The sequence below is a fragment of the Schistocerca nitens genome, chromosome 1 (assembly GCF_023898315.1).
Source record: "Schistocerca nitens isolate TAMUIC-IGC-003100 chromosome 1, iqSchNite1.1, whole genome shotgun sequence".
Lineage (NCBI taxonomy): Eukaryota > Metazoa > Arthropoda > Insecta > Orthoptera > Acrididae > Schistocerca > Schistocerca nitens.
In genome coordinates, this window is record NC_064614.1 from 122,296,065 (window position 1) to 122,438,729 (window position 142,665).

The window sequence follows — 142,665 nt, forward strand, 5'->3', positions numbered from 1 at the left end:
CAAGATGACTGGACGAGCGACTGGTGACCCCCACAACCCCACGACCATCATCAGCCCAGCATCCCCAGATGACATACCATCTGCACAGCGGGATCAGAGGAGCCGGACACCACCAAATACACCATCATCGAGAGGTACCTCTCCGAGCTCCTACTGCAGCACGCCGCCACGAAGGCATAGAATCACCACATACGAAATACTCAACTTGCCGCGCGAAACGACCCAAAACTCTATTGCGACAACCTTCAAACAATTCGCCAATTCAAAAATGAAGGCAAACATTGTGAACATCAATGTCAGGAGAGGCCTCTCGACAATTGTAAAATACACATCCGAGGAAGCTGCGCCAATCCTGCAGACCACCTTCCGCAACCACCTCTCCCAGGCAATTAAAGTGCAGCTGCTCCCACCCAGAGAACTACTGCAACGCAGACAACTGAGCAAGCCCTGACTCAGCGCAGTGATCAAGTGTGTGGAGCAAGAGGTGGATGGGGAAGAAGTAAGGCAACAGCTGATTGAGCAAGGATTGAAGGTCCATAAAACCTGGCGAATCACCTCCCGCGAAACTGGCGGGCCAACCATGAAATTCCGCGTACTGACTCACGATCCTGACACCATCGGCAGAATGCTGAACGATGGTGTCAAGATCGACTGCAAAGTATGAACAGTAGAACCATCAAACCTTCTGCCCCCCAACCGGTGCAATGGGGTCGCTGCCTGTCATTCGACCACAAGACGCACGGCTGCACTGCCAAACCAAAATGCCCACAGTGTAGCGGAGAACAGACGTTGTCAAGGTGCAACGCACCCACACAGAACACGAAATGCGCAAACTGCGGAGAAATCCGCTCTGCACTGTCAGTAAAATGCCAGAGCCGGCCCAAAGAAGCAGTAAACACTTACGCACAGGCCGTCATCAAAACAATTGACGAACCTGCCCCGCGCCCCCAAACGACAGCAGAACTGAAAGAAGAGGCAGTCATGAAAGAAGACTTCATCCGTACACTCACCACCGTCCTGCTGAACGTCTTCCAGGACAGGAAACACGAAATTAAGACCGTCCTGCGCCAAACTGTCAGACAACTGCAAAATAAAGGCCTGGAAGTGACACAAAGCAATAACAGGGTCCACATAACCATTACAGACACAACATAAACAATTCCCCACCACAGCAGTCAGAATCATGATGGCGAGACGAATGGAGAACGACAGCGCCAACATCATGTTTGTAAATGTCCAAGGGCTGCGAAGCAGAAAAAACGCACTAATGCACAGCATGCACCAACACAAGTTACACATTCTTGGCGTAGCCGAAACATGGCTGCGCCCAACAACAACACTGTAAACTAAACAGATAAACCTGCCACTCCGAAAGCAGACCTGACGGCAAGGGGGGGGCGGGGGGGTAGCAATATACTCGGACATCAATATCCCAGTTATAGAGGTGCCCCTCCCGCAACACTTACAGGATGCAGAAGCTGTCGTGGTGCAAATTACGCCACAACAAAGATGCAAACTGACAGTCGCATGCTTTTACAACCCGCCCAGACACCCCATCCCATATGACTTCTTGCAATACATGATAACGACCCACAACAAATTCATGCTGCTGACCGACCTAAACACACGCCACACACAACTAGGTTACACAGCAACAAACGACAACGGACGAGCGCTCTTCGACATACTAACAACTGACCCCATATCCAGACCTGCACTCGACCAGCCAACGTTCATTGGACACCGCGGCTCCTCAACCCCAGACCATATCCTCCATAGCCTGATCGTAACCAATAACCTCTCCAATCCCCTCCTAGGAGACCCCATAACCAGCGACCACCTCCCCATCATATTCGCCACAACCGCCATAAACCCACCACCACCTCACCCCACACAACGCACAATCCGCCTATACGCAAAAGCCGACTGGACGAAATTCAAAACCATCATACAAGACGAACTAGCAACGCCAACAACCCTGACAGAAACACAGACCTGGAATACCTAAACGAACCACTAGAGACCACCTTCACAACAGCAATAAACGAGGCAATCCCCCCAAAAGACCATAGAGAACTGGAGGCCCACCATTCCGGCGGAGGCGCTAGCGATCCTAAGGTGGAAAAGGCGACTGCAATGCGAAATTAGACGCACCAACAACCCAGACTTAAGACGGCAATGGAACCGACTAAATGCACAAGCAAAACGTATTATCTCCCAGCACAAGCAAAAAGAGTGGGACGACACCTGCCGCCAACTCAACTGCAAAGAAGGCAGGAAATTCTGGAACAAATTCAAGATGCTGGCCAGACAAAAGAAACCCCACAACCAGACACTAATAGTAGACAATGAACCAATCACCGACCCTAAAACCCAAGCAGACACATTCCAGAACGCCCTCCAAATCATCCACTCCTTCCCAACAGACGTCAAATTCGACAACGACTTCTACCGACACTTAGAGAACCAACTCCCCGACCTACTAACAAGTCCAACAGCAGAAACGGAAGACACCTCCAAACTGACCAAACCTATAACAGACGCTAAAATCACCAACGCAATACGGACCGGACGAAACTCATCCCCAGGACAAAACAACATCAAACGTATCCACCTGCAGAACGCCCCCCTCCCTGCCTTAACCCCAATCCTCTCCCTGATGTTCAACTACTGCCTAACGACAGAAACAATCCCGACTGCATGGAAGACAAGCAAGACCATAATGATTCCCAAACCCGACCAACCACGAACGGACCCCCTATCCTACCGACCTATCTCACTACTAGACGTTACAGGCAAAACTTACGAACGTATACCGACAGACAGGCTGCGAAAATATGTGGACAGCAAACAATTACTTCTCCTGCTCCAAGCCGGCTTCTGCCCCAACCACTCCACCACAGACCCACTCCTGAAACTGACATGTGACATCACCCAGAGCTTCAGCAAATCGCACAGTACGCTAGCCATATTCCTAGACATCGAACGCGCCTTCGACCGTCTATGGCACAATGGACTCATGTTCAAACTGCTCAAACTCGACCTTCCACCAGAATTCGTACGCCTCATAAAAACACAAATCACCAGATGACACAGCAAAGTACATGTACAAGACGCCACCTCAGAACCATTCACCCCACAGGCAGGAGTCCCGCAAGGCGCAATATCATCCCCGCTACTGTACGCGCTATACACACACGACATACCGACCCCAACAGACCAACACGAAAAAATCGCCCTATAAGCAGACGACACCGCATATTGGTGCACAGGACTCAGAACTGACGTAATACAAAAAAAAGCTGCAAAATACCTGACCAAACTAGAGACATGGATGAGCAAATGGAGAATTCGACCTAACCCGACCTAAACACAACTAGTCTTATTCCAACACCGCAACTTGATGAGAAAACGACAGCAGAAACAAGAAGACATAACACTTCGACTATGGAACAAGCCCCTACAACTGACTGACAACGCGAGATACCTTGGTGTCTACCCCGACAAGCACCTCAACTACCAAACCCACCTACAATACCTGCTCGACGAAACGACAACAGTTAATTCGACAAGTGCAAGGATGACTGTATGGCTGCTCCACCAGGACAGCCATACACACATACAAATACAGACGACCAATGTACGAATACACCACTGCACCACTGGGCGGAATACCAAAGACAGTAGCAAACAGACTGTACTTGACAGAACGCCGACTACTGTGCGGCATAGCAAAGCTACCATACCACACCCCTGGCGACGAAGTATATGAGACAACAGGAATAGCCCCACTGCAAACAAGACTGGCAAAACTTAGGGCAAGATACGGTACACACATCCTACACAAATGACCCAATATGGAAGACATACTGACGACCAAGCCACACACAACAAGACGCCCGAAAAAGAAATACATTTACCCGGCGCGTACAGTAGCACAAAATACATCAACCGAGTTCCCCGACTTAGCACCCACAATGATAAAACTGACAGGAGGAGAAACTACCCTGCCCCACCTAGGTGAAAGACAGTAATACAGTAAGAAACAATTTAGTGCACCACGACAGCCCCCCACATTCAACACACAACACACCTCATAACACTGAGCACAATAGCTTCAAGGAAATCATAAAAAATAAAAAAACACCCATTGTAGCAACCAGCTTCAAGTACTGTGAAGCAGGAAAGGAGAACATGTAACACTAGTATTAAGATTAGTTGAAGCTAGAGTATATCACCCACAACAACAACATCACCCTGCAACATTTCGCAATTCGTAGGATGGTTACATAGGGAAAAATAACTGTAAACACTACAAGAATCCCCCATTAGGTTAATGTGTCACTTCCAGTTGTATAGTTATATTGTCAAATCACCCCCATATACCTTATAAAGTCAATTCACTAATCATATTTTAGATTTAATTAATTGACTAATTAATTTTGTTAAATTAGTTATTTTGTTAAGTAAGTTCACTTTTTGCTTAATTAATTCAATCAATTTTCTTCCACATTCTATTCATTACAAAGTAACGTAAAGCTAAAGATACTCAATATAAAATAATAGCATATAATCAAATTTAGGAAAAAATGGAAATAAATAAAATAAAAATTGTAACCTCTGGCTGATAAAGGGCAAATAGATAAGCCCTCGAACAGCCCGCCTTCTCCCCTCAGGAGAAGGAAAAAAATGTGCTGTTAAAAAAAAAAAAAGAAAAAACACCAATCAAGGAGTAGACGAGCCGAGCCGTGGGTGCTGACCGGAGCAGACCGAGAGCTGTGCAGCAGCAGCAGTCGTCAAGCGAGCGCAGTGCCCACGCACCCACCCCTCCCCCCACCACCCCACCCAGGGGGGACACCGCAGCCGCCGCTGAACAAAGCGTCCAAGCTCACGCACTGACCAGCTGTCTGCAACGACGAAGAATACGCTGAGGTGCATTCTAAAAGAGCATTATTGTCATGTTGGTCTGTCTGAATAATCAGGCAGACAAGCAAAAGTGTCGTGTCTCGTCTACTCAGCGCAAGCAGGTAGGCAAGCAAAATTGTCGTAACACTGGCATCGCACGGCAGCCAGTGCTGCCTCCTCCCACCAGAGTAGGGCAATCTCCGTATCAGGGCCAGTGGCGCAGCCCCGTTACCCGCGTACGTGTATAATAGGACAAATCAGCCCACAGCTACCCTACGGTGACAACAAGTGGGACTGAACTGGAACAACCACTGGTGCGACCACACAAAACATCACACGACTTCAACATGAACGCTGAGGATCGAGGTGGGACTCCCCATTCCCGATCGCCCCCTCCTCACGACACTGATGGCGGAACAGGAGTGGCAACGCCAATCACTGACAACCGGACCGTGACGTATGTCATGGAGAATCTTCCCCACGACATCACTCAGAAAACAATGGCCGCCAAAATTAACTCCTTCGTTGAATATGCGGTGAGGGCCAAAATCCAGTTCCTCAATGTAGTCAGAAATGGGAGGACATATATCAACACCACAAGCAGAGGTCAGGAAGACGACGTCCAAAAAGTCTTCCGAAACCACATAATCTTCACAATCACAGTGCACCCCCAGAAAATCCGTGAACCTAGGCAGTCCATGCTTAGGTCCCGAAAACCACCACTCAGTGCAGTCATTATAGAAGTTGCACTGGATGTTGAGGCAAATGACATAATTGACCAACTGCGCAACCAGGGACTGGATGTGGAAAGGGCATGGTGTATTACCTCAAGGGAAAGGCAAGCTCCCACAAGGAACATTAAACGATATGTTGGCCTAGTTGTACTATAAAATTGTAACAAAATTTTTTGTGTAATAAATAGCTTTATCCTTCAAATATGTTTTCTTAAGTACATACTTTTACTCCAAATAAACTACAATACTTCTTTTCTTTTTATACAATTGTAAGAGGTAGATTTATTCCTTCAAGAATCAAATCTGATGCATCTATGTAACACCCGTAACATTTAATGTAACACCCGTAACAGCAAAAAATATATACACTGAGTTATGATGTCCAAAAAAATAAAAATTTATATTTCAAAATAAAATTTGGGGCAATACCTCTTAACAGTAGTTTTACAAGAATAAAAGTTTCATCAAGTTTGCAGAAATTAGAGAATTCCCTAACTCTTAACAGGGGCCAGGCCTACTTTTGGTAACACCACTTTTTTGATTAATAACCAGGAGAACAATAAAACAATTCCAGTATCGACATTTCTAACATGAAATATAATGTGAGCCTTAAAAGTTTTCAATATTAAATTCAATAAATATTTTCCTTACATTATTTTTCCTGATTTTAAGGTGTGTACATGTAACACCCATAACTATGGAATTGCCCCACGGCAACTAGGAAAAAGTCGCACTCTAACGCATTCGCGCGGTCGAAACGGTTCTAACCATAACTCGAACAGAAGAAGGAAGAAATCTGCATATTTTCTGATAGCCATGGAAGAGGCAGAGGTTTTATGGCAAACATGCAGACGAAATACAAGGTAACTCAAACAGACGAACAGTAATATACGCTCTCATTGACTTTGGCGACGCCAACGCAGTGTATGCTGGTCTCTAGCATACTACCATTTGTCATCTGTGAGCGCCATATTATATCAGATTGAATTTTGTGCTATGCCGTGTTATGGTATATTACTTTTGATAAGTTTAGTTGTTTTTCCTGGTCAATACCAACAATAACAATACTACTTCGCAAGAATGAGTTAAAAGAAGTGCAAGTGCTCCTTCAATGAACAATTGCAGAAAGAATTTCCATTCATCAGTGACATTAGTTCTTTGGTCTCAAAAGGAAAAGTGAGGTGCAACACATGTGCTTCTAGTTTCTCACTAAGTCACAGTTGATGTGGTGTATACAACTATATTTAAAAACTGACAAACATAAAAGAGCAGTCTCTGCAGCAGCATCTAGTGCAACGTTAAAGTCATTTTTTACATCAGAGAAACTTTGTGGTCAGGAGGAGAGGTTAGTTGCAACTGACGGCGTTTTTGCTTATCGTACAATTCAGCACAATCATAGTTTCAGATCTATGGACTGTACATCGAAGCTTCTTCAAGTGACATTAGAGCCTAAATTCGCTTGTGCACGTATAAAAACAGACAATTGTGAATGTGTTAGCTCCTCATGCATTGGATATGTTGCGTCATGATTTAGAACAAGTGACATTTATTTCACTTCTGACTGATGAATCTAACCACAAAGAGATTAAGGTCTTTCCTATCCTCGTCAGATATTTCGATTACAAAACTGGTGTAAAAGTAAGATTATTACAATTAAAATCTACTATTGTGAGTGGCTATTTAACAGACTGCCTCAGAAAAAACAGCCTAGAAGAAAAAGTTGTTGGACTGTGTACTGATAACACTAATTGCAATTTTGGAGGTGCTGAAAGAAAAGGTCAGAATAATGTTTTTACTAAACTACAAGTGGAACTCAGTCATAGACTGATAGGGGTTGGTTGTGCTGCTCATATACTGCATAATACTGTTCGAGCAGCTACTGATATTTTGCCTGTAGATATAGAAATGGTAGTTTCCAAAATATTTCTGTATTTCAAATCATACACTGTGATAGTTGAAACTCTGAAGGACTTTTGCAGCTTTGTTGAAACAGATTTTGCAATGATTTTGGGTTATGCTCAAACAAGATGGTTAGCACTGTTGCCTACTGTTGAGCGAGTCATCAAAATGTTTAAACCACTAAAATCATACTTCCAATCTCAATAAAAAGTGTCCATTGTTACTTCAAAACTTCTTTCAAAACCCTTTGTCTGAAGTATGGCTATACTTTGTTCACAGTCAGGCTTCATCATTTCATGAAGCAGTTAAAAAAGTTGAAGGACAGACAGTCACTATATTTGAAGTGGCTGATTGTATTAGTAAGTTGAAAACTACATTGCAGTCCAAAATTGAAGACCAGTTCCTTCCCCCAAGAATTAAAACAATTCTTGAAACTCTTGAAACAGAGGTAGGTCTGCTTCCAGCAGAGGTAAATAGTTTTCATGGTGCTGTATTAATTTTCTATAAAACTGCTCTATCCTACTTAAAGTGGACTGAATAAAGTTTCCAGAACTTGGACTGCTACAATTGGGTTACCTTGAATCAAATACCTGTATGGGATGACATTGAAAGAACTTCTTCTCTGGTTAGCGAAACTGTGCCATATGTTCAGTTTGCAGAAACTGTAATGTATGATGAGTGTGTCAGTGTCAAACAGTTTGTAACCACTGAGAAAAATCATTGACTCGACTGCTAACAACACTGTTCCAGGTCAAAAATGGGTTGAGATGATTTCTCATTTCAGCCAGAATCATGTGCCATTCTCAAATGTACTCAAGCTAGTGGAGTTTCTTTTCTGCCTTCCTGGCACTAATGCTGCTACTGAAAGGGTATTTTCCCACATGAAAAATATATGGACAAGTGACAAAACACAGTTGGCTGTAGAAACCATGAAAGCAATGTTAGTAAATTATGATGAAACTTGTGTCGAGTTTCTTCACATGTTGAAAAATACAGGACTAGATAAAGAAAATTCACAGCACTAATAAATACAGTTGCCCTAATCACGCTCATTCGTCTTAGAAGGTATTAATAAAATGTAAATGTGCTTTGCTTTGTAACAAATTTAATTGATATTTTGTATTTATTACATTTAATTGAAACCTCCTTCTCATATAATAAATAAATAAATACTTCTAGCATATTTTGCAAAAATTTTTAACGAGTCCCGGATTTGGGCCTAGGAAATATGTTAATGTCCCAAATTTGAGTCTATAAAATATGGTCACCTTATCATTATGGTTCAAAGCTAATGGCTTCTTACTAAATGAAAACAAAACCCAGACACTTTAACATCAAAGAGATTTCTAACTACCAAGAATTAGAAACTGTTAAATTTTTTGGTGTTACTATTGACAATAAATTGACATGGGAACCACACATTAAAAATATATTGGCTAGGCTTTCAAGAGTTATTTATCTAATTAGAAATTTAAAAAGACATTCCCAATGACTATGTGATATCAGCATATTTTGTCTTCTTCCATAGCATCATCTCTTATGGAATCTTACTGTGGGGTAGTAGCTGTCTTGTAAATAATGACGGATTCTGATAAAACAGAACATTGTAAACCTCTGTTTACTAAACTGCAGTGTCTTACAGTAGTAAACTTATTCATCTACAATGTTTTATTGTACATTAGAGACAACGTGTCTAACTTTATGTTGAGGAGTGATATTCATAGCCTAGATTATCAAAATTGCAGAACTCCTACCTAGTTCTTGGACTAAGGCTGTTTAATAGACTAAGTACTGACTTTAAAGAACTGCCTGTAAATATTTTTAAAGCTAAATTATAGAAGCTACTAGTGAACAATCCGTTTTACACTATTGATGAATTTTTTGATGATGAAAATACTGTAGTCTAAAGTGTACTTATTTTATGTAAACCGATTTACATCGATATAGTAGTTTATGTAGAAATATATGCTCTTGACTTTGTCTATTGCTGTAATCAGCCAAATGACAATAAAATTTTTATTATTTTTTTTTACTATTATATTGTAAGCAGTTATAATTACAGTGTCAAAGAAAAATATATTTTAGATTTAGGAATGTCAAAACCATGCAGCACTATTTGTATCATTATCAAAATTAAATTTAGCAAGTGCAAAAATGTCTGAACTACAGCCAAGAAAATGAGGAAGTATTTATTGAAAAACTAAGCCTCATGTATGGTCAGTCAGCACACTCACTTCAACAAATGACAACTACAATAACTTTTCAACTGAATTAATGAACATATTCAATGAATGTTCCCTTTTGTAGCAGTACAGATTGGGTCTCATAAAAGTAGATCATGGGTAACAAAAAGGATTAGAGCATCTAACGTTAAGAAGAAACTGCATATAGAGAGGCAACAGTTAATCGAAATCCTGACTTTCTTAAATATGTAATCACATACAAAAAAAACATATGACAAAGTAGTCAAGCAAGCAAAGTGTACTGCAAACAACACATTCATTTTAAATGAAAAAAAAAAAAACAAATCCAATGTTGTATGGTCTGTTGTAAAAAGTGAAGTTGGCAGTGAAATGGAGGGAAGATGTTCCTTTTAACTAACTATAAATGGCATGAAAGTTTCACATCCCAGTGCCGTATGTGAATCCTTCATTAGTTGTAACAGAATTGGTGACTGCTCACCACCAAGTACGATTCCTAATATGGCAGAGAGAAATTGCTTGGGTTTTTAATTTTCGCCTCTTTCAAGCTCTGACATCACTGAAATCAAGATGTACTGTGGTGCCACATGTAGCGCCGCCATTACCGCAAAACGCACCCGGCCACTATCAACCGTGACCTGGTCCGGTTTTGCGTCATTTGCAAACTAATCAAGGACATTTTTGTGCCCACAATTATCTATACTCGCCCTCCACACCGGTTGCTCAAGTTTTTGACCATGTCGGATTGAGTGCATCATTTGGTGTTTCGCCTTCCAATGGCGTCTTACCAAACCAAAGTGACTTTCCGCAAGTTCCACCAGTCATTTATAGTCTTACCTCACGGGGTGTGTATTCAACTTGCGCGGAGAACTCAAACTTTGTCATACGAGTTATCAACCCACCCCCTTCTGCCCCCCCCCTCCCCCAAACTCGCAGGGGGCCCCGGTTCCGGCTGCTCAGCCGCTCGCCTCTCCCACAGCACCGCCTGTGCCTGCCGCACCAGCTTTCTGCGTTATTTCCAAGGTTGGTCAATTCAAATCAGTGCCTTTAGCCTACAGCCCAGTTTACAGGACCCCAACACCAACTGTGCAACCGCCCATTCCCACGGTACCCCCACCTCCTAGTCGTCTACCGAAGCTGCCACCATTACACAAGGACAACCCAGTATCATGGTTTGCACTTGACGAGCATCTTTTCGAGTTGCATCACACATCTGACAACAACTCTAAATTCCTGTGTCTCGTCATGCACCTCCATGATCAGTCAGACTTGACTTGAGATCTACTCCTCTCGCCACCGCCTCCACTGAAATAAGAGTTCGCGAAGAAGACCGTCACTGAATGGCTTGCCTGCTCACCACAAGAATTAATAATCAAGATCTTGTACGAGGAACACCTGGGGGACCAAACCCAATCACAACTCTGGTGCCACCTTCGGGTACTTGTGAGTGAGCATACCATGCCGGACGTCACTCTGTGCGTGGTGTGGTCTGCCAAGCTGCCTACTGACCTACAGATCTACCTGCTACCGCACTCCTTCGAGTCAATCAGCTATCATCTCTGCATTGCAGACCAACTGTGTTCATTGTTACGACAATGCCAGCCAGCTCATCACTCACCGCTAGTTAGCACAACTGATCCCACCTTCTACATCGCCTGGCAACATCCGCTCGCTCGCTCATACATGCCGGTATCCACACCAGAACAAATCAACGAGGACAAGCCTCCTCTGATGCTGCAGTCACCACCACCACCACCACCACCACCACCACCACCACCACCACATCCGGTTCATCCGTACTGCTGGTACCACAAGGTTTTCGGCGAGGATGCTATGAATTGCTGGTTACCTTGCAAGCACCCAAACGCCAACAACAGGACCTAGAAGTCGCCGAGTCCTGCAGGGAACCTCACGGGCATCCTCATACATTGCACTCTGTCCACTCGTCCACCCTGCTGAGCGGTCGTTTGGATGTGACTGACATTTCGTCACGGCTCACTTTCCTAGTCGACACTGGTGCTGACAATTCTCGGTATGGATTTTCTGTCCCATTACAAACTCTCTCCGAACGTAGTTCAGGGCTCAGTGCTACACCATCCCACTAACACTGAGATACTGTGTCCCGCACTTATGTTCCCCACTCTGCATCCCTCGCGACATGTGAGCCCTCACGGGCGACATTGTGTAATTAATCTACAGTCAGAATACGACTCGGCGGCACAACTCCGCCAGGAAAACAACGAGCTGAAACAACGCATCACACACACCTACATCGACCTCGTCGCGTCTCTTAACTCATTGCTAAAAAGGCAGTCCACAGTTCTGCCACCTAATCTAGCTTCTCTAGCCGACACCAGCTCGAACACTCATCAGGTTAGTCCGAACACATAAAACGCGTGTGACGATTCGCGTCCGGTAGACTCCGCACCCCCGACACGCTTGCTTCGTTCAGTGCCTTGTGTTTCACACAGTGCTTCTAACGACAGTGGTGCGATCGACACGACCACGCACACTGCCACAAATAGCCACACGTGTGTTGATAAACATTTCCCCCTCTCTCGTGCGCCATCCACGTGACTCGGTGGCCATCACTGTTCCATGCGCGACACCAACGACGCTCTCGCCCACGCCGATTATCAAGTGCAAAGTTGACAGTAGAGCTCTGCATTTCGATGAAAACAACCGCTCGAGCATTTCCCATTTTATGCCGCTGCTCGATGGCTGCGAAAGGCCCACGCTGTGATACGGCTGTGGCCGTCTAATGCACCATGTGGCCGGTTGTCTTCCACCTCTCGGTTATCGGTTGGACTGTCGAGCACTGCTGGGCACTCGAGCATACTCACAATCTCGGCCGGTGACAGTACAACGGCCGCGCGCTCTACAGTGCCGAATCGCATTAGAAACTGTGTATAAATGCAGTTGACGACCTTTCATTATGGATAAACCAAGTATAGGTCGTAAATGATCCATTCATGAAACGAAGAGTAGTATTATGGTGAGAATTAGGAGCGGCTCATTAGTCCCGAAGAAGAAAGACATGTCGGAAGAGGAGGTGAAAAGTGAAGCTTGTAAATCATTTGCACTTGTAGTGGATCCTGTCATGCAGGCTTCTGCTGGTTTCGTGCAATGTACCACATGTGATACCATACTTTTGTACCAGTCAAGCACAACAGGTATGATTCGGCACTGCAAAAGTAAATGCAGAGCAGAAGTCCACCGGCCACTTGCAGTACCAAGTAACATAAAAAAAGTTGTTGTTGATAGGTTGGTCGATATGAGTGGAATAAATCTGCTACCGTTAAATACAGGGTGGCGCAGATGGATCGGGTGGTTTTGAAGTGGACTGTACGTCTGGAGGGGGGGAGCCAGGTGTTCGGCGACTTCGTCCTGTGGTGGGGGGGGGGAGTTTCAGTTGCAGGCTGGCAGTCAGTCGCGATGGCTACATGGTCCGTTGAGCATCGTGTTTTCGCAGTGGAAGAGTTCATACGCAATAACGAGTCAATTGTTGCTGTGACGCGTGCCTTTCGCCGGCGTTTCAACATCCCACCTCGCGGTAGTGTTCCTAAGTGAGATACGATATTGAGTTGGGTGCATAATTTCCGCACTACTGGTTCATGTGCTCCAAAATGGACGCCTAGACCGCCAACAATAACAACGCCTGAGAACGTGGAGCGTGTGAGACGCGATGTCACTGCGAGCCCACGTCGATCAACGAGACGTCGTGCTCAAGCTCTTGGAATGTCACGTCGGAGCCTTCAAATGATTCTTAACGAAGAACTGAAATTCCACCCCTATAAAATCCTGTTGGTACAGAAGATTCTCCCAACAGACCATCTTCAAAGGCTTCAGTTTAGCCAACAGATGTTGGAGTTATTGGAAGATGTAAACCTGATTATCATGATGTCTGACGAGGCTCACTTTCACATTAACGGATACGTAAACAAGCAAAATTGCCGTTACTGGGCCGACACTAACCCAAGAGATCTACACCAACGGCCTCTCCATAGTGACAAAGTGACGGTTTGGTGTGGGGTTTCTAAGGTAGGGATAATTGGTCCTTACTTTTTTGAAAATGAAAGGGAGCAGGCGGTTACTGTTAATTCGCAGCGTTATGTGAACATGATTGAAGATTTTCTTCTCCCACAACTTGAAGAGAACAATTACGACATGGGCAATATGTGGTTCCAACAAGACGGGGCAACTGCACATACCGCTAGGATATCAATGCAAGCTGTACGCGCTCTGTTCCCTGGCCGTTTGATTTCCCGTAATGGAGATGTCCATTGGCCCCCTCGCTCGCCGGACCTCACGGTATGTGACTTTTTCTTATGGGGCTATTTAAAAGCAAGGGTCTACATGAACAAACCCCGGACCATTCAGGAGTTGAAGGCAGCAATTCACACCGAAATCACATCAATTCCTGGTGATGTGCTTGAGCGGGCAATGCGGAACGTTAAGGACCGACTCCAAGAATGTGTCGCTCGAGAAGGAGGGCATTTGATGGATGTAATTTTTAAAAACTAACATTACTATTTTTTTGTTAATAAACTTCCATTGTAACTACACGTTTTGCACTTTATTTCAATCCAATACCTTTACAATTGACAGTTTGACAAGTATTTTAAAACCACCCGATCCATCTGCGCCACCCTGTACTTGTAGTAAAATTGGCTTCAAGAATTATTCGCAGGAGCTCATCAATGTTGGCGCCACTTACGGCAAAGTCAGTATAGAAGATGTTCTACCGCACCCTATCACTGTATCGCAGCATATTAAAGAAACGGCAGACAAAATACGGGTGCCTATCACCAGATTCCCGTACCGCCAGAAGACATCCCTAAAACAGGTCATAATATGTGCCTTAAAGAACAAAATGTGCGCTTTAGACGCTGATCAGCTATGGTCTGATAACTACAAGAAGAGACATTTTTTTACTGTGACATCGCATTATGTGAATGATGAGTGGCAGCTAGAAACGCTTGTTTTGATAACAACCAAGTTTCCGGACGTACCTAAGACAGGAGAGAACATACGGCACAAAATCGAAGAGCGGATGCTTGAGTTAGGAATTAACAAGAATGATCTTACAAAATGTTACTTTGTCACCGACCCAGGAGCTAATATGAAGAAGGCACTTGCATCTTATGACTGTTTGCCTTGCTTTGATCACTGCTTCATGACTGCGCTTCGTCACACATTTCAAGAGACGTTTTTAGAAGATGAAGCCCCTGAAATCCTGTTGTGTCTACTATCAGCAAGAGTTATAGTAGGCTATTTGAAGAGATCGGGTCACTCTGGGTGTCTGTGGCACTCTGTGAAGCAAGAAGCTGTAACTTGGTGGAACAGTATACTGTTAATGCTCAATTCCGTCATAAGTCAAATCGACGATATTCGAGATCTACTAGAATCCCGAGGGCAATCGACACTCTTAGAAACCTTCCAAGAAGGGTGCGTACGAGATGTTGTCGCTTTTCTAACCCCCTTTAAAAAAGCGAGTTTGGATTTGGAAACTGCAAAGATAAGAACGCTGGAACGTGCGCTGCCGTAGTACAAGAGTCTGTTACATCATTGTGAACCAATAGACAGTGACAACGAGGTAAGAACACTTTCTATAGGTTACGATCCACCATCACCACCAACCAGTGTCGGCAGTTTGAGTCTTCCCTGTTCACCATTTTATGTCACATCTGCAGCACAAAGAAAATTCATACAACAGCCTACCAAACATAAAGCAACGGGTTGGTAGAATGGTGACACCGCACTCTGAGAACGGCCCTCAGGTGTCACGACTGCCTCTGGTCTGAAGCCCTTCCATGGGTGCTCCTCAGCCTCCGCTCAACTTTCAAGCCCGACTTACAGGGAACTGTCTCAGAATTCGCTTTTGAGGAGAACCCCGTCCAACCTGGGGAACTCATTCAGCCTCAGGTACCTGAAGATTTCCCCCCCCACCCGGATTTCTTAAGTCGCATGCGCACTCACTTCAAACATGCGCACCTGCACCCACCCATCAGCCACTCCCGCTGGACACTTACGTGCCAACCGCTCCCAACAACAAAGTCCTCTGGCAGGCGGATACAACTTTCGACATCATCATCAAAGACTCTCCCCAAACTGTTTCGTTACACCGACTCACACCAGCATTTGTGGACCCCGACGCCCCTGCTGGCTCAGTCAGATTCTTCTAATGACTCTCCCGCCGTGGAGTCCAACAACGTTTCTCCTCGGGCCACCATGCCGATTTTTTCACCAGACACCTCCCCGGCGCCATTCGCAGGTTTCTCGGATACGTCAACCTCCACCCCGTGTGCTGGTTTCGCTGCTACCTCACCGACTACTGAGAAACTCTCTCCCATAGTCACTCTGCTCTGCAACGTACCCCCACACCACATGAACGACATTTCAATCATAACTCTCGATGACCGAGTTCTCATTCTATTCACACACACCGTGACCTCGTCACCCAACGACCAGCTAAACTTCAGTTTTGCGCATAGCTTCACCCTCCCTCGTGAGTGCGACCCGATGACAATCCGAGTCTTCATCTCGCCGGACAGCTCGGTTAGCATCCGGGCTTGCCACACCTACACCCTGCCATCCACCGTAAGGCCAACCTGCTCACGGGCCGGCTGCCGCATCGTCCGCCCTCGCTGGTTCAACGACTTCGAGGTGGACCTGCCTCCCGTCATGCGTCTACCATCTTGTATGACCACCAACAGTGTTAATGCCCACACTGTCTCCATCCAAGACTCACCTGTGGTACTCCGTACTGCAGGAGGGGGGGCTGTGTGGCGTCGATAGGTCATACTGACCATGAACAACATGATCTTTGGCTGAGATCGGACATTCGAGCCACCATGTTATTCTAACAGTCTACGTTAATGTTCTTGCTGTTTACATGTGTACGACTACTGTGGAAATATATATTTAGGTGCAGATATTATTGGGGCAGTTTGTTCAGTATACCTTTACATGCATCCCGATCCCATAACTTAAATCACCAGCATTCAATATACAGTAGCTTATTTCCTTCATCATAATGACCCAAAATGCTCATTGAAAATTAAATTGTATTCATTTATTATTCTAATTTAGCATATTATGAATGTTATTATGCATACGGTTTCATGTTATACATGATAATATTTCATTTATCAACATATAATTGTTAAACTTTTCATGTCCTATTTTCTGTGTAAGACAATGTATGACAAATCCTACATCATTTTTATAATGATGAAATACAAAGATTCCAAGTAAATACATAAATAAATAAATAAGTACGTCATAGTATTGCACATTGTGTGTTTATTCAGTGCGCTCGTAAATATAGGTGTTTACTCGTGGAAAAACAATTTATTAAGGCAATATTCTGGCTTAAATAAGTAAATTAGTATCTATTGTGATCTATATATTGAAGGTTTTGCTTTTACTTGCGTAGTTTTCGTGAAAAGATAACTGCTCTAAAATGCAAGCCGTTGGCGTGGGTTCGTTTTCATTATCGAACGCAGTAAGTTATGTGATTATTCAATAATTTCTGGGTAGTGACTGTGTAGCTTTATTGTGAAGAGTATCGTGCATGTATAGTTTGCATTCGGTTCGTGTTTTCTGTGTTTCTATACTTCCGTACAGTTAATTTTCCATATTGTGCAGTAAAGTCATTAAGTGGTGTTTCTGTTTCCATTACAGTATTTATACATAATTCAGTGATATCGCCTGGTCAAATTTGTCGTTAGAAATTATCAAGCTCCTTCAGTTTCTTGCTCATTTCGTGATTTCCGCCATTATAACTTACGCCAGCAATTAACTTCACGCTGTTTACATTTGCCTGCTGCTACAGTCATCTGACATCCAGAAGTTCTCTGCTCATCTCACCGGAAGCTAAGTTACTTTCTACTAGGCCTGATTATTAATTGGTGTAGCGGAATTCTTTGTAGAGTAATTTGTATTGTTTGTATTCATGTTGTTTGTTTGTAGAGTAATCTGTACTGTTTAATCTGCCGTCATGTGTGACAAATGCGGATGTAGTAGACTAGTAAACAGGGGAGTGAAATGTCAGGGTTGTGAGTTGGTGTTTCACTGTGGTGATTGTAGCGGGGAAGTTGTTATAGTGCCAGATGAGGCTCGCCAATGGAGTTGTAGATTATGTAGCCGTGACAAGAAAATCGTGGAACAGAGAAAAAAGATTTGTGCCCTTCAGGCTGAACTAGAAATGGTGTACTTCGAATTAGACAGGTTGAAGGGGGCAAGAGACAATCGGAGCTGGAACAGGTAACAAGTCGTAGTCAGAAGGAGAAAACCCGAGAAATCACTTTTCAGATTCCAGTGAGCAATCAGTTTCATTTGTTACCTCAAATAGAAGAGCCTCAAACAGTTTTTAAGCAAAGTAGGGTGCAGCGGACTCCTAGTAACAATTGTAATGATACGTCGGGAGTAAAGTCAAGCAGAAAGAAAAAGAGTCCTGCTGTTAGGTAGCAGTCATGGGATAGGTGTAGGCAAGTTGCCACAAGATAACCTAGGAGTCGAGTACCAGGTCACAAGCATTGTGAAATGTAGTGCTAAGCTCAGCCAAGTTACAGAAAACCTAGGGGCCTTGTGCAAAGATTTTGATGGTGAGTACCATGTTCTTATAGGAGGGTTGGCGTGACCCGACAGGTGACAGAAACGTCAGAGGCAATGACGTCACACAGGAGGAAAACTGTTAGCAGTCTGTAATGATGCCAGCATTTGCAGACTGAAATCATGTAAGTTAAGCCCACTAACAACGCCCTTTATGAAGAAGGTGCCTACCAAACAGCATGGGGGTAGTATCATAGAAAACAGTAGGGCAGAGGAGAGGTGGCAGTGTAACAAAGTTTGTTTACCTAGGAAATGAAGTAGCATCTTGTGAAAGGAAAAGTCAAAATAGAGATCACAGGAACCATGTTAGTGAGGAACCAGGTACAGGAAGCAAAGATTCAGATCAGGAGGTGTGGGTGAATCAGCACTGCAAAACAGATGAGAGGCCTACGAGAGATGGTGGAAGTAGCATTATTATCGGGGAAACAGCTGTGGAGGTACCCAAGGAAGAATATAATAGAGCAGAGGAGGTTGTATATAGGTTGAATGAAGTAATTTCCAATAGTGAGGAAGAGGGGTCAGCAGAAGAGGAAGGAGAAAATGATTTTGAAAATTCTGACACCACCTTGGAGACGGTTGCCGAATTAGTGGTTATTAAAGATGAGAAGCTAGGGATATATTTTGATTTATCAATAGTGGACAGGGTAGTTAAAGCTGCCACTATTAACGAAGTGAAAGAGGACCCAGTACTTTCCACAGAAGAGAGAGGTTTCGATTGGCATGAAATAGTGCAGGATTTACTAGATGAACCTCAGTCTGCAGTCAGCAAAGAATATATTGGGCAACCTATAATTGAGGTGACAGTGTTTGAAGAAAAGGTTCCTTGCCTAATTGATACTGGTTCTGAAGTTTGTGCAGTGTCCCACAATTTTGTGAATGCTCTCCCTAAAAGCAAGCAAATTGTTATAATGCCTTTGGGTGGGATGAAAATTGTGGTGAAACTGAAACTGGACAAAACAGAATTTGTAAAGAAAGAAATTAAGTTTCTGGGACATATTGTTAGTGGCAATGGGATCATGCTCAATCCAGAAAAGATAGAAGCCATTAGAGATTATGCAGCACCGACCACAAGAAGAGAGTTAAAAGGTATGTTTGGCCTTTTTGGATTTTACCGAAAATTTGTACCTGGTCAGTTATTTAATGAACCTTGTCTGAGGGAACTTTTAAAGGAGAATGTAACTTATAAGTGGACTCAGGAATGTCAAACCGCATTTGAAGAACTTAAAGAGGCACTGGTGAATAGTAAAATTTTAAACCTTCCTGATTTTTCCAAGCCCTTTTGTCTTGGATCTGATTCCTATGCTTATGGTCTGGGGGTAGAATTATTTCAGATCGAAACAGTTGGTGAAGAACAGGTCCAAAAAAAATAGCTTTTGCTAGTCGGTCATTGCAACAAGCTGAAAAGAATTACAGCATTTCAGAGTTAGAAGCACTAGCAATCATGTTTGGTTTACAGAAATTTGAACAATACTTGTTGGGCCATAAAGTTTTAGCTTTCAGTGACCATAGTGCATTAACTTACCCACAGACGTGACAACTTAAACACAGCAGACTTCGGAGGTGGGCCATGTATATCCAGCAATTTGATCTTCGCATAGAACACACAAAAGGCTCCGAAAATATTGTGGCGGATGCATTACCTCAATATGTAAAGGAGAATGAGCAGGATGGAGATTTCTTAGGAACACGGGTTTGTGATGAAGTTTTGCTGGCAGTCATTCAGTTACAGGAAGAGTGACCAATAAAATGTATTTGTAAAAATCTCAGGCGGGAACAAAACCAAGATGACAATCTTAAGGTGGTAAAAAGCAAGCTCCGTCATCCTGATTTTTCACTGAAGAAGAAATAATCCGCACAATTATGAGCACAAAGTACAATAAAGCTTGTGGCCTAGACAACATCTATAACGAACACCTGGAAACTACACTCCCTGTACTAGTGATTCCACTCAGTGCTCCTCAATGAGTGCCTGAAAGGAGGAATTTTACAGGATCAGAGGAAACATTCAAAGGTGATAATGCTGTAAAACGGAAAAGGTAACATGGCTGACCCAAATGTGTACAGAGGCACTGCACTACAGAACACCCTATTCAAGATCTTTACAACACTACTGTGCAAGCTTCTTAGAGATATCATCGATAATAAACTCCCCGATTCACAGTTTGGTTTCAGATGTGAGAGATCAATGACACAAGCTGTACACTGTCTCCAAACCAATATAGAAATGGCCTTAGCGAACTGTGGGGGAAAGCCTCATGCAATTTTCATAGACCACGCCAAGGCATTTGACACAATCAATAGATCCATTCTAATGAAGAAGCTGGAAACCGCCTCAGGTCCAAGAAATTACCTGTTGCCAATCATTAGACATCATCTCACTAACAACTGGGTGGAAATACATGATGGTATAGGTAAGTCCAGCCTGATACAGCAAACAGCTGGAGTGTTGCAAGGTGACCCACTGAGTCCCTTACTCTTCATCTTAGCCACGTCAGACATTACTGAGACAATGAAACCCGACAATGTAAATCTTCTCATGTATGCAGACGACATGGCATCAACTTCAGTTTCTGAAGATGATCTGCAGAAAACCTTCAACCAGTCAGTGTACTGGGTACGAAAAAATGACCAATCCTTGAATGAAGAGAAGACAGCCTCCATGACTTTAGAAAAGGAGGAAGACCCAGCACTTTCTATGTTCGAGAGACACCGCCAAAGTTAGTCACCAGTTTTAAGTACCTAGGAGTTACCCTTCAGTCAAAGGGAACAGTAATCACAAGCCACGTACACTACAAAGCCAGCGCCGCAACGGGAGCCATAAATTATATCAAGTCAATAGGCAAACACTCCCTGGTGTAATGGAACTGACAAATATACCTCATTCTGTTATATTATACACTAATTAAAGTTGTTTTAAAAACCATTTGGTCAATATGATATTAGATAGGTGATACAATCAATAATCAATAATAAAATTGTATGTTTTTTGTCACTATGACTGATCTTTGGTGAGCAACGGGATTTTGGCCATGGTCGAGTGTAGTCGTTTTCAAGCTCTGACAATAAGTGTGTGTGTGTGTGTGTGTGTGTGTGTGTTTTATTTTATTTATTTATTATTTTAATAAACCGTGGAATACTGCGTCATGATTTCGTCAGTACAGTCATGATCAAAAACCCACACCTTTTCTTGCACCCAGAGCAGCAAAGGAATCATTGCCTAGACAACGAGAAACTACATGGACAACACAGACTCAGCAAAGGAGACATCATGGGCAGCTCTACAAAGTACTATACAACCATTAGCCACATCATAACGGTGTCATGGAGATAGCTTTTGCAGCGTAGTAGAGGGGGTCTATGGTAACTGGGGGCTCATCCGGGATTAAGACATTTATATGTACATGGGTTGACAAAATCTGTTTTGCAGGAGCCTAAGGAAGGAGAGAAAAAAAAATTTCTTGTGTCTAATAACCACGTGGTAAAAAGAAGTGCAATACCTGGAAGTCAAGGGAGACAAAACGAAACGGTAAAATGGACTGACCGCCCGAGTGAAGACCCGGACTGAAAAGATTAGTACATTTGTGTAGTGCTTTTTATTGCTTTTATTATTTTGTTTGTGAAATTTTACGAAAATGGTCGTTGTAAAAGAGGAAAGTGGTGCTGAATCCGAGCAGGATTGTGAAAATTTGTTACTCTCTGAGGACTTAGACATGCCGATAAAAACAGAAGACGAGTCATTCAAAGAAGCGGATCGAAGTCTTAATCCATCAGAATGAGAGATGTTTGACATAAAATCAGTGTTACAAATTATGGAACAATCATTAGCTTTAAATCAAACGGTTGCAGCACGCTTACAAGCTAATGGGGAACAGTTACAAAACATGAAACTGACTGTCGCGGACAGTTTTAGTGTCATGGACCAGAAAATTTCTAAACGAATAAAAACAGTAGTCGAGAATTTAGAACACACTATAGATCAGAAAGTGTCGCATCTCAAGGGAGTGATGAACAAATATTGACAATGACTTACTTTGCGGTAATAAACATCGCAACGACATATCACAGACAGACAAGAAACTTGAGAAACCTTTAGGGAGAGCTCGGCTCGAAACAAAAATAACCAACAGCATTTGCGGGTAGCAATATCCAATAGGATTGCTTCGTTTTGAACACCCCGTGGCGTAGACATTTTTATCTTTGGAAAGTTTACACATGCAGTTTTGTCAGCAAATACGTAATTAATGGAATAAGTGTATTTTGCCCTTACTGTTACTTCGTGCTGTGGAGTTCACTCGCCCATTTCAAAGTGAAACAGTGTTTCAAGTTACTGATACATCAATAAACATTCGCAGTGACTTAGAGACTATCAAAAGTGCAGAAGATAAGTGTGCAAATGAAACTACAAACGCAAGTGAGTCGACAGAAGTGACAAGAATTATAGGAAAGCCATCTTTTAATGTAAATATTCATTCGGATAGTCAAGGACACGGACTCGCAAAAGTTCTACGTTTGGATTATGGTGTTAACTTTTGTAGCTATGTTAAACCTGGAGCACCTATGTGCGAAGTCACAAATAATATAAAAGCTGGAACTTCACGAAATGCAAATGAGTTTACAGTAATAATGGGAGGTGTCAATGATGTCTACAGAATGAATTATCTCGTGCTGTTCTAAACTTAAAGTTAGTGTTGGAATCTAATACAAAAAACAAGCTCATCATCGTTGGAATACCTCACAGACACGACCTTATAAATGACTTGTATTAATAAAGAAATCAATGAAGCCAACAAACAATTTGAGAAGCTCTGTGCAATGCATCAAAGCACCCAGTTCTTGCCTCTAAACTATCTGGAGAGATAATGCTTTACCAGACATGGACTGTGCCTTAATGGTAAGGGCAAGTAACTTCTCAGTTATAAAATTATGGAATTGTTGGTTGCAGCTCACGGAAGTAATATTAATAATGTGCTGATAGCAGGAGAACCATGTTTAGCTTGCCAGTCACAAACAATAGCTCATCAAACCTTACCAACTGTAGCAGCAGAACCGACACTATCTACTGATAAAACACAGATGTCACCAACACCAACAGCAACGTTACCTTCTCTAGAAACAGCAGCAATTACAGAAGAAGCATTATCGTCACCCCAACAAACAACACAACTACTGTTACCAGAGTCAGTTGTTATGCCAGAAGCACCAATGACATAAGCATCAGCCTCCACAACTTCAGTAGAAGAAGAAACTATAGTAATAGCAGCACCAATAGAAGACCCCTGTGCCCCACCATCAACATCAACAGGCCACAACCAAAGTCTCCAAGGTCCCATCTCCAGCATCACCTGAAGGAGCCGAAAAAGAAGAGATGAACAATGAGACACTTTTTTCAAAGCTTCTACTGTCCACTGAAATGTCTGCTTCCACGTGTCCAAGAAAAAGCCATAGAAGTAGAAGACCTGCTGTTCACAAATACTATTTTTTATGGGATCAGTGCTGCATCAAGAAACAGAGGAAAGCACATATCAAATCGTAAGTAATGTGTGCACAAGCAGGCCCCTTAACAGGGAACCAGTCAGTAAATCAAGTATCAATCCTGATGTATTGAGACATTCTAATTTAACACCCATAAACTGCAACTTTAAATCTGTATTGAAAGATAAATTCTGTATATTCCACCAAAATATCATGAGCCTTAGAGAAAATTGGAGCTTTTGGGTCTCATGTTAAATGAAAACCAACGTCATATATTGTGCTTTACAGAACACCATGTAAGGTCTGCCATGCTGATGCCCCACCTGGAAGGTTATGTTTTAGCTGATAGTTACTGTACATCAAACAGAGAGAAAGGTGGACCTGTAATTTACATCAAAGAGGGTATACCTCGTAAATCACTTGACTTAAGTATGTATTGTGAAGATTTTAATTTTGAAAAATGTGGATCTGAAATTTTTGCTGACAAGTCTATTCATTATAGGGGTAACAATTTATAGGGCTCCTGCAAGGAAAATCTGTATTTTCTTAAAACAGCTTGAATCAGTTTTGGTAAAAATATATTCTAAGGCTAAGCAGTTAGTCATTATGGGTGACTTTAATGTAAACTTCCTTACAGGCAACACCAGTAGAAGAGAATTGGAACATTTATTGGAAACCTTTAATTTAACTCCAATAGTTCAATTTCCTACCCGGGTGACAGATCCCAGTGTAAGCCTTATCGACAACATCTTTATTGATAAGTTTAGTCGTAGTCTTAGTACTGTATGTCAAATTCTTAATGGTCTGTCAAACCACGATGGGCAGTTGCTAACTCTTAATGACTTATGTTCTGACATTAAAAAATATAAACCAGTTTTTAGGTCCTTCAGAACAATCAATGTGGACACTTTAGAAAATTTCAATCAGCTCTTGCAGCAGACTGACTGGAGCCCAATATACAAAGAAAGAAATGTTAATATTAAATTCAACCCATTCACAGATGAATTCATGTCCCTCTTTGAAGCAGTAATCACAAGAAAACTATTAAAATTAACCCCCAGAATTGCAAAATCAACCCTGGATTACAAAAGGGATAAAAATTTCCTGTAACACAAAAAAGGTTATATATGTCACAAAGATGTTCTGAAGATCCTGCAATAAAAGAACACTACAGATTATATTGTAAAATCCTAAAAAGAATTATACAGTGCTCCAAAACCTTACATATTAAAAGTGAAATAGACAACTCTAACAACAAAATAAAAACCATCTGGGATGTCATCAAAAGGGAGCTGGGAAAAAAAAAGAGGAGAGTGTATCCAGCATAGAAATAGACAGTGTGGTAACTTAATTAAAGAAACGAATGCAGTTGCGACAGTCTTAAATGAGCACTTTCTAACAGCTTCTGAGAAAACTGGTTGCAGGGGTTCAGTCAACGAGGCTATGGACCTTCTGAAAGGATCTGGTCTGTGTAAAATTGATCAAATGCTCATAGCCCCAGTTACAGTCAGTGAAGTGAAAAGGATGATCACAAAAATGCAAACCAAAATGTCATCTGGCTTTGATAATATCCCCGCTAAGGTACTTAAACATTGTCATAATGCCATTTGTGTAATACTTTGCCATATATTTAATGAATCCCTTCAACAAGGTATCGTGCCTGATGGAATGAAGTATGCCAATGTGAAACCACTGTTCAAGAAGGGGGAAAAAACTTATGCTCCTAACTACCGCCCTATATCCCTTTTAACATGCTTCTCCGAAGTTCTCGAGAAACTGATACACAGGAGAATTGTAGAACTCCTGAATTTCCACAAGTCTCTTAGACAATGCCAATTTTGTTTCCAGTCAGGCCTGTCAACTGATGATGCCATATTCTCCTTTACTAATAATGTTCTAGAAGCACTGAACAATAAATTGGCTTCAGTTGGTATTTTTTGCGACTTAACCAAAGCCTTTGACTGTGTGAGCCATGAAATCCTCCTTTCAAAAGCAGCCTATTATGGTTTAACTGACACAGTGGGAATGTGGCTCAGATCATACCTGACTAACAGAAAGCAGAGGGTATTGCTGAATCATGAAGATGGCTCAATAGCTTCGTCTGCCTGGGGAACAGTTACTGTAGGCGTGCCGCAAGGTTATGTGCTTGGCTCTTTGCTCTTTCTTTTTTTATTAATGACCTTCCTCACTGTTCTAAGGCTACCATCACATTTACTCTTACATCCCTTGTAATTGAAAAAACACCTGAAAATGATATTGCATCATCTGCCAACTTGGTGTTCCATGACCTCCGTAAGTGTTTCAGATGCAACGACCTAACTTTAAATCTAAAAGAAACCCAGTCCATACATTTCCATGGTTCTCACAAAGTTCAGGATGACATAAGGCTAAGCTGTAATGATCAAGATACACATCAAGTTTATTCACCAAAATTTTTAGGCCTCCACATTGACAAATTAAATTGGTCTTGCCATATTTTGGACTTGAGAAAAAGACTTAATTCAGCAACTTATGCTCGACGTATTATAGCAACAACTGCTAATAGTGATGCTGTTAAGGCTGCGTATTTTGGCTATTTCCATTCATTGTTATCCTATGGCTTAATATTATGGGGTAGCCAACCAATGGCAAATAAAGTATTTGTAACTCTGAAAAGAGCAATTCGAATTATAAGTGGAGTCAACAGGAATCATTCATGCAGAAATCCTTTTAGAACACACAAAATATTAACAATGACATCACAATATATCTTATCCCTTATGTGCTTTTCAGCTAAGAACCTACACATGTACAAAACCAATACTTCTTAACACTATGACACAAGAACAAAACATGACTCATGTTGACAGAAAAAACTTGAGTCTGGTACAAAATCTTACCAGTTAAATGCCAAAATTTAAGAGTAAATTGAAGGAATATCTTCTGGAAAAAGCTTTTTACTCTCTTAATCAATTCTTTAATGTAACATTGTAACTTAGACATAATGCTTTACTTGTAATATTTGCTATTGCCACTTTATAACTTCATACAGCTTACACCAGTATGGGAATTCGTGTTCAGGCAATTGGCACTATCAAATTCCTGCTACTGTATAGTTTGTAATATGGAAAATTGTAATTTATTATTTTATCGTTTTATACCTCTGTTTTACCATAGAAAATGCTTAAGCCTGTAACTATTAACATACTTTGTTTCTTATACACCAATTGCAATTTACATTTGTTAGCATATAGAAGTAGGCTCTGAGCACTATGGGACTTAACTTCTAAGGTCATCAGTCCCCTAGAACTTAGAACTAATTAAACCTAACTAACCTACGGACATCACACACATCCACGCCCAAGGCAGGATTCGAACCTGCAACCGGAGCGGTCGCGCGGTTCCAGACTGTAGCGCCCAGAACCGCTCGGCCACCCTGGCCAGCTATAGAAGTAGGCTACTGTGTTAATTTATATTGTGACTCGTTCCATATCCATGCAATTCTTTTGTATACCGGATCTACGGAACACGAATAAATAAATAAATAAATAGTGTGTCCGCGTAAGCAGTGAAATTTTCGTTGTGTCCAACATGATTTTTCAGTGTCGTGTGAGATAAGGTCTATCCTAAAAAAGGAAATTTGAATACACACTTCTTAGAGGTTCATGGACAGCAAATAGAACAGGACAAATTGTTTGTGTGCACCCTATGCAATGAAAGAAATACTTCTGGAAAGTGCCTCTTTGAACATTTACAGTTGGCACATGAAAGATGTGAAATACTACATTTTAGCACCGTTGATGAATTTCAGAAGTGGAAGGAGGAAACTGAGCATACAACGCTCTCAAAGTTCGTCAAGCATCGTGGTTCCCATGCTAAGGTTGATTCAGAAGCTGTTTCTTATATTTGTCACCGATCTGGTGAGTTTGTGTCTAGAGGAAAAAACGTGATGTCTTAAATTGCAAGGTAGTAGTAAGATTGATGCACTGTGCCCTGCTAAGATGAGCAGATATGAAAAACGATGGAACCTGCTGTGTGAAATGTGTTTCAACCCATGTTGGCCACAAATCCAAGTTATGTCATCTGCAACTAACAAAAAGAGAAAGGGAAAGTATTGCTGCAGATAAGCAAGTGGCATACCATTCTCTGTCATATTAGACAAAATTCGAGATACAGATGTAGATTTGAACTTGGAAAGGATACATTTGATTACGAGACAGGATCTACATAATACAGATCAATCTTATAATTTGTCCTTCAAGTCAATGAAACACCATAATGATGCAATAAGTGTAGAAGCATGGGTAAGCGAAGCAAATGGTGGAGACAGTCCTTGTGTGCTTTTCTACAAACCACAAGATGTGGTCCTTGATGAATACAACACAATTAAAGCACTGTGATTTTGCATTGATAATTATGAACAGTGCTCAAGGCAAAATATTAAAGAAATATGGGAATGACTGTGTTTGTGTTGATGGGACACATGGTCTCAATGTATATAATTTTGAATTTGTAACTCAACTAGTGCTACATGATCTGAGACAAGGGTTTCAATGCGTGTTTCAAATATCTAACAGGCTACCAGACACTGTCCACATTTTTCCAGCATATAAAGAGGCAGGTTGGACCAATTTCGCCAAATGTTTTAATGTCGGATTTGGCCAAGTCTTTCTTTATTGCAGGGAATTATGTCGTGGCAGCTCCATCAATGTGACTTTATTGTACATGGGATGTTGATAGATGTTGGAGGAAGAATATATTTAAGATTCAAGGTGTAGAAAAACAAGTTGAAGTATACAAGCAAATCATAACTTTGATGCATGAGCAGGATGTATATTCATTTGACACTTTGCCATGAAGATAAATAATCCTAATCCTACTCCTAATGATCCAGCTCCCTAAGACACTATACAAATTGAACCCTGCCTGAAACAGTTCCGTCCTCCGTCACAGTGGGACCCACCTCCTCTTCCTCAAAATCACCCTCTCCAAACCTTCCAGGAATTTGTCCTTGCCTCTCAATCTTTCTTGAAAAATCTTAATCCTACTCCCAACATCACCACAGCTGAAGCCCAGGCTATCTGAAATCTGTAGGCTGACCGATCCATCGTCATTCTTCCGGCTGACAAGGGTTTCACGACCGTGGTACTTGATCGTCGGGAGTATGTGGCTGAGGGACTGCGTCAGCTTTCAGACAACACTACATACGAAGTTTGCCAAGGTAATCCCATTCCTGATGTCCAGTCGGAGCTTCAAGGAATCCTCAGAACCTTAGGCCCCCTACAAAACCTTTCACCTGACTCCATCAACCTCCTGATCCCACCGACACCCTGCACCCCTACCTTCTACCTACTTCCTAAAATTTACAAACCCAAACATCCCGGCCACCCCATTGTAGCTGGTTACCAAGCCCCCACAGAACGCATCTCTGCCTATGTATATCAACACCTTCAACCCATTATATGCAGTCTCCCATCCTTCATTAAAGACACCAACCACTTTCTCGAACGCCTGGAATCCTTACTCAATCTGTTACCCCAGGAAACCATTCTTGTAACCACTGATGCCACTTCCTTATACACAAATATCCCGCACGTCCAGGGCCTCGCTGCGATGGAGCACTTCCTTTCACGCCGATCACCTGCTACCCTACCTAAAACCTCTTTCCACAGCTTCATCCTAATCCACAACTTCTTTACTTTTGAAGGCCAGACATACCAACAATTAAAGGGAACAGCCATGGGTACCAGGATGGCCCCCTCATAAGCCAACTTATTTATGGGTTGTTTAGAGGAAGCCTTCTTTGTTACCCAAGCCTGCCAACCCAAAGTTTGGTACAGATTTATTGATGACATCTTCATGATCTGGACTCACAGTGAAGAACTCCAGAATTTCCTCTCCAACCTCAACTTCTTTGGTTCCATCAGATTCACCTGGTCCTACTCCACACCCCATGCCACTTTCCTCGACGTTGACCTCCATCTGTCCAATGGCCAGCTTCGCACATCCGTCCACATCAAACCCACTAACAAGCAACAGTACCTCCATTATGACAGCTGCCAACCATTCCATATCAAACGGTCCCTTCCCTACAGCTTAGGTCTTCGTGGCAAACTAATCTGCTACAGTCCTGAATCCCTGAACCATTACACCAATAACCTGAAAACAGCTTTCGCATCCTGCAACTACCCTCCCAACCTAGTACAGAAGCAAATAGCTAGAGCCACTTCCTCATCCCCTCAAACCCAGAACCTCTCACAGAAGAACCCCAAAAGTGCCCCACTTGTGACAGGATACTTTCCGGGACTGGATCAGACTCTGAATGTGGTTCTCCAGCAGGAATACAACTTTCTCAAATCCTGCCCTGGAGTAAGATCCATCCTTCATGAAATCCTCCCCACTCCACCAAGAGTGTCTTTCCGCCGTCCACCTAACCTTCGTAACCTCTCGGTTCATACCTATGAAATCCCCAAACCACCTTCCCTACCCTCTGGCTCCTACCCTTGTAACCGCCCGCGGTGTAAAAGTTGTCCCATGCACCCTCCCACCACCACCTACTCCAGTCCTGTAACCCGGAAGGTGTACACAATCAAAAGCAGAGCAAGTGTGAAAGCACCCACGTGATTTACCAACTGACATGCCTACACTATGAAGCCTTCTATGTGGGAATGACCAGCAACAAACTGTCCATTCACATGAACGGACACAGGCAGACAGTGTTTGTTGGTAATGAGGATCACCCTGTGGCTAAACATGCCTTGGTGCATGGCCAGCACATCTTGGCACAGTGTTACACCGTCCGGGTTATCTGGATACTTCCCACTGACACCAACCTATCAGAACTCCGGAGATGGGAACTTGCCCTTCAATATATTCTCTTTTCCTGTTACCCACCAGGCCTCAACTTCCACTAATTTCAAGTTGCCGCCCCTCGTACCTCACCTGTCATTCAACAACATCTTTGCCTCTGTACTTCCGCCTCGACTGTCATCTCTGCCCAACCTCTTTGCATTTACATATGTCTGCCTGTGTGTGTGTGTGTGTGTGTGTGTGTGTGTGTGTGTGTGTGTGTGTGTGTGTGCGCCCACGCGCGCATACCTGTCCCCCCCCCCCCCCCACCTCCAAGTTAAGTCTTTCCGCTCCCGGGATTGGAATGACTCCTTACCCTCCCCCTTAAAACCCACATCCTTTCGTCTTTCCCTCTCCTTCCCTCTTTCCTGATGAAGCAACCATGGGTTGCAAAAGCTTGAAATTTGTGTGTGTGTTTGTGCATTTTTTATTGTGTCTATCAACATACCATCGCTTTCTCGTTTGGTAAGTTAAAGCATCTTTGTTTTTTTTTTATATATATAGCAAATGTGTCAAATGTTTAGACAAAGCTATTTTTGCATTGATGTCTTTTGTGAAGCATAAGCTGTTTGACAGGCTTATTGTGCTAGTTAAACTGACTAAGGACATTCGCCTTAGGCATAAATCTGGGAGTAAAGTTATGGAGGACCTCATTACTATGGAGTTTTCTGGTTGGGAAGTGCGTTCTTCGTCAAAAGGGTCAACAGATTATTTTGTAAATGATAGTGACTTTCAGTGCAACTGCAGATTGATGGGCATTAAATTTACGGCATGCATTCCCAGGTATTCTTGTAAGTGTATCGACTATACCATCAAATGGAATATGTGCAAGCACATACATAGTGTGTGCAAGATTCAGTTAAAGCAGCAGTCTTCTGAACATCCAGGAAATAGTAAAATTATACTTATTGAGAGTGAAGATATTTCTGTTGTAGATGAGAAAACAGAAATACTAGCTGAGGGAATGAAAAATAGTAGTAATGATTCTGTCTCTTTGTCAGTCCAAAGAAGGGAACTTATCGCAGAGTTTTCTGGTGCTGTATCTGAATTGACCTCAAATGACTTGGAAACTGCTAAAAAAATGTTATCATCGCTAAAGGCAACTGTAGCTGTCGGAATGTTGCAGCAAAAACAGGCACCAATGTAAAAAGAAAGGAAACAACCACAAAGGATTTTACTTCAACGTAGACTGTACTCTACAAAGAAAAACAATAGGAGTAATAATGTATCTCTGGTGCTACCAAATTCAGAAGAATCCAGTTTAATCAAATTATCTCCACTGGCAGACAAAGAAGATGCACTTGTGATAAAAGGTATGTTACTGGTGCCCCCTCCCCACAAGATACATCCCTGCAACAAAAAATGCTTATAATTAAGAGCACTGGTAAAATTTTACCTATGACTCAAGTGGTATAGTGTGCTGATGTTGGCCATGATCAACCATGAAGTAAATAATTAACGCTGTTCCTGTTCTCTGGTTGTCAGGTTCTTGTATGTACCCTTGTTTGCTCAGTAATTTAATTATCCTTGTAAAGCAAACATTTAGAATAAGTAATTACAAGAAACAAAATATACAGAATAAATCAACGGTCGTTGCCAACATCGCAGCACCACGCCGCTTGAGCCGTAAGTAAAATTTAACCAGTGCTCTATTATCTGTTAATGTCAGCAATGTAAAATAGTATTATGCTTGCAGGTTCAGCTGTTAAAGAGCCACCAACAATAAGAAAGACGAGGGTGTAGCAGGTCCATCCCTCATTACAGCATCATTTAACGATAAAATAAACACATAATTGTAGCAAGCAACAAAGTTCGTCAAGACAGATATTCATTAAACTAAGTGCTACAAATTACAAAAATATCAGTGGAGCTTCACAACATGTGAATGTTTCAGTACGATAAGCACTCGCGTATTCAAAACATTGAAGCATTTCTAAACTACATGGACAAACTAGACAGAATCATAGACAAAGTGCGGTATCCACAAAACTATTTCAATCTCACACAAGAGATGTGTAGGAATCATAGTTGGGGAAATACTAATTTTAACAGAGGGGAAAACAGTACCTGTAGGCATAACGACAATAGTTTTCATCATAGGGAACAAAATCATCACAATAATAATTTCCATTCAAGGGAAAACTATAATTTCCAATCAAGGGGAAAACTGGTTGTAATGATGAGACATAGAAAGTAATTGACTTAGTTGAATTTTATGAGTGGACAGAAACTTGTAGTTTGTCAGAGGACCAGCAGGTTAACAATTTACGTGATTTAGGAACTGAAGCACTGATGAGGGAACCAGGTTAGCAAATTGTTGACACTGCTTTAATAAGCAAAGAATTAAATACAATTAGATGTGAAAGCAGTGTTGTAAGTTTTCAGGAGAGAGGAGTTGATGATCTTCACTGTTATGGTATAAGGGGGAATGCAGCAGACATTAAATCATTTTTGGAGAATAGAAAGCACTGTGTAGAAAAAAAGCAAAAAGTGAAAAATAATATTAAAAGTGTCTCTTCAAATTTTGAAATATGGGGTTCCTCAAGAATTCGTTCTTCATCCAGTACTTTTCATTCTGTATGTTAATGATATCACCAAAACAGTATCTGATAGTGTAGTCATGTATGCATGACACTTCATTTGTTGTTATCAGTTCTACAACAGATGACCTGCAAGAGAAGGCTTCACTAAATATGAAAAGTGGAAACAATTATTTCAGGGAAAACAATCTCTTTATAAATGGAGAAAAAACAACTTACATGAAGATTCACGCAAACAAAAAACGCACTATGCGCAACTTAGGTGTGAGGCTTGGAGATCTAGAACCAAAGGGGACAGACAGCTACAAATTTCTAGGTGTAACAGTGGATAGATATATGATAGGGAGAATCACATAAATAACATTTGCAGCAAAATAGGTTCAAGCATATTTATGATGATAAAAATGTCAAAGTTAGTAAATAGACATATTCTATAAATAATGTACTATGGACTAGTCCATTCACACCTCTCATGTGGCATCCTGGTTTCAGGAAATGCTGCCTATGTGCGCACACGAAAGGTATTAAGATTACAAAAGAGAAAACCATATCACGCATCCCAAAAGTATCACCTAGAGAACCAACCCTGCAGAAATAAAGTCAGGGAGTGTGTGTGTGTGTGTGTGTGTGTGTGTGTGTGTGTGTGTGTGTGTGTGTGTGTGTGTGTGTGTGTGTGTGCGCGCGTGTGTAACAATTATCTACTTAAAAAATCTAACTGTACTGCATTGCTAAATGGAAAATATCATGAACATAATACAAGAGGAAAAAAGACTATAATATAGAAGGAAGTACGCTAAAAGTAACAGACAAAGAACCTGTAAATGCTGACCGCATACTGTACAACAGTTTACCGCAATGTATAAAGATGATAGAAAGTATGTCTCTTTTTAAAAGAAAATAATCAATATTTGCCCTTACAGTGTTAAAGAATATCTTCGAATAAAAAATTAAATAGTGTGTCAGTATACACTGCAAAGGGAAACTGTAACAAATTTAAAGCTGTATGTAGAATCATTTCCAAGATATATGAAATAATATTTCGGGTCAAAACCCAAACGCTGATGTCTTCTACTTTTTCTCCACACACACACACACACACACACACACACACACACACACACACACATATATATTATCCTTTTGTAACTAGCAGATATATGTAATAGATTATAAATGCAATCATACCTTAATTGGTATACAAGTATATCACTGCATTTCGCTATGTATATGTAAGTTTTATGTAAACATGACGTGTCCAACATCATTGTAAGAAATGATCCACAGACAAAGAACAAGAACAGAAAATACGGGGTCAAATACTTTGCACAGGAGAAAAACAGTGCCGCCTATCCATTTGAATGATTTTTTTAGTCGGAGGCAGACAGAAGAGGAAGCACAGAAGATGAATGGTAATGTAGCCTCCTGCAACTTGAAAAGGAACAACACAGAAGCAAAACCACCACACTATGTAACAATTAAGTTTCAAAGCCCAAAGTTAATTGCAAATCTGTCAGTGCTTCATCAAAATGTGCAGTCACTGACAAAGTGAGTGAACAACCCACAGTATCTGAATCCTCCTCACTGGAATTAGGTTTTCTGAACTGAGTAGATGGGAGTTGTTCTTGCGACACATTCTTCGTTCTCAACCTCCGTTATCCCTCTGCCCCAAACTCACCACTTTCACTATGCCCAAGATCCTAACTTCATTCACACTGCACTCTCATGTCCTTACCTCACAGTCACCCCCGTTTTCTGTTGTTACCCTCCACCAATCCACTCACCCATACCTCTACTGTTCGTTGAATCTTCTTTCCTACCAAATTATTTAAATTTGGAGAACAGTTGCCTACAGTGATAGCATACAGCATAAATATTCTATTGGGTTTCTACACGGTTGGAAACGGCAGTCCCGTTCCTTGGCCCGCGTGGTCCTCCAATCCACGGTCTCTCATTCATAAGGGGTTTGCGGATTTCACTCAGATATTTTAGCCATAGGCTATGATTTTTAATAATAGTGAAAAACAAGTTTAACTTTAAATACTTTTATGGTTTTCAGGTCTAACACGACAAGCAATTTCAAGTGGTCATTTTAAGAAACATATTAGACAGCAGCTAAAGTAAATTACAATGCTGATGCGATGAATGAATGGAGCGCAATTCAGACCAAGTACAAGCCTGAAATGTTCGCAAAACACCGAGTTATCGTGGACCCCAACAAACAACGTCAACAGTGAGCGGATTTTATCTTGCTATAATAAAGTTGTTACAGACAACAATACAGACATATGTAGACTACTTTCTTTTGACCAGGAAAAATATATATTTTAAAAAAATCAGCTCTCAAATACCAGTTTACTTACTTTCCTCGAAAATACTGATATAACAGTAGCAGTTAATGAAGTAATTGGCAACTGCAAGATGTTACATACACTAACAACAGGGAGTAATCAGATTCTATTAAATCTAGAAATCTACTCATTTCCACAAAATAGAAGCTAATTTTGCCAAAAACAGATGCTAATTTCGCAAAATACAGTAAAACTCCATTTTTACGTTCCTGGATTTTATGTTTTCCTGCTTTTTACATTCATTTTTGTTGGTCCCACCAGGAGCCACTCAGTACATTTCTTTCCTGTCATTAACAATTCCGTGTGATAACATTTCCAGCATTTTTTGTTTCTCTTGATGTTATCATGAACTTTAACATTGAATTTCATACGCATTTCTGCAAAAAGTGCATTGTTTTCTGGCTCAAAGCCAGTTGGAATAAAGCAAAAAACACAGACTATATGCAAAGGTACTGATCATGTAACATAGTATAGCACAGATTTTTATTGTCAGTGCATTGGGTCATGATCGCCTGTTACAAGTTTGCAGTGTTTTGAAGTGTGGAAAAGTGTGCTGAGTCCCTGCCTTAATGATAATCACGATCTGATGATAGTGACTCTGCCAGCAACCTTCCTCCCATTCACTGTGTTGTGTTACAACAGCTTTAATTCAATTTCACAGTCATTTATACATATAAACACCAATTTTTAAGACAGTCATCTCTATAATGGGCTCCCACAAATCACTGTTACTTCTGCGGAAAATATGCTAATCTGTACCAGGTGCACAGTCTTAGGTTGATACGACAAACATTCCTCCTCAAGATGCTCTGTAATGTGATGACAATTATTGCCCTCTTTTTCACCCAGGACATTCCTTAACAGAGTGACCACCATGTTGGTAACAAGCTGTAGATTTCATTCCTCCTGTTCTCTGTTTACAAATGCTGGCAATGTTAGTATTTTAACCAATATTGTGTTCATAGTTTTATTTACCATAATTTTATAGTGATTATCAATAATAAGTTTCACTTTAGAATCTGAGTATCATCTTAATGTGGTTTCACACATCAGTAGAGTTAACTGCTATTAGAAAGAAACAAAAATAATTATTTCAGATTTTTTAAAAAAATAGGCAAACTTTAAATTGTGTTAATTTCATATTTTGAACACTGTAAAGACAATAACAGTAAGAGTAATTTATTTGTTATTGCTTGTTGTGTTTCCTATACTCTCCTGTATTTTACACTTTCCTGCATTTTACACTTTTTTAGGTCAGTCCACTGAAAGTATAAAAAGGGGCTTTTACTGTATAGATGCTACATTTTATCTCCCCATTGATAAGTTTGCACAGTGGCTACATAAAAACAAACCAATCTAAAATAAACTGTTTACCTTTTTCTATTACAAAACAACTCAGAAAGTGAGTGCAACATCATCAGATCACTAGTAACATATCTGGACCAGTAACTGAAATGCGATGCACAATTTAACATTACGATAGAAAGATGTCTTAGTCTTTGGGGCTTCCTTGGTCGATATATGGAGTTGTGTGGAGGTCAACATGGTGAGTGGAGTTGAGGATAGCAGGCTGAGTGAGATAACATAATCATCTGAATTTAGGAAAGTAATCCAAGTGCTAAGCAAATACGAAGAAAAGCTAAGTGTGTATCAATCATTTTGTATTCAGCATTTAGACAGAGTTGAGGCAGGCAAGCCGAGTGGAACAATGCAAATGCCAGGAGCTATAAAAATAGCTGGAGTGTTAAATATAACAAAAGGAGAAAGATATCTATGTGTACTGTACATTTTTGAGCAGAATTAAGTCCTCATTGCAATAAAAAGTTTTGATTTAACTTTTTTTCTTATAGTTTATGACTCCAATTATCAAAGTAGTATGAGTGACATGATGCACGACAATCCAGTACTTGCTCCCCCACACCAGTACCTTACAACAACCAGAGAAGTTTTGGACCAAACTGTCACAAGCGGTTTACCTATTATGAAAATTAAAAATTACCAATAAGGAACAGATTCTGTCTTCATATATTCATCCTCACTTAACATGCAGATATTTAGCAAGGGACCAATTTTCCGGTGCAAAAAAGGGGGGGGAGGGAGGGAGGGGGGAGGGGGGGGGGAGGGGGGGGGGAGAGAGAGAGAGAGAGAGAGAGAGAGAGAGAGAGAGAGAGAGAGAGAGAGAGAGAGTTACAAACTGAGCTTCACCATAGCCACACTTCAAGCCAAGCTTCATGGCAGCAACAGTTAAAAAACTATAAATCCTAACAGGACCTTCCATTTGTATTAAAGCCCATTTACTCTCAATGACAAAGCAGTCAGAGACTAACTTGAAGAAATGATGTTCACAATAACAGTTATGTTTCTGACATAGAACTTCCTAAAGCAAATATGTAATTTTTAAATTGAAATCTAAATCTAATCTGTAGTTTTTAAAGTAAAATCTCATAATCAAACCTGCATAGTAAGTGCCGTCATCAAAACTCAATGTGTGTGATCTGTGGTACATGAATGAATAAATGACCTGCCAAGAACATGCTTATATTATGCTACATGTCTGGTAAACCCCAACGGCCCAACATTTACATTAAAAACTTTCAGTCTAACCAGCTAATGGACAGAATACTGAAAGGAAGAACATATGAAACACTATTCACAGAGCTAAGGAGCTAACCAAAACATTACAGGTCTTCATTTTTCTCATATGAGTGGGTTAGAACCAAACTCTTCATATGAAACTGTGTAGTACAATGTGCTTAGAGGCAATAAAAAGTAATTAATGTAATCTGTTGTTCAGATAGTGTGACAAAACAATTTGAAGAACAATGCAGAGATGCTGAAGTAGTCCAGTTCATATGTAACTTTAGTTACAGCACATACATGTATGGTCAGCTAAGGAACTTAAAAACTCCTGTTGTTATTAAGCTGTTATCACAAAACAGGAAATTCAACAGACCCACATTGTGACTTCACAGTGTTTCATATTTTCTCTACTAAATACTAATAAATGGTTTGCCTTATATATCACAGACTAGCAGTGGAGAAAGAGGCAACCTATCAAATCCTTATACTATCTGGCCCATTATTTTGTAAAGATGATATAAACTGTACATTTCACAATGTGGTCAAGAGAGACCTTTACAAATTAAGTACTATGACATGATTGCAGACTCATTTGCAGAATTTATTTTAACTGACAAACGATCTGGCTCACTGGACCAGTAGTAAAGTGCCAGACTGCAGATCCAAATGTCTCAGCCTCAATCCCTGGTCACTCCTAGGATTTGTATCTGTCATCTTTATCAATGTTTCTTGATATGAAAAATGACAAGTTCCACCATGGTTTGGAATACAGATTTACGTGTAGCTCCCTCTACAATCATCTGGTTGTAGAAGAGGAAGAGTATGACGTACTTACTCCGACAGGACCATGCGTTGTAAGCACTGTGGTATACAAACCAATCTTATGATTGGTAACAGTTTTAACTTTACTTTTGAGACCAAAGCATACACTGTCTTTCTTCTTGCTGCAAGGAAGTAAATCTCCGGAGTCTCAATAGAGAACAGGTTACCTTTCATTCTCTGTCTAGTCCTGCACCTTTCTGATGGCTAACACATCTTGAAGTGACATCTAGACATATGTCTGCGAACTGTAGACTACACACCAGCAAAAGGTTATTTCTTGTAGTTTTCATACCAGTGCACCTGCTCTTGTGACAAGGAGGGCCGAGACAAAGACAGAGCTTTGCTGAAGTGATTGTGCTTCACATGACTAGCATCCATTCCTTCATCAGTTAGAGCCCACAGAGCAGCCTGAAAAAAAGAAAAAAAAAATAATGCTCTGTAATTAGGTGAGAATCACTTCAAACATCAGTAATGGATGGGATGGAATGAGCCAAAATGTCAAGGATAAGAGATGGAGGGACAGGGCACATAAAGGTATACGAAATTGTTGCATTCCACTGTGTAGCACTCTCTTTCTGTTCTACTACCTCTATCATACCCCTTTCGGACTCTGTCAGATCATTTGGGGAGGGGGAAGTCCACTACACACAATGTTGTTGTTGTTGTTGTTGTTGTTGTGGTCTTCAGTCCTGAGACTGGTTTGATGCAGTTCTCCATGCTACTCTATCCTGTGCAAGCTTCTTCATCTCCCAGTACCTACTGCAACCTACATCCTTCTGAATCTGCTTAGTGTATTCATCTCTTGGTCTCCCTCTACGATTTTTACCCTCCACGCTGCCCTCCAATGCTAAATTTGTGATCCCTTGATGCCTCAAAACATGTCCTACCAACCGATCCCTTCTTGTAGTCAAGTTGTGCCACAAACTTCTCTTCTCCCCCAATCCTATTCAGTACCTCCTCATTAGTTACGTGATCTACCCACCTTATCTTCAGCATTCTTCTGTAGCACCACATTTCGAAAGCTTCTATTCTCTTCTTGTCCAAACTTTTTATCGTCCATGTCTCACTTCCATACATGGCTACACTCCATACAAATACTTTCAGAAACGACTTCCTGACACCTAAATCTATACTCGACGTTAACAAATTTCTCTTCTTGAGAAACGCTTTCCTTGCCATTGCCAGTCTACATTTTATATCCTCTCTACTTCGACCATCATCGGTTATTTTGCTGCCCAAATAGCAAAACTCCTTTACTACTTTAAGTGTCTCATTTCCTAATCTAATACCCTCAACATCACCCGACTTAATTCGACTACATTCCATTATCCTCGTTTTGCTTTTGTTGATGTTCATCTTATATCCTCCCTTCGAGACACCATCCATTCCGTTCAACTGCTCTTCCAAGTCCTTTGCTGTCTCTGACAGAATTACAATGTCATCGGCGAACCTCAAAGTTTTTACTTCTTCTCCATGGATTTTAATACCTACTCCGAATTTTTCTTTTGTTTCCTTTACTGCTTGCTCAATATACAGATTGAATAACATCGGGGAGAGGCTACAACCCTGTCTTACTCCCTTCCCAACCACTGCTTCCCTTTCATGTCCCTCAACTCTTATAACTGCCACCTGGTTTCTGTACAAATTGTAAATAGCCTTTCGCTCCCTGTATTTTACCCCTGCCACCTTTAGAATTTGAAAGAGAGTATTCCAGTCAACATTGTCAAAAGCTTTCTCTAAGTCTACAAATGCTAGAAACGTAGGTTTGCCTTTTCTTAATTTTTCTTCTAAGATAAGTCATAAGGTCAGTATTGCCTCATGTGTTCCAGTATTTCTACGGAATCCAAACTGATCTTCACCGAGGTCGGCTTCTACTAGTTTTTCCATTCGTCTGTAAAGAATTCGTGTTAGTATTTTGCAGCTGTGGCTTATTAAACTGATTGTTCGGTAATTCTCACATCCGTCAACACCTGCTCTCTTTGGGATTGGAATTATTATATTCTTCTTGAAGTCTGAGGGTATTTCGCCTGTTTCATACATCTTGCTCACCAAATGGTAGAGTTTTGTTAGGATTGGCTCTCCCAAGGCTGTCAGTAGTTCCGATGGAATGTTGTCTACTCCCGGGGCCTTGTTTCGACTCAGGTCTTTCAGTGCTCTGTCAAACTCTTCACGCAGTATCTTATCTCCCATTCCATCTTCATCTACATCCTCTTCCATTTCCATAATATTGTCCTCAAGTACATCGCCCTTGTATAGACCCTCTATATACTCCTTCCACCTTTCTGCTTTCCCTTCTTTGCTTAGAACTGGGTTTCCAATTGAGCTCTTGATGTTCATACAAGTGGTTCTCTTATCTCCAAAGGTCTCCTTAATTTTCCTGTAGGCAGTATCTATCTTACCCCTAGTGAGATAAGCCTCTACATCCTTACATTTGTCCTCTAGCCATCCCTGCTTAGCCATTTTGCACTTCCTGTCGATCTCACTTTTGAGACGTTTGTATTCCTTTTTGCCTGCTTCATTTACTGCATTTTTATATTTTCTCCTTTCATCAATTAAATTCAATATTTCTTCTGTTACCCAAGGATTTCTACTAGCCCTCATCTTTTTACCTACTTGATTGTCTGCTGCCTTCACTACTTCATCCCTCAAAGGTACCCATTCTTCTTCTACTGTATTTCTTTCCCCCATTCCTGTCAATTGTTCCCTTATGCTCTCCCTGAAACTCTCTACAACCTCTGGTTCTTTCAGTTTATCCAGGTCCCGTCTCCTTAAATTCCCACCTTTTTGCAGTTTCTTCAGTTTTAATCTACAGGTCATAACCAACAGATTGTGGTCCGAATCCACATCTGCCCCTGGAAATGTCTTACAATTTAAAACCTGGTTCCTAAATCTCTGTCTTCCCATTATATAATCTATCTGATACCTTTTAGTATCTCCAGGGTTCTTCCATGTATACAACCTTCTATCATGATTCTTAAACCAAGTGTTAGCTAAGATTAAGTTGTGCTCTGTGCAAAATTCTACCAGGCGGCTTCCTCTTTCATTTCTTAGCCCCAATCCATATTCACCTACTACATTTCCTTCTCTCCCTTTTCCTACACTCGAATTCCAGTCACCCATGACTATTAAATTTTCGTCTCCCTTCACTATCTGAATAATTTCTTTTATTTCATCATACGTTTCTTCAATTTCTTCGTCATCTGCAGAGCTAGTTAGCATATAAACTTGTACTACTGTAGTAGGCATGGGCTTCGTATCTATCTTGGCCACAATAATGCGTTCACTATGCTGTTTGTAGTAGCTTACCCGCATTCCTATTTTCCTATTCATTATTAAACCTACTCCTGCATTACCCCTATTTGACTTTGTGTTTATAACTCTGTAGTCACCTGACCAGAAGTCTTGTTCCCCCTGCCACCGAACTTCACTAATTCCCACTATATCTAACTTTAACCTATCCATTTCCCTTTTTAAATTTTCTAACCTACCTGCCCGATTAAGGGATCTGACATTCCACGCTCCGATCCGTAGAACGCCAGTTTTCTTTCTCCTGATAACGACATCCTCTTGAGTAGTCCCCGCCCGGAGATCTGAATGGGGGACTATTTTACCTCCGGAATATTTTACCCAAGAGGATGCCATCATCATTTAATCATACAGTAAAGCTGCATGCCCTCGGGAAAAATTACGGCCGTAGTTTCCCCTTGCTTTCAGCCGTTCGCAGTACCAGCACAGCAAGGCCGTTTTGGTTATTGTTACAAGGCCAGATCAGTCAATCATCCAGACTGTTGCCCTTGCAACTACTGAAAAGGCTGCTGCCCCTCTTCAGGAACCACACGTTTGTCTGGCCTCTCAACAGATACCCCTCCGTTGTGGTTGTACCTATGGTACGGCTATCTGTATCGCTGAGGCACGCAAGCCTCCCCACCAACGGCAAGGTCCATGGTTCATGGGGGAAGACTACACACAATATGAAATACTAATATTGAAAGCTTTGATGTTATTCACTTCTGCACCTGCATGGTAAGCACACTACTACTTAGGACAGTCACATAGGACTCCACTTCAAAGGAGATACAATAAGCCAGGACAACAGGAAATATCTACGTATACATCTATACTCCACCGACCACCTAATGGTGTATGGGGGAGGGTACCTTTGTACTGCCGTCACATCCCGTTTTCCTATTCTACTCATACATGGTTTGCAGGAGGAACAATTGCAGTGTTTCATGTGACCTTTAATATTACTTGCCTTATTCTTTTGTGATCTATCTGTAGAAGAAAGCAATTGGTTGTCTCTTCTAGGAATGTGCACTCTCAGAACTACCAGTAAACCGCACTGTGATGCAGAATACCTCTCTTGAAGTGACTGCCACTGGAGTTCGCCGACCCATCAGCAATGCTTTCAAACTTACTGCATGAATGCATAACAAAAAGTGTTGCTCTTCTTTGGATCCTCTCTGTTTCCTCTGTCAATCAGGATCAGGTATGTATTGCAGACAGATAAGCAATATTAAAGCTCAGTACAGCCGATAGATAACACAAAACAGAACAGAAAATTTACATTCCTAGCTTTCGGAACTTGCACTCCAACACATCCTTTCATCCCGCCATCCCCCTGGACTGAACCTATGTTAACCAACCTCACTCCCATTTACTCTTCAGTCTTCTGCTTTTTCCCTCTCCTCTTTAGCCATTCATGCATCTTTTCATCCTACATAGTTGTGTTTATCTTTATACTATATACCTCTTTACTTTTGTGTGCACCGTCTTTGGTTTGAAGCTGGCACAGTACTTAACAGTAGAATATCTTTGACTTCCCTCTGACAACCATGCCTCCATCCTTGCTACCCTCCCTGTTTACCTTTCCCTGTTGCTTCATAGCCTGGGTTGTGAGTAACTGAATCCACTTTCCCTTCTTCCCTTCCCCCCCCCCCCCCCTCTCTCCTCCCTGAAGAAGGAACAAAGTTCCGAAACCTAGGAATGTAAATTTTCTGTTCTGTTTTGTGTTATCTATCGGCTGTACTGAGCTGAGGTAATTACTGGCCAGCCCCTCTATCTTCTTTGTTAGTATTTGTTTCACATCTTTATATGAGATTTTCCATTAATCATTAAGCAATATTGAAGTTCATACATTTAGACAACATTGACCTCGGAGCGCAGTGCTCTGGTGCTATACTTTGATTAAAACAATACCTGAGATCACTGTAACATTAGTTTATCTCATGACAGGTTTCGGCTTATTTGAAGTCATCCTCAAAATATTTGGGCCCCCTATGGCTGGTGCTGGTGGCTCTGCGGTTTTTCACTTGATACCACGTCTGTACACTGTCACTGCATACGATCTTGGTATCATGCAAAAAACCAAGGAGCCACTAGCACCAGCCATAGGAGGCCCAAAAACTCTGAGGACAGCTTTAACATCAGTCATAACTGGTCGCACAATAAACAAACATTATTGTTATCTCGACTGTCATTTTAATCACAATATTCAAGTATTGGTTGAATGAAGATTTTGTAAGCTACCTCCTTAGTGAGTGGGCTACGTTTCCAGAGGATTCTTCCAGGGAATCTCAATCTGGCATCTGCCATGATAAGCTTTATGTAGATGTTTTATTTTGTATTGCTCTGTAGACATACACCTACATATTTTATGGGCTAATATGGCAGAAGGGCTGAAGGGGAAGGAAGAGGGATAAAAGAAAAGGACTGGAGAGGTCTAGGAAAAGGAGTAGATTTCTGGAAAGTCAGCCAGAACCGCAGATTAGGGGAGACTTACCAGACAAGATGAGAAGAAAGACTGATTGTTGGGGACTGCATTGGACGAGATTTGAAAACCTGAGAGCTTAAATATGGAAGGCGGGGTAATATGCAATACAGAGATTACTGCTTAACATCTTGCAAGAGTTAATAAGAGTAAAAAGCTAAGTGCATTGTACGTAACAGATGTGGGAGGGGGCAGTGAAAAAAGGACAGATAAGACATTGAAAGATGCAGAATGCTAAAACAGAGTGAAGAAAAGAGTAGTTACTATGAAGAAATGCTGAAATGGAATAAATTAAGGCCAGGTGAGTGGCAAGAACCAAGGTCACGTTGTAGCACTAGTTCCCACCTGCAGAGTTCTGAGAAACTGGTGTGTGGGGGAAGAATCTAGATGGCATGTGTTGTGAAACAGGCACTGGGGTCACGATTGTCGTGTTGTACAGCATGCTCTGCAACAGGATATTGCGAGTTGCCAGTATACACCCTCTGACTATGCCCATTCATCCTAGTTGATAATTTAGTGGTTGTCATGCTGATGTAAAAGACTGAACAATGTTCACAAAACAGCTGGTATATGACATCATTTCACAGGTTGCTTTCCCTTTGATAGTATATGTTTTGCCAGTTACAGTGTTGGTATATGTGCTGGTAGAAGGGTGCATAGGGCAAGTCTCGCAGTGGGGACAGTCACAGCGGTAGGACCCATAGGTTAGGGAGATGGGTGCAGGAGCAGCATAGCATTTGACAATAATATTGCGGAGATTGGGAGGGCAAATAAAAGCTGTTCTAGGTGTCGTGGGCAAAATCTCAGACAGAATGGATCTCACTTCACTTCAGGGCATGATTTTAGGAAGTCATGGCCTTATCGAAGTAGTTGATTAATACATTCCAGACCAGGATAATACTGTGAGACCAGTGGGGTGTTCCAAAGCTGTTTCTTGGAGGAAGCAGCAGTACCAGGATTGGATGTGATGACCCGGGAAATTTGCTTTTGAACTAGCCTGGTGGGGCAACTACGTCCAGTGGACGCTGAGGTGAGAATGGTGGGGTATTGTTGTAAACAGTCTCCATCCCCATCGAAACAAATATGTTTGCCTCGAATGCCAAGGCTGTGTAGGGACGAACATTTGACATGGAAAGGATGGCAACTGTCAAAATGTAAGTACTGTTGTTTGTTAGTAGGTTTAATGTGGACAGAAGTATGTAGCTGGCCACAGGTGAGGACGAGATCAACATCAAGGATGCTCAGGATTTGGAATATGACCAAGTGAAATTTAATTGGGAGGAGGAATTCAGAGATTCCAAGAATTTTAAAAGGTCAGCCTCACCATGAGTCCACATGTTTAAGTGTATCTAAACCAAACCACAGGATGAAGACTTATGGATCCCAGAACAGCCCCCTCCAAATGACCCTCAATTTATGTTAATTTCTTCCATCTTTGCATTTCTTCATAGTAACTAGTCTTTTCTTCACTCCGTTTTAGTTTTCTACATATTTCATTGCCATACACGTCTGTTTTTCATTGACCCCTCCCACCTCTGTTACATAGAATGCACTTAGCTTTTCACTCTTATTAACTCACGCAGAAATCTCTATCTTGCATATTACCCTGTCTTCCACCTTTTAGCTCTTAGGTTTTCAAATCTCATCCAGTGAAGTTCCCAACAATCAGTCTCTCCTCCTCATCCTGTCCAATAAGTCTTCACTGATCCACATTCTGGGAGACTTTCCCGAAATCTACCCCTTTTCCTAGGTCTCTCCAGTCCTTCCCCTTCACCCCTCTGCCTTCCCCTTCAACCTTTCTACGTGAAGAACCAGCCACTGGCTCCGAAAGCTTGCCTAATTATAATCTTCTTTTATGTGTGTGTTGCGCTGAGTTGTATGGGGGGGAGACCAGACAGCGAGGTCATCGGTATCTTCGGATTAGGGAAGGACGGGGAAGGAAGTTGGCTGTGCCCTTTCAAAGGAACCATCCCAGCATTTGCCTGGAGCGATTTAGGGTAATCACGGAAAACCTAAATCAGGATAGCAGGATGTGGGATATGCGTGTGTTCTGCTGCTGCTTGGGTGAGTACACTTTTTTTTAATCTATCCAATTAATTCACATATTTTATGGATGTGACTGCTTCAAGTGATTATTCTGCAATCACGTAATTATTGTAATAATGGGTCTCTTACATTTGCTTGCACAGGGGCTAAACTTTCACTGCCTGTGTCACATGTTAATCCTCTCCAGGTCCTCTGCATTTTGTTACAATTTTCTAGCATTGCAACTGCTCTGTGCACAACAGCAACACCCGCAACAAGCCTCATAGAATCTCAGATGTCATCCATGAGGTCATTTATACATATTGCTTAGGTATATTGCGAAAAGTAATGATCCTGTAACTTGTGGGATACACCCAAAGTTACTTTCATGTGGGTACATTTCTTTCCATTTGAATGTTCTGCTGTGTTCTGTTAGCCAGGAATGTTTAAATTCATTTACACAGCTGGCCTGATATCCCGTACACTCATATTTTGTTAATTAGACAGCAGCGCTGTTATACTGAATGCCTTCCAGAAGTCAAGGAACACGGCATTGACCTGCATGCCAATACCTACTGCTTTCCGGATCTCGTGGAAGAACAGAACAACCTGCATTTCACAAAATCATTGTTTTAAGAGGCCAATTCGATCCTACAAAGAAGATTTTCAGTCTTCACCAACTCATAACATGTGAGTATAAAACGGGTTATAAAATTCTACAACAGGCCAACATCAGATATAGTCCTGTAGTTTTGTGCATCTGTTTGCTGTCCATTCTTAAAAATGGGAATGACCTGCCCTTTTTTCCAATTGTTAGGAATTCTTTGCTCTTCCAACGACCTATGGTGTACTGCTGTAAGAAGGGGAGCATGCTCTTCCACATACTCAACAGAGAACTGTACTGGTATTCCACTAGGTCCAGTGGCCACTCTTCTGTTGAGCAATTTTGGTTGCTTTTCTATCCCAGGGTCACCTATTTACTACCTGTCTTTTTTGAAATTCGTGCAACAATTTAAAGGAGGAGTTACTGCATTATCTTCGTCAGTGAAACACTTTTGAAAAAAGACATTTGGTATTTCAGCCTATGATTATCCTCTGTTTTAGTGTCATCTTGGTCACAGAGTGTCTGGGCACATTGCTATTATTTGTTTAATTATTTAACATAAAACCAGAATTTCTTAAGATTTTCTGTCAAATCACAGACAGAATTTTACTTTAGAATTTGTTGAAGCTTCACACACATGCCTCTCCTTACACTAATTTTTGCTTTGTTTGGTTTTTGTCTGTCTGTGAGTCTTTAGCTACATTTGAATTTGCAATGAAGTTCACTTTGCTTTTGTAGCAACTTTCTAGCATGGCTGTGAAACCATGGCATGTTTTCAGCCCTCACAATTTTGTCTGGTACATACCTGACTTGGGAGTACTGCACAATGCTTTCGAACTTTGTCCACTGATGTGTGTAGAGCATCTTATTTATTCATAATGTCAAAGTTTTATATTATGACTGTCCTTGATATCATAAATGATCATCAGCTTTTCTGAATTGTAAGCTTTCAATATTTGCAGCCCATAACTCCAAAAAAGTAAAACCAATAACTCAAGACGTCAATAAACGCACTTCCATACACACTGTGACTGTCATTTCAAATCAGGAGACTTAAATCGCCTAGGAGGCAGGGCAGAAATTGATTTCCCCTTCCTTCAATGTATCTTCCAGTACTGTTACAAGTGAAGTCAAGTTACTCACCAAATTACTATGAACTAGGTATGTATCGAATGAAAGAACTGCGTCAGACAAAAAGTACAAGTTTATGTGAAACTGAAAGAAATTGAAAAATCACTCAGTGATGTTAGGAATTGTATAAGAACAGAATTTTCATTTGTTTTTTCTTAAAGCAGGGCTCGTTAAAATCAGGACAGAGTAACACCGTTCTTGCAGGTGTTTTGCCAGAACTGGTGGAAATATTCGTTAAAAGTATTTCCTGAAAAATGGGTTTCTTAATTCAGAGTTTTACTGTACTTGTTAACTCATTATGTAAAATGTTTAATTTATTTTTACTTATGATCTTTTAATGCCATGGTGTGAATTTTTATCAAATACATTTCATACATTACCTCCTTACACAAAACAGCCAAGTCCGCCCCACTGTAAAGGTCAGTGGCAGCTGCAACTGATGACAGGTCAACACAGGGAGCGAGAGGCATGTGCACCGTATGCACGCGGAGTATTTCCAGACGGGCATGCTCATTTGGTGCAGACACATACACCAAGCGGTCCAATCGTCCCGGCCTCAACAGGGCATCATCAAGCAAATCCGGCCTATTTGTTGCTGCCAGTACAATCACACCAGCTACCTGCAAGATTTGTAGAACGTAAGCATACTCAAAACAAAATTGCATGTGCCTCAAACAGTGCTTGTATTAATATCTACAGACATTATAGTAAAATATTAAGTTAGCACTACTAACATCAAGCACACCTTTCAAACAACAACTGTGCCTAAGCTTACCTGCTTCTATGCTATAACAACTCTTTACATCAGTAATGTCACAAGTATTTTTAATTCCTTTTTTTTTTATTGCGCTGTTTTTCTCAAGTTACATGGAACCATTTGAGCCTAATTCAATCATACAACATCTAACTCATCCTATTCACATAATGATGATTAAAGGAAAATTTCAGGAATTGAAGAAGACATGACAAATTTGCATTATTATATTAATATAAAATATGTAAGAAAGTATGGTGAAGGCATCTAAGTTATTGTAGTTCTTTTTATGAGAGTCCACATTGCAAACCACAAATCCAATGAACCTACCCAAGCACAGGGACGAAAAAATTTAGACAGGCTCTAATAATGGCTGACACAAAATTTGTGACCAGATACCATAGATCATTCTGTTAATCTTTTGCTATGCAAAAAACATTATTTCTGAATGCACCCAGTTACACCAAAATACGGTTCTATTACATAAAAAATAAAAAGCTTTTGTATTACGGTGTCATTGTATGCAAGAATATTTCCAAAGTGAACACATCATCAGTCAAATTTCTGCACAAGATTCTGAATGTGATTCTTAGAAGAAACATTTTCATGTGCCATCAGTCTTACAAATTTAAAATCAGTACCTAAAAATAATTTCCTGTTTCTTCATTAATTACTGCAGCTCCTGAATATACAAAAGTTCTGAAGGCATCCACAATCTTACAGCTTACAAGGAATTTGCGCATTTCTTGATTTGACTTTAATGTTTCCATAAAATTTGTTTTGCGCATGTAAGCATAAGCTACATAAAAGAGGAATGGTTTCAAAAACAAATATTTTAGCTACATAATTTATCAGCAAGGAAAACTTTGTAAAAAGAAAATGACATAGTCTTGGAGACTAAGTGACTGACATATTCCTTTATTTCTTATAATTTTTTATGGCACAATCAAATAAGTACTTCACAATGCCATAACAGGTTTTGATCAACCAGTGGTCATTTTCAAACTAAAGGCACATGGGGCAAGTGGTTTCTGCTGTGTTGTTAACAATAGTCAAAAGCAACTTGTAAACAAGGTATCCATGTTTGTGTAATTTCTGAAGTAAATTTTTTGTAACATGAACATCAATTCTGCAAAGATAGGATAATTAGAATAGGAAAGTTTATGGCACAAGTGCTCCCTTAGAAGACACAGTCATGTCAATCAACTATCTTGTCAAAAAGTCACCACGTGTGGCCATATAATTGAATGAATGCATGGGTATGGAAAATTTTAACTGAAGATAACATTTAATGATTCAAAGAGTTACGAACCAGCTGAAGTGGAAGCTTGGGGAGTTAAGTTATTGTTTAAAATATTCATAAAGAAGGTACGGTGCAATAGTGTCTAGTTTGCCACACATAATATGTGGTGCAAGACTGATGCAACAAAATGCCAAAATGGTGGAGGGAAAGATCAGTTCATGGCACTCTGATTAGCTTTGTGAAATGAACAATCATCCTGTGAATTAAATCAAAAATTTACAAGTGTATCATCCTATAATATCAAATGGGGTTACTAGCAGGGACAGGCAGCAAGATCTGCAAAGAATTCATGACACTATTACATCAGATGGTGATGATAGTATATCTGAAATGTATATCTGAAATGCTGCTGCTTGTCTCAGCTAGATACTAAAAATTAGTTCTACCCCTACATCAATGACAATATTCTGCAAACCATTGAAGTGTATGGTAATGAGGGACTTCCTACTGTGCTATGTATTAGGGCTGCTTCCCCCCCATTTGCATATGAAGTACGGGAAGAATGACTCTTTAAGTGGCTCAGTGCTCACTGTTATTAGGCTAGTTTGGTGTTTGTGGTCACTATGCGAACACCACCTAAGCACTTATCTTATGGTCCTAAATTCATCACTGGAAGTCAGTTATTGAAACTTTGTAAACAGGCTTTTACTGGACAGTTAGTATCTAATTTCAAGTGTCTGCCAATTTTGAGCTTTCAGCATTTCCAAGAGGTTCTTCCTCAGGTCAAATGAACCTGTCATCATTAGTGCTGACCTTCTCATAAACATTCAGTACCCCTGGTTGGTCCTATTTGGTATGGGTCTCATACATTCAGGCCAAATTCTAGCTTAGGTCACACAAAAATTTTATATGCAATACCTTTTGTATACTGACAATTTTCCTAGCATCCTAAAATGGAATCAATGTCTGCCACCTGCTTCAACTATTGTATCCCCATGAATCAAGTTGGCTAATTCAAACTATGACACACTGACACTGCAGCCATAGGATACTAAATTCTTGCATTTTGCAAAGTTTTACATTTCTGATCATTTTAAGCACGTCGCCAATCTTTGCATCACTATGTTGTCATGCTTTTTTCAGGCAGTATTTCAAGGTAACTATCATTAGCATAAAAGATTGAGGCTATTACTATTGACATTGTCTGCCAGGTTCCTAATATGCTACATCATCATTAAGGGTCCCAACACACTTTCCTCACTTCCTCAGGGTAAACATGACATTACTGCTGTACCTGTTGACTCCTCATTCAGGATAATATATTGTATCCTCTGTACCAAAAAACCCTCAATCCAATCAAAACTTTTGCTCAGTACTGCATGTGATGGGGCTCAGGAAATATTTCAAGATTCTACAACAGATGTATACTAAAGATCTGGGCCGCAATTTTGAGGGCTGCTTCTGCTGACCACCTCAAACAATGGAAAACCCAGGATGAAATAACGACAATATTATTTTAAAGGAGATACTGTTACTCATCATACAGAGGATCTGTTGAGTCACAAACAGGAACAACAAAAAGAAGTAGGAAACACACACGTGGCCACTGACTCTGGCCCAAAGCTCACATGTATAGCAATCTTCTTTGCTGTGCTTGTCTGCAACTCGACATCTGCTGACCTGACAGATGAGTGTGACTTTTGCTTTCTTCCAACTACTGGCCACAGTTTTTCTTTTCAAGAAATTTTCTGTATATTTTGGTTAGTGGAGGAACTAAATCTCAGCATTTCTGCTTTCGCTTCTATACTTTCAATTTCAATTCCTGTTCATTCACAAGTGTCTGAAAATTAACTTTGGTGCCACACACAGCCTTTGCAAACAACTACACTTTCTTCATGTTTTCTAAGAGGACTTTTGATAAGATTTTGCAACAGCAGTGACTGAAAGCTTCATGCACTGCCCTTTTGACACTCTTAACATGTTTCATTTAGCATCTCCCTATCTATATCCTATGTTTCATTTTACACCTTGGGAAGTCTCTTTATACCATGTACCATGGTTGGTCTCTGCCATTATGAACTGTTCTACTACATACTTCTCAATCTGGTACATGGTGAATTATTCTTCTAAACAGTTCCTCCAAATGCTCCTGCTCAGAGGAATATAATTCTAATTTTTCCTTGAGATGCGACACTGCCATCTTTATCTAGTTGGCTGAATACGTAAATCTGTTCACTTGTTTTATTCATCCTTCGTACTTCAGTAATTATTTCTGTTGCCAGTTCAGTTCAGCACTGCATTAGTTGTCCGATCTACCTATCAGATCTTCAGTATTTTCCAGAGCAGCATTACAAGTACTAAAATACCCCTGCAAACAATGACGTAATAACCCCCTAACATAACACAGCATGTGGAGTACTTGCAAGAGAAATAACTAAGTTACTTATGTGGTTAAGAGTCCACTGTGGCCTTCATGGGACTGGAATGGCTGACAAGTTAGCAAAAGAAACAATAACCATGGGCATTCAGCAATAAGATAAGGTTCCATACTCAGATTTCATAATCCAAGTCAAGGAAGTGTTAAGAAACAAATGCGACTGAATGGAAAAGACTTAGTGCTACTAGAGGACATCATCACAGTGAATTATAACTATATGTATCTCCATTCCACTACTGTATTAATGACTCATACTTTACTGATTATATGTGACCGTACTTTACTGATTATATGTAACGATGTCTGGATTAAAAGTCAATCAGGGACACTATCAACAAAAACCACATCAAACAGAGGTATGACTTGCCACACTGAGTGTGGAGAGCAAGATGACATTAACCACACTGCTCCCCTGTCTGTGATAAATATAGGCAACTGACTTCCTACATCATCAGTTTCTGAAGTAGAGGAACAAAGGACCTCACAGCATCACAAAGCTTCTCTCTACTATGGATGTCAGCATCTTCAAACTATTATCTATCTTCCTTGCTGCAGAAGGTGTGGAGATATGACAGTAGGAGGCTCACACGATCATCTCAAAAATTCTCAAAAACCTAATCATAAAAAGGGCAACATTAAGAATTTTGATGGGACTGTACATGACTGAGAAAGAGTGGGGCTGCAGCATGACAATTTTGTGAATAAATGCTCAACATAATGAGCCCAGATTCGAGGGCAATGGGGCAAGGAATATAATTCAAATACTCTGAAGTGAAAGAGAGAAGATAATTCAACTGAACTGTGTGTTTTTATTATTTTGCTTTTTTATTCACCATTATGTAATCACGGGCATAAGGAAAATGAGCAACATCATAATGCCCAGTTTGACTTATTTGCTTTGTATTCCATATGATAAAGTTTCTGGAGAAACTGACTCTCCTCAGCCATCATTAATTGTGTACATGTGGTGCATGATGGCCTCTTCTCATAAAGCAAAGCTTCCCCTTTCACATTATGAATGTGGGACTGCTACTTACTTTTGCTTGAGAACCTTGAGTGTCCAATGGTCCACCAATACCATCCATTTCCAGTAGAAAGGCAGACAACACTCTCTCCTGAACACCCCTCTCTCTTCCCTGGCGGCTTCCGACGAGAGCATCTGGTGACACATTTTCGAGACAAAATATCTATTAATAAGCAACAGTTACAGGACCTAATGGCTACTAAGATAATATGGTAACCATAAAAGGGCACAGAAAATTACTTCAAAATTACAAGGAAACACAACAGCTGATCAGTATTTACTTTTAGGAGATATCGTTCCAATTTCCAGTGGCAGGCGGCACTGTGCCTAGCTGAAGCTGTGTTTCTGTTACTAGTAGAAAACAGTCAATTTTCATAGAGTAAAGTGATTGTGTGAAGCATATTTTGTAAGTAAGTTTGTTCTTTTATATCTCGTTTATCCAGGCAACTGAAGATTTGGTGATCTGGGCTTTTTACCACTTAAAAAAGCACCATGCCTAGTAATCTGTATTCTGCCAATAGTAAATATTGTTTAATATCAAAAAGTACTTGTGATAAGTAGCCATCTGCAGTTACATTTTATTGTAAATTAGACTACCTGAGTACCCGACACTGTCCTGGTACATATTTATTTCAATCCTACTAGTACAGCTCCTCCCCCCCCCCCCTCTCTCTCTCTCTCTCTCTCTCTCTCTCTCTCTCTATCTATCTATCTATCTATCTATCTATCTCCACTTTTCTTTCTATGACCACCTTCCATTTCTCTGTCTTCCATCCCTCATATCTCTTGAACTGTGTATCATAAATAGATATAATTTTGCAGGTACATTCAGTGATAACATCATCTGCAAAATGTGCCACAAAACAGTTAGTAGTACGAAGAAATAAATTAAACGTCACGTCTGGTGCTAAAGCGAACAGTCAAAATATAGTAACCGATAAACTTTCTTCCTTTCATCATCATGTGGGGGAGTGTCAATGAAAAAAGATCTGTAAAGATTTGAAATGATGTGTAAAGTTTATTTCAAGTCACTAAGTGCTCTTGTTCTCAAATACTTGATTAAAATACGTGTATTTATGCACTGTGGCCTAACATGTATAAATATATTTTTTTCCATAATCCAATTTTGATGCAATATGGCCTATACGGTGCCCCTCGTCATGCTGAAGTTATCAGTGAAAATCCTATAAAAAAACTGTCTACTGGTTTTAAATGATCAGCGGGTCTGGCAGATAAAGTTTTAATAAGACTTTCAATCACAGTATCTTTTTTTTTCTGTGATCTGATTTTGATAAACTAAAGCCTATACAGTGTCCCAAACTACACTCAAGTTACCTGCGAAAACCCCACAAAGCTGGTCTAGTAGTTTAGGAGATCAGCATATTCAAAGATAGACAGAGATGATGGTTTTACAGATTCATTATTAATATATATATAATTAACAGTTAAGTGAGTACTGAGTTCTTGTTTTAAGCAGAAATGATTAACTTTTTCATTATAACATGCACCTGAACGTGGACGTTGCTGTATGGTACATAGAGTGGGAGTGGTATGTTTAGATTGTGAGCTGGAATTCCACTGGGGCAACCGTAGTGTGGAACGGAATAGGGAATTCAATGAGGCTCTCCCATGGAAGTGTAGGCTCTGCAAAAGAGATGAGAATCGCTAAACAGGAAGCAAATATTTGTGCCCTTCAGGCTGAATTAGATCACGCAAAATTTGGACTAGATAGGCTGAAGGGGAAAATGATCGTGGGATCATCACACAATGAAAGATCCCTGTGGTTCAAGGTACCAGAAAGTACCTTTTTTTGTTTGAATTTAGGCTCAGGCAACCCTACTGTGAAAGAAGTTAATTTAACAGAAGAGTCCCACAAAATGCTTAAGGATGCATAAAAAAGTAAGGTTAGGTTATTTCATCACAATATTAGAGGATTGAGTAAGAAGCATTGAGTAAGAAGCATAGAAAGCTCTGAAAAGATAGACATCATGAGCTTATCTGAGCACTATATAACTACACGGTTAAAGAAGTTAAATATAAAAGATTACGCTCATGCAGGTCTAACAGGGAAAAGGAGGAGTTGTTGCATATATTAAGATAGAAAACAAGTTCAAAAAGAGTGATACAAGTGGATCTTGTAGTGGTCAGCACATAGAAGTACAGGGCTATTACAAATGATTGAAGTGATTTCATAAATTCACTGTAGCTCCATTCACTGACATATGGTCACGACACTCTACAGATACGTAGAAAAACTCAAAGTTTTGTTCGGCTGAAGCCGCACTTCAGGTTTCTGCCGCCAGAGCGCTCGAGAGCGCAGTGAGACAAAATGGCGACAGGAGCCGAGAAAGCGTATGCCGTGCTTGAAATGCACTCACATCAGTCAGTCATAACAGTGCAACGACACTTCAGGACGTAGTTCAACAAAGATCTACCAACTGCTAACTCCATTCGGCGATGGTATGCACAGTTTAAAGCTTCTGGATGCCTCTGTAAGGGGAAATCAACGGGTCGGCCTGCAGTGAGCGAAGAAACGGTTGAACGCGTGCGGGCAAGTTTCACGCGTAGCCCGCGGAAGTCGACGAATAAAGCAAGCAGGGAGCTAAACGTACCACAGCCAACGGTTTGGAAAATCTTACGGAAAAGGCTAAAGCAGAAGCCTTACCGTTTACAATTGCTACAAGCCCTGACACCCGATGACAAAGTCAAACGCTTTGAATTTTCGGCGCGGTTGCAACAGCTCATGGAAGAGGATGCGTTCAGTGCGAAACTTGTTTTCAGTGATGAAGCAACATTTTTTCTTAATGGTGAAGTGAACAGACACAATGTGCGAATCTGGGCGGTAGAGAATCCTCACGCATTCGTGCAGCAAATTCGCAATTCACCAAAAGTTAACGTGTTTTGTGCAATCTCACGGTTTAAAGTTTACGGCCCCTTTTTCTTCTGCGAAAAAAACATTACAGGACACGTGTATCTGGACATGATGGAAAATTGGCTCATGCCACAACTGGAGACCGACAGCGCCGACTTCATCTTTCAACAGGATGTTGCTCCACCGCACTTCCATCATGATGTTCGGCATTTCTTAAACAGGAGATTGAAAAACCGATGGATCGGTCGTGGTGGAGATCATGATCAGCAATTCATGTCATGGCCTCCACGCTCTGCCGACTTAACCCCATGCGATTTCTTTCTGTGGGGTTATGTGAAAGATTCAATGTTTAAACCTCCTCTACCAAGAAACGTGCCAGAACTGCGAGCTTGCATCAACGATGCTTCCGAACTCATTGATGGGGACATGCTGCGCCGAGTGTGGGAGGAACTTGATTATCGGCTTGATGTCTGCCGAATCACTAAAGGGGCACATATCGAACATTTCTGAATGCCTAAAAAAACTTTGAGTTTTTGTATGTGTGTGCAAAGCATTGTGAAAATATCTCAAATAATAAAGTTATTGTAGAGCTGTGAAATCGCTTCAATCATTTGTAATAACCCTGTATGTGCCACTGAAAAATATTTCACTTTGATTTTTAACTGTGTACAGATTCCAACTCAAATTTTGAACTATTTATGAGGAATTTGAATTCCTCACTATGCTATCTGACAGACAGCAGCAAGCTGTTAATGGTCTGTGATTATTTCAATGTAGATTTTCGAAAGGATTTTCGTAGGAAAAATGAGCTGGAACCCTTATTTGGATTCTACAACTTAATCTCAGCAATCACCTTTCCAACACAGGTGGATCAAGACAGTAGGAATTATTAATAATGTTTTCTTTGATGAAACTCAAAGCAAGAAAATAACTGTACCAATTAACAAATGCTCTCTCTGATCATGATGCACAGCTACTTAGGATAAATACGAGGGCTACCCACCTCCCCCCTCCCCTCCCCCCAACCACTAATCGGTGAAAATCTGACGAAACATAGTGCAAAGTCGCTGATACGCCCATTGAGCACGTCATATTGCACATTTCAGATCTGATTACACAGTGAGTATGTGAAGATGCTCAGAACAGTAGTGTAACCCGTCAAGTGTGAAGTGCCTGATTAGGCATTCCGCCTGATTTCATGCAGACCATAAAATGTAACTGTCATGCAATTCTTTCGTCATGACAACACTTGGGTGCACAACAGTGCAACAATGACACTCCTATAGCCCGGACTCAGCTCCCTCCAATTTTCATGTCATCACTCACATTAACTGCTGGCTATGAGAACAGAATTTGCACAGACAATGAACTGCAGACAAACACAGTGAGCTGGCTGATAGCGCAGGCAAGTGCCTTCTACGACAAGGGTGTTGGAAAGTTGGTACCACACTACAATAAATTTCTAAATCGAAGTGGTAACTATGTAGAGAAGCATCTGGAAGTTGTAGCTGAATGTTTGAAACAAAACATTTTTGATTTTCACTGTGGTTTCTATATGGCAACTGATCGGATGTTGAAAAAACACTAAAATATATCATATCACTGTTTGAAAATAGCTTTCCGCATAAGATAAGCAGAAAGGACACTAAACAGCCATGTCAAAAACCATGGATCACTAGAAGGAGTAAAGAATCTTGAGAAAGGGCAAGATAAATATACTTGTTGGGAAGAACAAGCAGAGAGATCTTGCAGTTAATTGCAAACTATGAAAACAGTGCAAAATTGCTCAGAAAACTCATTAAGAACCAAGGAGCATACACTATGTCAAATCACTACTTCTGACAACAGACTAAAGGCTATAAGGAATGTAGGAAATGAGAAACAGGATTACTTGCCGAAGAACAGGATTAACTGAATTAAACAGTAGGACCATAAGTGTTGAGTCACAGGTAACAAATATGTTTAATAATCATTCCTTAAATATAGCAGAAAGCATATGGACAGAGTTCCAGAGAAGACTCGCAGCAGCCAGTTGAAAAAGCAAGTCCCAAAATTCAATCATATGCATGTATCACCAACTTCTACCTCTAAAAATAAGAAAATTATAAAAGGAAGCACCAAAGAAACCAGTATAGGCATGAATATTCAGATACAGAGACACGTAAACAGGCAGAATGTGGTGCAGCGATCGGCAATGACTATATAAGACAAGTGTCTGGTGCAGTTGTTAGAATGGTTACTGCTGCTACAATGGCAGGTTATCAAGATTTAAGTGAGTTTGAATGTGGTGTTACAGTTTGTGCACCAGTGATGGGACACAGCATCTCTGAGGTAGCGATGGTGTGGGGATTTTCTCACACAACCATTCACGAGTGTACCGTGGACATCAGGAATCCGCTGAAACATCAAATCTCCGACTTCGCTGCGGCCAGGAAAAGATCCTGCACTAGTAGGACCAACAACAACTGAACAGAATTGTTCAACGTGACCAGAAGTGCAACCCTTCGCAAATTGCTGCAGATTTCAATGCTGGGCCATCAACAAGTGTCAGCACGCGAACCATTCAACAAAACATCATCGATTTGGGCTTTCAAACTGAACGCCGCTCATGTACCCTTGATGACTGCACAATACACAGCTTTACGCATCGCCTGCGCCCATCAACACTGACGTTGGTCTGTTGATGAGTGGAAACATGTTGTCTGGTCAGACAAGTCTCGTTTCAAATTGTATCAAGCGGATGGACATGTACAGGTATGGAAACAACCTCATCAATCCATGGGCCTGCATGTCAGCGGGGGCCTGTTCAAGCTGGTGGAGGCTCTGTAATGGTGTGGGACATAATTAATGTCCATTGTGCATTCCGACAGACTTGCACAATTCCAACAGGTCAATGTGACACACCACATGTCCAGAACTGCTACAGAGTGGCTCCAGGAACACTCTTCTGAGTTTAAACACTTCCGCTGGCCACCAAACTCCCCATACATGAACATTATTGAGCATATCAGGGGTGCTTTGCAACATGCTGTTCAGAAGAGATCTCCACCTGCTCGTACTCTTGCGGATTTATGGACAGTCCTGCAAGAGTCACGGTGTCAATTTCCTCTGGCACTACTTCAGACATTAATTGAGTCCATGCCACGTTGTGTCCCGGCACTTCTGCAAACTCGCAGGGGCCCTACACAATATTAGGCAAGTGTACCAGTTTCTTTGGCTCTTCAGTTTACATTCTCTCAAAAATAAAAGCTCATTTTGAACTGGTGTTGTTTCCAACAGTACTAAAGATTTATTCCCATATAATAAGCCCTATATAATGTGGAATACATCATACATCACTAGCTTAAGGTATGTTTCCATATATGCCATTCCTAAATCCTTCTATAAGAAAGAGGATAGGAGAGCGATCAGTAACTTCCAACAGGACTTCATTTTCTAAGATTTTTGAGAATGTTATGTATTCTACAATAGTATCCCACCTGAGCAACAATTATATCCTTAGTAAATGACAGTTTGGATTTCAGAAGAGTTGTTCTCCTGAGAATGCCATTTACATGTTCATTCATCAAATTTTACGACCATTAAACAACAAAATAGCACCAGTTGGTAAGGCAAACACACACACACACACACACACACACCAGACTGGTGCATGGAACACAGAAACACATAATAGGAAACAGCATTCACACTATCATTCAAGCTCGTTCTCTTTTTCTAGCAAATGTATACACATTCACACACACAATTACATACACCCAAACGTATACGTACATGGCGAGTTTCACTACGGCCATGGGAGTGTGCGTTTGAATGTCCATGAATTGCATGTATGAATGTGTGTACTTCCGCCAGAATAAGAGCAAGAGCCCAAAAGTTAGTGTGAATGCTGTTTCATGTTACGGTTTCTGTGTTCCATGCATCGTCCACTGTAGGTGAATAGTTGCCTTTCCCTTATTTCATGAATTTGACTTTGTCAATCACAATATTCTCCCATACAAACTCAAGTAATATGGAACTAATGGTATAGCCAACCTATGGATGAAGTCACATCTAACCAAAAGAATGCAGAAAATTGTACTTGGTAATTCAACCAATGTAATTGGGGTGATTTTCTGACTGGGGAGAATAATGTACAGTGCTCCCAAAGGCTCAACCTTAGGTCCACCAATGTTCCTCATACAACAAGCAGAAGTGATTCTTTTTAAGGGATGCCACTAGCATTGTAATCAGCAAAAGCACACATACAGCAACAGAAGAAATTGTAAACAATGTTCTTAAAAGTGTCTGACTGGTTTTCTGCTAATGGTCTCACAGAGGCAACATATTCAGTTCTGCACATCTAGACGTACTACACCAATGTTATTTCCTTGCACAAAGTAAAGAAATAACAAATAATGTGGAAACCTCGAAATTATACTTGTCCCTATGAATGAGAATTTAAACTGGAGAAAGTACATTTTGGAATTACTAAAACAACTTAGTTCAGCCACATTTGCATGTAGAATTACTGCAAGTATTGGGAACAGGGAAGTCAGTGTGTTGACATATTTTGCGTATTTTCATCCAATAATGTCACATGGAATAATGTTCTGGGGAAACTCATCTTTAAGAAATAAAGTGTTCGTTGCTTAAAAACTTGCTCTAAAGATAAAACATAGTGCTCACCCACTATCATCTTCTAGATACCTGTTTCAGATCTTGGGCATTCTGACTGCTGCTTCACAGTATATTTATATCCTCATGAAGAGTTGTAAATAATACACTCCAGTTCAAAAGGAGCAATGATGTATATCATTACAATACTAGAAAGAAAAACAGCATTCATTATTCCACATTAAGGCTGTCTTTAGCACAGAAACAGGTGCACAATGCCACAACTAAAATTTCTGATAGCTTACTCAGTGATATACAAGGTGTACAACATTGCTACTGCATTTTTTTCCCCAACATTTGAGGCTTTAATTAAAACAAATTGGTTACACATGTATCATTCAAAGTATTTTCCATCTCTGGCCACTACTTTCACCCATCTTTCGGGCAGCGTACGAATCCCGCATCGAAAAAATTGTTCATCTTTTGAAGCGATCCACGAATTGATCCAACTTGTGACTTCTTCATGAGGTCAGAAGTGTTGGTCAGCCAGGCCATGCGCCATTGTTCTAAACAGGTGATAGTCAGAGGGAGCAATATCTGGAGAATAAGGCAGGTGGGGTAGAACTTCCCATTTTAACATTTCCAAGTACGTTTTGACCTCTTTTGCGACATGTGGTCGAGCACTGTCATGCTGCAAAAACACTTTATTGTGCCTCTCGCTGTATTGTGGCCGTTTGTCTTTTAATGCTCTGCTCAAACACATTAATTGCATTTGTGATTGTTTCACTTGGTTTTAACACCTCATTGTACATGACGCCGAGCTAGTCCCACTAAATACAGAGCATAATCCTTGAGCCATGAGTATTCGGTTTGACCATCGACGTGGAAGCATGGCGGGGATATCCCCATGAGTTTTTGCATTTAGAGTTATTGCAATGAACCCATTTTTCGTCCCTGGTCATAATGTGATGCAGAAATCCCTTCTGTTTTTGCTTCTGAAGCAACTGTTCACAAACACACAAAAGCTGTTCAACATCTCTTGGTTTCAGCTCACACAGGACCCAAGTTCCTTCTTTCTGAACCTCACCCGTAGCCTCGAGAAGTTTTCAAATGGCTTGCTGTGTCACTCCCACTAATCATGCCAATTTTTCTTGAGTTTGACGTGAGTCATCACTCAGCAATGTCTCCAATTCTGCATCTTCAAAAACATTCTCTCTTCCACCACTATGCCAGTCTACGATGTTAAAATAACCATTCTTGAAGTGTTGAAACCATTCATGACACGTTCTTTCACTAATAGCATCCTTACCATACGTACTTGAGAGCATTCGATGAGACTCAGCTGCTGTTTTCTTCATATTGAAACAAAACAGTAAAAACTGACATTTTCAATCAAGAACAACTTTATGATGCCACCACTACTTACCGTTGTCGCCACCTATCGGCAAAAGGCAGAAGCAAAGTTGTACACCTTGTAAAATGTCTGACTAATAGACAGCAAAGTAAAATTTGAAAACAAAACAAATAAGTTTCTCCTAGTCAACTTCTCCTATTCCGTAGAAGAACTTCTGTTAACTGTAGTGTGTAAAAGGTGGTGGGTGGAAATTACTAATTCACATCTCTATAATTTTGAGAGAGAGAGAGAGAGAGAGAGAGAGAGAGAGAGAGAGAGAGAGAGAGGGTGCAGGGGGCTCAGCATTTAGCCATATTTACAAATTACTTTTGATTTGAATGTGAAATGACTTGTTCTACATCATTACTATTTATCATGATAACTAACGAGGTGTGCTGCACTTCATTTTTTGGTTTTCCCACCTTTTCTCCAAATTCTTCATTGCACTCTGCGAACTGAGGAGGAGGAAAAATGAATTGTGCATTTAAGAATTAGGCAAAAACAAAGACATGCAACGACCAAGGATTGACACTTTTCCATTTTTAATCTCCTGAAGGTAAGTTTGAACCAGTCCTCCTGTTTTCTAAAATTTTATCAAGTAAATTTTCCTTCTAATGCAGAAAAGCTATTATATCATCCACATAAAAAAAAAGTCAACAGAGAGGAGATGGGAGAGAATTTGAATTTTATTTCCCGATATGATGATGGAACACTGATCTTCACTACACAACATATGGCTTTTTGCATACAGCAGCTCCATTTCAGACATGAAGGAAAATAAACAACAAATAAAATAATGTATGTGACACCAACTTACATAGCGATTATCTGGGGAAACTGAGAACAGATCACCAGTGAACACCACAATGAGTCTAAAAGCTTGATTTTCAGAACAGACAGTTCCTTTTTCCATGATCTAGTTAACATTTCATGATACAATCAACAGTAAAACCTTTTGCCAAAATTTCATTTTTAAAAAAATGGCCTTATTGGGAGACTGGTTGCCACTTTTGTTTGTACATTTAATACTCTCACCGATTCTATCACATAGAAGTTTTATACTGTTACCATTAACTGGTTTCGGCCACCATCAAATCAACTGAAGCAGCCTCAGGATGGGTGCCAAGTAATGCTTTGCCAGACAAAACATTACTTGGAGCCCATCCTGATGCTGCTTCAATTGTTCTACTGGTGTTTGATACAGTATAAAACTTTTATGTGATTTAATCAATGAAAATATTAAATGCAGAAACAAAATTTCCTTCGCTGATGGCACCATACCAATGAAAGTGATTGTACTCACACTGATGGAAACAAATTAAATGCTTCACATAAATGAATTTACAGGAAAAAAGAGAGGAGGATGCCTCTTAGTACACTGGCTGGTTCAGCATGCAATATACATGCAAAAAATATTTAAAGTTCATCCAACACGTAACATTTATAAAATTTGGTAAGAAGTACAAAAGAATTCTTTTACTAACTTTAACATCACATTATGTCAGATGGTACAGACCACAGACACACAGAGTTATTGATATTGTGCGTTGCCCTTCTTGCCTCCAGAATCTTCAACAGACAGATTGCTACTCACCATATAGTTGAGACATGCAGACAGGCACAACAAAAAGACTGCTAACAAGCAAGCTTTACTTCTTTAGTATTCTTTTTGTTGCGCCTGTCTGAGAATCAACATCTCCATTGCGTGGTGATTAGCAAACTATCCTTTTCATAATATTGTCATTATTCCATCCTGGATTTTCCACTGATTAAATAATATTCAGAGAGATTTTACCCAAAGTACAGTGGTAAGGACTACTCAGTGACACACAGTAGACAAAAGACTTAATTACTTTTTAAATCTATTCAAGAATATCCATAAAGCACATTCGGTACCAACCTACCTATTTCATCCACAAAGAGCAAAGTTGGAGCTGCAAGTCTAGCTCGCTGAAAAAGTTCACAGACATTCTTCTCAGCTTCCCCAACATATGGTGAATACAATTCTGCAGCAGAAGTAGACAAGAACGTCACTTGCATCTCTGAAGCCAGTGCTCTCACTATGCTGGTTTTTGCACATCCTGGTGGGCCATACAAGAGAAGACCTACAAAGACAGTACAGTTCAGCATCTACAAACGACAATATTATGTTTAGTATTTAAGTTTTTATCATTTTAGTCTAAATCTACAACCATACTCTGCAAACCATACTGCCAATAGGCCAAATTAGGGCTTCTTCCCATGCCCTTCACATACGGTGCCCATGAAGAACGATTTTTTAAGCATCTGCGTGTACTCTGCAATGAGTCTAATCTTGTTGCAGTATAGATGGGAAATTTTACTTGTGAAACTGCAATGTGTAGATTCTTATGGTTGTAATGGGCTACCTATGCAACCACATAGGTAAATGTAATCATTATCTGCAATTTTTTCTATCTATTGTGAAATAATGGAACAATATGGAAGCGACTGATTGCTATTCACCACAAATAGGAGGCAGTGAGTCGCAGACAGGAACAATGAAAAAGACTGCCAAACTGCCAAGATGTTTACACTTGAAAACACACACACACACACACACACACACACACACACACAGCCATTGCCTCCAGGCGCTGGATCCAATCGAGACAGTGAGCTTGTGTGAATGCGTCTGTTTCCTACTTCAGAAAGAGGACTTGGTCTGAAAGATTAACCATCTTAGCGGTCTTTTCCATTGCCCCTCTCTGTGATTCAAGCCACCTCTACGTGGTGAGTAGAAGTCTGTCCTTTCCATATTATTGTTATTTCATCCAGGACTTTCCACTGTTCGAAAAGTAGATAATCTCTTTTTAACTTTGTTTTATTTTTAGACCTGAAGAGGACCAAATATTGATCAGAGCTAGTCATCATAAAAATAAATGAGCAACTGAGACATCTGACCAATTTCTGTTTTTGCTTTGCTACCCTCAATTTCAGTTCCTGTTTCATCAATGAGAGAGTGGATGCCAACTTTGGTGCCACTGGTTGTGGATGACACTGGAGTTGTCATCAGATGATGTCCTGTATGTGTTCAATTGGAGATACATCTACATCTACATCTACATCTACATTCATACTCCGCAAGCCACCCAACGGTGTGTGGCGGAGGGCACTTTACGTGCCACTGTCATTACCTCCCTTTCCTGTTCCAGTCGCGTATGGTTCGCGGGAAGAACGACTGTCTGAAAGCCTCCGTGCGCACTCTAATCTCTCTAATTTTACATTCGTGATCTCCTCGGGAGGTATAAGTAGGGGGAAGCAATATACTCGATACCTCATCCAGAAACGCACCCTCTCGAAACCTGGCGAGCAAGCTACACCGCGATGTAAACGCCTCATGGTCAGATACTATCTCCATCAGCAGATGGACTCACATTCAGGAGGACGACAGGTCAAATCCGCAGCTGGACATTCTGCATTAGATTTTCTGGTGATCGAGCAGACCAAGGCAACATGTTGACACAGTCTACATCTACATATATACTCTGCTAGCCACCAAGCAGTGTGTGGCGGAGGGCACAATTTGTGCCAAAGTCATATCCCCCCCCTGCTCCACTCACGGATTGTGCGAGGGAAAAACGACTGTCTGAACGCCTCAGTATGAGCTCTAATTTCCCTTCTCTTTGAATGGTGATCACTGTGCGATTTGAAAGTTGGTGCTAATAATATATGATCTACTTCCTCAGCGAAGATCAGATTTTGGAATTTAGTGAGCAGCCCCTTCCATTTAGCGCATCGTGTACCTGCATGTGTGTCCCACTTCAAACTTTCCATGAGATTTGTAACACTCTCACGATGGCTAGATATAACAGCCATGAATCTTGTCGCTCTTCTTTGGACCTTCTCAATCTCTTTAATCAGACCCAACTGGTAAGGGTCCCATACAGATGAACAATACTCTCAGACTGGACGAACTAATGTATTGTAAGCAATTTCCTTTGTTGAAGGACTGCATCACTTCAGGATTCTACCAAAAAACCATGATCTAGAGTTCGCCTTGCCAGTTACTAGTGTAATCTTATCATTGCATTTGATATCATTTCGAACAGTCACACCCAAACACTTGATGGATGTTACTGTTTCCAAAGACTGGGCATTTATTTTGTACTCTTACATTAATGGGGATTTTCACCTTGTTATATGCAGTAGGTTACACTAATATTGAGAGATAACTGCCAGTCATTACACCACACATTTATTTTCTGCAAATGCTCATTGATTTGTTCACAACTTTCATGTGATGCTACTTTCCTGTAGACTATAGTGTAATGCCACTGCCAATGCCATCAACCAGATCGTTTATGTAAATCGTAAAAAGCAGCGGACTATTACACTGCCCTGGGGCACACCCAAAGTTACGCTTGTTTCTGTTGAAGTCTCCCCATTCAGGACGACATACTGCTCTCTGGCTGTCAGAAAACTTTCTATCTAACCGCACATGTTATCGGATAGACTGCAAGTCCGCACTTTTTGGAGCAAGTGACAGTGCGAAACTGAGTCGAACATCTTCCGAAAGGCGAGAAATATAGCATCAACCTGAGAGCCGGTATCTAGAGCCTGTTGTATATCATGCACAAAGAGGGCCAGCTGTGTCTCACATGACCACTGTTTCCTAAACCCTAGCTGGTTTCTGCAGATGAGCTTCTCAGAGTCTAGAAAGGTCATTATGTCTGAACACAAAATATGTTCCATGATTCTACAACAGATCGATGTCAGTGAAATTGGCCAGTAATTATGTGCATCCAATTTTCTACCCTTTTTATAGATTGCTGTGACCTGGGCCTTCCTCCAGTCCCGTGGAACTTTCTGCTGTTCCAAGGATCTCTGATAGATGATGGATAAGAATGGTGCTATATTTGTAGCATAGTCAACATATAATCTTACGGGTACACCATCTGGGCCAGATGCCTTCCTAGCGTCTAAGGATCTTAACTGTTTTACAATTCCAGACACACTAAACACTATGTCAGCCATCCTTGCGTTTGTTCGATAATTGAAAGGGGGAATGGTGCTACAGTCCTCTACCGTAAATGAGTTTTTGAAAGCTAGGCTTAGAATTTCGGCCTTCTGTTTATCACCATTCTTTACGTTACCCATACTGTCAGCAAGAGAAGGTATTGAATTATTTGTAGCATACATAGATTTTACATACGACAAAAATTTTTTGGGGTCTTTTTAGAATCTGCAGATAAAATATCGCTGTCAAATTCGTTAAAAGAATCCCTCATTGATCTTTTGGCAGCTGCTTTCATTTCGCATAATTTCTGTTTGTCAGCGGGGCAGTGACACTCTTTGAAATGACTGTGCAAAATTCTCTGCTTTCTCAGCAACTTCCTAATAGGTTTGTTGTACCATGGTGGATCCTTTCCCTCCCCTACATTTTTGCTAGGCACATACTTCTCTAGCACCTGGTGGACAATACCTTTAAATTCCAACCAAAGATGCTCAGTATCTTTGTGTCCTGCAATGAATACTTGGAGCTGACTATGAAGATATTCATTAATGACACTTTTATTTGCTTTCCCAAAGAAGAAAACTCTATGCTGTTTCTTTGGGGACTTGAAACCACAACAACATTATGGTTGCTAATACCTTCTTTTAGATTAACTTCCTCAAAAAGATCAGGTCTGTTTGTCAGCAAGATATCTAATAGGTTCTCATCTGGAGTTGATTTTCTAACCAATTGCTCAAGATTGTATGTTGAGAGCGCTCCTAGAATAACTTCACACGAGTCTTTACTTCTGCCCCCTGTGATAAACATGTCATTTTCCCGGTCAATGGATGCCAGATTAAAGTCTCCACCTATAACTAATGGATAATTGGGATATTTATTTTCTATGTGCTCAATACTTTCCCTTAAATGTTCTGCGACGTCCGTTGCAGATGCTGGTGGTCTATAAAAACATCCTAATACAATGGTCAATCCTTGTCCGATTGACAGCTTTATCCAAGACTATTGCACAGTCCGACCTAGTATCGATCCAAACTGCATTTAAACAGCTTTCAGCTGCAATGAACACACCACCTCCCATGGCATCAGTAATACCATTCCTAAACATTGTCCAATCTTAGTTCAAAATTTCACTGCTATTTATGTCTGGTTTCAACCAGCTTTCAGTACCTAATACAATATTCGCATTGCTACTGCTTATTTCAGAGCGCAACTCGGGGATCTTGCTACAGACACTTCAACAATTTACCAACATGAGATTTAGCATATTTAAATCCTTTGGAATGACCTGTTTAGGTGAACTAACAATTTTTATAGTTGGCACACCCACATCAGTGTCATGCACTGGTAATTTTTCAGGCCAATGGTTTGTTTCCCGTGGGGAGGATCCTAATCTAAAAAAGCCCACGTGCATGCCACATGTACTGTGCTACCCATGTACCTGCTTCCTGTGTGTAGTGCACCCCTGATCTATTGAGGGGCGTCCTACAACCTTCCACCCCATAATGTACGTCAAGGAATCTACAACCATTTTCGTCACAGAGTCGACGTAGCCTCTGGTTTAGATTCTCCACTCGACTCCAAACCAGAGGACCCTGGTCCACCTTGGGTACAATGCTGCAGATCATCAGCTTGGCTTCCACTCCTTGAGAGATGAAAGCCGCCTTCGCCAATTTAGCCATCCGTCTAAAGGATCCAAGGATTTCCTCGGAAACCCGACAACAGGCATCATTGGTGCTGACATGTGCAAAAATCTGCAGCTGGCTGCACCCCACACGCTCAATAGCCGCCGGAAGAGCCTCTTCCACATCCTGGACAAGGCCCCCTGCAAGCACAATGAGTGAACTTTGTACTTATTCCCCACTTTGCAACAGTTTGTTGTGTCACTGTGGTACCAACTGCTGCTAAAATTGATGCTGTAGATGCAGTATGTTGCACCAGAGCCTTATGCTGAAAACAATGGTCTTCCCCCTACGTAGTGCAACTTTGCCATCCGGAGTCCAATCTTCTTGGCACCATACACTCCTATGACCATCGCTGCCAGCAATTGTGTACACTGGCTACATTCCTGCCAAGTGTCTTGGTAATATCATAGAAGGAACATCCTGATTCTTGTAACCCTATTACATGACCTAATCAAACTCAGTGAGGTGTTGATAATGGTGCCTTTGTTGCCTTAAAGGCATTATTGATTAACCAATTCATCATGTCCGATCTCAAAGCCAACTAACGCTCACAACCATTACAGCATGTATTTAAAGCAGACCTGATTTTCAACCTCATACTGATGCTACTAGCACCACTCTTTGCAATTGGCACAAAATTTCAAGAGACGTCATCTTTCACATGTAGAAATATGCCCACCAACTTTTGTTTACGTTGTACAGCTCCTACTTTTGTTGCTCCCCCCCCCCCCCCCCCCTCCCGGTCAGTGTATTTTTCACTTTCAAACAAAATCCTCCACCAGAAGTAAAACTCTCACACAGTCACTGTTCTCCACTTCCCTAACACCTAACCCGTTCCCTGCTCCCACTCCCATACACGCACGACTTCTATTCCACCAATGGACCTACAAGTCCGTTACTCTACTACCCCCCCCCCCCCTCCACCCCGCATCACTGACTCGCGCATTCCTACACCTCTCCAGCACCCTACCTGATCTTCCCCAGGTAAGCGTCTACCAGTTTTGCACTCTTCTGTAAATAATTCATGTCAGTATTTTGCAGGCTTAACTTATTAAACTGTTGGTTCAGTAATATTCAGTTGTGAGCACTGGCATTATTACATTCTTCTTGAAGTCTGAGGGTATTCTGCCTGTATCACCATTCAGGCTGCATCTTATTCACTTAAAACTTGCCACATTTGGTGTTCTATCTTCTGTTTCTCATTTATGAAGGGATCTGTTTGCCTGACTGCACATTTTACACAAATTCTGTCTTTGAAACTAGTTTTCTTGCTCATTTTTTTTTTTATTTGTAGCACAGTGCCAAAGATAAAAATTTTTGTGCAATGAACATACAGACATCAAATCAAGATTGTGAGTAAGAAAAGATAACCAAAACCCCACAATTCACAATGTTTTGAGTGAATAAGGTGAAACATGTATCATGATGAGAAAAAAATTGCATTGCATCAAATGGATGCACACTATCAACTTAATGAACTATACACACAGCAGCTAAAGGTACCATTGTCACACGAGTGAAGAACTTTACTTATTATTCTGGAAGCATCGGCAATTGAACAGGTAATGATTTAATATATGAGGGTTGTCCACAAGTAAGTTTCGTTTCTATTTCCATTTCAACAGCACTATGATCACAGTTCCGAGCATGCGCGGCAGTTACTCTGACTCCGGGAGAAGACATGTACGCCATTTTCAGATTGCTACTGCCAACGTGTACTGTGTAGTGCTTCTTTATACATCTACATCTACATGACTACTCTGCAATTCACATTTAAGTGCTTGGCAGAGGGTTCATCGAACCACAATCATACTATCTCTTTACCATTCCACTCCCGAACAGCGCGCCGGAAAAACGAACACCTAAACCTTCTGTCGAGCTCTGATTTCTCTTATTTTATTTTGATGATCATTCCTACCTATGTAGGTTGGGCTCAACAAAATATTTTTGCATTTGGAAGAGAAAGTTGGTGACTGAAATTTCGTAAATAGATCTAGCCGCGACGAAAAACATCTTTGCTTTAATGACTTCCATTCCAACTCGCGTATCATATCTGCCACACTCTCTCCCCTATTACGTGATAATACAAAACGAGCTGCCCTTTTTTGCACCCTTTCGATGTCCTCCGTCAATCCCACCTGGTAAGGATCCCACACATCGCAGCAATATTCTAACAGAGGAAGAACGAGTGTAGTGTAAGCTGTCTCTTTAGTGGACTTGTTGCATCTTCTAAGTGTCCTGCCAACGAAATGCAACCTTTGGCTCACCTTCCCCACAATATTATCTATGTGGTCTTTCCAACTGAAGTTGTTAGTAATTTTAACACCCAGGTACTTAGTTGAATTGACAGCCTTGAGAATTGTACTATTTATCGCGTAATCTAATTCCAACGGATTTCTTTTGGAACTCATGTGGATCACCTCACACTTTTCGTTATTTAGCGTCAACTGCCACCTGCCACACCATACAGCAATCTTTTCTAAATCGCTTTGCAACTGATACTGGTCTTCCGATGACCTTACTAGATGGTAAATTACAGCATCATCTGCGAACAACCTAAGAGAATGTCAGCCGTAGTTGAAAATGCCACCGCATGTGAAATCAAATCTGTGATTCGTTTTCTAAATGCAAAGAAATTTAAACCAAAAGAAATTCATCGGTAAATCTGCGAAGTTTATGGACAAAATGCTATGAGTGATTCAATGGTTAGAAGATGGGTCAGACTGTCCAATGAAGAACATGATCCACTGCATGATGAAGAATCAAGTGGATACTGATGAACTGGGACAGCTTTGATCATCCTCTGTACAGCCCGGACCTCGCTCCTAGCAACTTTCATCTCTTCTTAAACCTAAAACCTGTCCTTTGAGGTCAAGACTTGAACGATGATGACGATCTGAAAGAACGTGTTACCACATGGTTGAATTCACAGGTGGCAACCTTCTATGAAGAAGGCATACAAAAACTTGTGCCAAGCTATGACAAGTGCCTACAAAATTTCGGAAGCTATGTAGAAAAGTAGTTGAACAGTTGTAGATTTTTGTACAATAAATATTTTTTTCTGTATCTGTACATGTTTGTTTTATATAACCAAATGTAACTTACTTTGTGGACGACCCTCGTATTTACATTGCTTATGTACAGACAAACCAGTAACACAATTGTTGATGCAATTACATTAACAATATCTTTAGAACAGCATGTATTTCTGTCCTGTAGATCACGTCACGGCATGCAGCTACATTCAAGTTGTGCACATTCTTATCAGCTGCAGACAGGAAGCACCTCTGCCAATCTAATATGAGCTGCTTAGACGAATTACTACTAGCCACCTGAAATCTTAAACTCCTTACCAATCAGTTCTCTAGGACCTAGGGCCATTCTGTACTCATTTCTGCACTTTCTTAAAACTTTTTCTCATGTATGTTTCACCTTGTTCTTTTTAGCTCAACCTGAAAGCTAGTAATGTCTGTGCCGTTGCGTGTTTACTCCACATGTAAACCAGCAACAGGTGTGTGGCTGCCTCTCCCAATCTCTGTTTATTACAACACAGAATACAGTCCTTATAACTTTCTTTGTGTATAAGTTTGCTACACAACACCAAATGAAAGTTTTTAGTCCACCTTAACTTCACAATAGTTCACGATCTTTCTTTGTATGTTTGCTAGTGGCCAACAAATAAAACTTTTATTGTATCTTAATTTAACAACAGTTCACTTTGGAGGTCCTTTTCAAATCAATGCAAAATTATATGCTTAGCAGAGTCCATTAAAGTGTGGTGAAAAATTAATCATCAGTATTAATAGAGCAAAAAGTGTGAATAGAGTTAGCCCTACACATTTCTTAAACAAAACATGAAATGTACAGTAACAAATCTGAACAATTTGTATGGAGAGAATTTTCCATTGCATTTGGCCCTGAGTTAGAGAGCACTACTTATATGCACAAGGAAATGAAATAAAATTTAAATAGAAAATTACTTGACATGGGCTCAAAAATTTACACAAGATATATACTAAAAATAAGGTAAAATCCATTATTTATAAAAATCTCTCACTTTCTAATATTTCTACATTAAATCCAACAGAACGTACTTTTACAAACATCATTAGCAAAAACAGGATCTGATTTACCTCTTGGATGTGGAAGACCTAATCTGGAAAACGCATCTGGTCGGAGTAATGGCAACTGAACAGCCAACTGCAATATACGCTTTATTTCTGAAAGACCACCGACTTTTTCCAGGCCTCCAATAACTTTCTCTGCATTTGTGATACGTCCAGCCACCATATAGCTCGGTCGCACTTTTCGAGCAGCAGCAAGCAGCATAGCTTTCCACTGTGCAGCACTACAAGGTGTGATAACTGAACTATCCTCTGCATTCCTCTGTACAAAAGACAGGGCTAATATAATTAACTATCATAATCATATGGGAATACAGAGTTACTACACAGTGAACATGGTAAAAGTAGCAGCTCACAGAGAGAAAAAAATAAACATACTTTTTCTGCTATTATCTTTATCAGATGGCATAAAGAAATAGAAATTGTAAGATGAACTCAGCAGACGGGTACTATGATGACGTAACAGAGAGAAATTAGAATTGACCTATATAGTTTAATTGAAAATAGTGACACCAGAATTTAAAGTACTAAAAAAAAACACTTCACAGAACTATTGCAATAACACGAAAAATAACAAACCTGCAAATTACGAGTGGAACCATATGAAAATTCTCAAAGAATGAACAGTACGTACCCACTGCAACAACAGTAGTCCAGAGACTACCGCCAAAAACAGAAGCCCTATGACAAATCACTGCACACACATACTGTGAAAAAGGGAAAAATAATGACCCATGGAATCGGTAATTACAATTGACTTATAGGTCAGTTCTGGCAACCGATTTCAATGTTTGTTATTCATTGCAATAATACAGAAAGCAACACCAAAAATTGAAATCATATAACAAAGAATTGCAGACGTCTATTACAAAAATGCTGAAAATTATGAACCTTGGAATGTGTCGTAAGGATTGACCTGTATAGTTCAATTGTAGTTACCGATTCCAAGATTTGTTATTGTTTCGTGAATTTTCATTACTTGTGTAGTGCCTTTACTTTTATGATTTCTGTATAGCTCACTGCTTACTTTCTGGTAATGTCCTTTTTACGATTCCTGTAGGTTACTATCTATTCAATTTTACATTAGTTGTGTCAGATTTTAGTACGTCCCCGACCAAAAGCCACCAATTTCCCACTGTAGCCCCCCCCCCCCCTTAGATTCATTATTTATTACTAATAATTACCACTATTCCATAATATTATGAGTGTACCATGCAGATATTGATTGTAGTGGACTTTAAGGGTCGTCTGCAGTTCTTTCACTTACTCGCATAAACTAAGATAACTTATTTGAGAAATGAGGTTTTTCCTAAAGTTACTGTCTTCTTTCTTACTTTAATTTCTTTGAATTATAATTCATGGCTGTGTAATTAATCGCTTGAACTGCGATTGTATCTTATCATATGGATTTGCATTTTTTGTGATTCATTTGCTTGTTTATGAATGAGCCTCTATGGCCTATGCCTTCAAATATTGCCTCTATGTAGCATCTTTGGTTTAGCTATGATGTCGTTGGTTAAAGCCAACAGGTGGGAAGAATCTAATCCAATTTTGAAGCTGTGGCCACAAATTATCATGAAGAAATGCAAAGACAGTAATTAGTAAACATAGGTCACTTCCATGCAAACACCTTCAATTACTTCTGTGTACTCAGGATACCTTTTTATGTAATTAAGTATGATGAAAGCAATGTTTGATCTACAAAGACTTACGAAGTTCCGTGAATTATCAATCAGTGCAATGATTTAACACACAATGGAGACTTTATTAACAGGACTAATTGTTATTGTAAGTCATCCGGATCTTCAAAAATCAGGATAACTGAATGCATGAAGGCAAGTTATTTTTGCACTATTAATTCTAGAAAGATAATCTACATCCATATGGTTATCTTATATGTGCATTGTCATATGGTCATCTTTATTGGGTTAATACGTAATGTTAGGTGTTTATTCAAAACAACAAAAACAGATTAAACTTATTAAAATCAACAAAAGTCAATGTTTATTAAGATATTAGAGACATTTTTGTATGTAAATATTTTCTTAGAATTGCTAAAATACTGCAAGCCTAATCTTGGAATACCTAAGAAAATTCGTGGTAGACAATCACTGTAGTTGAATTTTGTTTAAAATATTTGGTAACTGTCATTTGACAAACAATTTTTTCTCTTCATTGCTACTACATCATGAATACAGTGTCATTTAAACCTGTTTCCAGGGCTTCAAACCTTCTCAATCAGAGGGTCCTACATCATTTTCTGCATCTACACATTGTTCTGTTTCATCTTCTTGCATTTCCTGCTGTTTGTTTGCCTGAATGATCTGAAAACCTTGATCATGACTGACACAAGAAAGACACTCTTTCATATCATAGATTTTACACTCCTGGCATTTTTGTATGTTTATCATAAGCTCCTTTATATCTTCCAAAACAAAATCATCCATACCGGTAATTAAATTTTTGTGCTCCCATTTTTGTACTCTGTTCCAAGTTCTGTTCAGAGACTTCCTTTCAATCAAATCTCATCGTGTACAACCATGTAACAACACAAATTAATTTATTTCAAAAAATCACAAAATGACTTTTACACTATCTTCATCAACAGATAACATTCTAAGTAAAAGTTGTTTTCTGTAAAGTTGTTTTAATATTTCAATACTCCACTGGTTGTAGCAAGGATGTCATATTAGGAGGCAAAAATGTTACTGTGAACATCCCACCTTTTTTTTTCACCCTGTATTTCCAATTCGCGAATTGCATAAGAGATTTAATTCCGTACAACCACCTGCTACCTGCCACAAACGATTCATCATTACCTCTCTTTTTACTTAACTATAGTACCTATTCACAAAGCAAAGGACCAGATATTGGTTGCTCTCTTGATAGTTTTTGTAGAAACTAACAATACAAATCTTCTTGCAGAAGTTCATTTCTTGGTTTCTTCACCATTTTTTGATGTTTACTTCCATCTTCACTATCAATTTTGCAGATGTACTTCAAAATTGAATTGGTAGTCTTATTAAAGTCACTTATCTACATCAGACTTGTCATCTGACTAAAGACCAGTTTCCCCTCTTTTTAATGAATCAATAATATTTATTTTATCTTTATGCAGTAACAGTACTCTCTTACACTTTGACATTTTTAAGCACAGATGCAACACAGCACAGCAGCATAGAAATTGGCATCTGTCTAACTCAAACAACAATGAAATGCAAGGGGCAGATATCACACGGGGTGTAGGCAGATAGTGCCAGCATGACATGTCCATGCACAGACAAAGTAGACTACGAAGATATTTGCTCATAACTGACAATCCAGGAAATCGCAAATCCGTATAACTAAGGTACAGATTCTCAAGTCGGCACTGTAAAATTAACAGTTGACATTCGCTCCATGTGAGAAAAAAGTGTATTTAGTGAACTAACCGACACTATCCAAACCACTCCATACACTCGCAGGGAATACCTGAACCAGTCTATTTACAGGAAGAGAAACAAATAATGCATCACAGTCGTGTAGGAAGTTCTTTAACATATGAAATATAATTTCCATCAAACGCTTGACATGATTAAATAACTGTAATAGCTCTTCTAAATTTTCGAGTTGATCCACTTTGTGGAAGAATTATGCTGTTCATTGCTCTGGCTTCCTATAGAAACCTAACAGTACCATTTTGCTTCATTACTTCTTGTACAGGACTACAGTACTCACTATCTGATCACTGAATGATTCCCATACCTAGCACTCATTGAATTTCTTTGTCAACTGCATGCTTCTTGGTTGATGGAACAGAGTAAGTTTTCATACAGAATGTCTTTACTTTTAATTTAAAATCACTTCCACTCATTGTTCCAGGGTGAGATGAAAACACACCTTAGTAGAACTGGAATACCTCTCTCAACTCTCCCCTTTCATGCTCGGTAAGTTCTGTTTATTTGTTTTGTTTTGTTCAAATATCTGCAGCAGTGCCATTTACATCAACCTGTGACTTCATGTCCCCTTCAACTCCCACTTCTGTAAGTTCCCTTATGAGCTTTGTCCAACCGCAGTTACAGTTCCATTTACCAGATAAATTGGTATGACCATTGAGATCTTGAAATAAATTCTCGGGAATCGCTCCAAGCCAGAATCCAATAGGAAGTCAATATCAACTCTGCATACATTAGCTGTAACAACTATTGTTGGCATCCTTAGTACGTGGCACATCTTCCCTTAATAAGTCTTCCACAATGTCACATCCATTATCTATCTGCATTGTAAGAGGTGACCTCATGTCCATACATTCAGTTTCAAAGTGGTCACATCAAATTTAACTCAGTTTTCCGGCAGATCCCTATGTGGAACCACATTATGATTTCTCCCCTGCTGTGGTGATTGATGGTCTCATGACCATCGTTCCTCTGGAATTCACAACACCCCCGGTTTTTATCATACGGTCGTGTATGGCCATCATACCTCTGTGATCCGTTATGATCATTCCAATTCAGTGCTCCAAAACTCCATTCATTACGATACTTATTTCACAATGTCTCATAGGAACGATTGAACCTCACTCCACCTTTTCTCTCTATCAAGAGCTTCAATTTGATGTAATACCAAATATAAATTGTCGATGCCTTTGTATCTTGTGAGAGCTACCTTCTCACGGGAATGGAGTAGTAATTGCTGCATAAGAATCTCTACGAGTTCTGTGTCTTTGACAGGTTCGTCTAGATATACTGTAAGTTACAATCCCAATACTTCAGCTAAAACTCACCAATGGTACTAACACTGTGACCATCCGTTGGCAGTTCCAGCAATTTTGTCTCAAGTTTCCCCATTATTGTTTGACAGCCCCAAATTTATTAAAGAAGGCTGTATGGAACTCACTGAAACTAAAACTATCATGTGTCATGTATGTGTACTGTCTTTCAGATTATTCACACAAATATCTATTTTTTTCTTAGAATACAATGTTAGAAAGCATGCTTAAACTACTGTGTGAAAGCAATGGGATGTAATCCTCCATTCAGTTCCATTACCTTACAGCAATCATACTTGGAATTGCACTCAGCATAATTTGTCATTTTTCTTGTAATTTATTAATGATTTTTTTCTTCTAGCACACATCGTCTAAAGTGGGTTGCTGCACATTTTCAACTTGATTGGCGAGCTTTGTGCATTGTTCCTGTATGCCAACTACCATCTTAAAGTGTGTCTTCTTGTAGTATGAACAATCCTCCTTTACTGTCGTGGTCTCAATATTACTTTCCCCCAAACTGAATGACTCACGATCTTTGTCCTGTTTAAGTTTTAATTTGTCAACCTATACTCTGGGCTTCAGCTGTTCAGCCATAACTTCATTAAGTAATTCATTGTGCTTCCCCATGAATATATTGACAAGTGCCTTTTGCGAATTTTTTAATAATTCTCGAATCTCGTGTGCTTTCTTTTTGACCTGACCATCCATGCGATTGGTAATTTCAACAGTTTGATTCACAAGATACTTGGCAGTTTGCTGTTGATCATCAATTTGCTTTGCAATATGCTGTTTAATATCATCATTTTGCTGCCCAAGATCATTATTCATTTTCTTACTGTGTCCAAACAATTGATTTAGCCACACCGTTACTCCATTAATGGTGCATGGATAACTGTTGGTGTGGTAACCTCCATTGTTGAGCTGCCTACTCATTTCCCCAAGTTTATTATTCTCACATTTAAGTTGCTGCTACGTAACAAAATTCATGATTTGTTTTCAGAATCAGAAGTTATAGTTGGATTGTTGTGCATATTGATATTTTCTACACTCCCAATGGTAACATCACTTAACATTAACTGTCCATCGCAGCACGAGACCTATTACCTCTAAGTCGCGGATTACAGGGGAGCGGCACAACATCGCAAAGTGGAGCGGCATATTTGGTAGCTGCCGCACTGCTGCTTCGCGCCCAGGTATAGTGCGACCAGGTAGCAGCAGCCAGCAGGCTTGCTTCACTGTGTGGATGGCAAATGCACAAGCCAACTTAACTACAATCTTTCTCAAATGATTTTTGATGAACTACTCAGTAAAAAAAAAAAATGATTCTCACACATCTCGTAACTTTATTTGTCACCTTCATGATGAACTGCTTATTTTGTTAATCCTCGTAGTTATTGTGATAGTTCAAAATTTATTAAACTACTGCAAGAAAGTCCAATAGCATGCAATGGAAAATAGAGGTCACTATGAATGCATTTAGTGCACGTTAGGTCACATGTTGCTGCATATCAAATGTAATTAACATATTGAGATATTCTTTAACCTTGGAGTGGGATCTACAACTCACTCCATTCTGGGAAAATGGATTGCGTATTGCACACTTCATTCCAATCTGGCACCTAGACAATAAGTGGGAATGGAATATTCATAACGCCTTTGTATCTGAAATGGTTTAAGATACCGAAACAAGACTTTGGCAAATAATAGCATGCAAAGAGGAAAATTGGTTGCCCTGTGTACTGTTTGTAACTACCTTTCTAGCATGATAAAATACAAGCAACTCCAGATATTTTCAATGGAATAATGTAATTTTTTGAGGGGCATTGACAGCTGGTGAAAAGAAAGTTGTTATAGGGCCCAGAAACCAGAAGTCGTTTTTGCGATGTGCCTCCGACATTCACAACAGGATTCACAACCATTGCAAGAATTGTGGAGTCAACTAAGTGTTGTGGAACTGTCTCCAGCCAATCTACACGAGAGTGCCTTCTGAAAGAGATTTTCTAAATACTGTAAATCATTTATATAACACACAGAATGTTCTAGTGCAGTTGGTGATTTTGACGGACAACAAAATTGTTTCAAATGCCCAGAAAATTCTGGTACAATGTTTTATAGTTATAAACATTTTCGTTCAATCGTACAACACGCAGTTGCCAATTCTCGCAGAAAATTCATTATAACCAATGTTGCGGGGGATATGGGAAGGAAAGTGAAAGTGGTAGATTTCATTCTTCTAGTATATTTCACTTAATGCAAGAAGGGGATCTTAATGTACCGCCAGACTCTCCAATACTGAAGACATCAGTTATGTTGCGTTTTGTATTCATTGGAGATTAGGCAATCCATTGTTGAGGCATTTTATCAAATATTACATTTGAAGTGTTTTACATCCAGGGAAAGAATATTTCAACAAACACTTTTCCATACCATGAATACCAACTGAACATGCTTTAGACATAATGAGTGCTAAATGGAGCACATGCTGGAAGCCAACAGAAACTTCACCACAATCTGCTGATGATATTGTGAAATGTACATGTTGAGCACAATACTGTCAGTGACCTAGAAGGATTCCAAGTGTCAATGAGCAACATACAGTAGAAACTGAGCGTTTTATGCAAGTCACTTATCAGACAGTATGAAATTTTAACAGAGCTTAAAATTAAGCTGTCAAAATGAAATGGTTTTGAAAACCTTTTCCACATAATAAAACAATTTTTATGGTGCTAAATAGAAAAATTGCTATCAAGGCTTCCCCTGATGCCATTTCCTCAACAGTACAATGAAAGAAACACAAGAGCCAGTGACAGTGTGGACTGCTTTCAGCAGCAATAGCCAAATGCTGCTGGCATTGCCCAAATGCAGCTGGAGTCACACTAATGCTCTGGTTGCCATGCTCAGAAACAAACATGTATAATTCACTCAGAATCGTTCTACTTGGAGCGCCACAATAATCACGTGCACTGAACAGCTCTCGTTTGTTTTTCCAGAGTCGCTCTGGTCTGCTCGGCATGCTGCTCGGGTCGTGCCACAACCTGGAAGTCACACCTATTCCCAGTTTATAGTTACCAAATTATCACTACTTTACAACTTTGTTTTTAAAAATATGAAGTGTCGCTGTGCTAGAATGCTGCAACTGTATTGCTGTATTTTTACATTAGTCGTCCCTGAAGATTGCAATTACATCTCAGTTTGACACATGTGACACCTGTTAAGAGTCCCACCCTTCTTCTTTGCTTCATTTAAATGATAAAAACACCTCCCCTTTTAAACAATGACTTGTTGACTAATTAGTAACATTTAATTACTGGTGTATGAAGTTCATAAAGTATGATTGACTAAGATGCAACTATTGATTTATTAATTCATTTGTACATGACAGTTATGAAATCAGAATAATGAAATCATGCCATGAGGTTCTGACAACACTGTGTTCTGAAATGAGTTATCTTAGGGTGACATTCCCTACATTCATACTAAAATTAAAACAAGTCTCATGAACATGGCTGAACATGTTACAGCACCTTTTTAATGATGTACGATATTTTAACAACTCCAGCCAAATCTGAACAACTACCACATTGCGTGCCCGATGACAACGACACTGACAACAACCACATCTGACTGCTGTAACCAAAGAGATTTAGCCACATATTGCTGCAACTTGCAAAGGCTGTACTTGTTGTCCTAAGAAGAGAGGTGTAGCGACAATAACCTCCCAGTAGCCCAGTCAGCAATTCCATTGTCTGTCATAGCCAAATTTCTAGGTTCAAGTCCCAGACTGGCACACAGTTTTGATCTGACAGGAAGCTCCAAATTAGTGTACTCCACTGCAGAATGAAAATTCATTCTGCAATCAACACACACATACTCCTGTGGCTACTGTCCCAACACAACTTGTCTGGGCCCGGTCGGGGCACAGCACTAGGACTATAAAACTTGCCATGTATGTGTAAGTGCTTTTTCTGTTTGTTGGCTAGCTCTGAGGAAGAAAATGCCCAAAAGCTTAGCCATACGCTCAGTTTTGATTATGTGCTTGTCTACTGCTCAATGCCTCCACTATATGGTAAGTGCTTCTTTTATTTAGTCTTTATGATTCATAGCTCAAAAATTCAGCAAATTCTGATGGAGCCCACAGCATGAAAATACCAAGAACAATGGCATCAGACAAGAAAGATGGTAAAACGTAAACAAGTATATCAAACAAAATTCTCACCTCATTTGTGCTGTACTGCACCGCAGCATTCTGGCACAGCAAGGCAAGATCTGCCCCGACATATCCCTGTGTGAAACCAGCCACCTCTGCACACACTTCATGAAGTTCATTCGTCTTCATTTGACTGACCAATGGACGCAACACCACCTGTAGGATTTGTTCTCGTTCCTGGTGAGTAGGCACTCCTAAGTGTATCTGCAAATTGAACACGTATATGTACAGTACTAGATTCAAACCAAACAAGGCAGCAGTTTAGGTCACACTTTCGAATTAGAATATTTTTTACCTGGCACATGCCCCACGAGATTTAGTCAGAAATACAGCTTAACTTCAGTGGATGGTAAACCTCCACTACATATACAAAAAGAAAAAGCAGCAAATTAGCTATGAAGCTGACTTGACGTAACAGCCCTAATTTATATGCTTCTTGGTGGAATCATTACACAGGACATAGAAACATTCAGTGACCCTATTGTCACTCAACATCAAACAGTGAACCTGTTTCGTCTGCCGGGCCGAAAATATTTACATGGAAGCTTATCAAGCTAGAGGTGTTCTCTTAATTCTTCACAGCAATTACTGATTTTCTCTTGCAAGCAGTGATATTTGGCTTCCGAGAGTCCACTATCTGAATAACACCAGTTTCACATTGCATGACCCTTTTGGAAAACAATTCCTGAGGGGGTAAGGAGAAAAAAAAAGTCTATATGTGTATATGGCTAGAAATGCAATCCAAGGCAGGTGCACACACTTAAAGGACGAGGTTGGTTGGATGGTTAAAGGGACAAAACTACTAGGTAATCAGTCCCTTTTTCCTCAAACAGATATGTCTGCATGAATGTACACCAGAGATGGTCTACCAGGCAAAACCCTGGGGAAGAAAACCCCAAGATCTACCAAAGATGAGATAAGAGACAAAAAAGAAGAAAGCGACACGGACAGGTCAAGAGAAACACAGATAGACAAACAACAAACAAGTCTAACAGACCAATTGAGAGGGGGGAGGAAGGGTAAAAGAGCAGTTAGGGTAAGGGCCGGGGTGGACCACCAAGCCCAGAGAGCCGCAGCCCTGCCTGGCCAGAGGCACAACCGTGTCCTGTCAAGCCCTCAATGGGTGGATAAGGTTAAGTGGTAAAGGGCTCCTTCATGAAGAAAACATAAAAGTAGCTCAGCTGCTGAGGCACTGCCTCCTAAACCAGGGGTAGCGAGTCGGGACGATTAACAGTCTGCTGCAGGATGGCTAGGTGAGGGCAGTTCAACAAACTATGGACCACCACCAAATGGCAATCACAATGACATGGGGTGGATCTTCATGAAGGGAGAGACAGCCATGAGTCAGCTAAGTATGGCCAATGCAGCGTTGGCAAAGAACGGTAGAGTCCTTGTGAAAGGCCTGCATGGAGGACCTCCATAGGTTCGTAGTCTTGTTTATCACCCATAGTTTGTTTGGTAAAGTCAGAGTGAGCCATTTCATATTCCAGATCCCTACAACTTTATGACAATGTTGATTGGAGGGCTTTATCTGGGATGCCGATCTCAAGAGTCAGCTTGATGGTAGCCAGTGTAGCCAAGCCATTAGTGCGTTCATTCCCCAGGATCCTAACATCGTCTGGGGTCCCGACAAAGGTCACTAAGTGTCCACACTATTCAGGGGTATACTGGGAATCCTGGACAGCCATGACCGAGGAATGGTGAGGGTAACACTAGTTGAGATTTGCAAATGGCTCAAGGAGCTGCTACACATGAGAAAGGACTCACTGCTGCAGGAAAGGATATGCTCAAGAGCACAAGAGATGGCTACCAACTCCGCAGTGAAAACATTACAGCCATCTGGCAAGGAGCACAGTTCAATATGTTCCACACGAGTACAAGCAAAGCCTGCATTACCAGCAACCATTGAGCCATCAGTATAGACTACTTCTGAACCCTGGGATGAGTCAAGGATGAAGAAAAATTTGTGGCGGAGGGCCTCAAGATGAACAGGTTTTCAGACCTTGTCAAAGGTCAAGGTGCACCATGGGGGGATTCACCACAGAGATCTACAGAAGTGGGTGCTGAGGAGAGGTGGTAGCAGAAACAACTGAAGTTCATAAGGCCACCATTGCAGGAGATGGATTTCTGTGTTTGGACAGACAAGATGGTAGTTCAGATGCTTAACAGAGCTGCATTTGTATGTAGCATAATTGACAAGCTGTTGTTGACACCTGATCCACAATGGAGAGACCCCACCATAAGGCTAGTTCAAAAGGCTCCTGTCAAGTCGAACCCTGCAGTGGTGTATCGGATCCAGTATCCGCAATGCTCAGGGCAATGCTGAACTGTATGCCAGACTCCCATAATCAAGATGGGATTGTATCAGGGCTTTGTAAAGCTGCAGAAGGGTAGTGCAATCCACACCACAGCTAGTGTCACTCGGGCAACGAAGTGTATTAAGGTTCATCCAGCACTTTCGCTTAAGCTGGCGAGTATTGGGAATCCACATCAACTGAGCATTGAAGATCACTCCAAAAAAATGAGTGGTTGGTTGTAGAGGTAATGTTCTGGTTGTGCGTGAATGGTACGACATTGATAGAAGTGCATGATCTGAATCTTGGTGGCTGAAAACCTAAAGCTGTGGGTGACAGCCCATGACCGCATGTTTCACATGGCCCCTTGCAGTCGACACTCAGCAACACCCACACTAGAGGAGCTACAGTAGAACCAAAAGTTGTTGGCATACAAAGAAGTTGATACTAAGGACCCCATAGCTGCTTCCAGACCACTGATGGCTCCTAGAAAGAGAGGGACACTCAGTACAAAGCACTGTAGGACCCCATCCTCTTGGATATAGGGAAAACTGCACCAACTTGAACCCAGAAAGTACAATGAGGACAAGAAGTTCTGCAGAAAAATCAGAAACAGAGCCCAAAGACTGCATTTGTCTAAGGAAGTGAGGATGTGGTGCCTCCATGTGGTGTCATATGCCTTTTGCATTTTGAAGAAGAGGTGTATAAGGCATTGATGTCAGACAAATGCTGTTTGGATGGCAGGCTCCAGGTAAATCAGATTATCAGTAGTGGAAAGGCCTTGGCAAAACCCATTTTACGACTGAGCCAGAAGACTGAGACTCAAGGAGCCAACACAGCTGCTGGGTCACCATACGTTCAAGCAACTTATTGAGAACATGGTGAGACTAATTGCATGACAACTGTCCATCTCTAGAGGGTGCTTACCCGGTTCCATTACTAGGATGATGATGTTTTTTTGTCATTGCAAAGGAAACTCAACCTCACTCCGTATGCGGTTGAAGATGGGAAGGGCGTGATGCCATTAATCCACTGATGGGTATTTGAGCATTTGGTTGTGGACGCAGTCTGGTCCTGGTGCTGTAACAGAGCAGTGAGCTAGGACACCAACGAATTCCCATTCGCTGAATGGGGAATGTGGCCCCAAGTGGTGTGTAGTAAAAGGTAATTGCCTTCGCTCCAGCTGCTGTTTTAGGACATGAAAGGCGGGTTGATAATTCTCACATGCAGAAGCTTGAGCATAATGCAGAGCAAATTTTTGGCGATGGTACAGACAGCGCCATTCAAGGAAATACCAGGTGTCTGGTATCCATAGAGACTAACGAAGCAAGCTGGGATCTCTTTACTTCCTCTCTGCCTCCTTAAATTCATTTTTTCATTTTTGACTAATTATCATTACCATACATGAGTATAATCTGCATTTCCAAAAAAAAATTGCCCTCAGTCTTAAGAAATATAGTACCAGATCTAAATTGTGTACTAATTTTAAACATTTAGAAGAACAACTAGGATTCTTAAAGTATTTATTTGGCTCTACTCGAAAACACATCAGCAAAGCCAGCCCTTAATTACTTCCAAAATAATTACCAGATTTGTCAAAAGCATTGTTTGCCTACCTATAACGGTTAATTTCATTATTTAAACAAATAATTCGGCCTACCTTTGCGATAGAAGAAACTGTTAAACTGAAGGAATTTAATGGATTCACTTAATTAAATAAGTTATGTTTTAATTGCAATTTCTGTAAATTAAACATTGTACAATGTATAGTTTCAGTACCTATTTTTGGTCCCAAGACAGTCAGTCCATGGCCGATTTTGAGACGGGAAGTCTGTGTCAGTTAGCGTAACAATAATGCATTAACTTAAGAGTGGCATAAGTGTAACACCAATAAGTCGTGTGTTAAAACAATGACAGTGTCTGCTCAATTTATTTGAGAAATAGTGTCAAACATTCTATATTATTCTGTAAAAACTGAACTGTATGGTCAGGTATTTACTGCTCACAGATGTTCAACAGCAAACTATTGTAGCAGTATGCTGATGTTTGCCTCCAACCAATTAATGAGGCTTAACATTTAGCAATAGTGAACTGGCCTTATAACCGTGTAATATTGGGGGGAGGGGGTGAACAGTGAAAGTAAAGAACTGTGAAGCTTAACTGTGCAACTGTCAGCTACATCATTCACAGAAGTCAGTGTTTTATTTCCACCCCGCCTTTTTCAGCCAGTATAACAATGCAGTACGTTGACACCAAGGACTATCAACGAAGAAATAAAGCAGGCGAATATCAGAAGATGTATGATCTTTGCTCAAACCTGCAAAGGGAAGGTACATGGTCTGATTGTTGAAATGTACCATTTCCAGCGTTCTCACTCCTGCCACTTTATTAGGTGGCAGACATGGGCACAGAGAAATTTTAAGGCAATGATGTGCGCCATCAATGGGTGCCACCTATGGCACGGTTAAAAATACACTCTCTCTCAGATGAAAAAAAAAAAAAAAAACCTTTTTCCATGTTAAGTAACAGTATACTTTTCCTATGAACTGTAAAACTTATCAATCCTTTCAATGGTTGTGGTTTCATACACCGGAGTAAAATTTCCCAGCACTGTAGAAAATGAAACTCAGGGGAAAAAACACATTTTGGAAAGATGTCTGGTGTGCAGCAACATGTACACTGCATATTTTCATATTATGAAAGTATAAATTCGAATTCCACCAAACACCGCATGTTATTTTCCAAAGGATTGAAATCGAGATTGCGATGTGCTTTTGTAAGCCAGTCGTAGGTCACATCCAGCAATCTCGCCAGCCGATGACAGCGGATATTCAGAGCATAGGACATGTGATGTAGTCAGCCAATAGCAACATGACTGTTAAGTAGCGCGAACACACAAATAGGAAAAGATTATGGTTTAAGTTAATAGACATAGTGTTGCTACAAGAAAAGAAAAGCTTTCATGTATAATATTGGTCTTTCAGATTAATAAGCTACAAGAGAAGCTAAGCTTTCACACATAATGTTGATCTTTTTTGTGTGTTACACTTTAAGATACATCACACAAATGTGCCAGTAAAATTTTTGACGATGACATAAATGTCTGTTGTTCTGTGCTCAAAAATATTGTAAATGGTCGTCCTCAAAGATCTGATTTTTGAATGAGAGTCAAACGCTCTGTGATTTAAGAAATTCATCAGACATTCGCGCACAGAGTTAATGTTGCGTAAAAAGAAATTTACTTTGAAAGTAATGCTTTTCAAAAAACCATTCGCAATATTTTCCCCACGACCTGTTAGAAATAGATTCGTTTTAGCAGTTGCCAGAGAGCGCTAGATAACAGTCATCACTGTGCTTGCGCAGCTGTGATGACGTAGGAAGCCCGTATGTTCGTACGTGTAAAACATTAAATGATCTTACATTAGGTCATAAAAGATACAAAATATTAGAGGATACTCCAAGACCGTGGGAATTTTGTGAACCATACTAAAATGCATAATTCAGCTTAAAGTGCATATTCATATGTCCAGATTCAGATGTAAATTTTCTTTGAGTACCAGCACTGTATTATCTCGTGTTTGGTTCTTAATTATGGCACAATGCCATACGTGCTAGAAGATGAAAACATGAACTTGAAATGCAGCGAACAGTTGAAGCTAGCCAATAGTGTGGAATTAAACACTTTGTTTCAAATAAATTGACTGCCTCAGCAGAAAAGATTAATAAGAGTCAAATTTCTTTAACAAACTGACAGAAATAACTTCATTGTTCTGCAAGGCGATTAAAGCTGGACTGTCAGAAAGGTGGAAACAAAATAAAATCTGAAACTAATAACATATTTTAGCATTCCGTAATTGTGTGCATGTATTTTAATTCACTTGATAGCTCCCAGCCACAAGAAATCCGTGTTGTTTTCATTTGATATGAGAGCAATAAACGATGAGGAAACAGCAAAACCAATTAACGTAAACATGGGTCACGTGGAGACTGCCACCTCACCACTACAACTCAGACTGCTCTGTGCATCAGGTCCGGATCTACGATATTTCCGAACCGGAGCAATATTAGATAGTGGCGCTCCCCCTCCCTCGAGCGTTTGAGGTAGGACACAAAAAATTTTAAAAAATCAACTTTTCAAAAATATCTTCATTTTGTACTGTACATCTTTCTGAAGAGTCTGATACATAAAACATAAATTTTCGAGGGAATGTAAGACATGTTATTTGGTCTTAAGTGTGCCAAAGTGCAGCGCAACACCTTTTCACACAGTATTCTTCCATCGCACGTCCCTGTATTTCGCTCTGTGGAATTCAAACGTGTAATATTTTTTAATGGGTGCCATCAAACTATATTCAGGCCAGTGGAAATGAAAATGACCTGTGGTGCCTCTCCTGCTCCCAGTTGGCCGGCATGACATCCTGCACCTCTTAAGAAAATTCTCGCAATTAATACTGGATGGGATTACTGGTAACCGGCAGAACAAGAACTCTTCAGAAAATTTGTAGTCTTTACTGCCTATTAGCTAATAACTTGCTCTTTTGTGCAATATAAAATTAAATATAGGATACCTAAAACGAGTAAAGACAAGAGAAAAGCAGGACAGTACAAATTTCTTCAATCCTTAAGTCCTCGCTTTTTTTTTCTCTCTCTAATCTTGCCACAGCTTTATATGGCATACTTTCCTTTCTGGGAAAGAATCTATTACCTGACAAACTGCCTATTGGCTTCTGTCTCGGGTTCTTCGGCCAACGTTCATTTAATGATTTTTCTGACGTTTCGCCAGCACAAGTGGCTGGCATTGTCAAAGCTTCACCCTCCATTGCCGGTGGTGAACTGGAGCCGAGCTCGCGGCCGCAGACTATATGTACCTGGCGCGCCAACGTCCGAGGGCTTCTCCGCGGTCATTTCCGGTGCGGTTCCTCCTCTTGCTACCTGCGACGGTCGTTCGCTGCAGTACGGGAAGCCAGGATCCGTTTACCTTAAGGCTTCCCTCTTTCTTGTTCAAACGGTTCACGTGTTTTTGTATTTCTACAGCTTCTCTGAACAAGCGCGTGTGATAGTGCTTCTCTACAGCCAGAACTTCCGTGTCGGCGAATTTTATTACGTGGTCGGTCTCATTCAGCGCGTGCTCTGCCACGGCCGATTTCTCCACCTGCCCCAACCTGCGATGTTGCTTATGCTCTTTGATCCTGGTGTTAATTGATCGTCCAGTCATTCCGACATAAACTGTTCTGCATGTGCATGGTATACGGTATATTCCCGACATTGCAAGTGGGTCTCTTTTCTCCTTTGCCGATCTAAGACACTCTTTGATCTTCCTTGTCGGTTTGAAAATCGTCTTTACGCCATTTTCAAACCGACAAGGAAGATCAAAGAGTGTCTTAGATCGGCAAAGGAGAAAAGAGACCCACTTGCAATGTCAGGAATATACCGAATAACATGCACATGCGGAAGAGTTTATGTCGGAATGACTGGACGATCAATTAACACCAGGATCAAAGAGCATAAGCGACATTGCAGGTTGGGGCAGGTGGAGAAATCGGCCGTGGCAGAGCACGCACTGAATGAGACCGACCACGTAATAAAATTTGCCGACACGGAAGTTCTGGCTGTAGAGAAGCACTATCACACACGCTTGTTCAGAGAAGCTGTAGAAATACAAAAACACGCGAACAGTTTGAACAAGAAAGAGGAAAGCCTTAAGGTAAACGGATCCTGGCTTCCTGTACTGCAGCGAACGACTGTCGCAGGTAGCAAGAGGAGAACCGCACCGGAAATGACCGCGGAGAAGCCCTCGGATGTTGGCGCGCCAGGTACATATAGTCTGCGGCCGCGAGCTCGGCTCCAGTTCAACACCGGCAATGGAGGGTGAAGCTTTGACAATGCCAACCACTCGTGCTGGCGAAACGTCAGAAAAATCATTAGATGAATGTCGGCCAAAGAACCCGAGACAGAAGCCAATAGGCAGTTTGTCAACAAGTGGCCATGAAAGCCTTAACAATTTTGGAATCTATTACCTCATCAAAGTTCCTCAATGTTTTACTAAACGAAAAAACGAAATGTCGCCGTCTAATACTAGAAAAGCTGTTAATACAAATTGCACCCAAGACTGGTGTGGTTTCTTGATCTGGTTACGTGTATCTTGTCACTGTCCACTAGATAAAACGAAATAGACCTGCCTAATATTGCAGCAATTGTTACACACACCAAATAAATGAGACTGTTTGGGCACAAATGGTCATTTTTATAACACAGCGGAATATAATTCACGAAGTACCAATATCAAATACCTATTAGGCCTACTACAAGCAAAAAATTGTGTGTTAGGAAATAGTTTCACATTTCATTCATACTCTCTAGCTTCTGAAGCACGAGACCAAAAAGTAGTAGTTGTGGTCTTCAGTCCTGAGACTGGTTTGATGCAGCTCTCCATGCTACTCTATCCTGTGCAAGCTTCATCATCTCCCAGTACTTACTGCAACCTACATCCTTCTGAATCTGCATAGTGTATTCATCTCTTGGTCTCCCTCTGCAATTTTTACCCTCCACACTGACCTCCAATGCTACATTTGTGATCCCTTGATGCCTCAGAACATGTCCTACCAACCAGTCCCTTCTTCTGACCAAAAAGCAGTAGTACAAAATGTTTACATAAATTTGGAATCGTCATATCTTCCTTAATTTGTGAGAGTCCCCATTTCTTCTCCTTCCTCATTCTAACAAACAATCTTGTCATCACTAATTCTGTAACCATCCCTGCCAGTGTCAAAACTTATTCTCTGGTTAACTTCACTAACCCTGCCACAATCACCCATTTAGTTATCCCGCATTCATTCTCTGGTTAGGCATTGTTACGTGTTCGTGCAAAGCGTTCCCCGCGCTGCTCCCAGAATGGAACTTTAGTGGCTGCTAGCTGGGGACTGTATAACTGGCTCTTAGTAGTATAGTGGTCTGGCCAAAAATTTGTCAAAATTTCATTTTCTTGGATACACAGAGAAGACAATACGTAATCTTTGTTGCCTGTTATTCCTGATAATCTTTTATTTCCACTCTGGTAGTCTGAATCAATGGAATTCACTAGTAATTATAACAACGCTGATCATTTGCAAACCCAGTCAACCACATAAAGAGCATTCACACGTTCGGCTTTATTCCACTCAGCTCGTATAGACCCATCCCCTTTTGCCTGCAGGAAAGTTTATTTCTAGATGCGACGGGGATTCCTCTGGCAGACACATCGCATACACTACGCACACATTCAAAAATCAACTTATGATTCATTCAGAAATCAGCTTAGAATTTGTTCAAAAATGTTCAAAAACCAACAGGAATGCGTTCAAAATCATATGAGTAATCGATAGACCAACGTGTGATGGATGCTAGGCACTTTATGAAACAAGGTTTTTTCCTCAATAATATGAATTTGGCGCCCCCCACCCCCTGAAACTGACGCCCAGGGCAGATTATCCTGGTTTGCCCCTGACCCCTAGTTCCGGACCTGTTGCGCATATGTGAATTGGGCAGCTTAGGTGCACCAGAAAATTTTTTCCAGATAGCATCTGGCTGCTTGCTGCTATTGCTTATACAGCTAACTGCCACACTTCTGTAGCCAGAAGCGGGAGAAGATACTACTCTCACGTGACTCAACTGCACATGCGCATAAGCCCGCTCGCAACCGCTCAAACGAATGTAATGTAAACAGTTGTGACATCATGCTCATTGGAGGCAATTTGTTGTAATTAATCATTGCATAGTCTTCCTAAAGCCTTTGACACATTTTGCTGTTGGCAGACACTTGTATGAGCACTGTGTTTTGTTGCTGTATATGGTGCATTTCCTTTGCAGCTTAAGTTTTATTTTCGTTTTTTTCTTCTCTCGTTCGTTTTTTATTGCTGCAGTATTATTCTGGAGTAGGAGATACAGTAATATTCTTTGTTAGAGTACCGGTTCTTACCAGTCAAAGTTACAAAAATTTATCTGAAAGCTAAAACAATGAAAAATTCCCAGAATTCTAAAAATTCCCAGTTTTTTACTGTATGAAAAACTTCCCAGGTTTTTCCCAGATCTCCCGGGTCGTTAACCAGGTGTACCGGTATGAAATGAGCGTTAAGATACAAATGTGTTGACAGGGAACATTTGTTGTGAACAAGCCTTAATTTTTTTTTTTTTTTTTTTTTTTTTTGGTGTGTGGTTGGTATGACATCTGTCAAAGATATTTAGTATACATCAAGTCATGGAACAAACAATATCATATGTGTGTATCGTGTTAACAATGTCGAATTTTGTACCAGAAAGTGACAATTTGTGGAAAGCATTAATTTTTTGTTTTCATTTGAAAAAAGTGCTTCAGAATCGCATCAAATGCTTGTCGAGGCATATGGTGATCATGCTCTATCAGAAGCAACATTCAAAAGATGGTTTCAACGGTTCAGAAATAATGATTTTGATGTAAGAAATGAAGAACGTGGAAGACCACCAAAAAAGTTCGAAGACGCCGAATTGCAGGCAATATTGGATGAAGATGAAACTTTGGGTCAGAAGCAAATGGCAGCAATGCTAAAAGTTGCACAACAAACAATTTCTGACCGTTTGAAAGCTATGGGAAAGATCCAAAAGTGTGGAAAATGGGTGCCACATGAATTGAATGAAAGACAGATGGAAAAACGAAAAACCATTTGTCAAATTTTGCTTCAAAGACATGAAAGAAAATCAACTTTGCGTTGAATTGTTACTGGCAATGAAAATGGATTTATTTTAAGAATCCTAAACAGGAAAAATCATGAGTTGATCCGAGACAACCATCAACATCGACTGCAAAACCAGGTCAATTCGGCAAGAAGACAATGCTCTGTGTTTGGTGGGATCAGAAAGGTGTGGTGTACCATGAGCTTCTAAAACCCGATTAAACTGAATACTGATCGCTACAGACAACAAATGATCAATTTGAACTATGCATTGATCAAAAAAAGACCAGAATGGGCCAGAAGACATGGCAAAGTAACTTTTTTACACAACAATGCACCTGTACACAAAGTAAATCCGGTTCAGGATATAATCAAAACACTTGGCTGAGAGCTGCTACCCCACCCGCCGTATTCACCAGACTTGACCCCTTCCGACTACCATTTGTTTTCATCAATGGGACACGCATTCGCTGAGGAACACTTCGATTCCTACGAAGAAGTCGAAAATTGGGTGTCTCATTGGTTTGCTTCAAATGACGAACATTTCTATTGGCGTGGTGTCCACAAATTGCCAGAAAGGTGGTCAAAATGTATAGAAAACAATAGTCAGTACTTTGAATAAAATGTTTTTACTTTTCAATTCAAAATTAGTGTTTCATTTTCACAAAAAAACGCTCATTTCATACCGGTACACCTGGTACACCCTGGAATATGTATATGCTAATGTGTGCCTATCAGTAAAGTACCAGTTTGCTGATAACTAACTAAATTTCTTTTAAGGAGATGCTGAGTCCATCCTGGATTTTCCATTGTTCAATTTCTTTTAATTATGATGAGCATCACAACTTGAAATTTTATTGATTTCAATGTAAAAACACAAGCAGCATAAAACACTAATAAATTATCCTAGCAACAGAAGTTAATCATAGAATTTTTTACAGTGCTGATTCACCCAGTAATCACTCAGAAAAATATTTATGTAGCACGTCTACTTCCGAACTTAACAATGGGCTAGGCATTCCAGCCTTTCTTGGAAACATCTGATATCTTAGCAAATCTACTTTTGCCATGGAATATAAATTTCTACACATTGACAACTAATCCTAATAATTATGTTAACCTAATGCAGCAACTCATTTGTTGCAATGTCGTGTACCCACAGTTTATAAGTAGCAAGGTAGTTTCTGCTGGCGGCACAAAGTAATAATTACTTCCTTGAAGTCTGAATGTTTCAGATGTGCTGGTATCACTAGCAATAATCATGCAACATACATTGTGACTCTGATAGAATAAACACATTTTACAGTGCCAGCAGAAGCCACCAAGCTGCTTCTAAGGATGGGGCAAGGAGAAGCATAAAAAAAGACTGCCGCAACAAGTTAATGTAAAAGCTGAGATTTGCATTCAGTGTAAAAGAAATCAGCTGTAGGTTAGCTACGCACATAGGAATCTCTGTTTTACTGCATTGTGAATTTAATACAAACAAACATAGAAAACAGACGTTTACCTGACTACCGTCTGTTTCCCTACACATCACTACACCTTGGACATATTCATGGACATTTAATGCTAATGGGGCTCTCAATACTGCTACAGGAAATAATATTTGAGACATATATTATCACTGGGCTCACAGGACACTCACCTCAGTGGACAACCTGCCTGGTCGCCTCAGAGCAGGATCCAGATCACCAGGGCGTGTCACTGTAGCAATGACCACCAACCCTGGAACACTGTCAGCACGTTCCAGGAGAAGAGCAAGTTCTCCTGCTACTCTTCTCACAACACTTGCACTTTCAGAGCGCTCCTGTGATCTTCCAAACAGGATATCGATGGCTTCCAACACCAGCACGCAGACACCTACGATTACAGCTTCTTAACTTCAGCCAGTCTTGGAATAAACAACTACAGCATTTACATTTCAGAAATGATTGGGTGCATTAAAGAAAGCTAATAATATTAATGACACCAGGGCACGGTTATTAATTATGATCTCTACATATGGAATGAAAGGAGATGAAAAATATATAATTTTATTCAGAAGTGTGACTTGAAAATTAGCGCAGGTTTCTTATCAGTTACACATCTCTGGAGTGCAAATTCCGAAAGCAATATGTATATTCTGTCTTGAATCTACATAATCAAATAACTTGAATATAATAGAGGGAAACATTCCACGTGGGAAAAATATATCTAAAAGATGATGTAACTTACCAAACGAAAGCGTTGGTATGTCGATAGACACACAAACAAGCACAAACACACACACAAAATTCAAGCGTTCGCAACCAACGGTTGCTTCATCGGGAAAGAGGGAAGGAGAGGGAGAGAAAAAAGGATGTGGGTTTTAAGGGAGAGGGTAAGGAGTCATTCCAATCCCGGGAGCGGAAAGACTTACCTTAGGGGGGGGAAAAAGGACAGGTATATATATATATATATATATATATATATATATATATATATAAACACACACACACACACACACACACACACACATATGTAAGTCTTTACACTCCCGGGATTGGAATGACTCCTTACCCTCTCCCTTAAAACCCACATCCTTTCTTCTCTCCCTCTCTTTCCCTCTTTCCCGATGAAGCAACCGCTGGTTGCGAAAGCTTGAATTTTGTGTGTGTTTGTGCTTGTTTGTGTGTGTATCGACATACCAACGCTTTCGTTTGGTAAGTTACATCATCTTTGTTTTTAGATATAATCAAATAATTTGTATGACTTAATCATAAGAAATGTTTAATATTCTTTAAATTAGTAGAGATTCCTAATACCCTACTTCACTTTTGATGGAAGCTTTGAGCCATATGGAGAACATATAGAACAGCACCAAAAAAACCTAGTTTAAGAGGCAAAGTTAACTTGAAAAGTATTTTTGCATATTTTATTGTGCTTGTTAGAATCACACTCCAATTGAAACTGATTTTTATTTTTTACAACTAATAGAATTAAGGAATAAATGTACTGAGAGATGAGTGCAGGATTCGAAGGAATTTCAAGAAGCTTCTGCAATGAGAGTGGTTATTCGCATTCCACAATATTTAGTTGATTTCTCCAGAACATAGGACAACAGGGAGTGAAAAACATGTAAAATTATTCAACACAATGAGAGCTAATTCTGGCGGCAAAAACCGAACAATACTATTCAGATAGGCATTCAAACCATTAGCTATATTTGGACACCAAAACTATTACAGTTATGCATTTGTGAAACATTACAGTTTAACACCCACTAAAATGACGTACCCAGTTGACAATGGGAGCAGAACCAATAACAAACCCTGTGCGACATCTCATTTTGTTTATCCCCATTCTGGATTCAATTTTATTCTTGTGGTGCAGTCCATAAATGTGGTGTACAACTCCATCACTGTATGAGAGTCTTATCAAAGCCACTTAATATACTAACAGGATAATTTGTCTTGTTTAGCTCTTCCACGTATTCATTTGTATAGTCATGTATATCTTTTTCTATGGAGAATCTTGTACTAAAGCTAAGCTGAAAGATAGTTAAGAAGTTCTGCTAACAAAAATAAATCAGTGTTTTGAAAAGAGCTGCAAAAATAAATTGGGTGGTAGCTTCCATTTCTGCAGCAGCACATCACTGTACAGAATTTAGTTTGTGAGTTGTAACAAGCTTCTGACAAGAGGTGAATTATTTTGACTCACTGTGTGTAATTTAGCTTAAATTCTTAAATTTCTTGTGTGTGTGTGTGTGTGTGTGTGTGTGTGTGTGTGTGTGTGTGTGTCCACGCGCACATGCGCACTTCTAGCAGCCACAGTTCCACATTTTAATTACTGTCTACTGTACTGGTAGTCAACCTGTTCCATACCACCCACTAGCGGGTGTTCCAGCTTTCACAGTAGGTGTTAGGGATTTTAAAAACATTTTCATTATGTTTTTCATAAAATTTTGACGAAGTAATTGTTAAATAATTATAAATTATAAGTTTAACTTGCTGTAACTCTGCTTTATAGATTTTATGAAGTAAAGTTACTTCCTAATTTATAAGTCATCATTACTGTAGATCTGGTTGGCAGTTAGAAAATTTAACAACTAACAAAGGTACAAAAGCTAGAAGCAGATAAAGTATGACCGCCCTGGTCTAGCATATTTTTCCACCATCTTTAGTGTGGATAAGGACTCTGATTGCTGCATTCAGATCTGCGCCAAGTTGGTGGCCTTTCACTCAAACCTTCAGTCAGTGCTGGCTACTGCCATACAGGTTGAGGCTGTTGCAAATGGTATCACTCAGGGGACCATACAAGGCAATCCGAGATATGTCCAGTACGTTCCACATTCCCCCCCCCCCCCTCACCCCGATCAGTCCACTACTGTGACTGTCTCTGTTATTGCCTCTACTGCGGTGGTGCCCCCACCCATGGGTGAGTGTAAAGCAGCAAAATACCTTCAGGGCTGGAGGGGGAGGACACAATTTAAAGGCCTTCCCAGTTTTTCTGACAAACGGATTTCAGGTGTTATCAGTGGCTAACACACATCCTGACGCAGATGAAGTTGCTTGCCCTGTTTCATAGGAACCCTCTCAACCCACAAGATCTTGGCACCCACAGAGGGTGGGATTGCTGATACTTCGGAGCTCCAATGTTTCATGCATGACAGGACCCCTTAGATATATGGCTAGAAAGAGGGGAAAGAAATTCAGTGTTCACTGTGTGCATACTGGCACACGTCATTCCAGATATGGAACGATTGCTTCTGGACACCTTGAAGAGCACAGGTTGCAGCCAACTGCAAGTGGTCACTCATGCTGGAACTAATGGTGTGTTCCTCTTTGAACCGGACGAGATTCTCCCCAGTTTTGGATGGCTATCTGAATTGGTAATGACTGCTAGTCTTGCTTGCTAGATAAATACACAGTTCACCATCAGTAGTGTTGCCGATAGTACCATTGGTGGATCCTCGGTACAGAGCTGACTGGATGGCCTGAATCAGAGGCTCAGATGGTCCTGCAACTGTAGGCTGCAGATTCCTCAACTTGTGCTATAGGTTGGTAAGGTTTCGGGTTCATCTTAAGAGGTAAGGCATCCACTACACAAAGGAGTTGGCTACAAAGGTAGTAAGGGCTGTGTGGAATGGATTGGGCAGTTGTTTTAGGGCAGGGGGTCTCAGCCTCAGTCCCCTAGGCTGCAGGACAAACACAGAATGAGAGTAGACACAACAACAATCAGTATTGTAGTCATAAATTGTCGTAGCTATGTCAGGAAAGAACCAGAGCTCGAAGCGATAATAGAAACCACTGGTCATCAAATCATTATGGGTACCTACAGCTGGCTAAAGGCAGAGAGAGGCTCAGCCAAAAATTTTTACAAAAGGACCTAAAAAGTGTTCAGAAAGGATAGGTTAAAGAGTGCACAAAATAACGTGGCCAGTAGATGTGCAATCGGCAGAGCAGTCATGGTGAGAGCAATAGTGACGGGGTTTACAGGCAGGTGCTGCAGGGAAATGATGAGCGCTGTTTGGGAAGTGCCATTCTAAACTGAAGCCAACATTAACATTTTTTATAAATATTAAGTAGAGTTCTTTCTCTGTCCACACTTGCACGCTGGCCATTCAAGAAGATCTACTGTCATCTCTGCTTTGGTCAATATCTAAAACCAGTCCAACAGAAAATGCAACAAAAGTGGCAATTTATTTTCGCGTGTCTTTAACCATTTGTAGCTTTCAGGGAAGCACAGTGAATGATTTCTCTTCTTGCCATGTTAAAATTGGCTTCTTTCGCCAAAACACGGCGGAGTTTACACAAAGTCACCTCACTAACATGTTGCAGACACAGCTGCAAAAGAAGTCTTAAACAATGGTTTATGAAGTTTATTATTTGAGGAACTGATGTAAAGTAGGTCAACAGGTTATGGAAAAGCACATCGTTGATACAAAAAATAAACATCTAATGTCTTCACTTATGTTGTTCCAAACCCATAGCATTTCTCGTTTCACCAGCAATCAATAGCTCTTAAAAATTACATTCTTTCATGGAGAAAGTATGCAGTGTGTGGAATATCATGGCAAATAATGAAGTTTTGCATAAAAACCACATGGAAAAATACTCTGCTCTTTGTGTGCTATCATTTGCCAAAATCTCATTTCGATATCTCAAACCGTTCATGAAATATGAGGAATGTTGTAAGTATTTCATTCTGGTTTTATCGCTGGTATGCACAGTCATAAATGAATGTACTACATCATATCAATTTTCTCGAGACTGATGACAGAGACCTCCATCCAACTCCAAAGAAAAATTCAATATGTTAACTAAATTTCATACACAACAACATATTGCAAAATATGCACCAAATGCAAAATCATAGCGACCCCTATTTTTCCAATTCAAACTTTTTCGCATTTCATGCAGTGTCTTACTTAAATGCAAATCACGACGACTACAACCATGAACAAAATGATGGGCGCGTGATCACGAAGCTGACACATAAACCTATAAGTAACACAAAAATGAAATTTTTTTATCACACAGTTCCTGTAAAATGGTTTGAGAAACATTGCAGGGGATGCATCTCGATTCTGTCATCACAGTGCATCGTTGACTGGCCAAAAGCAGGCAAACAAAGGAATTAATTTGCACACTGCTTCGGACGAAAACTGCTCATTGGGCATCAGCCACTGTGTGCTGAACAGACTAACACTAAAAATATTGATGGGACATTTTTGTCCCATAGCAAAATTTTAGCCCCTTTCCCTTTTTAACCACTTTAGGAAGTGGACGAGGGTTCATGACTTAGTATTCCTTAGCCTGATACTTTTTGAAATAACAGTCAATGCTATCAAATGCATAGTTCTCAAGAAAAAATAATAAATACCTCAAACTGTCGATGGGATATTTTTGTCCAATTGTGTAAATTAAGTGCTGACGATTGCTACTCGTTGTTGGCAGCCCTTACTGCGCCTGCTGATGCAATGCAGGTATGAAACTGTAAGTGCAGAGTCTTTGAGAGAACAGAAGTTTATACAGGTAAGAGGAACACACACTGAAAAAGTAAGATGACCTGTTGTCACAATCTCATGGATGAGCAGACGTTGGCTTTGAAAAATAATATTGAAGAAGTTGAATCTGAAGGAGAATACATTGACATATATTGACTTATTCTGATTCTGATACAAAACAAAGTACAGCAGGGAGCTCAAATGCATCAGAGGGCAGCAATGAAGATTCTAATCTCCATGTGCGTACAACAACATAAAAGAAAAGGTAAGAAATAAGACATCCATCAGACGGCATATTTCTGCTTTACTGGCGAATATGTTATTGAACATATTCAAACATGAACTGAAATACTGGCACTTGGAGAATTGGGAGGTGATAAATGATCATTACCATTACTTTTAAAAGTGTGTGATGTCATGTAATCACTTCAGGCAAATCACGAGGTTCCAGCATAGTGCCAAAGCATGCATATTCCTTCTTCGTATATTTGTGTTGACGAGCAGTAGTTGCCTTCCAGTTATAGATGTTGGACCAGTCATTTCATGGCTTGAAAACCTAACAAGTATGGGATGGCTGCGGGTAAAGATTCAAGTATATGGTAAATTCTTTCCCGTATCTATGTAAAAATGAAACTAATCCTGGTGGAGAAATTTCTTAGTCATTTCGTAGTGAATAAACTTGTAGGACCATATCCAAATAAAGGAAGCAGCAATTTTGAATATAACAACTACTTCAGCTTTCTGAGAAAAAAAAAAGAGAGAGAGAGAGAGAGAGAGAGAGAGAGAGAGAGAGAGAGACAGAGAGAATAATGGAGGGATGTACTTGAGTCCATGACGAGAACCTATACAAGGCTAGATCTTTCAAAAATGTCGACATGTTACAATGAAACTAAATACGGAGTAAATGTCTTTGAACAGATGGGGTGCAAGTATTTTGGTGGAAGAATGTGGCCTGTTCATACTTTCTAAAACATTCTAGATTTAGCAGGCCTCAATGATCAGGTAATCAACAATGAAACCTCAAACATCAAAATACCAAAACAGTATTTCCTTCTCAAGCTCGCAGAGGAACTTGGCAAAAATTATAAATACATCTATGTCACAGCTGTAACTAATCACAGTGAATCATCAGATGCAGGTGGAAGTCACCTGCTAGGTGTGAAAATCATAGAAAGATGGGAAAAGTTTTATATAAATGTGCTGCGCGTGACAAATTAGTTTGTAAGAAACATGTTGATACAGTTTCCTCTGTCTAGATCACAACACTCACTCTACAGAAAACACTGATCAGTAGGTATCTAAACAGAACATATTTGCTTACTCAGGTAGTAAAGGTTACCTTTACATGATGTGTATCAAACTGTACAACAGTATCAGATTATGGAAACCTATGTAACCTGTTCCTGCTTACTTTTAGAAAATACTTGTATTTTGGCTTGGATTTATTTCTATAAAAACAGAAGATATCCTCAATTTATTATACACAACTTTCAAGTACTTGCATATTTAAACTGATTCAGACACAAAAATAAGAAAATATCCAATGTTCAGAATTAAAACAAAATAACAGACAATTAGAGTGACTATATGTTACAGAAAAACTCATCCACTACAACTAAAAAAGACTTAAAACACATTGACTTGAGAAGGGACATTTTTGTCTCAACAGTGGTCCTATGGAGCTCGGAAAATCTGGTGGCTCTAGTGTTAAATACCATTGGTGGTGGAATGTTTGTTGTTCTTCGAAGTTGTTTACCTTATAGTAAAATTTGAAGTATGTAGTTCTTATGAGCTGGTAGAGGAACAGGCTATACTTGACAACTGGAATAAATTATTAATTAGTTTCTTTTACTGACCCCTGACTCAGATGATTCAGTTGCTGAACAGTTCAAAGAAACCTTAACCCATTTCAAAGAAGTATCCCACTCACACAATAAATTACGGTTTGTGGAGATTTCATTGTAGCCTCAATACACTGCTGAAAATACACATTTAAAGTCAGTGGTACACATAAAATATCATTGTAAATCTTACTAAATGCTTTCTCCAAAAATTTTGAACAATTACTTAGGAGACCACTCAAAGCGTAAATGGTTTTGAAAACTTACTTGACCTCTTGCTAAAAAATAATCTTAAGCAAATAGGGAGCATTGTGACAGATACAGGGATTAGTGACCTCAAGGTTACTGTAACAAGACTGAATGCCATGAACTTCCAAATCCAACAAAAATAAACACAAAATACACAACTTTATTTAAATTTCTGTCATGGATGGATGGACTGATGGGGTTAAAGAGACCTAACTACAAGGCAATCGGTCTCTTAATCCTTTGGGAGTCAGGCAGGGAGTAGTCCCCAGAGAGAAACAAGAAACCTGAGACACAGAAGCAAGCTGAAGTGAATGAGGGCCAAAAGGGTGAAGGTGGGAGTGGAAGAGTTGCCCCAACTGAAAGCAGCTGGCAGCCCCCTGCACATGTTATGCATCCGGAGACACACCTTCTGCATCCAACTGGCACTTCCACACCCTCCATTACCATAAGAAAACAAACTACACACAGACAAGATAAAACATCATCAGGAAAGGTAACAATGACGAGTCTGTCAAGCAATGACAAATACAAAAGAATAAGAAGAATTAAAAACTTGGGAAGGGCAGGAGCCAGGCTGGACCACCGTGCAAGGGCAGCCATGGGCCCCTAACGTCAGAGCATGTGACGGGGAGCCCTCCAATCTCTCAATTGGCCAATGAGGCTAATGTGTCCTACATCACAGGGGGTAACGCAAAAAAAAATACGGGAACAACATAAAACCAAATCAGCCACTTCAGCATCATCCGCTAGCACCAGAGGTAGCGTATCAGCAAGCTTAAGGTTTTGCCATAGGGTGGACAAATTAGGGCAGTCTAGTAGGATGTGGGCCATTGTGAGACAAACACCACACTGAGCGGGGGGGATCCTCACATTAGATGTTAGATGATGTGGCTGTCAGTCAGCCAAGTGTGCAAGTGTGGACAATGCGAAACGTACAGTATGTTCCTGTGAGAAGAACAAAGGAAGGACTGCCACATGGTCATGGTCTCCTTTATTTTTTGCAGTTTATTTGGAGTAACCAACAATTTTCGGCGTAGAGTCGACTGAAGGTCCATTTCCTTCATCACCAAAGTCAGCATCATGGTAGCCAACATGGCAAACAGATCAGTGTGTTCATTCCCTGGGATCCCAATGTGACCAGGGGTCCATACAAAGACGACCATCCGTCCGAACATGGTGGTCATACGGAAGATTCTGGAAGTCACAATTAGTGCATTTCGAGAGTAGCGCTGGCCGACAGTCTGAATATTACTCAATGAATCACTATCAAGTAAGAATGACTCACCAGTGCAAGAACAAAAGTAGCCGATGGATACCAATTCTGCAGTCAATACAATGCATCCGTTTGACAGGGAGCGTAGTTCGCTCCACCTTTCATGTGTATAGGCAAAACCAGTTCATCAGTCGGCAGTAGTCATCAGTGTATACCATGTCTGAACCAGGAAATGTGTCAAAGATGTCCAGAAACAGGCAGCAAAAATCCGTAGGGTCTACTGAGTCTTTCAGTCTAAAGGAGAGGTCAAAGCAGATCCAAGGACATGAAGGCACACATGATTTCTCCCCGACAAGAAGCGACAGTGGGGAAAGATGGAGTTCAGAGCAGAGACTATGTACACAACCTGCGATTGTGACTACAGACCTTGGCCTCTATCGTGGAATCTAGATCTCTTTACCAGCAAAAAGGATGCTCAGAGGAGAAGTCCAACCCCACAACAGCGTATTGGGTCCACAAGAGCCATTAGCCAGGTTCCCATAATCAGGTTGTGACAGGATCAAAATTTTGTAGAGCCACAAAAGTGTAGAGTGGTCAGCACCCCAGCTGGTGTTACTGAGAAAGGGAGAAGAGTATTAAAGTATGACCAGCATGACTGCTTAAGTTGCCATAGATGGGGTAGCCATGTCAACTGGGCATTGAAGGCCAATCCCAAAAAACAATAAGACTCCACGACACTGAGCATTTTGTCCCTGAGGTAGAGTTCTGGCTGGGTATGGACAGAACAACGGCGACAGAAGTGCACAACAAGTCTTGGTGGCGGAAAACCAGAAGCTATGGGCAGAGCAACTTTTGTATGGTACCCTGCAGTTGGTGTTGCGTGTTGAGGAACAATAATAGATGCAAAAGTTGTCAGCATACAGGGAGGATAAAACTGTAGATACCACAGCTGCAGCTAGACCAGTGATGGCCACTAGAAAAAGACACACACTCATTACAGAGTGCTGTGGGACCAAATTCTCCTGTACAAGAGTACTGCTGTAGGAAACACCAAGTTAAACTCAGGAAGCACAGCGAGACAAGAAGTTCTGGATTAAAATTGGGACTTGGCCCGGCAGACTCCACTCATGCAGGGTAGCAAAAACATGGTGACAGCATATGGTGTCTCACATCCTACACAAATCAAAAAGACAGCAATGTGATGTTGAAGCCGAGCAATAGCTGACCAAACAGCAGACTCCAGGCAGACTGAATTCTCAGCAGTAGAATAATAGCATCGGCGAAAACTGCCCTAATACAGGCAAAAGACCTCGAAATTCAAGTTACCAATACAGCCATCGGCTCACCTGATGTTCAAGCAACCTGCAGAGAACATTAGTGAGGCTAACTGAGCAACAGCCATCCATCTTGAAGGGGTGTTTACCCACTTTCAGTACTGGGACGATCACACATTCTTGCCACTGAGACAGGGACTCACCCTTGCTCCTTGAGAACAGAAAGGATATGACATTGGCAATCCACTGATAACTGTTTGAGCATTTGGCTGTGGATGTGGTCAGTCTGGCCCTGGAGCCATATCAGGTCAGAGCACTAGAACAATGAAGAATTCCCACTCACTGAATGGAGAATTCTAAGATTCCAGGTCACATGTAATAAATAGTAAAGGAAGTCACTACCACTGTCTGAGGAACAAAACGCAGGATGACAATTCTCAGACGCAGGGGCTCGAGCATAATGAAATGCAGAATGTTTGGCAATAGCATCTGGTTCAATGTAGACATTACCATTCACAGAGGCACCAGGTACAACCCCGGGGTACTGGTGTTCATAAACTGATTGAATGTTGGCCCCAACCTATGAAGAAAGAGTACATGGTCCAATGGTAGCAAGTCATTTTATGAGGTGGTGGACCATGGCACAAAGCCATTTAAAGGCAATGAGGTTCTCCATTGACAGATGTCACTTATGGCTTTAGAGAGCCCACCCGTCTGCAATCTCTAATGGTAACGGTGATTTTGGTAGTCCAACGAGGTACTGTCTGCCAATGGGGGGGATCCAAAGAAGAGGGTGGTGATGATGGTTTGTTGTTGTTTTTTGTGGTTTTAGAGCGCAAAACATCTACGGTCATAAGCACCCAGTATAGAACCATAGAATGCTGGGACCACGAGGGTAAAAAACCATTTTGAGGTCCAATACAGAGAGGAAGAAAAGACAAATCTAAAATGCAAGACGTTACACGGAAGAGTATCTAAAAGACGTTGACAAGACACCAGAGTCACCAGGTAGAAATCTAATCTCTTTTGTCATATTACTGTTTTTTACAAAACTTAAAATGTGAGCCACAGCTCGCATGTCATCCACTAAAATGTCCGGCAAAGTGGGCGGCAGCCCGATCCTGAGACGTAAGTGGCTAAAATAGGGGCAGAGGATCAGGAAATGTGTAACTGTTAATGGCTGGCTACAGAAAGGACAGCTTGTTGCAGGGTCACCACTCGACAAGTGGTGGTGACCTAAGCGACAGTGCCCTATTCGCAACCGAGCTAACGTTACTTCCTCATGGCGAGACGGCCGGGAGATGTTTGACTTCTGAGTTTGTTCCCATGAGAGGAGTGCCAACGGTCATGCCATAGTGACGTGATACACCTATAGAGAAAATTACAAATATCTTGCGAGAAATAGAGTAAGAGGCGGGCCGACGGAGATGGACTGTGGCCTCGGTTGTAGCATGAGCAGCGTCATTCCCAGGCACACCAATATGGCCAAGAACCCACATGAACATCACTTGGGCTCCCCCATCTGGGAACAAATGGAGGCAGTCCTGGATCCGTCGAACGACAGGGTGGCCTAGATCTGGAGGGAGTCAGAGCAGATTACACAGCAAGTGAGCTGGTGCCTCCGGATGTAGTGAACAGCCTGATAAGAGGGCAAAAAGCTCTGCGGTAAAAATTGTGCACTAGTCGAGAAGCCGGTATCTAAACTTATCATCCCCGATGGGAAAAGCACAGCCAACACCGTGGGCGGACTTGCAACCATCAGTGTACAAAAATATGCTTTAAGCATGTTGCGAGCGAAGTTCGAGAAATTTGCAGCGATAGGTCAGCTCAGGAGTTGACTCCTTCGGGAATGAGCTGAGGTCAAAATGAACACAAACCTGTGCCTGAAGCCAAGGTGGTGAAGGGCTCTCACCCATTCGGAAAGTGGCACGAAGTGTGAACTGCAGCTGCTGAATCAGGTGACGAAAGCAGATGCCAGGAGGCCGCAGAGAAGAAACGTGCATCTCATATTGGTGGTCAAGAATGTCATCAAAAAAAGGGTCAAAGATTGGGTGGCCTGGCATGGAAGAAAGCCGACACGCTTACCTACTGAGCAGGATGTCGCACTGGTATGACAGTGGTAGTTCACCGGCTTCTACGTATAGACTCTCAACTGGGTTAGTACAGAAGGCACCAGTGGCGAGACGGATCCCCAAATGGTGGGGATTGCGGTATCAAAGTCACCTAATATTAAGAAAGATGGTGAGAGGTGAGAAAACGGTGTACACAACACATTTTGGGACACTTCATTGTTGGGAGGAAGATACACATTACATAGGGTAAATTCCATAAATGCCTTCCCATGAACAGCCACAGCCTCCAAAGCCGTTTTGAGTAGCATGTTTCTGCAGTAGAATCCAGAACGTATGTGTAAACACCATCCTATGCTCTTTCATAGTCATGTGGTTCTCAAAGTAGCCCAGGTAGCTGCAGATAGCAGGTGTCTGCATTGTTGTGAAAGAAGTTTCCCAGAGAGCAATGCAAAAAACAGGGGAAGCACAAACACACAAAAGGAATCGTACATCTGCCGAGTGGCAGAAAAATATGCTACAGTTCAACTGGAGGATCACATTATCAGAATCCTTTGGGGGACTGAAGAGACCAAAAAGGCAGGTCACGCCTCAGTGCCGCCTACTGACACTGAATATGAAGATACACCATCAACAAACACTTGTTCCAAAGCTGTGTGTGTGTGTGTGTGTGTGTGTGTGTGTGTGTGTGTGTGTGAGGGGGGGCACCAGGAATGCTGCCTCTGATACGGAGGTGGAAAATGCGGGTTCTGGCAGCACGGGGCCATCACAATGTCCCTTTTTTTGGTGGACTACTTCTCGTCCTTGGATGATTTAGACTTCTGAAAGGGCTTGTCCGCCCCCAGATACTGGGACAGAGGAGGAACATGAAGTCATATGACCTGCAACCTGTGGCTCCTTCAGCTATCAACTGGCATCTTGTTGCATGTCAGCAGAGTACTGGGACAGGAGCATCCTGTGGGACACCTTCCTGGTAACTGCTCCTACAACTGAGGGTTGGGCACTGCTCCTCCAGCTGAGGATTGGACACTTATGTCCCGATTAGATACACAGTCTATGGTCCCAAAGGAGGTGTAGGGGGAAGCAGTAGGAGGAGGACCACCAACCAACAAGGGAGCAGGTGTAGTCAGATGACCCAAAGGGCCAGACATAGAAGATATGGAGGGCAATGTCACAATGACTAAAGTGGACGACATTGTCATAGCAGTAGTATATGTTGTCGTCATATATGTAGGATGTAGGCAATCTTATTTCTTCTTGGTCTCTTGATATGTGAGGCCGTCAAGAGTCTTGTATTCCTAAATTTTCGTGTTTGAAAACAGTGCAATCTGGTGAACAGGGGGAATGGTGCTCTCCACAGTTAACACAGAAGGTGAGAGGGGCTCAAGGAGCATTTGTGTGCATCTGATGGCCACAACTCTTACAGACAGGGCTGGCATTGCAATGTGAAGTCGGGTGTCCAAATTGCTTGGTAGGGTGAATATAAGGCTTGACATCACGGCAATACATCATCACCTTTACGTTCTCAGGCAAGAAGTCACCTTCAAAGGCCATGATGAAGGCTCCAGTACCCATTCTGTTGTCTTTTGGTCCCCACTGCACACAACAGGCAAAACTGACACCTCATCACTCTAAATTAGCACACAACTCATCATTTGTCTGTAAAAGGGTATCTTGGTGGAAAATGACACCCCACACCATATTCAGACTTTTACGAGGGGTTAAAGTACGAGGAATAATATCCACCTTGCCACAGTCAAACAGTGCCTGTGACAGTGGGGGAAGTATCATTTTAAGCAGAATGGAGCCATTTTGCATTTTTTAATCGCTGTCACTTCCCAAAACCTGTCCATGAAATTTTCAATGTTGAACAAAGGTTTTGCAGTCAAAAAGGAATTCCTGTCCATCCCAGAACAAACCAAGTATTGGAGGAAATTTTTTGGGGTCATTCTTCTCCACACTGTAATATGTCTTAGCTTCAGAAGAGACTGATGGGGCCATGTGTCCACCAGTGGAAAGAAGTATAATTCATTTCATGTGCAAATCTTCTGACATGGTACCACTCATTCCAAACAGGGGCTCTCCTCATGAGCACCACCCAACCACAGCAACAATTACCAGGCCAGTAAACCACTGCCCAGAGTCCCTGTGCCACAGCCATGATAGGCACAAAGGTTTGTGTAGGGGAGTTTCCAGCTCAGGCAACAACTATGTGATCCCTGCATGGCTTGCGGGGGGGGGGGGGGGGGGGGGGGGAGGCAGTACCATTGCACAGGTACTTGACACTCCAACACCATCATCCCACAATGGAATGGCTACTTTGGTGGGTTTTCAATGTAGTACCTTTTCGAGAAAGAAGGATGCAAAGAGAGAATAGCACAAATGTGGAATGTGGAACACAGGCCACACTGGACAACCTTCCCTGCATTGTGCGCACTTATGTAAAATTTAGGAAAGAAGTACCAAGTCAGACTTGATAACGGGACCATATAATTAATAATGAAAAGGTGTAGAGGGCTGGAAGGAAAGAAAACTTATATCCAAAACACAAACCAGATCCAAGCACAAATAACACCACGAAGACCATCCAATGGAAAAGTAAGCAAAACAGAATAATAGAAAGACAGACTTGCAGCACAGAAAGGGAAATAGCACTGCAAGGGCTGAGGGCCAGTGGTGGTCAGGCAAGTACTTACAAAAGAGTTGAGAGTCCCCTAGGGGGAGGAGTGGGGTTGACTTAGTTGCATGCAATTTATACTGGTGACAAGTTTCGAACATAGCCATTCATTTTCAAACCAGACCCACACTAAAACTTCTTGTCACAGCAAAATCCCACTGACAGACTTTGGTAATGTCACACAACACATAGTCCTACAAACGGATATGGAGTCTCTTATTACCTGTGTGACACAGTCAACAGACCGAACACTCTGTTGAATGTATTATGCCTGTAGTAAGATCACTCCATGTTTATTTAAGGACTATGTGTTGTTTGGATGTTACCCAAGTATGTCACTGGGATTCTTTGATAACAATTTCAGTCCAACTTTGGTTTGTAACTAGTCACCACTATAAACTAAATGCAACTGTAAGAAATTTAAATGAACAGTTATCAAATGTAAGTTGTTGGTCTTTCTCCAACAAATTGTCGGAACTACATAAACAAAATATATCTATTTAAGGAAGCAGATAAAAATTCAGCTTGACGTCCTCCTGAAACTCTCTCTCCACTCCTTCCAATCTAAGGATATAAATTTGGAGCAGATATGGCTTAAATTCGAAGAAATACTATCAGCAGCAATTGAGAGATTTATTCCACATAAATTAATAAAGTCTGGTACTGATCCTCCATGGTGCACAAAACAGGTCAGAACATCGTTGTGGGAGCAATGAAAAAAAAAGCATGCCTAATTGAAAAGAATGCAAAATCTTCGAAGTTGGCAATGTTTTACTGAACCTCGAAACTTAGCACAGACTTCAATGCAAATGCTTTTAATAACTTTTACAATGAAACTCTGTCTCCAAACTGGGCAGAAATCCAGAGAGATTCTGGTCATATGCAAAGTACAGCAGCAGCAAGGCACAATCAATACTTTCACACTGCCTCTAAAACAGAATTACTGAACACAATTTTCCAAAATTCCTTCGCTAAAGAAGAATTAAATATGCCAGAATTCTAATCAACAACAGTTGCAAAAATGACATCCTCAGTGTAGCGAAGCAACTTAAATCACTTAATAAAGCAAGTCTTCTGGTCCAGATTGCATACCAATTAGCCTGCTTTCAGAAAATGCCGAGACAATAGCTTCATACTTAGTAATCACATATAATTACTCACTTGACGAAAGAATGTGCCTGAAAACTGGACAATTGCATAGGTCACACCAATACTCAAAAAGGAAGTAGGAGTAACCCCACAAGTTACAGATCCAAATCACTGATGTCAATTTGCAGCAGAATTCTGGAACACATACTGCATTCGACCATTATGAATTACCTAAAAGAAAACGGTCTATTGACACTATCAGCACAAATTCAGAAAACATCATTCTTGTGAAACCCAGCCTAGCTCTACATTCACACAAAGTAAAGTGGGCTGTCAACAGGGGTCTCAAATGGATTCCATATTTTTAGATTTCCAGAAAGCTTTTGATATCATTCCTCAGGAGAGACCTCTGACCAAATTACATGCCTGCAGAGTATCATCTGAGTTGTACGACTGTATCTGTGAGTTCCTGTTGGAAACGTCTCCGTTCATAGCAACTGATACAAAGTCACCTAGTAAAACTGAATTAGTGTGTGGCATTCCCAAAGGAAGTGTTATAGGCCCTCTGCTGTTTCTAATCTATGTAAGCAATTTAGGTGACAGTCTGAGCAACCGTCTTACAATGATTGCAGATGATTCTGCCATTCACCATATAGTCAAGTCATTAGAAGTTCAAACCCAATAGCAAAATGACAGACACAATGTCTCTATGGTGCAAAAAGTGGCAACTGACTGAAAAGTGAGAGGTCATCCACAAAATATTACATGGAATGTGTTTAATTTCGTGACACAATAAACCAACAAAGCTAATGGCTAGGAATTACAATTATGAACAGCTAAAACTGGAATGATCACATGGATATTGTCGGGGCGGGGTGGGGGATGGCAAGCTAACCAAAGATTGATTTATTGGCAGAACACTTAGGAGATACAACAAGTCCTTCTAAAGAGACTGCCTACACTACTTTTCCTCCTCCTCCTGGATTATTGCTATGCTGTGTGGGATCCTTACCAGATGGGACTGACAGATGACACTGGAAAGTACAAAGGAGGTCAGCTCATTTTGTATTACAACAACATAGAGGAGAGACCGTCACAAATATGATAAGCAAGCTGTGGTGGCAATCATTAAGACATAGGCTTTTTCATTGTGGCAAGATCTTTTCGCAAAATTTCAATCACCAACTTTCTCCTGTGAAAGTGACAATACTTAATGATGCCAACCTAAACAGGAAGGCATGATCATCATAATAAAATAAGAGAAGTCAGCACTAGTGTGCAAAGATTTAAGTGTTCTTTTTTCCCCACCCGCTATGAGAGAGTGGAAAGGTAGGGAAATAGCCTGGATGTGGTTAAGTGAACTCTCTGCCAGGAATTTAAGTGTGAACTGCAGAGTAACTTATGTAGATAAGAATTTCAAAGTGGCAGAAAGATTGGAAACTTACTTTAAATGTTCAGAAATGTAAAATTGTACACTTCAGAAAATGATACAATATCAGTGAGACAAAGTCAGTCAGTCAACTCACACAAATACCTGGGTGTAACACTTTGTAGGGCATGAGTGGAATGATCACATAGGCTCAGCCATAAGACTGATTTATTGGTAGAATACTGGGGAAATGCAGTCAGTCTACAAAGAAGATTGCTTACAAATCACTCGCACTACACATTTACATATCTACACCTACATCTATACCTATACTCAAAGCCATTATGAAGTGCATGGCAGAGAGTATGTCCCATTGTAGCAGTTCGTAGGGTTTCTTCCCTCTCCATTTACTTATGAGTGCGGGAAGAATGATTGTTTAAAAGCCTCTGTGAACACTATAATTAATCTAATCTTGTACTCATGATCCCTATGTGAGTGATACATAGCAAGTTGTAGTATATACCTAGAGTCATCATTTGAAGCCGATTCTTGAAACTTTATAAGTAGGGATAGTTTATGTCTGTGTATATGTTCAAGAGTCTTCTAGTTCAGTTCCTTCAGTAAGTCTGTGACACTCTTCTATTAGATCAAACAAACTTGTGACCATTTGTGCTGCCACTCTCTGTATGTGATTGATATCCACGTTAGTCCTATTTGGTATGGCTCCCACATACACTAGCAGTAGTCTAGAGAGGGCACACGAATGATTTTTAAGCAATCTCCTTCGTAAACTGATTGAATTTCCCCAGTATTCTATCAATGAAGCTAACTCTACTGCCTGCTTGACTAATGACCGACAGCCTAAGTGATCATTCCATTTCATACCTGTACAAGTGTTACAACTGGGTATTTGTATGAGTTGGTCGATTCCAACAGTGACTCGTTGATATTATAAGATACTAAGATTTTTTGTTCTGTGAAAATTTCACATTTCCGAACAGTTAAAGCAAGTTGCCGTCTTTCTACCACTTTGGTACCTTATCATGATTTGACTGAATATTTCTGCAGCTTTTCTCCGGCAGTACTTCTTTATAGATAGCTGCATCACCTGCAAAAAGGCTGAGGTTACTATTAACACTGTCCGCAAGGTCATTGATATACAAAATGAACAGCAAGAGTTCCAACACACCTGAAGTTACTTCTACATCTGACCATGACTCTCCATCCAAGGTAACCTGCTGCATTCTCCCTACCAAAAATTCCATAATGCAGTCACAAATTTCACTTGACACACCATACAATTGTACTTTTGACAAGAAGCACAGAGGTGGTACAGAGTCAAACATTTTTCAGAAATCAAGAAATTTGGCATCAATCTGACTGCCTTGATCGAAATCCTTCATTATGCCACTGAGAAAACTGTGTGCTGGGTTTCACATGATCACTGATATCCTAGAATATTGCTCAAGAGTGTGGGACCCATACCAACCAGGACAAACAAGAGACATTGAAAATATAAAAAGAAGAGCACCATGAGTGCTCATTGGTTTGTTGCTCATGGAAGAACGTCATGGAAATTCTAAAAAACCTGAATTGGCAGACGCCGTTAGATAGACATAAACTATCTGAAGAAAGCTATTTAGAAGCTTTCAGAAAACAGTGTTTAGTGATGACATGCACTACATCCTCATGTAATTCAGTCCCATAGGGATTGCGAAGATAAGAACAGACTAACTACAGTACACACAGAGGTAATTAAGCAGTCATTCTTCTTACATTCCACATGCAACTGGAATAACAGGAAGCGATCTTAGTACATCGTACACTGCAAAGCAGTATCAGTCATTTCAAACTTCCTGGCAGATTAAAACTGTGCACCAAACTGGTACTTGAAACTTAGACCTTTGCTTTTCATGGGGAAGTGCTCTACCAAATGCACTATCCAAGCACAACTCATGACCCTCCTTCATAGGCCCCAGGTATGAACCCCTGTCTGGCACAGTTTTAATGTGCCAAGAAGCTTCAAATTAGCACACATTCCATACTTGTTTTTCACTTACTGAGAGTTGTCACCTGGGCAGATGTAGATGGGGAGGAGTAGGAAAGGATCCACAAGGTGAGAAAGGGGTAGCAAAATAGTTTGAGGTAAATTTTTCAACAGGTAACTCAGCAGCAACACAACAAGACGAAAGGAGTTCAGAGGGTAGAGCATATATGAGATAAATATGGGGGGGAGGAGGAGGAGGAGAGGAAAGGGGAGGGGGGGAGATGGAGGGAGAGATTGAGGGAGTGGGGGGGGGAGATTGAGGGAGTGGGGGGGAGATTGGGGGAGTAGGGGGGGGGGGAGATTGGGGGAAGGGGGAGATTGGGGGAAGGGGGAGATTGGGGGAAGGGGGAGATTGAGGGAGTGGGGGGATTGAGGGTGGGGGGAGATTGAGGGAGTGGGGGGGGGAGATTGAGGGAGTGGGGGGGGAGATTGAGGGAGTGGGGGGGAGATTGAGGGAGTGGGGGGGGGAGATTGAGGGAGTGGGGGAAGGGGGAGATTGAGGGATTGGGGGAAGGGGGAGATTGAGGGATTGGGGGGAGATTGAGGGATGGGGGAGATTGAGGGAGGGGGGAGATGGAGACAACATGGGTGGGAGGAGGGGAAGAAAAGTGGTAGGGAAGGCAGCACATGATCTGGATGAGAAAAGAGTGGTCCACACAGAAGAGAGATGGGGAAAGGTCAAGTGACATATTATAAAGCAGGTTAGCAGATGTTTAGGCCAGGAGGAATGCGGCAGTGCAGGATACGCTGGACCCAGAATTCCCAACTGCATAATTCAGAGAAACTAGTGTTGGAAGGGTGTATCCAAACAGCCTATGTAGAGTAGTTGTTGAAATCTTTTGTGTTGTGGTGCACAGCAGGTTGAGCAACTGGATGGTCAAGTTTGTGATTGGCAGTGGCCATTCATGTGAATAGACGATTGGCTACTTTTCATGCTCACACAAAGCTGCAGTAACTGCTGTATAGCTGATATATAACCTGTCTGCTTTCACATGTCTCCTAGCCCTTTATAGTGTAGGAAATGCAAGTGAGTGGACTGTGGTAGAAGGTGGTGGGTGTATGGGACAGGCCTTGCACCTGAGTATCAGAAGGGAATGACCCATGAGGTGCAGGAATGGAAGCAGGATTGGAAAAGGGATGGACAAGAACATTCTGTATGTTGGGCAGGCATGGATGATGTCTGACATTGGGTACAATATCCATCTCAGGGCACGGCAAAAGGTAGTCGAAGCCCTAGTGAAGGATGAGGCTGAGTTTCAAAATTGGTCTTTTCTGGCAGTGGACTGGGGAAGACTACCATTTCACAACTGACAGCTGAGTAATTTTGTGCCAAACCTGTCGAAAACAAGGATTTTTTTTTTAACATTCATTTTATCTACCAGCCTTCTTGCAAGGCTTCTCCCTGATTTTCCAATCAAAATTTAAAATTAGTTTCCTGAAATGAATATGCGAATAAAATGAAGTTATATTTTACATGTTCACATTCTTATTTTTTAGTTACTGGCATCTTATTAGCATTTGTTTTAATTTTAGGTAAGCAAAGACAAAAAGTTGCATTTCCTTCAACCTGAAGAGTTTTGGAAACCTAGCTTCCATTCACTTAACTTGCATTCAATAACCAATGATAGAGAGGAGGAAAAACACACTCACTCACCTTCGTACGTTAGGTTAGATGATTCTTTAAATGCATGATTCAATACTGAAGATTGAGTATTTGAAGCAGAGTGACAAATGTCCAGCGCATTGATACTGATCATAACAGCACTAGTACATGCACACACATGCCTGACCAGACTGGTTTTACCACAACCTGGAGGGCCAGCCAAAAGCACCTACAACAAAATTTTCTATGAGACAATTTCAGAAACATCTATTCAAACATTGCACTACTGTTATAATAAATAAGATAAATCAGCAATCCACATCATATTATAGCTTTCTGGGTGTTTACTGTATCATACATAAAAATCAAATACAGCAGACAGAATGTATAATGCTCACAGGTTTGGTATTTACCACAAATTACTTATAATAAAATAGGATCCCATATTGAGTCTGCTCTCCTACGGGCTTTATTTCAACATGCACATGATTAACAGGAACAGCTGCACTAATTAACTTCACCTTGCATTTTCAACATGTTACCCGATTTAGAATATCCTAGTGATGAAACATACATTTTCAGGCTCATGTTAAGATGTTTCTTTGTAGATATACTTAAGACCTGTTTAACTGGACTTTTCCTCATCATGAACAATATTTAACTAGCACTGTTTCTGTAATGAAAACTCAAGGGGCCCATTAACATTTAGACAAGGAGAGTTTGATTTTCCTGATTCATTCCCAGTAAACTAGACTCTCCTAATCGCTATTCTCTAATAGTTGTTTACAATCAACAACTTACAGACAGCAAAATTAGACACTATTCATTCAATGCATAGGCCTATTCACTGTAGGTATGTTCCAGTGATTGCGCAAATATTACATGATCTCCTACAATAAAATACAGAAATTCAGTTTTTACTAACAATTTTCCTTGGAAGCCGAATTCTTTCTACGACTTTTTTTCGTTGTCTACCTGGATTTATCATGGAGGTGATTGGTTGGAATGTTCTCCGGTGTTAGCAAAAAAACATTACCTAACTGGGCCACTGTCAAATGCATACAGTCCAAACGCAAAATTTAATGTCCCGTGAGCATTAAGTTCAAACGAATAAGCGAACTTGTCTTTTATACTTACTTGCTCATGGTGCCTTAGCGTGAGTCGTGGTTTTTCTCTAGCTTGTTTACTCTGCTCTATGATATCTATCAGTTTTGCGCAAGCTTCATCTAACCCACCGATTGCTGGAGCTGCATGTTTATCCTGTAACTGTTCAAATCTGACCTTACTAAGAAAACTACTAATAGTAATCTTCGTTGCCGAATTGATTCTCCCGCATGAGTTTTTATTGGATGGGTAAATATCTCTTACAAATACGCAATGTATTCCACTTTTCTGGATTTGTTTTAAGTTACGAAAAGATATTAAGCAACAATCTGTAAACACATACAAGCGTAGCATGGCTCGGAGCTGAGAAATTAACGCATTTCTGTTTTTCTTCCATAGCTTCAGCTGCGTAACACTGTCAAAAATGACAGTAACGTTCAGTGATTTGAAAGCAACTGGGCTGTCCACACACTCCAATTGCTTCACCTCTATCACATTGTTCTCCACTACGGAAGCAATAGGCGGAATCACGCAGTCAGGTGATTCTTGAAAATCTCCACAACATTTTACGACGCTGGTATCCACTTGGACGAAAGAGCGATGGAGATTATGCCTAGGATATATTTTACAAACGGTTTTCCAATTATTCGACACTTTAATAAAGGCGTGTTGTCCAACTTGCCACCTCCCTTGTAATAATTCTGCAGGGACATACGCTTTCTGAATGTTAAAGACACTCTTCTCCACTGTCAGTAAGTTCATCATTCTCTATAGCATTTGAAAACACAATAGCGGGCAAATCGCACACGACGCACGTGCTATACTATTTGTTTACATTGAAGTGCACTGCGCACGTATCACTTGCGTGGCTAAAAGCTGGGCTTCCACAAGCATGAATTACTTGTACGTGCATATCGCCACCGCCACTCGCGCAAGTCAACTTATGGAAACACCCTACTTTCACAACGCCAGTTAAAACACAGTTGCTAAAAAGCCGGTTTTCCACAGGAATGAATTAGTACCAGTATCCTTAGACGCAAGTTAGTGGCTCCACAAGCGGAAGATGTAAATGCTTCTTCGCAACTTAGAAGAGGGCGACAAGTGAAGTTATTCGAACGGAGTTGCACAGCTTTTATCCAAAAACCTTGTAGTCACGTTGACAAAGAGAATACGGATCCACAAATGTTGGGTACAGAAATGGGTATCTCGTAGGAATCGTTTAGGGTCAATCAGTACACTAATAAATGAGTCACCTGTCAAGGCCAAGTTTCCTTCTAAGTAAACTCAAATTTGAATAACTTTTGAGCTACCTTTATGGGTCTATAAAAAAAGTCTATATGCGAGATTCAGAGGCAGCTCGCATTAAATTACAAGTAACATAGCGCTATCTGATAACTTTAGACACATTATCATCACTGCAAAACGCGTATCGTGTTATGACGAGCTCTATTTCTAAATTTTTGTATGTAGAACTGGTTGATATCTACAATACACTGAAGGTAAACCGGATGATTTTCTTTCGTGGTGGACCACACTCATATTGAACGTCTTGAAAGAAATTCCGCCATTTCACTATAGATTTGTATTCATTTATTCTACATTATCATGGTGTCGTCTTTATGGTCATTCTCGGGTGCAACAATAAATCTTAAAATTGTCCATTCTATGTAACTGACTGGAAAATTGCGCAAATTTCTTTTACAAAAATACTTCGGAAAGTAAGTGTTTTCCATCAACAATTTTGCTTGGTTTTCATCTTTAGAGTTAGTCTAAGTTTTGACACGTCACACGTGCTCCAAACATTAACGCTTCTTTTACCGGCATGTTTATTAATTTAGTAACCAAACTTTATAATATTGTGCGGGACAATCATTACTTAGTGATCGCCCCAATACCAACTTTGTTGAATTTACATAGGATTTTAATTAGGGTCAAGGGTAGCTGTATGTCTCTAAATACACAAATATTTTTTTTTTAAATTCCAGTTCATTGTTATATTTACTCCCAAGAGCTAAAGCGAATAATTATTATGATGATACTGAAATATATGCTGAAATAATTACGGTTCTGCAGTAACTGGAACCTCAGCCACTACATACTCTCAGTTAATATACCTTTCGAGTCAGTTTCGCCACTTCAAACCATTCTGTATAACGTCGTACAAATAAGTGATTATAAGGAATTACTGAAACCCAGAATGAGATTAATATCGTAATACTTATTTAGTCACTTTACAAAGTACTTATTCACTTACTTGAACAATAAGTGCATTATTTTGGCATGACGCTAAATTTAGGAGCACACAAACAACTCACGGATAATGGCATACTGCAGTGACACGGTAGTTGCATGTGTAAACACCTAGTTTTCACTGGCCTCATTCAAGTGACGCAATCTCTGTGATACCACAAAGAGTTCAACTCAGTTGTACTCTGTCCCGCCACTAGCTTTCTCCTTTACTAAATACCATTGTTGTTGTTGTGGTCTTCAGTCCAAACACGGGTTTGATGCAGCTCTCCATTGTACTCCATCCTGTGCAAACATTTCATCTCTGAGTCACTACTTTAATCTACATCCTTCTAAATCTGCTTACTGTATTCATCTCTTGGTCTCCCTCTACGATTTTTACTCCCCACACTTCCCTCCAATACCAAATTCATGGTCCCTTGATGTCTCTGAATGGGTCCTACCAACGGATCCCTTCTTCTAGTCAAGTTGTGCCACAAATTCCTCTTCTCTCCAATTCTATCCAGTACCTCCACATTAGTTACTTGATATACTCATCTGATCTTCGGCATTCTTCTGTAGCATGATATTTCAAAAGGTTCTATTCACTTCTTGTCTAAATTTCTTCGTCCATGTTGTACTTCCATACTTTCAGAAACGACTCCATGGTATTAAAATCTATGCTCCATGTTAACAAATTTAACTTCTTCAGAAATACTTTTCTTGCCATCGCCAGTCTACATTTTATATCCCCTTTACTTCGACCATCATCAGCTATTTTTCTGTCCAAATAGCAAAACTCATCTAATACTTTAAGTGTCTCATTTCGTAATCTAATTCCCTCGGCATCACCTGAATTTATGTGACGAGATTCCATTATCATGGTTTGGCATTCCTTGATGTTCATCCTATATCCTCCTTCCAAGACATTGTCCATTCTGTTCAACTGCTCCTCCAAGTCCTTTGCGCTCTCTGACAGAATTACAATGTCACTGGCAAACTTCAAAGTTTTTATTTCTTGTCCCTGTATTTTAATTCCTATTCTAAACTTTTCTTTTTTTTTCTTTACTGTTTGTTCAGTGTACAGACTGGATAACATCAGGGACAGGCTACAAAGCAGTCTCCTTCCCTTCTTAACTATTGCTTCTCTTTCATGCCTCTCAGCTCTTACAACTGCCCTCTGTTTTCTGTATAAGTTGTACATAGCCTTCCGCTCGCTGTATTTTACTCCTGCTTCCTTCAAAATTTCAGAGTATTCCAGTCAATATTGTGAAAAGCCTTCTAGCCGGCCAGAGTGGCCAAGCGGTTCTAGGCGCTTCAGTCTGGAACCGCGCGACCGCAACAGTCGCAGGTTTGAATCCTGCTTCGGGCATGGATGTGTGTCATGTCCATAGGTTAGTTAGGTTTAAGTAGTTCTAAGTTCTAGGGCACTGATGACCACAGCTGTTAAGTCCCATAGTGCTCAGAGCCATTTGAACCATTTTGAAAAGCCTTTTCAAAGTCTACAGATGTTATAAACATAGGTTTACCTTTCCTTAACTTATTTTCTAAAAAATGTGCTGCGCTAGTGTTAGTGTTAGTCGTAGGAAAGGGGAATTTTGTTAAAATTCAGTAAAGGTGCGGTTGGGCAATGAAGTCTGGGGCTGCTGGCAATGTGTAGTAATAGTCGGCAGCCAGTAGGCCAGACAGGGTAAACATGGTGAGGAGATGCAATGGTGTTATTGCACGCATGACGTGTTTTGAGTGGTGCAACAACGAGGCAGGAAACCTCAACAACGAGGCAGGAAACCTCAGTGTTGCTTGAAGTTATTGCGATGTATGAGGTGAGGCAGTAGGTCAGAGCCTGAGGGCGATGTGTAAATGGCTGACATATGGGAATTTACCCCTGCCATAGTTTCTGTCTCTCTCTGACACTACGTCAGAAGCGAGGGGAAAACCAGTATAAATACACTCCTGGAAATGGAAAAAAGAACACATTGACACCGGTGTGTCAGACCCACCATACTTGCTCCGGACACTGCGAGAGGGCTGTACAAGCAACGATCACACGCACGGCACAGCGGACACACCAGGAACCGCGGTGTTGGCCGTCGAATGGCGCTAGCTGCGCAGCATTTGTGCACCGCCGCCGTCAGTGTCAGCCAGTTTGCCGTGGCATACAGAGCTCCATCGCAGTCTTTAACACTGGTAGCATGCTGCGACAGCGTGGACGTGAACCGTATGTGCAGTTGACGGACTTTGAGCGAGGGCGTATAGTGGGCATGCGGGAGGCCGGGTGGACGTACCGCCGAATTGCTCAACACGTGGGGCGTGAGGTCTCCACAGTACATCGATGTTGTCGCCAGTGGTCGGCGGAAGGTGCACGTGCCCGTCGACCTGGGACCGGACCGCAGCGACGCACGGATGCACGCCAAGACCATAGGATCCTATGCAGTGCCGTAGGGGACCGCACCGCCACTTCCCAGCAAATTAGGAACACTGTTGCTCCTGGGGTATCGGCGAGGACCATTCGCAACTGTCTCTATGAAGCTGGGCTATGGTCCCGCACACCGTTAGGCCATCTTCCGCTCACGCCCCAACATCGTGCAGCCCGCCTCCAGTGGTGTCGCGACAGGCGTGAATGGAGGGACGAATGGAGACGTGTCGTCTTCAGCGATGAGAGTCGCTTCTGCCTTGGTGCCAATGATGGTCGTATGCGTGTTTGGCGCCGTGCAGGTGAGCGCCACAATCAGGACTGCATACGACCGAGGCACACAGGGCCAACACCCGGCATCATGGTGTGGGGAGCGATCTCCTACACTGGCCGTACACCACTGGTGATCGTCGAGGGGACACTGAATAGTGCACGGTACATCCAAACCGTCATCGAACCCATCGTTCTACCATTCCTAGACCGGCAAGGGAACTTGCTGTTCCAACAGGACAATGCACGTCCGCATGTATCCCGTGCCACCCAACGTGCTCTAGAAGGTGTAAGTCAACTACCCTGGCCAGCAAGATCTCCGGATCTGTCCCCCATTGAGCATGTTTGGGACTGGATGAAGCGTCGTCTCATGCGGTCTGCACGTCCAGCACGAACGCTGGTCCAACTGAGGCGCCAGGTGGAAATGGCATGGCAAGCTGTTCCACAGGACTACATCCAGCATCTCTACAATCGTCTCCATGGGAGAATAGCAGCCTGCATTGCTGCGAAAGGTGGATATACACTGTACTAGTGCCGACATTGTGCATGCTCTGTTGCCTGTGTCTATGTGCCTGTGGTTCTGTCAGTGTGATCATGTGATGTATCTGACCCCAGGAATGTGTCAATAAAGTTTCCCCTTCCTGGGACAATGAATTCACGGTGTTCTTATTTCAATTTCCAGGAGTGTAGATGGGCAATTTTAGCTAGAGACAAGGGTGTGCCCCTTCAGTCGAGAGTCGGTACAGACCTGTGCTGGTCTACACTTATAGCGGCCAATCTGGCAGCGCTGTTTTAATATTCTGGGTAACCTGTTCTTTATTTCTATGTACTTCTTCGGACTGTATTCCGCCTCCAGGGCCGCAACGGAATGGCATCCAGGTACTTGGAGATTCCACGGTCTGCCTGAGGGAGGGCAGTGACAGCGGTCTGCCGAGGGTCCTGGACGGGCCACGTTCTCTCCCCACCTGGCGTACCAGGGTCCAGGCCAGCGTGGGAGGCGCGTGGGAGGCGCGGCAGCGCCAGAGACAGCAGCGGGTGTTGCCAACCGGCAAGCACCACTAGTGGCAGGTTGTGGCACTGAATCCAGGAGACCGCAGATTCGAGTTCGATCCTGTCCTGGGAGCAGCGGCAGCCTGAGGGTCACGGGTGACCAGTACATACACCTTTGTCCCATGGTCGGACAGAGCAGGCCAAACGGGGCAGAGGGTGGTGGGGACCAGGGACTGTAACAGTCTCCAGAATTGCGGCAGTAGAGTGGCACCTGTCGTTACGCATCAGCGAGCGGCGACCGGGTGTGTGCGGCTGACTTCCATCGTCGGGCAGCTTTGATGACCGCAGCAGCGTTGTCGGCAGTCCTAGAGTGCTGAGACGGCCGGACTCGCGGAACAGCGCGCAGGCGGTACGCTGACATTACACTTCTGTAAACTAGCTGAATAAAGAAACACTTCCGAATACTGCTGTATCACTCTGCACTGCCCCTTTACACTATGGAACTTGCTCGGCCTCCTGACGAAAGTGGCACGGTGGGTCCTGGCTTCAGTTCGGCCATGTGGAGTCCCAAGTTCAACCCACCGACCCCACAACAGTGGTGTCAGAAGTGGCGCTGGTTACAATGGTGGCACCTGATTTTCACTCCCACATCTTATGTCAAGCAAGTAGCGTTGAGGTGTGCCTGTGTAGAGGGGTAGTTGAGGTGTTTGGTTGCGTTCGTGACGGGTGGTCATACACTTCTTGTTACGTCTTGTCGTTCAGGAAATGTTCGTCCATACTAGTACAGGGAGGAAAGCAGGACTGTCACCTGCGCACGAGCAAGATGGGGATGGGTGAGTGAAGTTCGATTTATTGTGTATGTGTCGTTCTTTTGTGTTTTAAGGGGTTAAGTGTCAATTAGGATGGACTTTTTGAAGGTGTCTTTTGTAAGGCCAGAGGAGCCTGTAGATTTATCTGAATTCAGGGGAAATCGAGGACATGACGATGTAGCTCCTAAGCGATGTAATTTTTGTAACCTGTCAGGTCACAGATTACCATGTACAAACTGGGTGCCAAAGAGTTGTTTTATTTGTAACAGATTTAGACATTCGGCATTCAAGTGTTCAGAATGTAGATGGTCAATGTTTCGCCGTAAGAACTAAGTTTTAGGAGTAGCAGAGTGGAATTAATACTAAAAGTAGAGCTATAAGCTAGAATGGTGGAAACACAGCCAGCAGCGGAGGCTGCGACAGTGAGTACAGCGGAAGCCGTAACCGCTCTAACTGAACAAATTCGGTTAATGTCGGAGGCAAGGATAAGGGACAAAGAAAAATATGAAGAATTAGCAGGGAGATTTGAGGCATTGCAAGTAGGGGAAGGGACGTCAGATGAAATTAAATTGCAGGTCGTTGAGTGTCATAGACCATTTGACCCAGCAATCACGACATTGATTAACCCCTTTTCGGGTAAAACAACAGAGGATGTGTCAGTATTCCTTAATGACATTATCACAATGGCTGAGGTCAGTAGGTGGTCAGATGTTGTAATGTTCAGAGTTACGTCTGATAGGGGATGTCAAGTCGTACGTACTGTACCATGAAACATTGAACAACATGGGAACGTTTGCAGAACTTGAGACTGGATTACGCTAAAGGTACCAAAAACAGAATAGTACCAGGTTTTTTCGGGAAAAAGAAATGAAACTGAGGAGGTTTTCTCAGACAGGATTCGAAAGCTGAATGCACAAACGTTCGAACTGTCACCGAATGGGGAGATGAATAAAGTGCTGTTACAGGAGGCTGAGAACAGGGTGTTAGTTGTGTTTTTGTGGGGAATACCGCTGGAGATGTCACGTTGGGTGAGAATGGAGAATTCCAGTGATCTTGTGGCAGTTCTAAGGATTGCCACATACTTAGAGGAGGTAGAGTATGTGACGAAGCAAAGGGTGGAGCATAAAGTTCTGGCAGCAGAAATTAAGTGTTTTCGTTGTGGCCAGGTAATGGATATTAGGAGGCAATGCCAGCGTCAGTTGCGGTGTTACTCATGTGGGAAAATGGGTCACTGGGCAGTGAAATTAGGTAATGCGCTTGTAGGAGAACAGACGAAATGCTGCTTATTAGGCTTGGTGAACGGAAGGGAACAGAGGTTTCTGGTTGACACGGGGGCACACGTGTCTGTTATTAGTCTAGACCAGGTTAGCAGTAGAAGGCTTGAGCCACCACGTTATAGGTTACGTGGGATGGGGGAAAATAAAGTGGAGTCATTGGGTACAACGGTACTTCAATTGGTGATCACAGGATCTAAGTTTAGTGAGCAGGTAGAAGTGTTACCATATGTCGGTGAGGGGTATAAGCTGACTCCCGGACTGGACTTCCTTAACAAACATCGCGCGAAGATAGATCTTTGGCAACAAACAGTGGAACTCAGTGGAACAATGTTTTGCATGGGGGAAACGGTTGCAAATGGACGAATGTCGCAAGGCGCAAGGCGCAAGGCGTAGGTGATGTCAGCTAAACGGCGAACGGATTCATTAACGGTCGATTAGCAGGATAACATACCGGCAGGTACAGGGAAGGTAGTCTGGGTTTCGATAAATACAGACTAACCAAAGGAGACGTTGTACATGGTGGAGCCACTCTCGAGTAATGAGGAGTTGGATAATGCGCACAGTTTTGTGCGGGGGAGTTTAGCTCACGCAAATTATATAGAAGGAGATTATAGGGTTCCTGTAAGTAAGATAAGTTCAGCAGAGCGGATTTTAGCTTGTAGAAAGAGTTGTTATTGGCCACATTGGGGTTTTTTGATGAAGATGACCTTGATAGGGAGGATTTAGAGGCGAGCCATAAGCAAAACGTCGATGCAGCGCAATTGAGGGGAAAATTATAGCGTTTGCAGGGAGACGACAGGGTCGCGTTGGAGGAATTGTTATTGACATTTAGCGACTTATTCGGAATGGAGGGTAGATTATCGGCAACACCGATTATGAAGCATTAGGTACCAACAGAGGATAATACACTAGTGTTTAGGAAACTACATAAGGTAGCACGTAATATTCAACCGCTACTGAGGTGTTTATAGAGCAAAAACTACGCGATGAAATCATAGAGCATAGCAATAGTCCGTATTCAAGTTCTCGTACCTAAGAAGTCGGTGGATGGTACGAGGAAATATAGGTTTTGTTGTGATTATAGGTTTCTGAATGTGAAAACCATTTCGGACGCATATCCGATTCCGAATATCACGGACACAATGGACAACTGGGGCAATGTAAGTACTTTACGACAATGGATTTACGGACTGGATACCATCAGTTCGAAGTAGCGCCAGAGGATAGGGTAAAGACAGCTTTTCCTGTTCTTGGGGGACACTATCAGTATACACGTATGCCGTTCGGGTTGAAGAATGCACCAACCACTTTTCAGCAATTATTAGCAGTGACGTAGCGTGGTTGTAAAGGTTGGGGAGACTCTACATTTATTATACGGAGACAAAATAGTGCAATAAACAATAACTTAAAGAAATGAAACAAAATGCATCAAATAAAACTACAACTACTACTACTTTTAATGCTACTACCACCACTACTGCCGCAACTAATAATAATAATAATAACTAACTTGTTCAAGAAACGATAACAAATTTGTAGAATTCCAGCAGCAAGAGAAGATGCACTTATATTTTCTTGCACACGAGTGCAATGCGCCTGTCTTTTCTTTCCATGAATGAGTCTATAACTCGGCCTACAAAGATCTGTTCGCTGGATAGCTCGCCAAGTAGTGTCTTTTCTATTGCTAACGTGATCAAACACGACAGCCGGGTGTTGGACATTGAATTCCTCAAATAATTCTTCACTCTTTTAAGAGTACTCATACTTCGTTCACTGCTTGTTGTAGTTGCGGGGAGGGTCAAAACCAAACATAGGAATTTCGTGGTCTAAATCATTGTTGACAATGTACTTTAAGAGTATTCTTGGAGATAATTGTTTTTTCACATCAGCGTATATGTTACACAGTGCATTTTCAAGTTGTTTTTGTTTGAAAAAAGAGCACTGTTATAATAACTGAAGCAGTTTCAACTTTGGGAATTCTTTTTGATAGTTCAGGAAACACTTTTCGTTCAAAAGTTCACAAACTGAATTTGGGGAAACTCTTGAAATCTTCTTTCCATCTGAACAATTTGCAAATCCAGTATCTCGTAAGTTAGTGCCCTGAGACATGTCTTTTGACTGTCACGGAATGATAAGTTGCCATTCAAACACAAATGCATTTAATGCAATCATCAACGAATGTTTCCATTCTTAACTGTCGTAAGTTTCTCAAAACAGTTCTTATTTCGTCGTGGCAAGCATTTATACTGACAGATTTTGACTGAAGAACATTGAAGAAATGAACAACATAAACAAAGCACCCTCGGTAGAAACAAAGCAAGTAGACAGACGTAGGATCATCCATCCGTTGTTTCATTCTCATAGTATAGCTCAAAGATTCTGGGTCCCACTGAGAGTCTGTATCATCAATTGTATAATTAAAAACACTATATAGCTCTGAGAAATGACTAGATATTGTTGAAACTGCCCTGGAATGAAAGTTCCAGGGAGTGTTGCTTGCATGTGGCAGTTTAAATCCTTTCTCGGTTAGCAATACTGTTCGTTTTGATGATTTGCTGAAAAACGAATGGAATGCAGTAAAATCACTTACAAACATGTGCACTTGTATGATTTTGGAGGCATGTAACAGTGCCAAATTCAGTTCGTGTGCGTAACAATGAATAAACAGCGCATAGGGACAGAACTGCTTCACCAATTGTTGTAGTCCTCTTTCTCTGCCCGCCATTACTGAAGCGCCATCATGTGTTTGACTAATCACTTTTCTTTCCACATTCCATTCTTTCAATACTGCATGAATAATGTTGGACAAACTTTCAGCGGTTTTATCTCCAGAAACATCGTAAAATCCAACGAATCTTTCCTCAATTTTGTCTGCAATACAGTATCTGAATATTATAATCATCTGACTCTTGCATGACAGTCTAATATTTCATCAGCTTGAATCGAAATGAAATTGCAGTTCTGAATTTCAGATCTTATTTTCTCATTAACTGCCAGAGTTATCATTTCTATTACTTCATTCTGTATATCTGGAGAAGTTCCTCTAAGGGGCTCCGGAACGCCCTATACCTGCAATGTTAAAATAACGCTTATAAATCTTTCCTCACAAAGTATTTGAGGTAGGAAGTTGAACTTTTTACAGATTATTTATTGGAATATGGGCTACAACTTAACACAGGGATTTTACAAATTTTTAGTTCAGTTATTAAAGATGATTTTTTTCAATTGTAATGAAAATTCACAACATTTTTTTGCAATTTTTTATTTATATATTCAAAAAAGTACAGTTTTTTGGAAAAAGGCTGTGTTAAATTATGCAGAAGGTACTGTGTAACATTTACTGAAAGTTTGAAACAAATATGTTTGGAAGATCCTTAGAAAACATGTAATTAGTATGAGAAAATAAAAGTTTTGGGAATCGAGTGACAAAGATTTGATTAATTTTTTAGTGCATTCCAGGTCCATAGGATGGATTATCTTCATCCTCTGCAAACTCCTCCTCCAGCTTCCTCTTGTTCCTCCTCCTGTTTACTCTTGCTTGTATTTCTAGACTCTTTACAGCCCCGTCTGCAGCCCGAAGGCGTTCCTTGTCTAAAGCAAGCATCGCTCGTACCATGTTAGAACCTATCTTCATTCCCATATTTCTAAATACCTTGCCCCTTACAATGTTGCCATCATTGAAAGTCGCAACAGCATCATACCCACCAAAGTGAAGTGTTTCTATTCCAACAAATACAGTCTTGGGGATTCTCGACCATATAACACTATTTACACTTTCATTGGGGTTTTGAGTTTTTCCGTGAATACACTTTTTCAACAGTTCAGGTGCTGCTAAGTCTCTGAAAATAGGTTTTATCACCTCCATTATTGCATGAGGCAGACTATGCTTATGAGTGTACACTTCACCAGTTAGCAATCATTTGTTATATTTACACCAACTGTCTTCTTCTTTGGGACACAAGCTATGTTGGGGATTTTCATCGGTTGAAGAAGTATGAAAAAAAAAGAGCCCAAACAGCCTTCTTCATTTCGTCGACACTTTGTGTATTTTGCCTAATAGCCATTCCATAATAGTTCTGTATTTTGTCAATTACACTGTCAGTTAACCTTCCCTTCCCATCCAACCCTTTACCATCACTGAGTTTTTGTTTTTTGTACGAAGCTTTCAGTCGCCGAAGTCTTGTTCCATTCGCTTCTGTACGTGTCCAATACACTCAAATTTCTGCACTACAACATCATCACCATAGGGCTTCAGTCCTTGAACATGTTTGAAACTTTTAGAATCACCCTCACCAAGGTAATTAACATATCACACTTTATCACACGCCTCAGAACGCTGGAATATACTGGCAACACCAGCCACTTCCATTCCTCCACTACTGCCACTACAGTTAGCTTTGCAATTATTTTCATGTGTGCCTTTATATTTTTGTGGACATCTACAATACTTTGATATTACTGCTACATCTAAAACTTTCCCTGTATACATACTGGTGGCAGATACTACACCATGAAGAGATGTGTGTCCCCGTTTATGCCAGGTACCATCGAATGCTGCAGTCAAATCTCTGTTACCATTATTTTCCATTACTGCCTCTTCCACAGCGTTCTTCATAGATTCTATACAGACATCTTCTACTTTAGACCCTATTAATTTATTATAGGTCGTAAACTTGGTTGGGGGATTTGGAAGATTCATGATGCCACAGAAAATTGCACCTGCAGTAGCACCATTACCAACTGAATGCAAGGAATAAACAAATCTAATGTTGTGTTCGTAGATTTTGCTACCATTTTCTTCAGTTGCAGTTACTGCAACACTGTTCCAAAAGGTGGTCATGTATGAACACTTATCACATTTCAGTTGTATTTCACTAGCAAGTCCTACGTGCTTTATTATGGCGACCAACTTCACTACAATGAATACATCTTACACAGTTTGAAAAAATTCCTTTGAGAACCGACATATCAAATATTTCATTCACATCCGATTCGCCCATAAAACATTCATAGTTTTCACTCATTGAACCAAGCTTCTTCTGTGAAGTATTTTCTTTCCCACTTTGACTGCTATGGGCAGGTGTACTTGAGAGGTTTGGTTCACTCACTTGGTTATCGTCTTTATTGTTTACAGTAATAACACATACCTTTGGCTTTCCAACATTTCTCCTTTTCTTAAAAGCCTTCAGAGGATTTCTAATAACTTTACTTTTACTCATTATTATACTTCAACAAAACAGGGACTCAAGAAACAGAATTAATTACGAATATTTTCGAGATAACGACAGAGTAAATAAACATGAAACAATCGACAATCACACCAGCGATATATATTGAACCATCACAGGTTAGCCACAACACATACTTTATCTCACATCACTAAAATGTACCTGATGAACACGGACGTTAATAATAACACCATTTGACAGCAGTTTAACAGCGCCACAGTGGGTCACGCCCATGTAGAACACATTTCAAAAAAATTTAAAAATAGTTGTAGTCTTCGGAATTGAATAAATTATATATCTATTAAAAGGTAATAGTCTGCAGATTCAGAAAACGCAAAAAAGTAAAAATTGAACTTTTCATGATTTTGAGCCTTTCCGGAGCCCCTTAAAGGTTGAAGATCATGACAAATGGTCTTGGATTAACTGCTCTCCTTGAGCTAGTAAATCCAACAATTCCAGATAGTTACCTTTGTAGCTGGAGGATTCATCTTCTCTATGGCCGCGAAAGGCTAGTTCTTGTTTATAAAGAAATACAATTACCTGAATAATACAGGCCAATACTCTCCTGTTGGATGCGTCTTGTTCATTGTATTTTATTGCTGTCAGACGAGCAGCTTCAGAAAGGGCGTGCTCAATTCTACTTTTGCCCAATAACTGAAATGATTCTTTGTTCTGCAGGTGATGTTTTGATATCTGATGGTTTGGTGCTTTCCTGTCAAAGTTCTTTATTGTACAAATGCCTTCATTGCACCATTCATTTCCACCACCGAACGGAAGACATATATAACAATATAATCTGTTATTAACTGCATTCGCAGTCAGCCAAGTATACTTTTCGTACCAGGCTGTTTGAAATGTGAGTTTTTGTTTGGCTTCACTTAAAACTACACTGAGTATAGGAGTAGGTCGTTTGTCCTTCAATTCTCACTTTCTTTCGTATGGTACGTTAATGTAGAAAAAGGTGTTTTCAACAAAAATTCTATAGGTGTTCAGTTGCTCGCTCACTCATGATGGCGACACAACGAAAATCACACAAGAATGACTATGAACGCAAACCGCGCGGATGTTCACTTCCGTGTTAAAAGCCAGCATAGAAGCCGCAGAGACTAGTCTCAATACCTGCTAGCAAATGCAGCGCACTGGCCTTCGTGGAAGGGGGGAAGTGGAGGGGGCGCAGGCGCACACAGCCAGGTAAGGGAAGGGAGGCAGAGACTGAGAGGAGTCGAGTCTCAAGCAGGCAAATACACCAATATTCAGGGTGCGGTGCGGGCTACAAGACTGATGTCTTCGCACATTTAGAGCTCTTAGGAGAAAGTTATTTTTATTTTCATTATGAATTACTATTGCATCCTTTTTAAGCACGAATTCAGGGGAGACTAAGGCTCAAAGTCTTCCCTCACACTACGCCACTGATTATTAGATGGGGTTTTAAGAGGGGAATGAAACCAAAGACATGTATGGTTTAAAGCTTTTAATGAAAGGGGTTAAATTTCAATGGACGGAGGAATGCCAGCAAGCTTTCGATGAATTAAATATGAAATTAATTTCTGGTCCAGTGTTGGTGTTCCCGAATTTTGAAGAAGGCTTCATTTTATCATGTGACGCTTCAAATGGTGCAGTAGGATGTGTTCTTGGGAAAATGGTAAAGGGACAGGAGCATCCGGTGGCGAATGCTTCCAGACAGTTAAATAGGGCAGAGCGGAATTATTCCACAGAGGAAAAGGAGATGTTGGCTGTAATATGTGGAGTAACGTAGTTTCGTTGTTACCTTAATGGTAGGAAGTTTAAAGTCGTGACAGATCATGCAGCGTTGAAATGGTTACTGGGAATCAAGGATCCTTCTAGTCGGCTAACACGGTGGGCTCTAAAATTAAGTGAGTTTGACTTTGAAGTAATTGATAAGCCAGGGAAGAAACAGGGCAATGCAGATGCATTAAGTCGCAAGTTAGACACATTAGAAGTAATGGGTAAGAATGTCATGGAATGGTAAAGGGCACAATCAGAGGATGAGGAGTGCGAGGGTTTTAGAATTCAACCACATTTCATCGTGGAGGGAAATTGGTTATGTAGAGTAACCAGGTGTGGACCATGGGTAGTGGTACCAAAGAGTTTGAGAGAGGAAGTCTTAAAGCAGGCCCATGATCATGTGCTTTCAGGGCATGGGGGTCGTCGAGCAATGGAAAGACGAGTAGCAGAACGATTTTGATGGCGCACTCAGAGAAGGGATGTGGAACAATACGTAGCAAATTGTGTATCTTGTGTGGAGCAAGCGGATGTGACGTGCACAAGAATTCCATTGCAACGGTTACCAGAGGCTTCAAAACCTTTCGAGTTTATCGGGCTAGATGTCTGTGGTCCACATAACAAAACACTGGCAGCGAATCGTTATGTTTTAACTATAATTGATCACTTTTCGCTGTTTCTAGCCATGGTCGCAATACCAGACCAACAGGCAAGGACGGTAGTGCAAGCTTTAGTCAGTAACCGGTTAGTGAAGTTTGGGGTGCCTGATACGAATCAGGGAACGAACTTCATGTCCGAATTAATGTCACAATTGTGTTTATTGAGAATTAAAAAATTATGGACCAGTTTATTTTATCTGCAGGTGAATGGCAGAACAGAGCTAGTACATAAGACAATTTCAAAAATGTTAAGTTGTTATGTGAATGGAAACCATGATAACTGGGACGTTTATCTTCCGTACATGGTATTGAGTTATAACACCAAAATACATTTGGGGGTCAGAATGTCACCATTCTAGGTGGTCTATGGAAGAAAGATGCCATCACCGTTTGACGTTCTATGTCGAAATCGGGTACTAAAGGGGACGCAGTGAGGAAATTTGCACAGACATTACGGGAAGTCTGGAAGAGGGTACAGAAGGCCAATACGAAAGCGTTGGAAAGGCCTGAATAACAGAATAAGCGGTTGGGAACTTTACCACAGTACAGGGTAGGTCAATGGCTACTGATCACGAATCCATATACACCTAAGGGAAAGGCGAACAAATTCTTGATGAAGTACCACAGACCATACCAGGTCGTGGAGATGACTTTGCCTGTAAATGTTAAAGTGCAGCTGCCAACAAAAACATCCATTATCCACGTAAGTAGAGTAAAGCCTTTTAAAGGAATGGTGGACGGATTACCTCAATTAAAAGAAAGTGACCCAATTGCAGAGGGTAGCCAAAGCTAACGGAAGAAGAAGGTGGCAGCAGAGGGACAACAGCAGACGCATAATGTTCTGTATGTATTAGGGTCACAGAGGGAGTAAATTATTATACGTGTAATTTTGTATGGAAGGTTTATATTTTGTGTTTTTGTAGCAAAGCGTTTTTTTGTGTTTTGGTGGGTCAGATAATAGTTGCGTTTTTCTTGTTTGTAGTTTTAGTTTTGTCACTGTATGGGGGAGACTATTTTCTTTGTTCAGAGAATTCGATACGGGCCGAGTGCACTATCGGGAATTTTTGAGGATGTCGTACGATGTTGTAGTGACTTATAGTGGGATGGGGTTCTGGAGATATTACAAATGCAGAATCTGACATATTTAAACTCCACATTAAATCCAGAGATTTGGAAACGTTGCATTCCTTTATTAATGCACAGGAATGATCTATCACGGTTAATAAAGTATTGGAACACGTTCAAAGGTTACAACAGCATTGCACTGACAGAAGAGTGACATTGAGCATTTAAGCCACAGGGTGTGCCGTTTTTCTATTTTTCTTGAGCATAGCTTTATGGAGAGTGTGGAAACGTGTACCAGTAGAGGAGGTGTCAACACATCAGTTGCCCATGGCATGGATAATCAGTGTATAGGGACAGCGTTAATGTTAGGATGTTAGTTTTAGTCTGTAGAATGTAAGTTTTGTGAACAAGGTATGTTTATGAAACTTCTGGCAGATTAAAACGGTGTGCTCGACCGAGACTCGAACTCGGGACCTTTGCCTTTCGCGGGTAAGTGCTCTACCAACTGAGCTACCGAAGCACGACTCCCGCGCGGTCATCACAGCTTTACTTCTGCCAGTATCTCGTCTCCTACCTTCCAAACTTTACAGAAGCTCTCCTGCGAAACTGCAGAACTAGCACTCCTGAAAGAAAGGATACTGCGGAGACATGGCTTAGCCACAGCCTGGGGGATGTTTCCAGAATGAGATTTACACTCTGCAGCGGAGTGTGCGCTGATATGAAACTTCCTGGCAGATTAAAACTGTGTGCCCGACCGAGACTTGAACTCGGGACCTTTGCCTTTCGCGGGTAAGTGCTCTACCAACTGAGCTACCGAAGCACGACTCACGCCTGGTCCTCACAGCTTTACTTCTGCCAGTATCTCGTCTCCTACCTTCCAAACTTTACAGAAGCTCTCCTGCGAAACTGCGGAGCTAGCACTCCTGAAAGAAAGGATACTGCGGAGACATGGCTTAGCCACAGCCTGGGGGAATGTTTCCAGAATGAGATTTTCACTCTGCAGCGCAGTGTGCGCTGATATGAAACTTCCTGGCAGATTAAAACTGTATGCCCGACCGAGACTCGAACTCGGGACCTTTGCCTTTCACGGGCAAGTGCTCTACCAACTGAGCTACCGAAGCACGACTCACGCCCGGTCCTCACAGCTTTACTTCTGCCAGTATCTCGTCTCCTACCTTCCAAACTTTACAGAAGCTCTCCTGCGAAACTGCAGAACTAGCACTCCTGAAAGAAAGGATACTGCGGAGACATGGCTTAGCCACAGCCTGGGGGATGTTTCCAGAATGAGATTTTCACTCTGCAGCGGAGTGTGTGCTGATATGAAACTTACTGGCAGATTAAAACTGTGTGCCCGACCGAGACTCGAACTCGGGACCTTTGCCTTTCGCGGGCAAGTGCTCTACCAACTGAGCTACCGAAGCATGACTCACGACCGGTCCTCACGGCTTTACTTCTGCCAGTATCTCGTCTCCTACCTTCCAAACTTTACAGAAGCTCTCCTGCGAAACTGCAGAACTAGCACTCCTGAAAGAAAGGATACTGCGGAGACATGGCTTAGCCACAGCCTGGGGGATGTTTCCAGAATGAGATTTTCACTCTGCAGCGGAGTGTGTGCTGATATGAAACTTACTGGCAGATTAAAACTGTGGGCCCGACCGAGACTCGAACTCGGGACCTTTGCCTTTCGCGGGCAAGTGCTCTACCAACTGAGCTACCGAAGCACGACTCACGACCGGTCCTCACGGCTTTACTTCTGCCAGTATCTCGTCTCCTACCTTCCAAACTTTACAGAAGCGCACACTCCGCTGCAGAGTGAAAATCTCATTCTGGAAAGGTATGTTTACGCAGCCATAGGTCATGTTTGTTATATTTCTATTCGAGATGAATCTTGTTGAAAGGAGGGAGGTGTGCTGCGCTAGTGTTAGCCTTAGTCGTAGAAAACGGCAATTTTGTTAAAATTCAGTAAAGGCACGGTTGGGCGATAAAGTCTGGGGCCGCTGGCAGTGTGTAGTAATAGTCAGCAACCAGTAGGATAGACAGAGTAAACATGGTGAGGAGCTGCGATGGCGTTATTGCACGCACAATGTTTTTTGAGTGGTGCAACAATGAGGCAAGAAACCACAGCATTGCTTGAAGTTATTGCGATGTATGAGGCGAAGCAGTAGGTCAGAGCCTGGAGGGCGATGTGTAAATGGCTGATGAATGGGAATTTCCCCCTGCCATAGTTTCTGTCTCTCTCTCTCTCTGACACTACGTCAGAAGCGAAGGGAAAACCAGTATAAATAGGCAGACAATTTTAGCTAGAGACGAGGGTGTGCCAGGTCAGTTGAGACTCGGTATGGACCTCTGCTGGTCTACGCTTACAGGCGCCAGTCTGGCAGTGATGCTGTAAATATTCTGTGTAACCTGTTCTTTATTTCTATGTACTTGTTCGGGCTGTATTCCGCCTCCAGGGCCGCAACACCGGGGTGGGACGGAATGGCAGCCGGGTACTTGGAGATTTCACGGTCTGCTTGAAGGAGGGCAGTGATAGCGGAATGCAGCGGGTCCTGGATGGGCCACGTTCACTTCCCATGTGGCATTCTGGGGTCCGGGCGAGGTGTAAACCGTGGGAGGCGCGGCAGCGCTGAAGTAACGCCAAAGACGGCAGTGGGTGTTGCCAACCAGCAAGCACCACTAGTGGCAAGATGCAGCACTGCATCCAGGAGGCCGCAGGCTCGAGTTCGGTCCTGTCCTGGGAACAGCGGCAGCCCGAGGGCCACGGGTAACCAGTACATCCACCTTTGTCCCATGGTCGGACAGAGCAGGCCAAACGGGGCGGAGGATGGTGGGGACCAGGGACTGTAACAGTCTCCAGAATTGCGGCAGTAGAGTGGCACCTGTCGCTACGTGTTGGCGAGCGGCGACCGGGCGAACATGACTGACTTCCATCGTCGGGCAGTCCTGATGACTGCAGCATCAGTGTTGTCAGTCCAGGAGTGCTGAGACAGCTGGACTTGCAGAACAGCGCGCGGGCGGCGCACTGATATTATGCCTCTGTAAACTGGTTGAATAAAGAAACGCTTCTGAATACCGCTGTATCACTCTGCACTGCCCCTTGATGCTATTAAACTTGCTCAGCCTCCTGACGAAAGCAGCGCAGTAGGTCCCAGCTTCAGCTCGGCCATCTAGAGTCCTGGGTTCGACCATCGACCACCACAACAAAAGTCATAGGGTCAGTATTGCCTCACATGTTCCTACATTTCCCTTGAATCAAAACTGATCTTTCCCAAGGTTAGTTCCTATCCGTTTTATCATTCTTCTGTGAAGATATTGTGTTAGTATTTTGCGGCATGACTTATTAAACTGATAGTTCGGGAATATTCATACCTGTCAGGATCTGCTTCCTTTGAAATTGGAATTATTATACTCTTCGTGAAGTCTGAGGGTATTTCGCCTGTCTCATAAATCTTGCCCACCAGATGGAATAGTTTTGTCATGACTACCTCTCCCTAGGCAATCAGTAGTTATAATGGAATGCTGTTTACTCCTGGATCTTGTTTGACTTAGATCTTCTAGTTTTCTATTAAATTCTCCTTGCAGCATAAAATCTCGCGTCTCATCTTGCCATCTTCTCTTCCATTTCTATAATATTGCCCTCAAGTACATTGATTTATTGGTTCATTTCATCTGCAGCTGCACAATGTGCAAGAGATATTTGAATTTTTACAATTTTGTATATAATTATACCTTTGTAAATAAAATAACAAACATTTATATATCAATTAATGATGAATACTTAAATAAATGTCGTTAAACTATATATGGGGAGATAATACGCAAATTTCTGTATAAGACTACCTTGGTTTAATATAGAAAAATTTATTTTTGTAGATATTTATTTACTGTGTAAAACCTATGATCAACCAAGTATGACTTCAATTTAGATCTGCAGTGACTAATCTTCTGTATGTGTTTAATGATATCTGGTAATGCATTGTATAGTTTGATACCAAGATGGATAAGGCTATTTTGAAATAACTTTCTGTTGGCACTTTGAACATGTACATAAAATTTTTGTCTTGTATCATAGCTGTTCATAGTGTGATTTTGAGTGATGAGTAGTCTGTTTGTGTGTAAGTTTTGTTTTAAGTACATTATATTTTCAAGTATATATGTAAGGAAGAGGTGGGATAATCCTTTCTTGAAACAACGGTATACATGATTTGTGATTATCTACCCTCTCCATTATTCTTATAATTTCTTTTTGAATTTTGCATCTTCTGATGGCATCTCCAGAATTTTCTCAGAACATAATCCCATACCAGAGGTGAAATTGTATGACTGCATAATATACACATTGAACAGTGTTGCAGCTGGTAGTTTTTTAACATCCGTAACACAAAATGAGGAGTATTTAATTTTTTGTTCTTTTGCTCAATATGTGCTGTCCATTTCAAGTTGTCTTGTAGATGAAGTCCTTGAAATTTGGTACAGGCTGTTTTGGTAATTGTCTGTCCATATAGCTCTAGATATCAGATTTTTTGTTTGTGCTGTGTGCATATGCATAGCTACAGTTTTTCCAGTGTTAATTGTTAAGTCATTGTTATCAAGGTAACATGTTAACCTGTCAGTGCCTTCTCTTATGTTTTTTTAAATGAGGGTTTCTTCTGAGTTTCCTGTAATTAGAACGCTTGTATCATCAGGAAATTGAAATATTTTAATGCTGTCATTACTTATGTTTAGGTCATTTACATAGAGTAAGAACAGAACAGGACCCATTACTGATCCTTGTGGCACACCATATTTAATAGTCAGTAGCTTGGAATTACATTTTCTAAAGACATTATCTCTTTCATGCTTTATTTCCACATATTGTTCCCTGTTCTTAAGATAAGAGCTGAGCCAGCTGTTAGCTGCTCCACTGACGGCAAGATTTTCTAGCTTGTAGAGCAATTTATCGTGATTTATGGTGTTGAATGCCTTTGACATATCTAAAAATGTGCCCTTGGTAAATTTTTTCTTTAATGCTAACAGCGCCTCAAATAGGAAGGAGTGAACTGCTGATTTGGTTGAAGGATTAGCTCTAAACCCATATTGAGATTCTGACAGAGAACCATTATCCTCTAAGAAGCCTGTTGGTCTCTTACTGAAGAGCCTTTCCAGTATTTCTGGGAAAACAGACATATGTACCAATGGTCTATAGTTTGAAATATCATCTTTGTTTCCTTTCTTGTACAATGGTTCTACTTTCACCATTTTAAACACGAGGGAAAAGTTCCTGTAACAAAAAGATAGATTACGTAGGTGAGTTGAGGGCTCAATAATCAGATCCCCACATTTCTTTATAATTAAATCAGGTATATCATCTGCTTCTGCAGAGAGTTTCATTTTGAAGCTTTTGATTGTAACCTGCACTACTTCTAAAATTGTTGGTTACAGAAACATTGGTTTGCTTGAGGCTTTTTTCTCTGTTTCTTTATGCTCTTTTCTATGGGAGGTCTGTTGTAGTAGTTTCTCTGTTATATTAATAAAATAATTATCAAACATATTAGCTACTTCCTCCAGGTTATTAATGTTTTCCAAGCTAGATGAATTAATCTTTACACAAAAGCTTATAGCCTGTGCATGACGGTCTGCTGGTCCAGCTTTAATTACTACTGATTTATATTTTGCTTTGGAGCTAATTATTATTTGGTCTATAGTAGTACTAGAATGATTCATTTCACATATAGGAGAGCATACTGCAATCTCCAAATTACTGGCTGTTAATATGTTCATCAACTCAGATTTTGAACTGCTTGGCTTATTAAAGTCTACATTTAGATCTCCACATATAAGGACTGTTTTTCAGTTTGTGATTACTTTATTCAGCAAACTATCAAGATGAGGGTTGAATTTGTATAGACCCTCTAGATACTCCTTCCACGTTTCAGCTTTTCCTTCTTTGCTTAGAGCCGGCTTTCCAGCTGAGCTCTTGATATTCATACAGGTTTTTCTCTTTCTTCCAAAGGTCTCTTTAATTTTCCTGTAGTCGGTATCTACCTTTTCCCTAGTGAAATATGCTTTTAAATCCTTCCATTTGTCCTCTAGTTATTGCTGCTTAGCCATTTTGCACTTTGTGTCAGTCTCATTTTTACATATTTGTATTCCCTTTTGCCTGCCTGATTTGGTGGATGTTTACATTTTCTCCTGTCATCTATAAAATTCAGTAACTATCTCTTGTCTTACCTAAGGGTTTCTATTAGACATTGTATTTTTACTTATTTCATAAGTCTGCTGCCTGCACTATTATATCTCTCTTCCTCTGCTGTATTCCTTCCCCCTGCTCTTGTCAATTGTTCCCTAGTACTCCCTCTGAAACTCTTAACAACCTCTGGTTCTATCAGTATATCCAGATCTCATCCCCTCAATTTCCTACATCTTTTTTGGTTTCTTCAGTTTTAATCTACAATTCATAACCAATAGATTGTGGCCAGAGTTCATAGCTGTCACTGGAAATGTCTTACAATTTAAAATCTGGTTCTGAAATCTCTGTTTTACCATTACACAATCAATCTGAAACCTCCCAGTGTCTCCAGGTCCCTTCCACATATACAATCTTCCTTCATAGTTCTTAACAAACTGTTAGCAATGATTAAGTTATGTAATGTAAATTGAAGTGGAGGGGGGGGGGGGTAGGTGGAAAGTAGAGGAAATGGAGGGAGCTGTTGAAGTCAGCTGGAATGGGACTTTATGTGTATTTAGCAGCAAGAAGTGAAAAAATGTGCCAGACCAGCATTCGACCCTAGGCAGTTGTGTTAATCATTGTACCATCCAAACACATGTTTATCACAATCGTGCGGACTATCAAAGCGGGTCTCCTGGCCGACACACATTCCCATCTTTCCCACCTAACCCCCCCCCCCCCCCCCCCCACAACTCACTCACAGTCCTCGTCCATGTCCCTAACGCTCACTGCTTTGAGATTCCCACAGGTTGTCGACCGTAATTGTGCATCTGCACTGAAGGTGTTGGATTCATCTGAAACAGACACAACGTGTTCATATAATTGATTCACCTCGATGGGCAATGCATCCACCATCTTCAGTGTGGATGCATGATTAAGTTCGACCTCATGTGGGTATCTCAAAGTAGCGAGCCTGGAGGGCATGGATGGGGACTGCAAATAGGCAGTGCTGAGTGGGAACGTGAGTCAGCAAGGAGGCATGCCGAGATAGTCCGTGCAATTTTGATGAACACTGTGTCAAGATGGCAGCTGCCTAGTAAGCAGGAGATCCCAGGTTCAGATAACAGTCTGTCACACATTTTCACATGTCGCCACTAAATCCACATAAAATCTCATCACAGCTGACATAAATAGCTATTTCCCTTTCCTTTCCTTTCCTTCCTCCTCCTCCCCCTTCAATTTACATAATTCGTATGACAGCTCCGGATCCAGCATGGTGTTTCTTCTTCCAGGCATGGCCGAAAGAACAGACACCGCACATTCATGTGAGTAATTCAACTCGATGGTCAGTGAATCTCCTACCTTCAGTGCGGATTCATAGTTTCCTCATGTGGAAGTCTCAGAGTAGTGAGAATGGAGAACATCGACGGGGACTGCAGATCGGTGGTGCTAGGTGGGAATGTGGCTTCACTAGGAGCTGTGCTGAGATAGTCCATACAACTGCAATAAACACTGTGTCTGCATGGTGCAGTGTTTAATGCACTGGTAGGAGAACCCAGTTTCGAATAAGTCTGGTACACATTTTCACCTGTCACCGCTAAATCCGCATAAAGTGCTGTTCCAGCTGACATCAGTAGTTCCTTCCCTTTCCTCTACGTCTTCCCTTCAGTTTACATATTATGTTTCACAGCAGTGGATCACTCATGGTGTCTGTTCTTTTTGTCATGTCCAAAAGAACAGACACCACACACTCATGTGATTAAATTATGCTGTGTGCAAAATTCTACCAGGCAGCTTCCTCTTTCATTCCTTTCCCCCGTCCATATTCACCTACCATTTTTCCTTCTCTTCCTCTTCCAACTGTCAAATTTCAGTCTCCCATGATTATTAAATTTTCGTCTCCCTCAACTACCTGAATAATTTCTCTTATCTCATAAATTTCTTCAATCTCTTCATTATCTGCAGAGCCCGTTGTCCTATAAACTTGCACTACTGTGGTGGGTGTGGACTGTGTCTTTCTTTGCTGCAATAATGCATTCACTATGCTGTTTATAGTAGCTTACCAGCACTGTTCTTTTCTTATTGATTATTAAACCTACTCCTGCATTACCACTATTTGATTTTATATTTATAAACCGGTATTCACCCAACCAGAAGTCCTGTTTCTCCTGCCACCAAACTTCACTAAACCCCATCATATCTAAATTTAACATGTCCATTTCTCTTTTTAAATTTTCTGACATACCTGTGCAGTTAAGGGATCTAACATCCCTTGTTCCGATTCATAGAAAGTCAGCATTTTTTCTCCTGATAACGACATCCTCCTGAGTAGTCCCTGCATGGAGAGCTGAATGGGGGGATTCAAAGAGGATGGACTCATTATTTAACCATACAGTAGAGCTGAAGACCCTCAGGAAAACTACAGCTTTAGTTTCTCTTTGCTTTCAGCCATTCGCAGTACCAGCACAGCAAGGGAATTTTGGTTGATGTTACAGGGCCAGATCAATCAATCATCCAGACTGTTACCCTGCAACTACAGAAAACGCTGCTGCTTCTCTTCAGGAACCACACGTTTGTCTGGCCTTTCAACAAATACCCCTCTGTTGTGGCTGCACTTACGATATGGCTTTCTGTATTGCTGAGGCACACAAGCCTACCAATGGAAGGTCCATGGTTCACGGGGTGGGGAGGCAATTGGTGTACCACTGTAGACAAATTATAATACCTACATATAAGATATCTCAACTCTATTAAAAATAGAAAGCAACTAAGAACAACATCTCACTCAAGGAACAATTATAATTGACCATTCACACACTCCAGAGAGT

At 41.1% G+C, this 142,665-nt stretch overlaps 1 protein-coding gene and 1 non-coding gene across 2 annotated transcripts; both read right to left on the reverse strand.

Moving 5' to 3' along the window:
* Positions 1 to 37,990: 37,990 nt before the first annotated feature.
* Positions 37,991 to 117,801, reverse strand: LOC126234691 (spermatogenesis-associated protein 5-like protein 1). The gene is made up of 9 exons (XM_049943435.1): positions 117,043 to 117,801; positions 115,957 to 116,134; positions 95,153 to 95,367; positions 82,539 to 82,733; positions 73,585 to 73,837; positions 64,699 to 64,899; positions 53,947 to 54,068; positions 48,856 to 49,095; positions 37,991 to 39,353 (listed from the first exon to the last, which is right to left on the reverse strand). Exons 1-9 carry the CDS (start codon positions 117,772 to 117,774, stop codon positions 39,216 to 39,218), a joined length of 2,274 nt encoding a protein of 757 aa, XP_049799392.1. The 5' UTR covers positions 117,775 to 117,801; the 3' UTR covers positions 37,991 to 39,215.
* A 16,935-nt stretch (positions 117,802 to 134,736) lies between these two features.
* On the reverse strand, positions 134,737 to 134,811 carry Trnas-uga (transfer RNA serine (anticodon UGA)). Its single transcript has one exon. It is a non-coding gene; the product is annotated as a tRNA-Ser (tRNA).
* Between the last annotated feature and the right edge of the window lie 7,854 nt (positions 134,812 to 142,665).

What these genes read in the sequence shown, in the direction of transcription:
- LOC126234691 (XM_049943435.1), bottom strand. Translation starts at nt 117,774, where the DNA reads ATGATGAACTTACTGACAGTGGAGAAGAGTGTCTTTAACATTCAGAAA. An exon ending in TGCAGTACAGCACAAATGAG is followed by an intron (nt 73,838 to 82,538) that starts GTGAGAATTTTG and finishes TCTTTTGTACAG; the next exon opens with AGGAATGCAGAGGATAGTTC. An exon ending in GCTCTTTGTGGATGAAATAG is followed by an intron (nt 54,069 to 64,698) that starts GTAGGTTGGTAC and finishes ATGTGTCACCAG; the next exon opens with ATGCTCTCGTCGGAAGCCGC.